The sequence below is a fragment of the Tetrao urogallus genome, assembly GCF_951394365.1.
Source record: "Tetrao urogallus genome assembly, chromosome: 2".
Taxonomy (NCBI): Eukaryota; Metazoa; Chordata; class Aves; order Galliformes; family Phasianidae; genus Tetrao; species Tetrao urogallus.
In genome coordinates this window covers 104,475,538-104,598,510 of record NC_136814.1, presented here as the reverse complement: position 1 = coordinate 104,598,510, position 122,973 = coordinate 104,475,538, and the positions used below count along the sequence as shown (strand labels likewise).

The 122,973-nt window shown below is 46.8% G+C and overlaps 3 protein-coding genes across 3 annotated transcripts; 2 read left to right on the top strand and 1 right to left on the bottom strand.

The window, feature by feature from the left end:
* Positions 1 to 4,605: 4,605 nt before the first annotated feature.
* Positions 4,606 to 90,868, top strand: ELP3 (elongator acetyltransferase complex subunit 3; the record flags this gene model as incomplete). Its single annotated transcript, XM_079550403.1, has 11 exons — positions 4,606 to 4,624; positions 5,365 to 5,461; positions 6,693 to 6,831; positions 13,378 to 13,532; positions 32,796 to 32,957; positions 36,421 to 36,580; positions 52,351 to 52,544; positions 57,703 to 57,793; positions 67,527 to 67,754; positions 72,114 to 72,195; positions 90,792 to 90,868. 11 exons carry the CDS (start codon positions 4,606 to 4,608, stop codon positions 90,866 to 90,868), a joined length of 1,404 nt encoding a protein of 467 aa, XP_079406529.1.
* Positions 90,869 to 103,946: 13,078 nt separating this feature from the next.
* On the bottom strand, positions 103,947 to 107,371 carry LOC306958964 (serine/threonine-protein kinase PDIK1L-like; the record flags this gene model as incomplete). Its single annotated transcript, XM_079550600.1, has 3 exons — positions 103,947 to 104,182; positions 105,551 to 105,767; positions 106,826 to 107,371. The coding sequence occupies 3 exons, from the start codon at positions 107,369 to 107,371 to the stop codon at positions 103,947 to 103,949; spliced, it is 999 nt and encodes a 332-aa protein (XP_079406726.1).
* A 9,173-nt stretch (positions 107,372 to 116,544) lies between these two features.
* PNOC (prepronociceptin) lies at positions 116,545 to 120,928 on the top strand (the record flags this gene model as incomplete). Its single annotated transcript, XM_079550765.1, has 3 exons — positions 116,545 to 116,664; positions 119,426 to 119,843; positions 120,879 to 120,928. The coding sequence occupies 3 exons, from the start codon at positions 116,545 to 116,547 to the stop codon at positions 120,926 to 120,928; spliced, it is 588 nt and encodes a 195-aa protein (XP_079406891.1).
* Positions 120,929 to 122,973: the final 2,045 nt, after the last annotated feature.

Genomic DNA, 122,973 nt, shown 5'->3' with positions numbered 1-122,973 from the left:
TGCCTGCCTGCCCTTGGCTTTCACAGAGCCCGTCCTCTAAGTAACAGCCTCGGTTACATAATATCGGCATCCCAAGGAGTCACCTCAGCACCCAGACAGGACCTCTGCCATCAGCGCGGTGCCCCTATCCTGTGCAGGGCAGTAGGGAAACTCCCAAAGAGGCGATCATAATCCTGGATGAGCCCCCAAACTGTTGGAAATATCCAAGTAATTTTGTCAGGACGGTATCTGTGATAAAAGCAGATTTCATTTGCGATTGCAATGGCGGCCGTCCCGCAAGCAGGAGCGCCTATGGACACATCATGACAGCCCTTATACCCTGTTTGCTCCCCCTTGTCTCCCCCCTCCCCTGTTTCCCCACTGGCTGGGTACTCCAGGTTCACAATCTTACAGAAGGTTGACATTTGCTATTTACTTGTTGATTTATTTGTTATCTGGTGTCAGTCAGCAGCCATCCTGTTGTTTCCAAGATGTCTCAGTGCTCTCCTTGCCCTGTTGATATGGTAATTTTCTTTAAAGTCATCATCTTTAAACAAAGAGCACTGGGAGATGATGTCAGGCCTTCCCAATGTCTCTTCAGGCGCTTCCTCGGGCAGGCCATCACTTGTTCTCTGGTTTGCTCTCCTGCAGGATATTCTTGCAGTGTGTAGGACAAAATATACATCTATACACCTATACACAGAGTGTGTGTTCCTGGGAAGGTTTGTCTAGAGGATAAGTGATGTAAACTCATCAGAGATCTTCCCCAAGTTAAGCAGAAGGACTCCCAAAAAGAGCTACGATAGCGGAGATCATGAAATAAAAATAATATTATCCAATTCTAATGCAGAAACAACATTTGATTCCCACATGCTGATAAGGAATTGCTAAACAAGAACAGAGCTATGCCTGTTCCTTGTAGACACACATTTCCCTGCACTGATTGGTATTTCCAGATCCGGTACCACTCCGATTAGCCACAGTGTTTGATTAAAGAATTGAAAGTACCTTTTAAACCCCACAGGCCAATGAATCAGCGCTGAATTCCACCAGTACAAGCAAGATCAGAATGTGAGCCCTAGGCCCTGCTCAGATGTGGGGAACAAACCCAAACACGCCACCCTCCTCTTACCCAAGGTTTACTATGCATTTCTGCCAAAAACTCCACCTGAATTTACCTCATGCTCTTTGCTGGAAGCAATGGCAGCATTTGGTACTGTAGTTTGGCTTTGTAGCCAAAACAAAGCTTTCCTAATTTTTGCTCTTCCGAGCTAAAGAAACAGCTTTGTTTGGGAGAAGGAATATGTGCAGCTGAAGGTGATAGGAGCTGCAGGTGGGAGCACAGTCAGACCAAAACAGGACTTTTGGAAATATCCAATTAGTGTGCTAGCCCCCAAAGCTGAAGATGAGTGAACCTTACCGAACAGCTGAGCTTCAGCAGCAGCTATAGGGCTCTAACAGGCTAGAGATGGCTACAGAAAGTGTGGAGACCTCAGGGCAAATGGAAAGTAGCTGATGATAGCAGGTAACTGCATGATAAAAAGTTGCTGTAGAGGTGGATGAAGCTGATAACAGATGGAGAATGCAGCTCCCTTCACATATCATAGTCACAGAATGGTAGGGCTGGAAGGGCTTAAAGCCCACCTAGTCCCAACCACTGCCATGGGCTGGTTGCCCCCTACCAGCTCAGACTGCCCAGGACCCCATCCAGCCTGGCCTCGCACACCTCCAGGGACAAATCATCCTCAGCTTTTCTGTGCCACTGCCTTACCACCTTCTGGGTGAAACATTTACCCCTAACAACTAACCTAAATCTCTTCTCTTTTAGTTTAAAATCATTACCCTTGTCCTTCCATGCAACAAGGGGATGGGGAGGTGAGTAGTTGGAGTTGTGTTGGTGGCTCTGTGAGCTAAGGGAAGGGAGAAGACTATGAGAATCAGCTTGAAATCAATACCCTTCTCCCTGCCAGCATGCTTAAGCTGATCACCTTACTGCTTGTATAGCACAGACATCCTACCTGTTGTGTGTTCATGGCTTCTTGAACAAGAGACATCCTATGCTGTCTCAGATAAATGCTGTAGTGTGTGCACCACCAAGTAATTTTTAGGAAGGAATTGCTTTCATGACAACCCTTGATAGCGTTTTCACATCTGAAATATCCTTTGCAGCACAGAAACTGCTGCAGTAGGTTTGGGAAAGATGATGATAGGAGATGCATGACTGGACAGATGCCCTGTAACCAGTGGGGATCCACTGGGACTGGCTGAAGTTGTGGGTGCCCCATCCTTGGCTCGGCCCAAGGGCAGGCTGGATGGGTCTTCATGCAGCCTGGGCTGGTGGGAGATGGTGGGCAGGGGTCGGGGCTGGGTGGGCTTTAAGTTTCCTTTCAACCCAATCCACTTTGGGACTCCTTGATAGACTCTCATGCAAAATAGCTGTGGAACTCTTCGCCTCAATTAGTTGCAGACGTGGAAGCTCATGTGGGTTTGAGGAATTACTGGAGGCTCCTAGAAGGATTTCACATTAAATCACAGCTGTGGGCAGAGGCATAGGGCTGCCCACCTTGCTACCTATACAAAAAGAAAGTGGTGCTTAGAACTCACTTGGCTTCATCTAGCACCAGTCATGGGGAGCACTGACAGCACTGACAATGTAGGGAGGTGTCCTTGAACTCCAGTGGGGGAAACTGGTCCTCAGTGGGACCTCAGATAGACAGAAGCCCATCATGGTCACAAAGCACTACGTTAGAACTACATAGGAACTCTAAGAAAGAAGGGGACAGATTTTTTAGCAGGATCTGCTGTGACAGGATGAGGGGAAATGGTTTTGAACTAAAAGAAAGGAGATTTAGACTGGGTATAAGGAAGAACTTCTTTACACTAAGAGTGGTGAGGCACCGGCACAGGTTGCCCAGATGGTGCCCCATCCTTGGAGACACTGAAGATGAGGCTGGATGGGCTGTGAGCACTGATGGAGCCGTGGGTGTCCCTGCTCATTGCAGGGAGTTGGACCACATGGCCTTTCAAGGTCTTTTCCAATCCAAACCATTTTTGTGAGTATGTGATTTTGAGCACATTTCATAGGAGGATGTAGGAGGATGGGGCTGCAAGAGGCCCCAGCAGAGCTCTGGCCCCCAAATCCATCCCAGGCTGAGCAGAGCCACAGAGCCTTCAGTGTGATCCCTGGACACAGCGCAGAGCTTCTCCCCTCTCTGGGGCAGCTCCTCCTCATGGCTCCTTCCTCTCAGATCTGGAGCCTTCCGTCAGGAGCTTGGAGGTTATTTTGGTTATTATGTAAATGCTCTGCTACCATCTAGTGCTGGAGGGGAGAAGGGCTGGGGGGAGCCAGGGCTCAGCTCCTGGTGTGAGTGGGGTCTGCTGGTCTGGGGCCTCCTGGAGCCATGAAGGTCCTGAATCAAGAATGGCCTGGGTTGAAAAGGACCACAATGCTCATCCAGTTCCAACCCCCTACTGTGTGCAGGTCACCAACCAGCAGCCCAGGCTGCCCAGAGCCACATGCAGCCTGGCCTTGAATGCCTGCAGGGATGGGGCATCCACAGCCTCCTTGGGCAACCTGTTCCAGTGCATCACCACCCTCTGGGCGTGAAAAAAAGAGGTAACAATTCAACAAAACTCAATAAAATATAAAATATAAAAAAAACCCAGTGAAAAAGGCCTACAAAGAATAGAAGCGGCAACAAATGACAAAACTCAATAAATGATCAAGAAATCCTCTAAAATAACAAGAAAAACAGTAAAAATGACAACAAAGCTCAATAAAACAAGAAAATCCAGTGAAATATCAACAGAAATTGTAAAGTATTGTGAAAAACAGTAAAATACCCATGCATACAGTTAAAATCAGTAAACAAGTTAAAACCCTGTATTAGTCAAATCCATGCAAAGGATCAATTAAGAATATTATAAAAATGACACAACTCAATAGAAGAGCAAGAAAACCCAATAAAATATCAATAAAAATAACAGTAAAACGTCAACAAAATCCTGAAAAGTATCAATGCAAACAGAAATAATATTTAAAATATATAAATAATAAATAAAATTTATATTTTATATTTAAAATATAAAAATGGTTATAAATAGTGAAACATGAAAACCCAAACATAAAGCCAGTAAGAATCAACAAGTCCCCACAAAATATCTAGAGAACTATGTGAAATAGCAATAATGCCCAGCGAAAGTCTACAAAACCCTGTAGAAAACCATCAAGAAAAACGCTTTAAGCCAAAAAAACCTCAACAAAATATCAAGACAGCCTTGTAAAATATTAACAAAACACGGTGAAAGTCAATCAAATCCAATCAAATGCCACAAAATCCCAGTGAAGTACAAACAAAACAGCTACAAGCAAGGAACCCCAATTGGAAATCACTGAACGTCCAACGCTCACTTCTGGGTTGTGCCGCACCCCGCTGCCTGTGCGGTCACAGCGCCCCCTGGCGGCTGGCGGAGTTACCGCGTAGATCTCTAGGCACGCGCAGCTCGCTTCTCCCTCTTCCCCGATGGTTTTCCGTCGCTTTCCGGCAGCGCGACGCTTTTACGACAGGCGGCGTAGCTTTACGGTAGCGGTCCGTGTGTGAGCCGTGAGGGAGCGGAGGCGGCGGGATGGGGCAGAAGCGGAAAGGTACCGGGCGGGAGGGGCCGTGCAAGGCCTGGGCCCTGTGTGCGTGTGGTAGGGCAGCGCTCGAGGCCGGGCTGGATGGGGTTGGGAAGCTTTCAGGAGCTGATGGCGGCGCCTGGTGCCGAGCCGAACCCTTTGCGTTGCATGCGTCACCGTGTGGTGCGCACGCCTTGCCATGTCTGCTGTGTTATCACAGCCTTCTGCTGGTGGGCCTTGAGGCACAGAATCATCCTGCTTGGAAAAGGCCTCTGAGATCACACAGAGAGTGGTGAGGCAGTGGAACAGGTTGCCCAAGGAGGCTGTGGATGCCCCATCCCTGCAGGCATTCAAGGCCAGGCTGGATGTGGCTCTGGGCAGCCTGGGCTGCTGGTTGGCGACCTGCACACAGCAGGAGGTTGAAACTGGATGAGCATTGTGCTGCTTTTCAACCCAGGCCATTCTATGATCACCAAGTCCAATGCCAGCCATACCATCATGCCCAGTGACCACATCTTTCACTGCCACATCTGCTCCTCCAGGGACAGCAATACCACCAGCTCTCCGTGCAGCCTCTGCCACTCCAGCACTGCTCTTGCCAAGCACTTTCTTCCTAATATCCAACATGAATCTCCCCTGGTACAACTTGAGGCCATTTCCTCTCATCCTATTGCTGTTATCTGTGAGAAGAGGTGACCCCCGAGGTCGAGTTTGTCCTGGAGAATCAATGGGTATGCACATCGTTGTTTATCTTGTTCTCATTTCAGATCTCAGCCATGCAGAGCTGATGATGATGACAATAGCTGACATCATAAAACAGTTAATTGAGGCTCACGAGCAAGGAAAGGATGTGAATCTGAACAAGTAAGTCACTCTGATGACACTGAAGAGCAGGTTCATAAGTGTTGAACATTTCCTGTGCAGTCATTTATGTTCAGTAGTGTTTTTTACAATGTTTTATTTTGATAGAATCATTTGAGTTAGAAGGGATACTTCAAAGCCGTCTGGTCCCATACCCTGCACTGAACAGGGACAACCACAACTCCATCAGTGCTCAGAGCCCATCCAGCCTGATCTTTAATGTCTCCAAGGACGAGGCACCACTGCCTCTCAGGGTGACCTGTGCCAGTGCCTCATCCCCTTAACTGTAAAAAGCATTTTCCTTATATCCTGTCTAAATCACTCCTCTTCTAATTTGAAATCATTTCCCCTTGTCCTATCACAGCAGATCCTGCTAAAGAGTTTGTCCCGTTCCTTTTCACAACTCCCTTTAGGTAGAGAAAAGCTGCTCTCAGGTCTCCCCTCAGTCTTCTCTTCTCCAGGCTGCACAGCCCCAGCTCTCTCAGCCTGTTGTTGTAACACGGGTGTTCCATCCCTGGGATCCTTTTTGTGACCCTCCTCTGGATGTCCTCTAACAGGTCCACCTCTTTCTTTTCATAGGATAGTCTCGCTTCTTTTGCCAGTATCTGATGATAAGGGTACTGAGATCTGGTGATGATTATCGTGACTTGAAATCATGTACTGCTTATTCATTGGTAGTGCCCAGAGTGCCACACGAGTTGTATTAAAATGGATTAGCTCAGTTGGACATTCTGAGATCATCTGGTCCACCTGCCTGATTGCACCATGGCTAGCCAAAACTTATAGCTTACTAATGAGGGCACTGTCCAGTGCTGCACTGTTGAAAAGCACTAAGAGAGATGTCTTCACCTTTCGGTGTTTCCACCTGTGTTCATCTTACCAATTCCAAAGCCAGTTCTACCAGGGAAGAGAGATTAATTTATAGATGAAGTTTAAATCAAACCTTCTTAGCAGTGAAGTTGCTGTTTAAAGAAATCTTTCTTCTTTATGTATGTAGAATACTGAAATATGTAAAATACTCAGTTGTTGTCCCGATGTTCCTATGTCAACTTGCTTTGGAGTTTATTTTCTGTAACTTAAGTACCCAGCACAGCAGTTGCAAGGAATTACACTCAGCTTTGAAGGCAAACTGGGTGAGCCCACCTGAGTCTCCAACAGACAGAACAGTAATGCTGTGGAATGGAGGTACATAAGTCTGAATGGGGTCATTAATGCGAGGCGTTTTTGCTTTCAGGCTGAAAACCAAGACCTCAGCAAAATATGGACTCTCAGCACAGCCACGGTTGGTTGACATCATTGCTGCTGTCCCACCACAGCACCGCAAGGCTCTGGTGCCAAAGCTGAAGGCCAAGCCCATAAGGACAGCTAGTGGGGTAAGCACAGAGCCGTTCTCCCTGTCTGTCCACCAGCATCCTTCTCTGGTCTCAGTTGTGGTAGATTTAATTGTTTTCACATATATGGGTATTGGATGACCAGAAGCTTTAATGAACGTGTGCTGGCTGCAGTGCCAGCTTCCAGCTTGGCTTTTGGTGTTGTGCCCAAGGAGCTAATGCTTTCAAAGCATTTGGGAGAGGAAAAAGAAGAGTGGAGATTTTTACTTCAGAGCAGTGTATCTGGCTATTTACTTGCTGCAAAAATGTTATGGCTTAGTTGTTAGACCCCCTCAGTGCACAAAGGTGAAATGCTAGGATCAGTGCATTTCTTCAAAAGGTCTTTCAAATTGGAAGCAATAATGGAGGTACAGCTGACATTCAGCTGCATGCTTGTAAGTTTTCTGACTGTACATATAGCATAGCTAAGCTGAAGAGAAAAAGAACAGTGAAACCACCAGAAAGCAAAATCCCAGCAGTGTTCAGTTTTTATATCAAATATCTGAATTTTGTTAAGAATTGCTTCTTTTGGTTTCTTCTTTCTTATTTGTAGTTACAGAATATTTCATTGAGCTCTTAACTCCAACCAGAGTTTCTGAAAACTGGAAATGTGGTATCTGAGATGGGTGCTCCAAATGAGAAGACACCAGAAACCTTAATTGTGTCTCTCTTATTCCCCTTGCTCCTGTAAAAAGGGAAGGTGGCTTCTTCTGTTACGCTTACATTTGATGTGTGAAAAGCTGTGTGAGATCAGCCTGCAAAAAAGGCTCATCTCAGTGAGGTGGAAGGAGGAAGCTGTTTTTATTGTGCTTCTTTTGTCTTTTTCTTTCTTGCCATCTCCCCCCTTTTCATCTTGCAGGTGGTGCTATTGGCACACTCTCACCCTTGCACTGTGTTACTTGTGTGCTGGGTGGTCCTGCTCAATACCTGCATGTACACCAGGTTTCTTTTCAGTAGTGTTAATCACATTTCAAAGGACACCCAGGCCTTCATAACACACTGCCAGCTCGTTCTGAACTGTGAAAGTACTTACTAATAATAGGTTTCCTATTTCTTGATATGTTTGCAATCTTCTTTTTCTGAAGAGTTGATGCACAGATATTTTAGGTGGCAGACTGAGCAGAGAACATCCTTAAATAGCATCTCCAGATGCACGTGTTTACATAGCCATCAGCACGCACTTCATTTTTGTTACTTCAGAAGCAATGACTGTGATTTCTCTCTGCTCATTACAGATTGCTGTCGTGGCTGTGATGTGCAAACCACACAGGTGTCCACACATTAACTTCACAGGCAACATATGTGTGTAAGTATGACTGATTGGGTGACCTAAGAGAGGAGCGTTTCCCAGTGGTTTTGTATAAGTTGGTATGAATTGCAGCAGTAGAGACAGGCTTCCTTTCTGCACCAGTGCAGAGTTGCAGATTGCTGATAGCTGGATGTCACTCATTGCAAGTTAACCTGCTTACCATTTTTCCTTAAGCAGAAAACCTTTCCTTAGCCAAACCCTACTTAGTAAATACACCTTTGTGGAGATAAGAATCAGAAGAATATGTGAATGACCCAATATAAGTTATAATGCTGTGAAGGTCTGTGGTGTGTTGTGCTTGTGAGTAGGGTGGGTGTGTGGCAAGATAGGAGAAAGCTCAACAAAAAAGAAACAGGGCATAATGTAAAAAGTTTGAGAACTGTTGAACTGAAACCCACCTGAGGAGGTGCAGGTGTTGTCTACCAAAAAACTTGCTCAGAGCTGGCATTGCTTTGCTCTGGAACAAAGTGAGAGCACAGATGGAAGACCTGTATCTGCCAAGAGCTTGTGGTATTAAGGGAATAGTTTCAGAGTTTTATTTGAATTGAGGAACCCAAGCTCAATTTACCTTGAAATATGTTGCCTCTGTTTTTTGACCTACAAGTCTGTGCTTCTGAAGTCTCATCTGTTTTTTGTGGGTTTTTTTTTCTTCCTGAGCATATCAATTCATCTGTTTAAAAACACTGCTTTTCTCTTCCACTTGTGACTTCTGAGACGTCAGTGCATCTCACTACCAGCTGCCTAACAGGGCGAGCTGGCTTCGTTCTTTCTTTTTTCACATGAGCAGCCGTGGTGTTTGCGATGTTGCAGGTAATGACGTACATGAAATCTCTTCACTCCGATTGCCCAAATTTCGCCAGCAAATTAATTTGACCCTGGTAATTTGGTCATGAATTTTATAATGGTGACAGATGATTTGGGCTGAGTTTGCAAGGCAGGCAGTAAGGAAACGAATCCATTGTGCTGTGAATTACACATTTCTGGTTTGATGGAGGTGGCGTTCTGACAGCTCCGTTCCCTGTCTGTTGGCTGTGTTCAGTGCATGCACTGTCAGCCTTCCTGCCTCAGGTTGTGTTTGACTGCACGATGACTGTAGATGGGCCATTAATAGCTCTCAAAAGAAAGTTGAAGATACTTCAGAATAAATTTATTTTCTGGTAATTAATTACTGTCTGCCATCTACCAGTCCTCTCACTGCTAGCAGTCGTGCTGTGATTGCTGTGAGTCTTTCTTGCTCTGTCAAAGAGTTTCAGCTAAGACAGCAGTTGTCATTTAATACCAATCATAGAATTGCTGGAGTTGAAGGGACCTTTAAAGCCCACCCCCTGCAGTGAGCAGGAGCACCCACAGCTCCATCAGTGCTCAGAGCCCTGTCCAACCTGATCCTTGGTGTCTGTAGGGTCTGGGTACCACCACCTCTCTGGGCAAGTTGTTTCTGATCATAAAACTGCTCTTTTCAAAACTGAATAATCTGTAACTATTTGTCCAAAACTGTAGAGCAGCTCCCTGACATAAGTCCATGTTCCAGAACTGTGCTCACTGTACATTTTGCTTCTAGGAAGTTTTACCAGCTTGTTTTGTGTGGCTGTAGTCATTTGACAGGTCTGGGTTGGTTTTGACTCCTCATTCTCACTGTGTTCCCCTGCCTTTCTAAGAAGAGTTGGGATTGTCAGAGCAGTGCTTGCTGTGTGTACACCCTTCTGTATTATATATTGTACTTCAGACAGATAACAGTTGTTGTATCTGCATGAGTTTGATGCCTGTTTTTCTGTCTTTTAATATTTGCAGATACTGCCCAGGTGGCCCTGATTCTGATTTTGAATATTCAACACAGTCTTACACTGGATATGAGGTATTACTTCTGTCTGCCATGGTGCTGTGCCTACTCTCTCTATAAGCTTGGGGTAGGCTGCTCATTATTTCTACAAATTCACTCGTGTTTCAAGAACAAGAAACAAAACCAGACTTTGTAAATGCAGAGGCCTAAAGCAGCTGATCTACAAGACTGGAACTTCTTCGTTATTGCAGCAGTTGTTTTCTTTTTTTTTCTCCCTGGCCTCACTTCTGTTGATACTTTCTGTGTGAACTATGCTATAGAACAGCCTGTGATTCTGAGCAGGGCAAGTGCTGCTGCTGTACTGCAGCTGTGTGGGACCTGCTGGTGTGAGAACAGCTGTTGGCTTGAATTGCCAGCTGTGGCAGGTGATGAGTGAATAAGAGCAGTTGAAGGTGACATTACTGACTCCCCCGGGGCACTGCTGCGTGCAGCTTGTAGAATCACAGCTAATATTCATTTCAACAAGAGTTATCAGTCTGTGTCAGATTTTTCCTAACTAAACAGTTCAGCAGAAACACAAATGTTTGCCTGTGGCTCTGGAAGGGTCTGAGGGAAGGGTATAGAGAAGGCAGAGCCATATCCCTTCTTGGAGCTGCCCACTGGAAGGATGAGAGACAACGAGCAGGTCTGGGAACATGGAAAGTTGTGACTTAGCATAAGAATATTTTAACACGAGGGTCATCAAACACTGCAGTAGGGATCCAGGAGGTTTTGGCATCTCAGTCTTTAATGGCAGTCAGACATAAGCTGGACAGTGACCCGAGCATCCTGTGTTACTGGACCTGCCTTCAGCCCTGCTAAACCTACAGGACCCCAAGGTGAAGCTCTGGCAGAGAGCCGCTTGTCGAAGGTAGTGCCTCTGGAATTCCATCTGTGCCCTTAGATTATCCTGATCTGAGAACGTGTCTCTGTGTCTGCAGTGATATCTTACTGGTACATTTAGTGAGCTAAACCCAAATAGCTCTCTCCTTTTGTCTGCTGAAAGTGTAACAGCAGAAGATGTCATTGTGACTAAGTTATTCTGACTACACAAAAGGCTCACAGCCATTACACAGATAGGAAGTTGTAAAATGAGATAAAATGCAGTCTGGGTTAATTTGGTAACTGGTGATGCAGCATCCTTTTAGTATGATTTTTTTTTTTTCCAGTGGTTGTTCATTTCTCAGTGGCTTGAAATTCATTTCTTAAACATTAACACAAAGCAGAACAATCCTGCATATATGTAACTGCTTCACAATTCAAGTTGTTTTGGATATGTTTTAGTCATTTGTTTAGTACCATCAGCATGTGGGAGTTGTGCAGTTTAAATGAGTCCTTATTCTTTAGAGCTGTTGATGTAACTGCTATGAAATAACAAACCAATGCATGATGTGCAGGTTCTTTGGAACCTTATCTTTTAGGATTGCTAATAGGCTTCCATCAGCTGGTCATACAGAAGTGAAGGGGCTTCAAATGAAGGGCTGTATTTAGCTTAAGGAGTGTTTAACTGAGCTGTAGAGGAGTGTCCTTGGATAACTGTTGAGTGAGTGAAGAGAAATTGAAATGAGCTGCAAAGCATCCATTCCTGTACTGAAAATTGTCTGTTCTTTTCTTTAACAGTCTTTAATTCCATTAACTTCTGCTATTCTTTTTTTTTTAATTATCTTTGTGTTTTTGTAGCCTACATCCATGAGGGCCATTCGGGCTCGGTATGACCCCTATCTCCAGACAAGACATAGAGTGGAACAGGTACATTTTTACAGTGAAAGGGAAGCATGTTGTGTTTGGGATGAAAATGATGACAATGCTTTGAATTGCCCCAAATGGTGCATGGGGTGGGTTGTGATGAGCAGCACTTCTTCCAACTGGAAGCCAATTGCTAACAGTATACCCCAGCTGTCACTGGAGGTTGGGGAGGATTCAGATTAGATATCAGGAGGAAATCTGCCACAGAGAGAGCAGCGAGGCCCCAGCACTGCTGCCCAGAGATGTGTGGGTGCCCCATCCTTGCAGGTGCCCAAGATCAAGCTGGCTGCAGCTCTGGGCTGCCCAGGGCAGGCTGTTGGGACTGGATAGGCTTTAAGGTCCCTTCTAACCCAAGCCATTCTGTGGTTCTGTGACTCTGTGATGGTGGGGGCAGTATATTGGATGTGAATGAGCCAGATGGTGGGGCAGAGCACACAGTCACCAAGTACACAGACAACACAGAACTGAGGGCACCCAGCTGGGAATTAGCATGGTAAAAAAGGTCCTGGTGAACACCAGGCTGAAAGTGAGCAGTGCTGTGCCCTTGTGCAAAGAAGGCCAGCAGCCTTCTGGGCTGCATTGGAAGTGCTGCCAGCAGGACAAGGGAGGCATCCAGCCTCTCACCTCAGCGCTGCTGAGATCATGTTTGCAGGGCTGTGTCCAATTCTGGGCTCCCCAGGAGAAGGGCACGAGGCTCCCTCTGAGCAGGAAGTGCTCATGTGCTGTGTGGGTGGTGGAGCACTGGCACAGGGACCCAGAGAGGCTGTGCAATGTCTGTCCTTGGAGATCCTTGATGCCTGTCTGACCACAGTGCTAAACGAATTGCTGCTTTGAGCACAGAGGCTGGGCTGTGTGACCTTCACGGGTCTCTTTCAACTTCAACTTTTCCATTTTCTGTAAGTCTAAGTCAGCCTGGTGGGGCTGTAGGTGTCCCTGTGCATTGCAGGAGGGTTGGACCACATGACCTTTGAAGGTCCCTTCCAACTCAGACAGTTCTGTGGTTGATCCCCATGGAGGAATTACTTTCAGACCTCTTGGTTGTCTAACCGTTGTTGTTTCCACTAGATAACTAACAAGTTTTGAACCTCTCCTAAGGTGTCATCTGTTTTGAACAGCACTTGATTACTGATGGGAGACCGTATTACAACAATATTGGAGAGTTTTTATCCCACTTACTAGGTCTTGATCATTATTTACCTGTAGAATATATTTCTGAAAGTGCCTCCCAAAATGATTTTTTTACTTTTGTCTTCACTGGAGGATTGAAAGACCTGATTTTCAGTCCTGTGATTTTCAGTCCTGCTCCTGATTTGCTCTTTACCTCCAAATCATTGGAAAATTTGCTGTGGATTCGGTGTAGTCTCCTTTTTCTCCCACGAGCTTTCAAGGCCAATTCTACGTGGGGTGAAGCAGAAGTGAGGAAATTTCCTATGGCCATATTTAAGTCAGCTTCAAATTGGAACACTTATAAGTACACTGGCAAGCTGCTGTGCTCAAATTACTCTGCTTTGTCAAGAAAGTCTGTTGCATGGCACAGAGTCTGTATTGTGCAAGAAGAATTAACCCCTGGGTTTCTTGAAGGACTGAAAGAAGCCTTTACAAAAGTATTAATGGTTTATCATTGGTAGGGGATAGGACAGTTATTCAAACTGGTCGTTTTTCACTGGTTCTCTTGTAGCTGAAGCAGTTGGGTCACAGCGTGGATAAAGTGGAGTTCATTGTGATGGGTGGAACTTTCATGGCCTTGCCTGAAGACTACAGGGATTACTTCATCCGAAACCTTCACGACGCGCTGTCGGGTCACACCTCCAATAACGTAGCAGAGGCTGTCAAGTAAGGACTTTGGTTTTTGTGAACGTAATTATTGAAAAGTATTCTTGAGCTGCTGTAAGAGGATACAGAATACAAATATTTAGGTCTCATTTTTTGACAGGCAAGATGTATCCCAGTATATATTTAGGCACGGGATATTTATAGCTCAACTTGCAGCATTGCCGTGCGTCCTGCGCAGCACTGTGGTTTATCTGTTTTCTCAGGTAGCAAGTGCTAAGCTTTTTCTAATTTTCTGGCATTCCATCTGGACTTCAGCCTTTTTATGCCTCATCACCTTGATTTGGAGCTGTGACGAATCACATTGCCATGGGATTTATTGCCTTTCACTGGGAAGGGGAACTGATCCCGGCTTGGAGGGAGGCTGGACGTAAGGGATGACTCAGCCCAGAGAGCGTCACTGCTCCGGAGCTCTGCGCCCCTCACGCTCTCCAACGCAGTTACCCTTGCAGTGATTGAGTGACAGGGAGATGTTCTGCTCATTTTACAGTAGATGAAGTGAAAATCAGAGGCTGTTTCACAGACGCGTGCTTCGGTTCGTCAAATACACAACTTTCACTGCGTTTTGCAGGGCAGAACTGAGAATTGAAATGAGAAGGATGTGATGTTTTGGAGCTGTTAAAGCTAGGCGGTCGTCGCTGCTGACAGTCTGAGTTTGTTCGCTGCCTTGTTGGCATAACTCAGTGCAGTGGTTTTTCCTTGATACCACTGTCAGCTTCTGAAGCAATCGGTTTTAAAACTGGTTAGGACTAGCCTTTGTCTGGCCTCATGTCTGCCTTCATCTTTCAAAGCTGTAATTTCATTTGGTTTTCCTCTGGAGGGCAGCAAACGCTTCTGCTCTTTTATTTTTTTCATCATCATAGAATGGCCCGGGTTGCAAAGGCCCACAGTGCTCATCCAGTTCCAACCCCCTGCTGTGTGCAGGTCACCAACCAGCAGCCCAGGCTGCCCAGAGCCACATCCAGCCTGGCCTTGAATGCCTGCAGGGATGGGGCATCCACAGCCTCCTTGGGCAACCTGTTCCAGTGCCTCACCACCCTCTGGGGGAAAAACTTCCTCTATTTTTTCTTCCATTTTTAGTATCATTATTTTCTCATTCAGTGACCAGATGAAAAATGCTGCGCTGCTCTTTGCAAGAGGAGCAATCAAGGCCATAAAATCACTAACAGGTTGGGAAACAAACTGCATTCTCCCACTCTGATTGTGAGCAGCTCATTACAGGAGAGGGGAGGAGTTTGCAGACTGGCTGTTCAGTTTGGTGCCGTGCCTTTGTGTACATCAGGATGTGGTTATTCAGTGCTTTCTGCTGCAGGTGCCTTGCTAATATTACTGGAGATGAAATTGCTTTTGGGGTAGTCTGTCCTTTGCTTTGCAGATGACTGACGAAACTAATTACGACACAGGCTGTGTCACCAAGTAATTTTAGGTGCATATGAAAACAAAGCGACTCTGAAGTCGTTGTGCTGCCTTGCAAGTACACAGAGTGAGCAACGTGAGAAAGCCTGCCCTAACAATGTGGGTTTTCTTACTTTCCAGCAGATAAATAAAGCTATATGTATTTTTTTTAAACATAAAATTCATGTTAAATGCTCAGTAAATGGAAGTATGTGGGTGTTACTCAAGTTGCATTTCATAAGTATTCCAGAGGCACGAAAATCATGTTTGGGATGAATCAGACCTTTTTAAGCTTCTTACATACAGCTGTTGTACTGTGGCACCGCGGTGCTGTTTTGTGATGGTCAGTGGCACTTGGAATAAATAAATGCAACTTTACATGTTTCTCTTTGTATTTGAGGGTTCAGCCCTTCTCCTTGCAGCTTCCATTAATGGAAGCCATATTGGTGATATTTTTTGTTGGTATATTTGTCTGTAACCTGGGATCTGGTCTCTCACCCCTTCTTTTTAATGGGAGTATGGCAACCTTGACATTTTTCCTCTTCTTCAAAATACTTCTCTTCAGATTTTGTACAGTGATCTCCTGCATTGGAAAAAGACCTTCAGCCAGGTTGGTTCTTCTAGAAGCATTTTTAATCCTGACCTTTGATCAAACCATCATCTACCTATAAAGGCTCCTGTGCCCCTAGCTGCAAACTGTTTTCCCTTCAATCCACTCATTTCTTGACTTTGTCCTAAACTCGTGGTCTGGTTCCACATCAAATGCTGTCTTTCCAGTGACCGTGGTAAGCTGACCTTTACTGAGTTGTGCAGCATCAAAGTGCTCATCCTCTTGACGTAATTTTGAGCTTTTTTTCATAGAATACTTTGTCTTCACCACCCTACTGCAGTGTGCAGTCCCAGGTAATCAGATAAAAGGGATGTGACCCCATGTGGTTTCAGCACTGACTGCAGCCTGCCTGGAGGTATCTTCTGCTCCTCAAAGCCAGCACTGCGTGTCTGACTGAAGAAATAAGTCCTCAGATTGCATTGGCCCTTGGACTTCTGCAAATGATCTCAGCTGGCTCCTGGCTTGCAGATCTGGAGTCTTGCAGTCAGTCAGGCCACGTGGTAAGCCCCACAGCTGGAAAGCCAGCAATGCACACAGGGAGTGAGCTGTCACAGGGCGGTGAGGCTGCAGCCAGCTGCTGTGGGATAAATAAACCTCCAACTCTGAGGGCAGAAATCAGAACCTTCATGGAGTGGCTCAGAACAGTAAGCAAGATTGCTGCTTTAAACTGTTTATGGGTAGACTGGGGCAACTAACTTGGGAGATGTGAAGAACTCCCTTCACCTCTGTGTTTATAAAGCAGTAGAAAGATCTTTTTTGTTCATAAATGGGCCTGAAGTGAGCTTAGGTTTTTCTTTTCTTTTTTCTTTTTGTAATGGATGAGCACAGAAGCAATCTTATTTACGTACAAGAACTGGTCAACCAAAAATGTAATTTCTGAAAGATAAACAGAGAATCTGTGAGGCTTTCGGAGAGAATCTGTTCCAAGAGGAGGAAGGAAACAAATTCCTTGAGAAAGCGTTGCTGATATTTCTGCAGTACCTTCCCATTGAGGCAATGAACACTTTCTAGACTATTCAGACAGAAGTCTTTACTCCAGATGCTGTGGTGTGCTTCAGGAGCAAGCTGGCCACGGGATGAGGAGAGACTATATCTGCCTTTGCTCTTTGGTGAGGACAATGAAAACATGAACCATGAAGGTGTAAAATCCACATGCAAATGGAAATAACTTCTCCCCAGCATTTTGCTCCTCTCACCTGACCTGTGAGTCATTAGAGGTGCTGGGCATATTTAACTGCAACTGTGACTCACCACTTAACCCTGGGGGCTGAGCACCTCTTCTCTGAGCCAGGATCTGACTTTTAATTAGTGATTGGGACTGCAGGAGGACTCAGAAAGGTCCATCTGGGCTGCGCTCCCATGCAGCGCCTTGCACTGCAGCTTTAAGCCTGGCTTCTCTCAGTGTATCTAAAATGCACAGGAAGTATTTGTCAAATGCTGGTTTTAACAAGCATCCTGTTTTTTCCTGATATTTCATCTCCTTGTAAGTCATGTTCCTAGAGGCAAGGTAAGAAGGAATAAAACTGCTGGAGCCTCTCTGCAACATGAGCATCTTGTATACCTGGTATTTATGTAATGGTATTTGGGTATACGACAGGCTTAAGAACTGTTTCCATAGCAGGTCCATTAACCAAGACTCATTTTCCACGTGAATCAGCCACTGACACCCAGAACAGAGCACAGCTGGCTGTGTTGGGTTCCTTGTGGAACAGCTGCAGCTTCTGATGTTGGCCAACACTGTAAGTGCCTCTCTGCTTGGGTTCGTCATGCATTGCTGTTGTCTCTTGGAAAAGACCCAGTGGGTCTTAGTGCTTCTATGATTTGTGTTTGCACCCTCAGCTGGGCTGGGGAGCAAGCAGCAGCGCTTCCCTTTATCACAACTGTTTTCACTGTGTCCCTGGAGATCTCCTGTAGGCATCCTAACATTCACACTGATCTGGCAGGCTGGAAGCAGATGGATTCAGCTACTTGAGGGCCTTCTCTGAAAGAGAGGATGCAAATTTTAAATAACTGCTCTTTGAGGCTGGCTTACATCTCCAGTTTTAAGACCCGTTAGCCTGTCTGAGGAGAAAAAAACTTCAAACACTGGTGGTTGCAGCAGCACTTGTTTGCCCAGGGATGTGGTGGAATCACCATCCCTGGAGGTGTTTGAGAACCACGGAGATGTGGCACTGAGGGATGTGGGCAGTGGGCATGGTGGGGGTGGGCTGGGTGATCTTAGGGTTGTTTTCCAACTTCAGTGACTCGAGGTTCTTTGTTTGGTTTGATATGTGGTGCTCCTGATGCTTTCTAAAACCCATCTGGAAGCTTGAGAACCTATGAAAAATAGGTTTGGTTACGTTATTAGGTAATGTGCTTTCTTGAAAGATCCATATATTAAAGTCAAAGAACAGTAGAATGGTTTGGGTTGGAAGGGATCTTAAAGATCATCCAGTTCATGTATCAGTAATCATAATAGAAGCTGCAATTTCTCTGCAAGAAATGATGATCGTGCAAGCTGACTGCCTCTGAGCAATTCCTAATCTTGCTTTACAATAGCAAAGAATAAACCCATCTTTAAAAGGTCACTGTTGTCGAAGTTGAGGTCTGCTTTAAATTTCCCGTTCTTAAGGCTTGAGGAGTTTTGTGAGATGCAGGTTTCTGCAGAACGTTGCTATAGTTTTAGCAAGGTTGAACTCATCTCCTCTTGGTTGCCTCTTAGGGCACAGTAGGGCTGTGTGGGGTAACATGTGAATATGTTGTGCCTATGCTGCTCACCTTGTGTGCATTTCTCTCTTCCCTCTGTAAGAAACTCTGGTTCACCACAAATCTTAAGGAAGGAGTTTTAAGCACGCATTCCTTCCCTTGGGATTAGCAGTGGCTAAGGAGTACCTACAGCCTAGGTGGCTCAACAGGGCATATGGTGCTTGTTATACTGATGTATCTGAATTGTGCTTTCTGGGTATTAACTGGGACTCCAGCAACGATGACTGAGGGCTTTGATTCACGAGCCCTGGCGACTGATGCTGGAGTGACCCTGGAAGTCAGTGTTCTCCTTTATCTACCTCCACCCTCTGCTTGAGGTGCCTGCTTCCAAAGCACTTCTCCACCCATCAGCTGGCAGAGCTCACCCAGTGCCAGATGGATGGAGCTGCAAATTGTCCTGCTGCAAATTGCCCAAATTGGATAGTCAGCTCTCACCTCTTCATTCACTGTAATGAGTAGGTGCTGTGACAGGTAAGCTCTTGCAGCTCCGGCACAGACTGCTTTAACTGCTGGTTTAAGCCCTGTTGTATCTGGAATTTGGGCAACTGGGATGTGGGGATACTTTGCCTGCTCTGCAGTTCCCCTTGTGCAGGCAGCAGCTCCTGACAGAGCAGGGAGCAGATAGCAGGAGGCAGCAACAAATAGCTGTGGCTGTATCCATCAGGGCTCGTCTGTCACATCCCTCCCTTTGCTGTGCCAGGCAGGAGATAACTGGCTGCTGGTTTGGTGCCAGATCATTTACAGCAGAGATTCTGCCCAAATTTCCTTTCATTCCCGGAGATTTGGAGGCTGGTTCCTAATGTTTTAGAGAGGTAGGCGGATTTTCTTTGTTTCCAGCTTTTGAAGCAACCCTCCCATGGTGCAAAAGCTGTTAAAACCTGCTTTTTATGGAGAGTATCTACCCCTAAATGCCTTCAGGATGGCTTATATTTTACTGGCAGAATTTGAGGTGCGCCCCAAAGTTAATTGACATTAATAGGTTCTCTCTTACTTCGGCATTGCTTATTTCCTACTGCGAGACCCCACTTCTAGCTGCAGAGGTGTGATTTGGAAGATGCAGGAGTGAAAGTCCTTCCATCAGATTGCATCCTGATCTTGCTACGAGTAGCTGTTTATCTTTTTCCTCCCGTCGCTATGGAAAGTGATTGCCTCTCCTGTTATCTGTCCTGTTCACTATTTCCGCAGCATTTTTTTTCCAGTGTTAAATACTCAGGTTTGTGCTTGAACACTGTCTGGGAACTGCAGGTGGAAGGATCCATCCCCACATGTTTATTCCTAATAGACACCAGAGCTACACCAAATTCAGCCCTTTTTTAACCTGTGTTTCTTCTGTGTCAGTGGAAAGGACAGTGGCCGCAGCGGTCATGACATTGTCAAAGCTAAATAATGAATTTCAGTATGCTTTTTTTTTTTTTTTTTTGTCCATTTTCAGCAAATTACTGCTGAACACCTGCCAAAGGGAATACTTCTCTCCTTTTTGCTGCTTCGCTGCTGCGCGTGTGTAATTTGGCAAGCAGAACAAGTTCTCCGTCAACCCACACTAAAATGTTAATGGCAGGATGGGATCTGAGCAGTCAGGTGGGATTGGGAGCTGGGAATGGAGGCGATTCATGGCATGGTCACCTGTATGAATGTAATTTGAACTGTTAATTATACAGTTCTGGTTCATATCTTGCTGCTGGTCCAGAGGTAATGGCACAAAGAGAAGATGCATCGTGTGCTACATCAGCTTTCTACCTTAATCTTCTTGGGTGTCTCTGGCACAGTAAGCATCACACCTTCCTGGGCATCACAGAAGGAATCACCCCTCTGCAGGAGGTTGTGCTGCCTGGATGTGGTGTGGAAGCAGTCCCTGATGGGTGTCCCGGGGACCTCTTGTGTGACCTGTGCTGCCTCTTCTCCTGTTAGCAGAGATTGCTTTCCGATCCAAATTAAAATGTGCTGGTAAAACTGAGCTGCTGTTTATCATTCCCTCTGCAGTGCTGTGCTTGCCTCATTGGTGTTGTGAGCTGAGATCCACTGCCTTTCAACAGCACGAAACTAGTTTCAAAGAAAAGTCATTTTCTAGTAATACGATGATGCAGTATGCATGCAAAAAGTGGCAGGTTTGATCTTCAGTTTCATAGGAAGATGTCATGAAGTGGTTTTCCTTTGACTATTTAGCAGCACAGTGCTATGCAGAGCATGGCTTGTTTGCTTTTGAAAACCTCCTGGAATGTGATGCAGTTAATCATAGAACCATTCAGGTTGGAAAAGACCTCTGAGATTCCCAATCCAACCCCAGCCCACCCCACCGTGCCCACTGCCCACATCCCTCAGTGCCACATCCCCACCAGATGTTCCAGAGGTGTTCCAGAACCTCCAGGTGACCCCACCACCCTGTGCAGCTGTGCCACTGCATCACTGCTCTTTATGAAAAGAAACGTTTCCTCATATTCCACCTTTTCTTCACCTCCTCCTGTCCCAAACAGCTTGTCTAACACAGGTGCTCCATTCACTAGCTTCACTTTGCTTGTTGTCCCTTTCTCCTTGTTTTATGTGCTCTCTGCACTGTGTTTATCTTGGTGTGATCCAGGTGTGCCCTTTGCAGGGAGGAGGAGCAGTGGTAGGAAGCTAGAAACTGAATTACTTTTCCAAAGCAGGGTGGAAAATTGCTCATTAAAGATCTGTAGCTGTTGGTTAGAGCTGTGACAGGTGACAAATGGAGCCCAGGAAATAACTCTTGGAGTCTGCTGCAACAAGTGTTGTCTTGAACACGTTGTTGAGAAAAGAAAAGTATGTTTATTTTTTGTAGCACCTTTTGGAGAGCGATCCTATTGCTGCTTTATAGGTGGGGGAGTTAGTTTGGCAAGAGAAGATTAGCTAAACCGCAGCTTTTTGCTGGCAGTTTTGGCTGATGACTGCTTTTTATTAGCTCTGTTTATAATTTTATTGCTCCGATTCCTGTGTTTCCTCAAAGCAGCAATCAAGCTGTTTTCCTTCCTCGAGCTCAGCTTTTGTCAGAATGTCAGGCGGGGGCGAGCCGAGCCGTGTGTGTCGGGTTGGGTGCAGGAGCTACAAAAGGAGGTCTGCGCTGGACGCTGCCTTTGTGCGGCTCTTAGGGCATTTAGTTGTCAGAACTGCGTGCAGCACAGTGGCAGAAGTGCTGATGTTCCTCAATAAGAGCAAGGAAGTGGTTGTTACTAAGAATATGCAACTTTCCTTAGGCCACGGTGAGTCAATATCAGGGCTGAAATTGGAACGGGATTTTTTTTAATACGCGTGAGTCTCACCCAGTGCAATCTTTCTCATCAACTGTAGCAAGCAAAGCTTCGACTTCAGTTTAGATTTAATAAAAGAGAATGTCACATCACTCCCTTCATAATTTTAGATCTAAGCGTTTTTCTCCCCGGCCCCTTTTTAGCCCGTGTCTATAACTGCATATTGACTATTCTGCGGTAAACTGTCTATATAATTATGACTTGATCGTTGTTCATATTGATTTGGTAACAGGCATTTAAATTGTTGTTCTTTCAAGTTTCCCTGAACTAAATTGCGCAGCAAAGATGTGAGAAATCAAGAGCCAATCGTGGGCACCTTCCGATGCGGGTTTGCTAACAGTCTTTGGCTGTATGGAGGAGGCTGACGAGCTGCCAGTGTCTCGGTGTCACTGCGGTGACATCGGCTGTTGCTCGTGGGATGTGATGTCTGCTTCTGTGTGCTTGGATGAGAGGAGAAAGAGACCTAGAGTAAAACATGTCCTGTGGGAACAGCAGGTATCGATTGCCTGGTAGAGGTGGAATTTAACTAAAGGTCAAATGAAATTGTATTGGAATTCACATAAGGGACAGTTAAAGTGGGGCTAAAAAGCCACTTCTATTTGGATTATATGAAAGATACCGGAAAGACAAAAAAAGACCAAGATGAAGTATTAACCAAATGCAGCCAACAGCTACACCTTCTGCTTTTCTCCCTCTGTGTGGATCAAGGCTGCCGTGCTGCAAAGGGCTGATGCTTAAAACAAAGAGTGAGATTCTGTAACCTGCAGCCTGGCCCTGCAGGTGTTCAAGACCAGGTTGGATGGGGCCCTGGGCGGCCTGGGCTGCTATGAAATGTGGAGGTTGGTGGCCCTGCATGTGGCAGGAGGTTGGAGCTTCATGATCCTTGAGGTCCCTTCCAACCCAACCATTCTGTGATTCTGTATTTAGGGTTTATCCTGTGTTACTGGACAGAATTTCCCAAATTGTTCATAAGAAATGCATTTGGTTCTTTCTAAAACTTGATATCTTGAAGCATATCCAATTTTCTTGCAGTGTACAGAATGTGCTTTTTTTTTTTTCCAAGCTTTGCTTCCGTGTCACAAATTGGCAAGTGGTTTTGAAAATAATGCTGTTTAGAGTTGGTGACTCTCACGTGTGGGCTTTTTTCCCCCACTTCTGAAGACATCTACATGGTTTGGGTACCCTGGGAAGGTATGTGGTCACTGTTTTCTTTTTCAAGTGCTGAAATTCAAAGCTATTTTCATTCTTCAAATAGAAGAGCTCTAGTGTTTGGCACAGGAAGTCTTACCTTGTAGGAAGCTCAGGTCTTCATAATGCCTTCAAGCTTCTGGTCATCTTAATCACTTATAGAACCATTAAGGTTGGAAAAGACCTCTGAGATCACCGAGTCCTACCCCAACCCATCCCCACCAATGACCACGTCCCTCAGTGCCACATCCCCACAGTTCCTGAACACCTCCATGGATGGTGATCCCACCACCTCCCTGGACAGCTGTGCCACTGCAGCACTGCTCTTTCAGAGCAGAAATATTTCCTAATATCCAACCTGAACCTCCCTTGGCACAACTTGAGGCCTTCACCTCTTGTCTTATCGCTGTTACCTGCAAGAAGGGGCAGCAAGAAGGATGCAAAAGAAGGATGCAAGAAGGATGTGGAAAGTTTGTAGAAGCATCCTGGGAACAAGGATAGCAATTTTACAATAGCTGGTTGACTGCACAGGTAGCTCACCTGTATTGTGATCCACATATGGTTCATAGAACTGGCTGTCTTGGCTGCAGGAAACCCAGGCTGGAGCACTCAGTGTGGCGTGTTGTGCTTAGCTGCATCATCCATACATGTGATGGATGTGGTGTGGGATTTGTACTGTTTTTATCTAACATTCATATATTAGTCTGAAATGTAAAGTATTTGGCTTATGATGAAGGTTGGATGGGGTTGGCAACCCTATCCATGGCACAGGGTTGGAACTGCATGGGCTGTTTGAAATGTGCCAGCGTTTCAATGGAACTTCTAGGTTGTAGTGCTTGTCTTTGAAGTGTTTGATAAATATGTGAGAGTTCATGTGGATTTCCCAAATTGAGGTTTTTCACTGAAGCCTCCTGAAGATTTGGGGTGAGATTAAAGGTCTTGCATGCAATTAATGATCATAAGAAGTTGAAAGGGAATAAGTCATCATTTTTTACGACAGAAGAAAGTCATTAGTTGGTGTCCCAGAAGAATCTGTGCATGCACCTGCTGGAGACAGGCTTAAATAATCTGAAAAAGGTTGATGCCAGAATTCACTGTGATGCTGGATTCTCTGCAGCGGCAGACAACAACAAGCTGCCTGCAGGGAGTTGTAGGAGGCCTTCTCCATGCTGACTGGGTGGGTGGTGAGGGGACAGGTGAGAATCTGCAGATGAAGAACAGTGTGCGTAAGGGTTCTTGTTTTCCTGCAGGACAATGAGCTTCACAGAATCACAGAATCACCTGGGTTGGAAGGGACCTCAAGGATCACGTAGTTCCAACCCCCCTGCCTAGCAGGGCCACCAAACATACACATTTAGATCAGGTTGCCCAGGACCCCGTCCAACCTGGCCTTGAACACGTCCAACGATGGGGCATCCACAACCTCCCTGGGCAGCCCGTTCCAGGGCCCAACCACTCTCCTTGTAAAGAACTTCTCCCTAACATCCAACCTAAATCTTCCCTCCTTCAACTTGGATCCATTTCCCCTAGTCCTGCTATTGTCAGCCCTTTTGAAGAGTTGACTCCCCTCCTGGGTGTAGGTTCCCTTCAGGTATTGATAGGCTGCAATGAGGTCGCCCCGCAGCCTTCTCTTCTCCAGGCTGAACAAGCCCAACTCCCTCAGCCTGTCCTCATAGGGGAGGTGCTCCAGCCCCCGATCATCTTAGTCGCCCTCCTCTGGACCCTTTCCAAAATCTGCATGTCTTTCTTGTACTGAGGGCTCCACACCTGGACACAGTACTCCAGATGGGGCCTCACAAGAGCCGAGTAGAGAGGGACAATCACCTCCCTGTCCCTGCTGACCACCCCTCTCCTGATGGAGCCCAGGATCCCATTTGCCTTTCGAGCTGCCAGAGCGCACTGCTGGCTCATGTTAAGTCTCTTGTCCATCAGGACCCCCAGGTCCTTCTCTGCCGAGCTGCTCTCAAGAACCACTCCTCCCAGCCTGTACAGGTGCCTGGGGTTCTTCCGGCCCAAATGCAAAACCTTGCACTTTCTTCTTCAAGTTGGCCAAAGCTACCCAGGAGCCCAGGTAACCATGAGAAGCACAGGCATGTGATTCAGTATTACTTGGAAGACCAGCTCAGTGCAAGGAATTGTAATAAAGAGAATTGGGAGAGCGGAGTGGGAAATATTGTGATGCTTCTGCATTGTTCAGCAATGTCTCCTTGAACTTCAGCAGGTGTCAGTTTGAACTATGCTTGGTTCTGCTTTTTAACGTTTAGGCAGGGGGAAGGAAAATGATACTGTACAACTGGGAGGAAATAGCAGAGAGTAGTGATGTAATAGAGGATCTGTAAAGTCTTGCCTGTCGTGGAGGTCAGGTGGTTATTGATCATCTCCTACAGCTCAAGGACTGGGACCCTCAGATGAAAGGGGGATTCAGGATGAAGGGGCCACTTCTGCATTGGATTGCACAGCTGGGCTGTGGGGAGTGACCGAACACATCTGTGGGAAAAAAACTCTGTGCAGAGCTGCCAAGTGCTAATGATACCTACTACTACAGACATCCCTGCAGAGAAAATCAGAGGTGTTGTAGGAAAGCACCACTACAGCTTTTCCTGCTTGTGCTGCAACCAGCCATCCTTGGATGGAGAGCTGGGCATAGCCAAGCTTTGGACTTGCCCAATGCACGGTGTTAGTGGGGCTCCTTGCTCCCCGTCTAGAGCAGGTCAGTGTGTTAGTGGTGTTTCAGCTGCTGTCTGAAGGAGGCTCTGTGGTTTGTGTCTCCATTGGCTGCAGTGCCAGGAGGCTGGCACTCATCCTACAGCCTGTGTTCTGTGAGAAGCATGAAGAGTTCAGCCTCCAGTGCTGCCACTTGGCTCTGCTCACCCAGACAGGTTTGAGAGGGGCAGAAAGCTAGCAGAAGGGAGGAGGAGATAAGCACTCTCCTTCCCATTTAAGGCTTATTTCTAGGATGTTTTTTTCCATCAAACCTTTAGCTTTGACAGAGAGGGAAAACAGAGGTTGTAACTTGGCTCTGGGTAGAGCCATGCATATGCAATTTTTTTTGTTTGAAATATATCACTCTAGCATATCCTTATTCATCCTGGTGCTTTCAGTTACAGCTTTTTTAATACTGCTAATTTGTAGCTGGCAAGAACGTGATCTGTATTGCTGTCGCCTTGAACTTGATGGATGGGAGCTCACAACATCAGGCACTGATGTCAGAGGTCCTGTCAGGGTTCCTGCTCACAGCCTTTTTTATTTTTACCTCCTGAGCTAAGAAAAGTCTTTCAGGCCCTCTCACATGCCCTTTGGGAACAGGCAGTGATTATGGTGTTGGAAATAATCTTGCATGAGCCCCGTCACGCATTTCTCCTTCACCCACAGTGAAGGGTCTTTGAAAGCTGTGAGTGATGCAGAAATAAACCCTGTAATGACCACCATCTCCTCCATACCAGCATTGGTACCACTTTGTTACAGATAGGTGTTGAAGCAGGAGGGAGCAAAACTGCCTATGAGTTATGTGTTAGTGGCATTTAGGGGAGAGAAAAAGAGACAAATATTATTCTAGCAGATATAAATACTGTTACATAATCAAAATTGGGAAGTTATATTTCAGTCCATAAAATAAATTATTTTAGGTAACTAAGTTTTTCAGGCTGTGAGAACTGAACCTTGTGGAACTGATGCTGTTAAGAAACCACAGCAGAATGTCATACTCCTGGTAGTGGTGATAAAGGAAACTCTGAAATGCTGTAATAAAAAGTGAGCTCTATGAGGCCAAATAACTGGAGTTTGAACGCTCTGAAATGTCTGCTGTGGGCAATCATCAAAAATGCAACTTCTGAAAGATGTCTGGTGAGTAAGCTGCCACCTCTTTTGTTTACTAGCAGGAAATTGTAGACGCTGAATTAATTACTCTAGCTCTGTTTCAGAGATTGGCATAGTAATAGAATCATAGAATCACAGAATGGCCTGGGTTGCAAAGGCCCACAGTGCTCATCCAGTTCCAACCCCCTGCTGTGTGCAGGTCACCAACCAGCAGCCCAGGCTGCCCAGAGCCACATCCAGCCTGGCCTTGAATGCCTGCAGGGATGGGGCATCCACAGCCTCCTTGGGCAACCTGTGCCAGTGCCTCACCACCCTCTGGGGGAAAAACTTCCTCCTCATATCCAACCTAAACCTCCCCTGTCTCAGTTAATACCGTTCCCCCTTGTCCTATCACTATCCATCCTCATAAATCAAGCAGAGCTATTACAGATCAAGAAAAAGGAGGTAATTAGAGAGCAGGTAAGCACGTGGTGTGTTGGGTACTTGTGTGTTTTATCAGCAGTTTGCTCTTCAGAAGCCATCAGTGTCACTTCTTTTGTCTAAACTCCATCTGTATAAATGCCATTGCCTGTCTGGAGCACCTGCTGTGCAGGGTTCCTCTGGGCAGTGCTTCTTATAGTCAAAGGCAGTGTTGGGGCTGGGATATGGAGTATGGAGCACCATCTTTTGTGGAGGCTGCTGCTGCTGAGTGATTCGCTAACAATGCTGCTGATCAAATGGTATGAGCAGCATCATTATCTACTCCATCTTCATCTTCAGTCTGTATTTCTTTGACTTTCGAGGTCACACTGAAGTAATCTGGCAGGAGGTTGTTGGACTGGATGAGTTTTTCTACATCCTTCCCTTACTTCCATGCAGACAGGTACACCTAAAACCTCCTTGCTCTTGGTGATTGGTTCCCTTTGGTGCTGCCCTTTAACTGTTTCTGCAGTTTCTTGTACTTCTGCTTTTGCCTCTCTGCGTACCTCCTTTTATGTACCTTCCTACTTTGAAACTTATAAAGCAAAGAAGTGGTTTAAAGGCGTGTGATTACCACGCTGTGCATGCAGCGTGTTGAGCTGCTTGCTTGATTCTTACAGTTTTTCTTTCCTGGGCTCTCTGGGACGAGGTGAATCTTTCTGTGCTGTATGGCACCCTGCCACTGGTGCCAGCCAGGGAGTTCGGATGCTGCCGTAGTGTGGACTTGTAAGTAATTGATTCTTTGATGTTCGGGTCTCATAGCTGATGAGGCTTTTGTCTCCAGACCAAAGTTTAATTGAGGGAGAGCAGAGGCTTTGTTAAATGAGTTGTTTTATGCCAGAGCTGTGCCGTCTGTTTTTTCTCTAAATGAGAAAGTACCTGCAACCCTATGTCAAACTGCTGCGTCTGGTGGAGAGGTGGGTACTTTCTGATCTAAAATCCCTGCTTATTTAAGAGGCAGATTCTGATTTGAAGCTCTATTTTATGTGCCAGCTTTGTCTGAAAATACACTCAATTATTCTCTAATGATTAAAATGAATAATCTCTCCTGCACTTCATCTTGATTCAGACAGTTCTCTAATCACACTGAAAACTCACTTAACTCCAGCTATGTCTGTGCTAATCTGAAAGTTTATCTGGATCTCATTCCCTTCATTTGTATGGCATCTATTTTATTTGCACAATTCAGCACTATGGTTGGTCTGTTATTAAAATTGCCCCCCTGTAATCTTGTGCTGTCTTGATTTCTGATTGTTCTTGCAGTGTGACAGATTTTCAGTTCTTACTTGGGATTGTTCAGCATTGCACAGGTAGCAAATAAGACTGTTCCATGGAAGAAGTACTGTGAGGTGTTTGCTGGTTGTGAGGTTAAAACTCCATTGCACCCTCAGATTCTGGAAGAAATCCACATCACTAATCATAGAATCACAGAATCACAGAATGGCCTGGGTTGCAAAGGAGCACAATGCTCATCCAGCTCCAACCCCCTGCTGTGTGCAGGTCACCAACCAGCAGCCCAGGCTGCCCAGAGCCACATCCAGCCTGGCCTTGAATGCCTGCAGGGATGGGGCATCCACAGCCTCCTTGGGCAACCTGTGCCAGTGCCTCACCACCCTCGGGGGGAAAAACTTCCTCCTAATCTCCAACCTAAACCTCCCCTGTCTCAGTTTAAAACCATTCCCCTTGTCCTATCACCATCCACCCTCACAAACAGCCGTTCCCCCTCCTGTTTCTGTGCTCCCTTCAAGTACTGGAAGGCCACACTGAGGTCTTGGAGCCTTCTCTTCTCCAAGCTAAACAGTCCCAGTTCCCTCAACCTTTTCTCCCTTTCCTGCCACCAGAGTGAACCTGCAAACCTTGTGGACTTGTGTGTATGAGACCATCCTGAGGGGTTGGAGTTCAATTTGCTGAGTTCATCTAAGTTTTTAGGTCTTTCCTTGTATCTCTTCTTTTGGTCTTTGTTGATGATGGCTTTGCTCTCCTTGGCCATTATCAAGGTCATCTTGAGCTCTCGTGACTGAGTATCCTGAAGTCACTCTTTTTGGAGCTGTAGATATCAGCTTTTCAGCCTCTCTGCCTAGTTGGATAGCATCTGTTCCCTATTAATATGCTCTTTGGCTATCATGCCATTCCTGCAGGATATGTGGCTAGATGTCTGTTGTTTTTAAAGATTAGGCAAAAGCAAATCCATCATCTCTATTATCATGATAAGTTACTGTATGCTGTTAGTGAGCTTACGTGGCTTTTTGGAACGTTAAAGTGTAATATCCCTAAACTTCTCCAAGAGATTTGGCTTGGTGCAGTGAGATATCTTCACATTAAGGAAGAGAAGACAACAACATGTCACTGATTGCATTGGTTTTCAAAACAGGCATAGCAGAAAATTATTCTCATTGACCTGAATGATTTCTAATAGGATTCTGTTGTTTTTGCCTCTGGGCCTTGTGTTTAATACTTGTGTTAAAATAGTAATTTCTGAGGGTTGGCAGATGCTATCAATATTGGAGATGGGCAAATAAGGGATAAATCTGTATCCTATAGTAAGTTGTATATGAGCAAACCAGCTACTTTATTATGGGAAAATGTAAAGCTGTTTTTCTAGGAATGGTGCAGGGTTCTATTCTGAGAAGCAGCGAAATATCTAGAAAAGACTTTGGAGTTAAGTCACATTATCATGAGCTTTCTGTATGATTCAGCAGCCAAATTACCCTTGACTGTATAAATAGTGGAAAATTGGATAGGAATAGGCAAATTATATTCCATCTGGATTTAGTACTGGTGTGTCTGCAAAGTTCTCCGGCTGTTTTTGATATCAGAGGCAACAGAAATGCTTAAAAACTGGAGAGAGTGCTGAGAGAAGGCATGAAAATGATGCAGAGATCAGAATAGATGCTCTTAATTGAATGATATACAGAGCTCCTTGAATCCAACCTGACGCCCTGGTACCTGCTACAAGAGCAATACAGTTGAGCACAATTAATTTAGTAGATTTCTGGAATGCATTACGGTGATATGTTGAAATAGACCTTGCACGAGCCAACTGGGAGAGCTGCTCTCCTGGATCTGCTGCTCTGGGAGAGCTGAGGGACAACTTTCAGGTTCAGGTTGGATAGTAGGAAACATTTCTCAGAAAGAGTGGTGTTGCTCTGGCACAGGTTGGTTTTAAATAGTATTTCCTGCCCCTTTCAGGTCTCTGAGCTCCCTTTTATGGCTCACCTTTGGCCCTTTCTATAAAAGCCTGGTATTCAATGTACTTAGTATTAAATTTCCAACAGAAAACAGTTGCTCATTTTGCAAAGGGAAAAACATGCTGAATATCCAAATGAGCGTTTAAAGTTCAAAAGTCACAAAGAGGGAGAACAAAAGTCAAATTTATTTTTCCCTGTTTGAGAAATGATAAAAATGTGTTGCCAGAACTGCCTTCGGGTGCTTGACTGTCACATGTTTCTCTCTGTTTACTATTTAGCTGAAGGGAATCTGTGGTCTTCATTACATATTGTCCACTCGAGTCAGGCTTTTATGCTAGTAAAATAAAGTATTAGACTGCACTCTTTCTGCTTACCAGCGTTGTTCTGTAAAGCCTTAGAGGCATTAAACCTAAAGCCAGTGCTTGGCTGGGATCAGCTCTGTCTTTGCAGGCATGTCCTGGTTAATGTTTTGATCCCATGCAAGGAAGCTGCTGGGTCCCCAGGAGGTGCAGGGAGAACTGGAGCACATGTGGCTCAAGCTGGGAATGTTTGCTACCGAGAGAGGATATGCTATGCAGATGTTCATTACTTTCCTCAATCACAGAATCATTCAGATTGGAAAAGACCTCTAAGATCACCAAGTCCAACCCCAACCCACCCCCCTGTGTCCATCAGTGCCACATCCCCCCAGGTCATGTGTTGCTTTTCTAATCCCAGGTAAGACCCACTTGTTGCAGCATAGACAAGACAGCTTTTGCAGCCGTGGCACCAGGCTTTCATCCTGCTGGTGCTCTTAGTAGATGCTATAGTTTGGGGTCTGTTGGTGTACGTTAGATTCAGCGTTTTATGACTGTCATAAATTTGCTCCAGGGGGGGAAATATAATTACTTTTGCCTCCCCTCTGCATTTCTAGCTATGATCACAGGTGCTTAGTACGACACATTTCATCTGGTGTAATGGGTGAGTTATCTGGTGACCTTTTCTTTCCCAAGTTTTAGATAAACTTGTCTTTTTTTTTTTTTTTTTTTAATTATTTGGAAACAAAATGTCTTTCAAAGTATTTTTTGGTCTGCTGTTAATGAATCACACTTTGGCAATGTTTTCCCTGACATGATAAACAGTGTTCTGGTAGTCTGTCAGATTAGTGAGCCACAAACTCTGAAATGTTTTCTGCCTTTTTTGAGCTGCCAATGTTGACAGCCATTATAGTCTACCCCCCAAATATCTTAGACTTTATCAGTCTGAATGGAATTAATATTTTTGCTTTGGGATCTGAATCTACCTGTTTTTTATTGTGGTTTTTTTTTGTTTTGTTTTGTTTTGTTTTTCTTCTTGTGATTTTTCTGTTATCATATTGAACCTCCGTCATGCTGAAAGCTAAACTCTGGAGCTTTCCAGCCATCCAGAGCCAGCAATCAGTTGATGAATCCTTGTGAAATACCTCATAACGGCCTGAAGCCAGTCATCCTTGTGATTTTGGTGCACAGCATTCTTTTGGGTATCAGCATAACATCTCTCTTACTCAAGAAGTCCTCAGTGACATTTAATGTGAATACTGAGATCATCATTTGGGACCGTTAAGGAGGCCAGTATGCTTCTCAGAGAGTCACTGTTAATCCTGCCCACATCAGGTTTGGGACTTATCCAGGTTATGCCTGCAGTTCCAGATGGCTTCAAAAGAATCACAGAATCACAGAAAGGTTGGGTTGGGAGGGACCTCAAGGATCACGAAGCTCCAACCCCCTGCCACACGCAGGACCACCAACCTCCACGTTTCATAGCAGCCCAGGCTGCCCAGGGCCCCATCCAACCTGGCCTTGAACACCTCCAGGGATGGACGGGGCATCACAGCCTCTCTGGGCAGCTGTTCAGCACCTCACCGCTCTCTCTGTAAAGAACTTCCCCCTGACATCCTACCTGAATCTTCCCTCCCTCAACCTAAAATCATTTCTCCTTGTCCTGCTGTTATCTACCCTCGTAAAGAGTTGACTCCCCTCCTGTTTGTCAGCTCCCTTTAGGTACTGAAAGGCTGCTTTGAGGTCACCCCGCAGCCTTCTCTTCCCTTCAGCCTGTCTTTGCAGGGGAGGTTTTCCAGCCCTCTGATCATCTTTGTGGCCCTCCAAAAGAGGAAATTTTCTTCTTACTGTATATCTTCCCTATGCTGCAGTCCTCTGTCACACAATCACTGCATTCTGCTGGAAAGGCGGCTACGATGCTGGGGACATTGAAATGAATATGACCCCTGCTGATGATGTAGGAGATTGTGTTGATTTATGGTTTCCTGGTGTGAACTTTGTTTCAAGTCTGCTTCGGATTCCTATTTTCTTTTGTTTTATTCTCTCATAGGTCAGTAACTTACCATTTGTCATCAGCAGAGGATTGTTACACCAGCTGGAACAATTAGTCTCAGTTAGACATCCAGTGATAAATAGGGTGGATGGGGAAAAAGGCTACCAATGAGTTTTGTTCCACCGTTAGGCTTCAGTGAAGCTGGGAGCATGCACCTCACTCAGAAATAGGGATGATGTGTATAGTTTTCATGGACCACCCGGTACGTTTTCAGAACGTGACTTCCCAGTTTTAATAGAGGATGGTTTTGTTGCAGGTATTCTGAACGGAGCTTGACCAAATGCGTTGGGATAACCATTGAGACCAGGCCAGACTACTGCCTGAAGCGCCATTTGAGCGACATGCTGTCCTATGGCTGCACGAGGCTGGAGATCGGAGTGCAGAGTGTGTATGAGGACGTGGCCAGGGACACCAACAGGTGGGAAGGAGCTTTTTCAGCTCATTGCATGCTTTCTGGAAGCAAGTCTTTAACCTGCTTATTTGCACACCCGTTTAAGATTGATATCGAAACACTCGTGCTGTTTCCATTTATCTGTGAAGAAAAAGTCAACTGCAGTAGATTCATGGAATTCGTTGTGGTGTTGTGTAGACCACGGCTTGAGAAAAAAATAGAGGTTTGTGGTATTTTATTTTAAACTTATGATCTCTTCCTGTAGTGTATATTTCTCTCTTTTTTTTTTTTTTCTTTTTTATTGCTTCATAAATAAATGCAGTATTGTGAAGTAGAAAATATGCCCAGAGCTTGTCGTTCTTGTCCTACCTAATTCACAACTTTTAGTCTTGAGTAGATACAGTATGGTATAATCTGCTGTAGGTCCTTCACTAGCCAGCAGCCTCCTCTCTGTACCAGATACCTTACTGGAGAGATGACATTGGCAAGTACAGCAGATGGGGCACATCCAAAACCAGCACCTATTGACGAATGAACCACAGTCATTCTAGGTATATGGGATTTTTAGGGATAGCAAAATATGTTCACAGGAAGCTTGTGATTTATTCCTCGTAATCTCTGACCTGTAGCCAAAAGCACAGTTGTCCTACGTAGGAGTGAGCACAATACATTCTTCATCCCATCCCTTACAGGCAAGAAAGCTAATCTTCTTTTTTTTTTTTTCTCCTCACTGCAAGTCTGATAATTCTGTAGGTATTTTGAAAGAAGTGATTGTTCTCTTGATTGTTTTTTTTTCACTTGAGACGCTCGTACAACTTGCCTTCCTTCTTATTGTGTATTCCAGTCACCTAGCAAAGACCTTTGATAACTGTAATCATGCATAATGACAGATGAAGCGTGGTTCAATAAGCAGAACACATTTTTGATAATACTCACCTTAAAGGCAGTAGTGCAAAACTGAAAATGTTGGACATTTTCTTTTAGAGCCTTAAGGTAAGAATCCAAAATGAGTTCCTTCCTGCGGGCTTAGCTGTAGTTTTGCTTGTTTGTGGAAGCGTAGGAAATCACTGCTATGAAACAGGCTACAGGACTCAGTAGAGAGGAATGGCCATTTATTGAGCAGCCCAAGAGTTAGCAACTAACACTTATAGGTAGTGCTTTTCTCCTGTAGATGTCAGAGCTTTCCAAAGGAAAAGATCCGCGCTAGGGAATTTGGCTAGATCTCACTCTTAGGCTGCATGTATCTGCTAATGGTTACTACTGACACATCATAAATTTAAGAAATCATTTCTTTTAAGCTTCTTTTTTTCACAAGCTCCTTTTAAAGATGTCCTGTCCTGAAGCGGAACTGTGAAGCTCCACTTAGCTCTCACTGCAGTCATCTTCAGCTTTCCTACAGCGTGCTGGATCAGAGCTGAGGCCATAAATCTTTCAAAGCTTCATGTCACTTCTGGCTTGTGAATTGCCTAATGAACCCGTGCTTTCCTGCTGATGAACCAGAGGAACAATGAAGTTGTATATTACTATTTCACTCTGAAATAATCTTGTATAGAATTACATTTCTAAAGATTTTTGGTGTTTTTCAATCCTGCTTGCAGATTTCCTAAAAGACTTTGCAGGCTCTCCCAGGGCAGACAAAATACAGGCTGTCATTCATGCATCTTGCTCCAATGTTTTGGAACAATGTATTGGAATACACTTCTAGAGAAGGGTGATGCAAGTTTCTCTTTCTTTTGAAATGACCTCATTTTGCTTCTGTTCTTCTACTTTGTGGGGGATGTGTTTTGCTTTAAACTTTTAATATTTTGCTTGTAGCAAAATGTCAGATTACAACCAATTAGGCTAACTGTTTGGAAATTACTTTCTATTATGTTCCGTAAGTCATTAGTGAGGTTTTTGAGTGCCTTGGGTGGCTGTGAGGCAGAAAAAATATTCAAGAACAGATCTAGGCATCAAATAATCAAGTTATTGATGCAGCTCAGATTCCACTTCTAATAAGAAAATAATTTTTATTTATGAAGCAGCTCTCCCATTTACTCCCCTCAGGCTACTCAAGGTCTTGAGTAATTCTGTCCTTGAACAGTCTCAGAAAATACTGTAATACTTCTGAAAAAAAAAATCATTAATAAAACTACAGTCATAAAACTACAGGTAGAGATTTAACAGAGGCAAAATATATAGGTAGAGAGAAAGAGAGGAAGAGATACTTAAAACCAGGGAAGTAGCTGTTTGATTTTGTAGAATCATGGAATCATTAAGGTCGGAAAAGACCAGGAAGTTCATCATGTCCAAATGTCAACCCATTCCCACCATGCCATTGACCATATCCTTAATGATCGATTAACATTAGGTCTCAGCAGAAAGTTGCTGGATTTTTCACCCAAAAGACCTTTGAGTAGAGGAAGAGCCACCTGCTGAGCGGTGCTGTTGACAAGGGGTGTGATGTTAAGGAAATGGCAACTGGAAGAGAAAGAAAGTAGCAGATGCTGACAGATAGAAGTCTCCAGAGATGTCAGCCAGTGCTGGAAGAGCCTGTGACTGGGCAAGATCAGGAACAAGGACTTGTTTCCATGGTGGAAAGGCTGGTCACCTGGGGTAGGAACCTCCCTGGAGATGTTCAGTGATTCTCACTGCTCCACAGAGGCTTTCAAGAAAGTGGCACTTAGGAACATGGTTAGTGGGCATGGTGGGGATGAGTTGGTGCTTGGACTTCATGATCTTACTGGTCCTTTCCAACTTTAATGATTCTGTGATTCTGTGGGGAGATGGAAGAAGTCTCCTGAACCGTGAAAGATGGAAGGAGAGGAGTTTGCTCGAGGCTGATGAGCTAGGTGTGATTCAACCTTTGTTCCTGCAGCCAGTCCCACTCTTGTCGAGCTCCTGCAGAGCAAATCTGAGCTCCTGTGATGCAACGTCAGTGACAGGGAACTCAAAATAACTTCCAGACTCCTATGATTTGAAAGTTTAACATCCTTCAGAAGCCACAAAGAGTTTGTTTTTCTTTAAAGGGAGTACTTGAGAGTTTGGCAAGCCTGTTGTAGAACAATTTTCTAACTAGCTGGCTTTACCTGGCTCCCGTCCTCCTCCTTTTCCTGCTTTGATACTTTTGTTTCTGGTTACCCTTGTTTTGATTACATGTTGTCCTCAGCACAGTATGCTCATGCTGTGGCATCTTCTTGTGTCATTGCTGTACAAAGAGCATTTCAGCAGTTCACAGAAGCTCCTCAGGCTGTAGTTTGTAAAGTTGTAGCCTTAGGGTGGTTCACTTGCTAAAGAAGCAGCAAACTTGACTATTTGTCCTTAGTTTAGTTTATTGTAATAGAAGCCGTGTTCCAAGACTTGAATGGTGGTACACCGACAATAAAACTCATCCGTGCTCACTTTCTAGGGAATAACCTGAATTCAATATGTCAAAATATGTCTTCCTCTTTGTGGTTTTGTGCTGCCTTGGCTGTTGGGGCTCTAGATCTCTCTTTTTCTCTCTTCCCAGAGGTCACACCGTGAAGGCTGTGTGCGAGTCGTTCCACTTGGCCAAGGATGCTGGCTTCAAAGTGGTGGCACACATGATGCCTGATTTACCAAACATGGGGCTTGAAAGGGACACCGACCAATTTGTTGTGAGTATGGCTCAGGATATCCAGGAGTTTCTGGTTTGTTCCACCTAATGCTTTCTCTCTTTCTTAGCTCAGCTGCTAGTTACGATCGAGGCCAGAATTGTTTCTTAAGGACAAACAATTTAAAATTCATTTTTGAAGGTGGAAGGTAAGAAAGATTTGTTGAACTACTTCATCCAGAAAATTATATCCCTGCCTCATGAAAGACTGAGTCACTCAGGTCTCTGTGGAACAGAGCTCTTCCAATATTAAGCAAGGCTCTTACTTTTCTCCTACTTGGTTTTCTTGCCTTGGCTTTAGAACAGTACCTGTTTCAAAGTTAAAAACGTATTATCTCCAAGGTAATTAATTGCAAAATAGAGTGTATAGGTGTATTATATAGCAACTCTGTTCCTGGCTCGGCGCTGTTGAATGTCTGTTTCAATGATGTGGAAGAAAATTTAAAATTATCTATAGAGAGATTGAAATGAGAAATGAAAGAGCAAATGGTAAACATTGTAGGGAATTAACCACTTTATCTGATAATGTAGATTTTTTTTTTTATGATCTCATTATTGCAAAGTCCAAATTCATCGTCCTGAAATAGTGCAGAAATTGCAGTCACGATGCAGGAATCACAGGTATATTTCTGTGCAAAGTCAGAGTAGGTGCTTTCTGGCACAGAAAAGCTGTCAGTGCAATGGAATATATTGTTTAGAAATACAGGCAGGAAACAGTGGGTTTTCATGGAGTGCTGCAGAGAGGTAGGTTTAGAAAGAAGCAATGCAACGTGCAGCAGTTCAGTGCAGGAAGGAAATTCTGAAACCAGTGGCGTGCACTTCTTGTAAGTGATTTTGTGCAGTATTCCTTGAGCATGTCAGTATCACAGTGCACTTAGGAAATACTGCGTTCATGTGGTGGTGTGAGAGGCCGGGGCAAAGCGCTAAAGTGATGCTCACAAAACTAGGGATGTAACCAGTGACAGAGCTGAAAGTTAACTCAAAATTCCTGCCCCAGGTTCTGGTGCTTCTGGGTTATTTTCTTACAGTGCAGAGGGAGATGGAGGGGTAACAGTGGGCACCAAATTAGCCATGATGTCATGTAATTGTTTGTGCTGAAGGGTATGGCAAAGTCTGACTCAATATCTAGTGAGGTTGCAACCGTAGTTCTGGGTTCTTTAATGGATCTGTCTTTACTGAGGTTGTATTAGGCTGGGGAGGATTTATGATGGAAGAACAGCAGTACTGACTAAAAGATTTAAAGAGCTAACCTTGGATAAGACTCAGCAAAGAGAGCGCAGTAATCCCAAGTATTTGCAAAATGTAAGACTGGAGAGGGAGCAATTATTTAAAGCAGAATTACAAGCTTCCATGGAAAGTATTTTTTTTATTTAATGCTGATTATTCTTTGCTGCTTATCCACGATAAGTGGCTGAGGCTTTTTCACTGCAGAATCTGGAGTCACTCCTGCTTTAGTGTAGGAGCTTTGGGGAAGTATTTTTCCAGGAGTTTCCTTCAAAGGTGTGGCTTCGTGTGATGCTGAGCTGCTCAGTGGAGCTGAAGGGCTCCCTGCTTGTCAGGGTGGTGCCATGCTGTGTTCCATCCATTTATTAAGGGCAGTTGTTGCAGAAATAGAAGATGCAGAAGGCAAAGTCCTCAGGAAGAGAAGACAAGAACATGGTGAAAAGGCAGGAATTTCGTGAGAAGGGCTTAAAAGAAAGCTGGGAAGATCCTAGAGTCATAGAATCATTAAGGTTGGAAAAGACCTCGAAGATCACCAATCCCAACCTACCCCCACCATGCCCACTGACCATGTTGAAGCTCATACGATTGGCCTCAGCCCATTGACCAGCCTGTCCATATCCCTCTATAGGGCCTTCTTACCCTCAAGCAGATAGAGCTTAGCATAGAAAAACAAGAGAAAAAAGCAAAGTGAAGAAGGTCAACTCATTTAGAATTCTTTTGCAAGAGAGATTGCAGCTTTAGGAGCTGGAAATACATCTGTGCTGATGGTGTGCCAGCTCTGGAACATGGAAGGAAAGAATTCTGATGTTGTGACCAGGAGGGACAGCGAGGCCAAGCAAGGAATGAGACATGAAGAGAATTAAGAAATCTTTGTTCTTAGAAGAGGAGGTGTCAGAGAATCATAGAATTCTCCAAGTTGGAAGGGACTTGTAAGGATCATTGAGTTTAACTCCACACAGGACCATCCAAAAATCAGACCACAGGAAAGGGGTAAGATCAGATCAGAAGTGTGGGATGAAGGGTTGGAGGACCAGGAAAGAAAAACGTGAAGCAATGGAAAAAGAAGGCCTGTTGAAGCTTAAGAGGGGGATTCAGGAATGCAGAGGGTGACGGGGTGATCAGCCACGTTAATGAGTTCAGAAATTTGAAGCGGGACTCGCAGATCAAATTAAGATTGGATGCCAGTGAGTGTAGAGGTGAGAAGCTGGAGGATGAGTAATCAGTGTGGAGGATAAAGCCCTCAAGTAGTAATGTGAATGCTGCAGAGTGAAGAGGAGAAATAGGACTTTGAAGAGGCGGGCTGCTGGAGAAGGGCTGAGAGATCACAGCAACACGAAGAATTACAGCCGTGTTGTTTTAAAGAGAGGAAAATCTGAGGAAGGAGAGAAGAAACCCACATGTGGATGTGGGGAGACCTGCATGAAAGAGGCAGATGTGAGGTGGGTGCCCAGCAAGGTGATCACTGTGTGCTTCACAAAATGAAGCTGCAGGAGACGAGAGAGGAGAGGTTGTGGATCACTGTGACATGTTTCAAGATGGAGTGGTAAAGCAGGCATGTTTTCTGTTTCAAATTCTCGGTGCTTCTCAACCTGTCTTAAGTGTTTTATAACTTCTTTTTGAAAGATCTTTTGTCTTAACAGAAAAGAACCATTTGTTTTCTTTTGTTTTTCCCTGCACTGGCAAACGTAAGAGAAGTGCCCAGCAGACTGTAGTTCCTTCTATCTGGCTAAATCCCCAGGGAAGAATACATTCTCTATTTCCTACCCCAACATTCTATGTCATTGTTTCGAGTTGTTAAAAACAGCTTATTTTTATGTTGTGCTGTATAAATGTTAGCTCCTGCTGGTAAATATTTGGACACTTCTATTGCATAAAAAATGCTGTGATCACAAAGAGGGGAACCAAATGGAGAGCATCTGTTGCGTTCCTGCAAGAGTTGTGAGCTGCTCATCAGTGGAGTGGTGCTGTGTGACAGTTTGGGATTGCTTAATCCTCCGCTTCACAAAAATCTTTATCTTGCTATGAGATACTGTAATTTTGGAGGGACAAAGGCAGCTGTACCTTGTCAAGGATCCCTACAGATTTTTGCTTGTGTGGTATTTCTAACTAGGTCTAGAAATTTATTTGCTGTGATGCTAACTTCTTTTCTAGGCGTGTGCTTTTCAGAGCAGGAAAAAGTAGGGCAAAAGGGAACCGAGATGACTTTAGAAGGTCTAAACACTGCCTTCATAACCAGTTGATATATTAGGGATAGAGGTTTCTCTTGGGAAGATAATAACTTGCTGATTGTGCTGACTGCGTACTAAAAATACTGGGTGCTTCTTCAAGTTGAACAGGCAATTATGGTGTCAGGAGTAACATTGCTTCTGTCCCTCACGACCTATTGATCTGGAAGTGTAACCTGCTGCTTGCACCCAGCAGCGAGGTCAGTTACTCTTTTGCTGGCATATCAAAGTTTTGTTTGTGTACAGCAAAATAGCAACTGTATTCCTGGAAAGCATATTCATAATTATTTAGAGCTGTAATTTATGGATAGGAGTCAATATATTAGATCTGCCTTTTGGTGCATGCACATATTCTCTCTTTGACAGTGAGTAGCAGGTGGGTGGCTTTCTGTCTGCCTTCATTATGAAAATTACTACGTTCTTTTTTCTTTTTAACCAGAGTGGATGCTCCCGCTCGCTGTCTCAGCTATGTTGTGCTTCTCCACCCCTCCTTCCCCCTTATTCCTTTTTTCCCCCCATTACCATTGATTCTTTTTATAGCCTCAGAGGATTTCCTTTCCACTTCACGTCTTCTCACTGCGTTCCAAGCACAGGAAGATGCTGCAGGAGGCAGCATGCTCTGCTTCCTCCCACCACCCGTGTCCTTGTGCCAGGAAGGGAGGTAGTGTGCCCACATGCGTGCACACGCAGCCACACGCACACCGTGCTGCTCACTGTTGGCAAATGCAAGCAGAACAGATAAGACTGCTTTGCAGTGCCTCACGTAGCAGGTGGTCGGAGAAAATAATTAGAATAATAGCTAGAATAAATCAAGGGCTCAGCGGGAATAATGGAATTGTTACCAGAGCAGACACCTCATTCTGTGGAACACGATAAACACTCAGCTCTGCTCTTGTAGCACGAGAGAGATGAGGTGACTCTAGGGGTAAATGGTTGGGAGGATTCATGAATCACGCTTGCCAACGGGGCTACCAAGCAGAACTTCAGGATTGAAGCAGAAACTTTGGGAGGCTGAAGAATTCCCAGTATACTGTTGCTAATTCCTTGTTCTGTATCTGCAGAGTCACTGAGAGACAATAGTATAACCAACAAACTGTATCTGTTGTATAATAAATACTGCTAAGGTAGTAACATTTGTTAGTGTAGGATGTGTTGCAGTGTTTGCCTTCATTTTGTCAATGACCTTTGCCAAGGCACGGTTTGCTGTTGTGGTTCCTCTTGATGCTTTGTGAGAGATGGCTGTAAGCCCATCTCAAATGACTTTAAGGGCCTGTGTAAAGGAGAAGAACAGGGAGGAGGACTAGAAGATTGTAGAATCATAGAATCGTTAAGGTTAGAAAAGACCTCTCAGATCCCCAAGTCCAACCCCAACCCACCCCACCAATGATCACATCCCTCAGTGCCACATCCCCACGGTTCTGGAACACCTCCAGGTTTGGTGACCCCACCACCTCCTGGGCAGCTGTGCCACTGCAGCACTGCTCTTTTGGGGAAGAAATTGTTCTTAATATCCAACCTGAGACGAGAAATTTCAAGAGTGAGAGATGTCACAGCAAGTCACTGGCAAAATGTTCCAGCTCTGAAGACATGCATTGCATAAGGTTATGAGATGCTGGCCAGAAACGTAATGTTGGTCCCTCCTTGCTGAGAAACTGTTTTTTTCATTGAGGAAATCCTTGAGGAAGCCTTTTGACTTCATTCTTTCCATCCAGCGTCTCATCTAAATAAAAATATGAGGGTCAAAGCACAGGGAGGGCCCATTACTGCTCAGTGCTGGGGATGAACATCAGACTGAAGGGATTTGGTTCCATTCGCTAGAGCCATTCTTGCAGTCTTTAAATAAAACGTAATCATTGAATTATAAAAAATCATCCTTTTCTTACAGTCATGTGTCAGGCTGCATTTTTTTTTCCTAGAGGATTTGCTAAATAAGCACTTCTTAGAAATGGACTAATTTTACTGAAGTGCCCGATGCATCTGAGCTTCAGTAAGCAGGAGGCTGCAGCCTCATTTTGCTGTGTTGAATGTCAGGGAGAAAAATAATGGCCAAGTAAGGCAATGGTTGTTCCTTCTCATTCTGATCTATTTGGTGCTGTAAAACTTTAAATACTGTTGTATCACCTTTAGTTGTAAATAAGGAGATGTTTTTCCTGAGGGTTTTCATTTTTATTAAGGAGCCGAAATTCATAATGAAGGTAATATATTACAGCTCTATCAGGAGCTTTTAATAACTGTAATAAAAAAAATAGTTAGGCTGCTGATATCAATTGATTTTTTTTTTCTTTCTTTTTACTCATTTGGAAAGACAATTATCTGTGTTTTTAAATATAGCTCTGAAATGTTTAGTGGGGTAAATGATTTTCCTTTCAATTCCTACTAAGCATCTCATTGAAGCACCACTCCTGGCAGGTAGCCAGCGTTATCTCCGAAACTTCTTCTGTTTGGTGTTTTTTTTCATGGGCACATTTGCAGAAACAGATTAGGAGCTGTTTAACGATCAGCCCTTCTGAAAACAGCTCCTGGAGCTTCTTCTGGAGGTTTGCTAAGTGCTTCGGAACCAGTTTTAGCTCCATGAGCAATGGCCAACACTGTGGTCATTTTTATGTTAATGGGAATCGTGGTAGTAAGGAACAGGCTATGTTTAGAAGCTGTTGTCACAGATAATTGCACTGATATTTCTGTGGATAAAATACCCAGAGAAAGGCCCAGTGTGTGCCTGCTTCTGCAGATGGTCAAATTGTGTGCACAAAGCTGCTCTCCTTCTCAGTGTCTGTGTGGAAGCATCTTTCGTTTGCTTGCTGGGTGTGTTTGCAGCAGCTCTGGGTACGCTGCCTCTGAAACACACCAGGTTTTGCTCTTTGGTTATGTGCAAAACAAGGGAAAAATGAGAGGTAAAGCTGCAGCATTCTGTGTGAGGACATGTAGGAGCAGAACCAGCTGAGTAGTACGACTGGGCTCATCTCTTCTGCATCAGCTGGGGACACACATGTTACATGTATGTCCCAAAGTGCCAAATGCAGAGGCTGAGGATTGCAACCACATTGCATTGTACTGCACACAGTGTGTGCTGTTATACCTTTGTATGAATACGATCAACTGCAAGTGTGTGGGGAAAAGCCACACTTATTATGGGTCTCAGATTGCTTCCTTTGTCTTTCTGAATTAGTATTTTGTCCACACACGCAATTTCCTGCAGCGTGCTGGCCGTTAAAGTTATGATAATAACCACTGCTATCTTTATAATAGCTTCCCATTCAGAAAAAGCTTCCGCTAAATATGAAGGTGCAGATGAGACCTTTTTTCTACTCAAACTAAAAGATCATTTTGGCAATTAACAATCCCCCAACAACTGCAGATTGCGTAGGCTCACGCAGTTGCTCTATCTGTGCAAGTGGTGGTTTTCAAGCCAGCATGCTGCAGTTGTTTTCTGGGGCTCTTTCGCTAAGGCCCCTTGCTGCTGAAGTCGATAACGAGCATATGTCTGGGAACATAAAGCCAAATGGAAAGGAATGCATAACACGATGTGTCTTGAGTAGGGAGTGCAGATTTTCCAGTCATTTAGGCAAACAGAGCATCGTTCAGTAAAATATGTATTTCAGCACAACTCGGCAGCAGCAAACATACCACCAGGGTGGGTAAAGCATGAGGTCCGAGTTAAATCCTGAAGGATTCATTTTTTTCTTTTCTCTAAAGCATACTGGAAAAACAGAATGGTTTTGCTGTGAATGTACTAACAGGGAGAACGGTTTGTAGGGCTGCGTGCGGTGGGAGAGAGCACATGGTTGTATTGATGCTTTTTATGGGAAGGAGAGTTCTAATGAAGGAGAATTAGATTGTCAAAAACACTGTAGAGTTACTGGTCTCAATGGTTTTTCGGGTAGGAGACATTCTTTAAAGTGATCTGTGTTGCAAAACTTGTGTACTAATTTAAGACAATGAAAAATGCTTTATTTCCTGTACTTAGCCCTAGGGGAAAGCTGACCCTCCCAGAAACGTGAAGACCAGAGTCCTGTGCTTGGTAAAAGTGAAGGTGAAACTTCACAGCAGATTGATTGAGGTATTCTCATGGGTTTCTCCAAAACTGCGTAATAAATGGAGAGTCACTTGGAGCACCTGCAAGATGGAGCAGATGGGGCTGCTTGGTGTGCTGAGCACAATCTGGAGAGACCTGTCTGGTGTTCACGTAGGTACTGTGTTCAGGAGTCAAAACCATGCTCCAAGGTCGTGCTGTTGACGCCCAAGGCATCTTCCAAATGTTAAATGTCTCTTTTATTATTGAGTTGTATTGCAGTGCATGGGAGTGTCATAGATGAGGATCATGCAGAGAGCGACTATCCAGCAGAGCGTTGGACAGGAGGCAACCTGTAGATCCAAACCAGGGATAAAAGTGACTGTGGGAGGTACAGGATGACAAGTCAGGTTCCTTGTTCACTTGGCAGCAGCAGTTCCCTGTGCTGTGTGTAGAATTAGGGTATTTATGATACTGAGGTTCACAGTGTTGGTAAATAACTTACTGAAGACAACATCTCGTCTGTGGACTAAATGCTTCTGTAAACTAGTTTGTCTCCACTATCACTGCGATGTTGCACTCCAAGCAAGAGTCATTTGTTTCCATGTTTAATGTGATAATGCTTTCTTACTGATACTGAATGTGTGTCTGACTTGTGTTAGGCACTGCTGGAAAAGCTCCCTTTGAAATATCCAACCAATATGAGATAGGATATTGGGAAACGTTTCTTCTCAGAAAGAGCAGTGCTGCAGTGGCACAGCTGCCCAGGGAGGTGGTGGGGTCACCCGGAGGTGTTGCAGAGCCATGGGGATGTGGCACTGAGGGACGTTGGCAGTGGGCACGGTGGGCTGGGCTGGGGTTGGACTTGGGGATCTGAGAGGTCTTTTCCAACCTGAATGACTCTGTGTAGATTGTGTTATTGAAGCTATCAGGGGAGGTGAAGGAATAAGAGCTTTCTGCACTCTGAAGGGTGAATTACAACATCTTTTACGGTGTTTTCTCTGGACGTTGGCTGGCACACCCACTTTTCTGATTTGGAACTCAAAGTCTATGTATGATGTTGCAGAACAGCCTCAGATGGGCATGCAGGTTATTCTTTTCAGTGGCAACTAAAATGTACATTCAACCTGAGCTATTGTGATAGTTCAGAGTGAGATATCAGGGTCCTTTGTGATGTGCTGCTGATAAAATTCTTTAATATTGTGAGCCTGTACCTGTAGGAATTCAAAGACTAGCAAAATGAATGTGCAAGAAATTTGCTACTGTACTGCAATGTGCTTTTTTCTTCGGGTGCTAATATGTACCATTCTTGAAGAAATTGGCAGACAGGAGAGCTAAGGAAGGTGTTAGTCATAGTCACAGAACTGACCTTTTGTAGCAGATACGTTGGGCGTTACAACACTGTTTTCTTGGCTTAGTAGTTCCCAAAAATCATATTTTACATACGATATGGTGAAGTTTGACAGCTTGAATATGTCAGGAACAGAAAAAGATTTTATTACATAGCTGTCAATAGGCAGGAAAATTATAACAATCAACTGGAAAGTGGTTTTTGTTCTTTTCATTACAGAATGCTTTACAGCTGCCCTCCGGAGAGCTGAAAGTCAGGATCATCAGCTTTAGAACCTTTAGATGTGGCCCCATGGCCACATCTGTAGGTTTTGTCATGGCGCAGACATCAAGGGCAAGTGACGTGGTTTCATTCAGCTTTTGGCCTGTCTCCCTTTGAATCAGTTTTATAGGGATTTATTATCGTATTTATCTGCATTTATGTGTATGTCAATGTACATGGTTGAGGGGAGATTAATTAAAAATGTTGCCACGTGGTGCTGTGTTTGCATCAGGCATCACTGACGCAACAAGAGGGTTTGCTAGTTGCAGCATGGAGTCAAGCCCCTGAGGAACTGTTCGATGGGCACAACGTCCATTCTCTCTGAGGATGTACCTGTACCTCACAGGTCTCACATTTCCTTCTGGAGATATTCAAAACCTGCCTGGATGCTTTCCTGTGCAACCTGTAGGGAATCTGTTTTCGCAGAAGGTTGGACTGGGGGCATCTCCAGACATCCCTTCCAACCTCTGCTGTTCCGTGGTTCTGTGATTCGGCACGTGTAATTTCTGCATGCCATCTTTATATAAACCCAAGGCAAGTTTGGAAATTCCCAAGGTTATATTAGAAAAATATTTCAATTGTATTTTAATTATATGTATTTAAGATAAGTGTCTGTTAAAGATACCGTGAAGTGTGGGTGTGCACAGTCAGCAGAACAAGCTCCGACTTGCCATAGGTGAAATACTAGAGCGTTTGCTTTTCTCTTTTGTAGCAGACTGATCTGCCTTATTGGCACCGTATGTTTTGCATTGTCTTTGTGTCCACATAGGCTTGGCTGGTTTAGCACAGAAGGTATGTGCAGAGTTATGGCATGATTGGGGCTGGAGGCACCTTTCTGTCCCTCCAGACCCCCCTAGCCTCAGCAGCGCCACCCAGAGCAGGGTGCCCAGCAGCACGGCCAGGGGCTGTGGGAGATTCCCCCAGGAGGAGCCCCCACAGCTCTCTGATCCCTGTGCCAGGGCTCTGGCATCCACCCAGCACAGCAGTGCTGCTGATGGCTCCAGGTTGTGCCCTGAGCCCAGCTCTGTCCCTTTGTACCTCCTGTAGGGAATTATGGCCATGGTGGGATTCCTGCTTCAGGCTGAGCAGACTCAGCTCTCTCAGCTCTCCTCTCAGCAGAGCTGCTCCAGAATACCTATAACTTTCTTAGCTGCAATGGCAGATGTTGGTGGTATGGCAGTAGGGACTGAACTTTCCCATCAAAACCCCTTTAAATCTTGTTGCTGTGTGACAGGTGACAGCAGAGAGGCAATCTGACAGTATGGCATCTGACATGGAAGTGTGTATGGAGCAAAGGCGTGGAATTGAATTCTTCCATAGCAAAAAAATTGCACCCATTGGCATATATCGACACTTGTGAACATTTATGGAGACCAAACAGTTGATGTGAGCACAGTCACATGAAATACACCATGTGTATTTCAACAGTTATGACAGTGATGTGAAGTGATGAAGCCATGCTCTGGACAGTCATGTGCAGATAGTGTCGTTTTGACAAACATGGTGAAAATCTGTTAATCACTGGCAAAAAGCAGAGCTATTGGTGGTGACTATGTTGAAAAATAGCATATTGTAGATGAGAATTTGCTCTATCAAATGATGTTATTGTGCTCTTTGTGTCCGTTGTAGTTTTCACAGAAATAAATAGGAGGCATTACTTTCAGAGCAACCAACTTATATAATAGCAGCCTATTCCAGCCTGCAGTAAAAAGGCACTGCTTGGTCTCTACTTCTCGGTCAGTAGGCCATTATAAGTGTCAGTGAATGCAGATCCTATCATTACGTTTTAATTAGACCAGCATTTACAAGAGAGAGGGGAAAATGCAAATCTCAAGTTAAAACGAAGCCACATTTTTGAGCCACGAGCTTCTATTAATGCATATAATTAAACTACTAAGTGATTGTTCGCTCCCTGTAGAGTTGGAAGTGTCACTCAACGCAGTAGCTTTCAAGTGTTACCACTATTCATAGTTATAAATAATACAGCTGGTGGAGATAAGGAGTGCTGTAATATGGAGAGTGAAGATAATGTTCATCTTAATGCAGACGGGCGTGAATTTAATCATCTGCTTAATACAGGGACTATGCTAAAGGAACAATCTCAAATGTGTTTATGGAATTAGTCTGAGAGGCACGTGATTTCTAGTGGGCAGTCATTAAAAAATAGGTTTTGGTGACCTTTATTTTTAACAAATCCTGACATTTTTTCTGAATCGCTTAACAAAAATTGCTTCGCTTATCCTGTATCCTATCTCCTACTACAGTTGAACATCTTGAGAGCAGGAAGATTAAAGGTGGCAACTGAATGTTTTGTAAGAAGGTGAAATGCAATCCCGTAAAGAAAAGGAACATTATGTTTTTGGACCAAGGGGAAGAACTGCGGCTTTTGGGTCTTTTCAGAAGAATGTTTCTAATTTCCCTGTGCTCGGCGCGGTACAATCGGATTAAAACACCCAGATGCTATCTTTTAATATTGGCTGCTGTGTGCTATGACCAAACTTGAAAATGAGACCGAACCACTGCGTGGTCTGATTATGGCTCCAAATTGTTTGACCTTTCTGTTGCCGCTGTGAACAGATACATGATGGAATGACAGGTCTGTAATTTTAAAAGCTTGCTGCAAATGCGTTTGGAAGTGAAATATTTGAGCACAGGTCTTCATCTCCTTATCCCATCTCATATTCTGAGCTATTTTGGGGCTCAGGTTAGCATTACATTGACTTTACTTTTTAATGTCAGCGGTGCTGGACAACAATTACAGCGTGTGCAATTTTTGATGCTCAAAGCAATTGATGGGAGTTGAACAAAAGAATTCCATCGTGCTTTGATTTGTGTGCCTTGATGGAAAAATCAGTGGCTTCTTGGCATCTAAATGACTAACTTTACACTCATTGGGCCCTGATTACTCATAGTGGCAGGGAGTTTATGAGGTGCTGGATGAATGGATCCTACAGATGCCGTTAGCTTTAATAACAGGGAACTTTTTTCAACAAAGGTGTGTGCTAGTAAAATCAATTACCGTTCTCATAAAACATGTTAGCAGCTCACTTGTATAACCTTGTAGGCTGAATGTGTGCTGATGAGTTCTTATTAAGATTCATTGTTTGTAATTCGTAGAGCAGCTGTTCCTACCAGGAAAGTACGTTTAATGGAGCTCAGGTGAAGCACAAAAAGGTCTGAATTCTGCTTACATTATTTGTTGTGAAAGAGTGCTTAACTTTCCTCTAACACTGCATAAATAGGGCAATGTTACGAGGGATGTTATTTTAGGGTATGAAAACATCTACGTTTGTGCACCTCCAGGTTTAAAAGTTTTGGCTGATCTTAATTTCTATATGCATACATTTCTGAAAACACAGTGATGATCCCTCCCATCCTGTCTTTGCACACACATTTTAAATTCGACTCTAGCATCCGTCTTCGTTGTAGGAGAAGTGTTAAGTGCTCCTTGGCTTAGTCTTTAGCTAGAGGGGAGAAAACGTGAAGTTTAGAGAAAATGAGTTCAGTGGCTTTGAAGCTGTTTGTGTTTCCATTTGGAATATTCAAGTGAGAGCGCTCTGCCACGTCCTCAAGTGGTTGGAAAAGACTGGAAATAGACAGGGCTCCTTTCTCCCCAGGTCTTCTTTAACCTCTTGCATCACAGTGCGTTAGCAGATGTGGATCAAGTCATGATTGCGTGCTTGCTGGGTCTGATGGAAGCCCTCCTCTGGACTCTAGAGGTCTTTGGATGGCAATCTCTGGAACAAATTTTGTCTGAGGGTTTTAAGTTATTATAGCTGGAAGCTGTTCTGAGCACTTCTATGTGTTCAGTTGAAGACACTTTTTAGGGTGTGTAATTAAAATAAAGGAAAGGCTACAGTTACTAGTAAAGCTTTGAATGTGTTGGCATTTTATAGTTCCTTTGTTTCATGGGAGACTTAATCAGAACTGTTTACAAATGGGAAAAGGCGAAGTCTTTAAATGTTGGGATTTACAGAAACCTATTAAAGTTTACCACTGAAAAAAAGGGTTTTAGGAAGGAAGGAGACGCTGCTTTGCTGTGTTTTCGAGATTATTTCAAAAGTTCAACTTGATGAATACATTGAGAAATAGTTTAAGAAATAAATATGGAATACAGTCACTATTTTAATGTCAATGTTACTGAAATACAAAGTAGCATTATCAGCTCACATAATGCATTGACATAAAATAAGCAGTATGTAGGAAGTGGCAAAATTCATGCTGTGATTGGAAACCTTAACTTTGACCTTGCTGGGTGATTTTAACTTCAGCTCTGTGTTGGTGCGTTTGCCTTTAATCTGCAATGTAAATCAGCGACTGTTTTAAATATTCTGACTGGTGAATCACAGATGCTTTTGCATTCAGTTCAGTGTTGTTGCAAATAATAATGCACAGCCTCACTGGAAGCTTTTTTCCTTGCTGGAGTGGCGTATTTACCTTCCCATGGCTCATTGTGGAAGCATCATTGCCTTCTTACTGTAATGTCTTGCTCTTCTTCAGCGCTGCTTGGCCGCATTACTCCTCTCATTAGAGCAGTCACTCTGTACAAGATTGTCTCATTCGTTCTGTCACAGTTGCTTTCTTTTATGCTAGAGCACCTCTAACCACCCACAGAAATCCATCCTTTTGGATTCACAGAATTGTACAATGGCTTGGGTTGCAAGGGACTTGAAGATCATCCAATTCCAAGCCTCCTCCATGGGCAGGGTTGCGACCCACTAAATCAGGCCCCAGCTCAGGCTGCTCGGATGGGAATGGATGGCCGCCTTCTCAACCAGCAGTATCCACCTGTAACCTTGAGCTGACCCCTCAGGGCCAAGGGGCCACTTTGGAGGAGTGCATTAAGCAGACATGCTGTTGTCATCATGAGCACAGATTTTATTTCTGACATCGCACCCGTTGCTCAATAGGCTGCTCTGTCAGCCCTGGCCATTGCTAAAACAAAAGTAAAGCTCTGCCCAAAACACATGCTGGCTCTCTCAGGTTGGGCAGGTGAGTCATCCTGGCTGGGAGCTGCAGATGGCAGGGCGGGGGGAAGCCCAGTGCCCCCAGTGCATCATCTGTGTCAGAGATGATGACAGATTCACAGGGCTGGCCAGATGACTTGCCTGCTCACCACCAGGAAATGGTGTAAGAACATGCTTACAAGAAAGAGGAGCGTTATACAGAGTGCACAAAGAGTTGTGGCAAAAGGTGCACTGCAGCCTTTTAACCTCTGTGATACCCACACGTGCTCCAGAGTGAGCACTGTAGCGCTGGGGTCTGCACTCATCTGCTTCTGTCAGCCGTTGGCTCCCACCTTGGATACTTTTGCAGGAGAAAGGCAGGATTTGACAGCTCTGTAATTTTGTGACAGCAGTGTGGGCTCATCCCATGTTCCCCGGGTTGTTTATTTCTGGAGCTGATGCCTTGGTGGTGCCCATGTGTCTGTCTGGGTGTGTACCAATGGCTGAGGCTGCTGATGGCATTTGCTTCCAGCATCAGGGCCTTACACCCATCAGCAGCAGGAAACCTTCCAAAGTCTCCAGGTTGGGCTGGGGCACTGCCCCACTGTGATGGGGCTCTGGAGCTGAGTGGCAGTCAACACCAAGACTAGCGCAGGGCAGCATAGCCAGCTGTCAGCTCAGCTTGAAGAACTTGGATTTCCTTTTGTTACAGTAACAACACTGTGCTATAGAGGGATCGAGCTGTAGATTTCACATGTGCAGTAGTCTAATCTAGTGCTTGTAGCTGCTGTTAGAAAGAGGGCCATGCCATCCCTTAAGGCTGCTTAATGCTTGGTTCAGAATTCCTTGCCTGTTGTTGGAGGGTGGATGGTGATAGGACAAGGGGGAATGGTTTTAAACTGAGACAGGGGAGGTTTAGGTTGGATATGAGGAGGAAGTTTTTCCCCCAGAGGGTGGTGAGGCACTGGCACAGGTTGCCCAAGGAGGCTGTGGATGCCCCATCCCTGCAGGCATTCAAGGCCAGGCTGGATGTGGCTCTGGGCAGCCTGGGCTGCTGGTTGGTGACCTGCACACAGCAGGGGGTTGGAACTGGATGAGCACTGTGGTCCTTTTCAACCTAGGCGATTCTATGATTGTCTTTTCTTTTTATTATTGTTATTATTGCCATTTTTAAGTGATTTTAATTGCTGTTACTGAGGTTTAATTTGAAAAAAAACCCACAGCACTTGCTTTGGAGTGTAAGCTAGCCTTGTTCAGTTTGCATCTTTATGCTGGAATTTGGTCATAGGCGTTAGCAGGAGATACAGTTTGTCCTCCTATTCTCTGGGATTGTTCAGAACATCATTGTAGAATAAATCTGTTTTTCTTCATCGCTATTCAAATGATGTGTCCCAGACACATTGATTAATCTCTAAATGTGGCCTGCTGAGATTGAAGATAAGTACGCTCATTGCTATTGTTCTAATTCTGAGCAGAGTCTGTTACAATAAATGGAGCAGTATCTATTGAATTCATGCTGAAAGGTAGCAGTGAAGCAAAGACTTGATTCATTGCATTATCATGTGGATTTTTTCCTTTAGCAACTTTTGTTTTAAATCTATGGTATACTTTTATTTCTAAAAAACGCTGGAAACTGTTAAATGCTGGGAATTCAGTGCAAGCCTGTCATCCCTCAGTCACACACTTACAACCTTGTTCTGCAGAACCTGTCGTGAAATTTGCTGGGGCACCGAAGCCCCAGGAAATGTCGTTTGTTTCTCTCTGACTCACACTTTCCTTCCACGTTTGCAGGAGTTCTTTGAGAACCCAGCTTTTCGCCCTGATGGCATGAAGCTCTACCCAACGCTGGTGATCCGAGGCACAGGGCTGTACGAGCTCTGGAAGACGGGCAGATACAAGAGCTACCCCCCTAGCACCCTTGTTGATCTCGTGGCCAGAATCCTGGCTCTGGTCCCACCATGGACACGTGTGTACCGTGTTCAGAGGTAATTTTCTGTGGTGGGCTTTGTGTATTGATTTATTGCACTTGGAGGGATTCTTACTTTAATTACAGCAAGATCTGACTCAGCCTGTTAGTATTTTTCAGTCGTAATCGTTAATGCACTAAAGATTTTTAAACTGCTTCCTATCTATTCAGAATGGGAAAGGCCATATAGAATGAGAAGCTGTTTAAACTGAACTGCCTCTCTAATGCACCCATAAACTTCAAGATTTCTGGAGGCCCCATTTTCACTGCCAGTCAGATGAGCATAGGATGTGGCACACGTAGTACTCTAATGATAGTGATGGATAATTGCCTCTTGGCTGTGGGCGAAGTTTCCTATATTTATTACAGGAGCTACAAGACGTTTCATTTTTTTTTGGCTCTAAAGTCTTCCTGTCTCTCCCCATGGGTGTTGCAGGGTTTTCATAAGTATATTACAATGGTGCTGTTATTTCCATTCAGAAGCCTCGCTTCCCGAGGCGATAGGTGCTACTTGTCCTAGCGCTGTGTTTTCAGTGTGGGGTCCTTTTGGATTATTTTTCTTCTGTTACATCATACGTGTCTAATATTAGGAAGGGAGGCTATAGAGTACTTAACCTGGTTCTGCATGTGCAAACAGTGCTCCATTGGCTTACAGCTATATGAGCTGCAGGCAGTGCCAGTGCCTGGCTCTTTGAGTATCAAAACCATAACAGTTTGAATTGGAAGGGTCCCTTAAAGGCCACCTGGTCTCACTCTCTTGCAGTGAACAGGAGCACCCACAGATCCACCAGTTGCTCAGAGCCCCGTCCTGCCTGACCTTGGGTGTCTCCAGGGATGGGGCATCCACTGCTATCTGGGCAGCCAGAGGAGGAAGTGTCTAGTGTCTTGGTCTGGGATATAAATAAGCCACTGTTGAGCGCAGCTTGGAAAAGCATTCTTTTAGGATGCCTTTTTATATTAATGCAGACAGACTTTCATAGGACCTTATCTGAAATAATCCCCATCTTCGAGAAAACGAACTGCAGGGGCACGTCAGTTCTTTGTCTGAAGGACAGATGCAAACAGAAAATCTCTGCAAACCTATAAGAGAAGGAAAATATCACTATAAGAAATGGGAAAATTGATTTGAGCACAGAACAAAATAGGAAATAGCCCTGCATAAGGCAAGGCAGGGAGCTGGGAATTTCCTGTCAACCAAAGGAATGAGATTCTGGAGCAGCTTTGCAAAGTTACCAAAGAGGAATAGGAGAAAGTATGAATGTAGCAAAGCTTGATTGGGTTGATAAGCATGGTGGTGAATCCAGCAGTCTATTAACAGAAACGTGGATGAAACTAGTGGCTGCAGCCAATCTCTAAAGGATGTGGTACTAATGAAGAAGGCAAAACATGTCTTATAGGAAACATCTACTTGTTGTTGCCTCAGGCTTTTCATGTCAGTCACAGAGGCATTATTAAAGACAAACTTCTGTCTTTTTTCTCTCTGCATGTCTGTCTTCCTCTCCCTGGTGGATTCCGGCATAGACAGAGTGTCCCATTTGTTCATGATGCTGTTACCATAGTGCGTGTCTGAAACAAATGGCTTTGTTCTTAGAGGGCTGCAGGAGTTTGCTGCCTAGCAGATCTTCCTCTGAAGAACACAGGCCTGGAAGAGTGTCTGCTTGGCACACTGGTTTCCTTGGGCTTGACAGTGGGTCTCTCCAGTCACTAGCAGCAGCCTCCATCCAGCTGTCATCCAGCTGTCAGTTGTTACGCTCCAGCAGAATAACTGTTTCCTTGCTGACTGGCTCATGTTATCTGAAACTTGTTCTTGAGGATTACAGATCTGTACACCTCCAGTGCAAAGTCCAAAATCTATTACTTTGATCTAAATTGCTTTCAGGGTCGTTGTGTGGCTCTGCAGCACAATAACGAACAAAGCCAGATTTCTGAAATGTTTGTGACCTCTTCCCAGCACTGCTTTGCTGAGGGCTGTGATAGGACAAAGGGGAATGGTTTTAAACTGAAAGAGAGGAGATTTAGATTAGTTGTTAAGGGGAAATGTTTCACTCCGAGGGCAGTAAGGTCCTGCCATTGCTGCCCGGAGAGTCTGGGGATGCTTCATCCCTGCAGGTGCTCAAGGCCAGGTTGGATGGGGACCTGGGAAGCCTGAGCTAGTGATTGGTAACCCTGCTCACAGCAGGGGGTTGGATCTAGGTCATCTTTGAGGTCCCTTCCAACCCAAAGCTTCCTATGATTCTATGAAAACACTGTGGAATTCCTTCTGTTTCATTAAACCAAATTAAAGGGGTAGCATACTCAGTGCTAATGGCTGGTTGGAGGGGAATGTTTCTTCATGGCTGCTTCATAACTGTTGGAGATGCTTAATACTGTATTTGTCCTGAATGTTTGTGAAGCTAATGTTTGTTCTGTGCTCAAATCAATTGGCACCTAAGTCCTTTGTGTGGAGAGGTGTGAAATGACAGCAGCAGTTGCCACATCTTGAGATATTTCCTTTAGTGAATCTGGGTGTTTTATGTGGATGTTATTTTCACCGGACCAGTGGGGGCATGTAGGTATGAAAAAATAAAATACTTAACTGAGATCCTACAACAAGTCATGGCTTAGAATAGTAAAAATATCCCTGTTCATTGCAGGGGAGTTGGACAAGATGACTTTTAAAGATCTCTTCCAACTCAAATGGCTCTATGATTAAAAAGGGACTTGGACTCCCACCGTCTGTTCTAATCAGCTGGTTAACAAGTGTCCTACGTGATGCAGAATATTAGAAAAACAGAAGGTGAGATAGGCCTCATTGAGGCTTCTGGCAAATGGAACACTAACGTTAATAAGGTCAGGGTGCAATCCCCCATATCCCTCAGTTTGTTTAGCATTTGAACAAGTCCTGAAACTGCTAGGACAACAGTTTGGTGTCTGTTCAAAACAGGCTGTTATGTGTGTGCTAATGATGCACCCAGGGTATTTATTTAAATGTCCTACCCTGATTTGAATTGGTGATAGAAAACCTCTTTCTTGCTTATGTTTCCTTAAAAAGCTTATTTTTCACATTCATATTTTAATTTGGCTTGCTCCCTAGCAGGCAGATGAGAGATGCTCAAGTTACCTTATCTTGTAATCTTTCATTTACGGTAGATTATTTACTCTTTCATATGCCACTCCGGATTTAGCTAAAGACTTGGTTCTAGAAGATGTCATGGCATTTTATCTGTGTCCCTCCAGGGGAGATGCATACAGTCTGACTTCTTGGAGTCGTTCCATAATTAGAAGAAAGGCGTTTTAGTTAGATTATCATTGGAGATCTAACATGCCCTGATGAAAATGCTGTTCTCCTCTTGTGTGTCCTTTAGTCACAATGTGAAGTGCTCATTTCCTCTAATTGAAGCTCTTTGAAGTATGTTGTGTTGGCTCTATGGTTACGTATTTACTCAAAGAAACTCACTGAATAAATGAACTGGTTAGCTAATTGTATTTTGCCTCAGCTTTTGGCACATGAGTGTAAGAGGTGAGAAATGTGTTGTGTATCTCTTGCTTCATAAGAAGAATGTAGCAAGGAAAATAGGATGGGGAAGTAGAACCCAAGACCCCTGGGCTCAGCCTCATGCTGGACAAAATTGTACTGAAATCAAAGTGTGATGCTGCCCAAGGGAGGTGGTGGGGTCACCATCCCCAGAACTGTGGGGATGTGGCACTGAAGGACGTGGTGGGCAGTGGGCATGGTGGGGGGGGTGGGTTGTTGTTGGACTTGGGGATCTCAGAGGTCTTTTCCAACTGTCATGGGTGCACGATCCTGTGCTGAAATGAGAGGAGATCCCTGGAGTCTGAAGCACTTTGTTTGCATTCTTGATGGTATTGGAAAATTTTCCTCTTCTTGCCCCCTTGCCAAGTGTCTCACACCTCTGCAAACTAAAGCAGCACAACGATGAAGCCTTTAGGACCCTTGAAGACCTTTTCATTTTATACAGCTGATGCCAAAACCAGTAATTGTTAATTATTTGAATGCAAGTCCTCAAGGAACTGAATAGATCAATTAATACGTTTTACAGAGGTCATCAGACAGCTGCTAGATGGTGATGAGTTTCAATCACTACTGAACCAAGATGGATTAAGCTAATTACATTACCAATTCCCTGAACCATCCCATTCTCTGCGTGTTTTTGTGATACTCTGTTCTTTTCTTTGTCTGTGAAAATATTCAAAAGAACAAGAGGAGGAATACTGACCAAGAAATGTATATAAGCCACATTTGAAGACCAACCTGCTGTATAACTTACTGAAAGACTTTCACATGTGTACAGTCCTTGTTTCTCTGTAGAGGATCAGAAGTATTTAGTCGTGCAGTTGGGTGGTGTTTCATCAGAAGTGCCACAGTGGAGCTTCAGCAGGAAGGGGAAGAAGAAGGGTTTGCAGTTGCTGTGGAATACTGCATTAGATAGAAGGGGAGCATGGTCGGGATGTCCTATTAATTGTCATGCTTCTTTTTCAGCTTTATTTGGTTGCATAAATCCTCTGTTTCCCAGAAGTACAATCTGACAGTGAAGGCAGTGGAGAAGCCAAATCTGCTGTTCCTTTCCAATTCCATTTTAGAACCTCCCTTGGAGAGCTCGAAGAGAGGGTCTTGCCATTTGCTGACCCTCTGATTTACGTTCCCACAGGCAGACTGTGGGCTTTCTGGCTGGACTTTGCTGCCAATCATCGATTCAACAGAACTCTCTCTTTTAAGCTTCCCAATATAAACATGTTGTAATTCTGATGAACTTTCCCTTACAGTCATAGAGCTCAGAAAGACGCAGTCTGGTTCCCAGTTGCTGATCTTCAGCAGAAGGCGCCATGAAGAGTGACTGATCTTGAGGCTATGCTAGGCATGGGCTGGAAGATCTTTTTTTTTTTTCCCTTAGTGAAGAGCTAAAGGCAAAATAATAACCTATTTCTCAGGGTTGTAAAAGCCTACTTTTGTCCTCAGTCTTTTTTACTAAGCTTTCTCCCTCCATTTTCTTCCTGCTTTCAGTTAATTTTTCCCTGTGTTATTTCTTGTTCAACCAAAGACTTGAAACAAATGTAATTCAGATAAGTTCTGTGCTCTGCTATTTGGGATCTTGGCCTAGGTGACCATAATGGTGCTTTATGGTGAAAGTCTGCTAATGCAGTTGCTTGAGGTTGTTTTGTTTTCCTTTAATACACAGAGACATCCCAATGCCACTGGTGAGCTCTGGAGTGGAGCATGGGAACCTGAGGGAGCTTGCCTTGGCCAGGATGAAAGATCTTGGGACACAGGTAAGGTGTTTGTCAATCAGTATTTGGGCAGAGCTGCTTGGTGACATCACACAAAGTAATATCACTTTTGAGAAGAAGTGATCAGAAGACACAATAGGAGCCAGTTTCATTGCTGAATTAGAACAATCTGCCAGCAGTTTTAAAAAAAAAAAAACAAAACACCTTGATATTTCAGTAAAGCTGGACTAAAACTTGCCTATCTCTGAAGGCTCTTGGTAATAGTTTGTAATATTCTATTTTTTTTTTTGACAGGAGGAAACCTTTTAAGCTAGAGAGAAGGATTTATTTTTAATTTATGCTATTAGAATTTCTCCTTCATTTCTTTTTCCCACGCATGCACTTACTTGACTGAACAATTGGAAGAAAAGCTCTTAGTCTGAGGCCAGACAAATCTTCCAAGAGACATTTCAGCGCAAACAAATGAGACTTGATATTCCTGATATTTCTAAGGTCAAATAAAAATACGAGCAGGGATGGGGAGAAGGAGGGGAAGAAGGAAGTGCATTTATCTTTGAAGTCAGAGGCTGATAGGTGTACTCAGCCTTGATTTTTCTCAGGAGGTTGCTGAGGCAGTCCGCATTCACAGTACCCCACATTGCCTGCTCTGACACCGCTTGCTGGTTGAACCTCTCTCCAAAACCCAGTCATCAGCCACAGTTTGCAGGTCCTGTTACCTCCAGTAAGGTTATGTCCAGTCTCTGCCTTTTCTTGGGACAGCCAGCTTGACAGACAGAACATCATACAAACCCTGTGCTCCCTCTGACTGTTCCAAAAGGCTTTCATTGCTTTGGTGTCCTGGTGCGGAGGCAGATCCTCATTGCAACAGTTCCATGCATCTGTGATGTGACGGAGTGCTCCCTCCTTCTGTCTCACCTTTCCTTAGAGAGGTTTTTAAGGCATTCCTACATCCAACGGAATGGGAAAGAGGCAAGAATGGGGTGACCTATTCTACAGTGAGAACCTGGCTTTGCTAGGAGGAAACTGAAAGCCAAATCCAGATGGGTGGCCGTGTGTGCTTCTGAGGCTACTGAGCGAGTTAGATTTTGTGTAATTCCAATTGGGGCATGGGGGATAGAATGGTTTGGGGGAGAAAAAACAACAACAAAACAAGTGAAGGAGCGGTGTGGGACAGTGCAGTAATGACAGTTTTTGCAGATGTAGCCTGTAATCCTTTTTGCTTAAATACAAAGGATACTGAAGAAGCGACAATAAAAGCTTCATCTCTTAATAGCTCCACATAAACTTGTGCTGCTGAACCATATGATTGGTGTTTAATGTGGATAGTCCTTACTGCCTTTTCCATCTCACTTGGATCTTGCAGCTGTAGTGCAAAAGATCAGCAAATAAACTGCAGTGTCTTCCTTCCTGCTGGGCTTTCTTTATCTACTTAATCTCTCCTAACCTGCTGCTCTGGACTTCCCCCTTAAATCATTTCTCACAATCTCTCTCCAGTAGCAGGCCAAGATTTGGCGGAGAGCTTTGCTGGCCACAAAAGCTCCCATCCCTCCTGCTGGCTTTTCACTTCTAAACCAGGCAGGGGAGACAACCTCCCTGCTGCAGCAAAGCCTTTTCAATTGCACTCTTTAGGGCTACTAGTGAACCCTTCCTGGGTTTGGTGCTAAAACCACATTGTTTCATCTGAACTTGATCAAGACCAGCTGGAGAAGCAGGAATATCTGATCTATGGCACTCAGCTGAGTCCAGTAACGGAGCTGACCCATTAAGGGCTTGTCAAGCTGGCAGTCTTTGCTGTTAGAAGAACCAAATCTGTAAAAAATTGCTGCTGTGCAGATGATTATAGATTTTAATTTAGTGAGGCAGAAACACTGCAGCTGGTGGAGTGAGAGAGCAGTCTGCTGCAATACAGCTTGAAATACAAGGTACTGTTGTGATTTTCTTGTATTGGAGGAGAAAGCGATAAATATGCTTTGTCCTTTCATCCCTGAGCTTGGAAAAATAGAGAAGGCCAAGGCAAGGACCTTCGGGAATTCAATATTCGTAGGCTCCCTAGCGGAGCTGAGCTGGCTGTGGCAGTTCTGGCTTATCCCATCTTTGGGATATGGCTTAATGAGTTTGTTTAAGGGGTGGGGATCAGTTATGCCAACACCACAACTGGTGTCTGTGAATGTTGGAAAGGAGTTACTCATGAGTTTCCCCTATATTCAGCACTGGTGAGGCTGCACCTCGACTACTGTGTCCAGTTTTGGGCCCCTCACTGCAAGAAAGATATTGAGGCCCTGGAACGTGTTCAAAGGAGGGCAACAAAGCTGGTGAGGGGTCTGGAACACAGGCCATATGAGGAGAGGCTGAAGGAGCTGGGAATGTTCAGCCTGGAGAAGAGGAGGCTCAGGGGAGACCTCATTGCTCTCTATAACTTCCTGAAGGGAGGTTGTAGTGAGCTGGGGGTCGGCCTCTTCTCTCGTGTCATCAGTGATAGGAGCAGAGGGAATGGCTTCAAGCTACGGCAGGGGAGATTCAGGCTGGACATGAGGAAGTATTACTTTTCAGAAAGGGTGGTCAGGCACTGGAATGGATGCCCAGGGAGGTGGTGGAGTCACCGAGCCTGGGGGTGTTCAAGGCAAGGCTGGATGTTGTGTTGAGGGACATGGTTTAGTGGGAGCTATTGGTGATAGGTGAACGGTTGGACTGGATGATCTCTTAGGTCTTTTCCAACCTTGGTGATTCTATGATTCTATGATTCTATGATTCTATGAGCAGCTTTGCTGGAGGTGCAGGGTGCTCGGCCCCTGGGTGCAACTGGAGATGCATGAACGTTGGATTGAGACACTGAGTTTTAGAACATCTTCCCAGAATATGTTGTCCTGAGGTTCCTCATGAAGTGTTCAGCCTTACCGTGCTGTTTGTGTAGTCAAAAGTCATAAAGCAGAGAAGAGTTTGTCCGCTCTAGCATCCTGGTAGTCCAGTGAATCCCAGTTTCACCGTAGCCCGCAATAACAACCGTGCTTCTTTTCCTGCTATTTGGGAGATTGTTGTCTTCTGTTGATAATGGAATTCAAAAGCATTCAGAGAAGAACGAGGCATGAGATAGGGCTGTGCTTGTGCTGGGTATCCTGAATTTCTGTGGGAACTGGATTTTCACACACTGTTCCTGTCTCAAAGTCTGGCTTTTGGAAGTACGCAGCCGGGGAGGCCTCATTGCTGATAGAATGATTACAGCCCGTTGGCCAAGGTTGTCTTCAAGTGCTGCAGCACCTGTGGAGTGAGCAAGCTTTTGAAGCAGCTGCTTTGAGTAAAAGTACTGCTTGGCTGACAAGAGTTGGATTAACCTTGGCTTTGGATGTTAGGATAAACCTGCTAAGACGTGCACGCGTTTTGGTCTTTGCGGTAGGACTGCTTATGCTGTCACAACTGTTCACTGATGTGAGTGGCTGCCAAATTACTCAGCTTCCACTGGTTCTGCTGAGATGTACAAAAGCTTATGCAAGATATAATCCATCTCAGAAGCACTGAGCTTGGAGGCTTTTCTCCTCTTCTGTCTGACTTCCAAAGGAAGAAAGATTTTAATTGTCTTTATTGTCTCTTTTGTTAGTCCCAAGCATTTGTGATGCACTGTGGAAGCCAGATTAGCATTAGACTTGGGTAGGACCTCTACAGCAGTTCTCCTGTGATCATTTAGGAGCAATAATAGGCTTGTTGAAAATAGCAAAAGCATTATTTAAAGACTTTAACACCTTAGCATAAATTTGCCGATGTTACACCTTTCAAATGTAGGGTAAAAATGAATTATGCCAAAACCTTTCTCTGTTCTTTTGTTCATATTGACTTCCCCTCCATACCCTAGTAGTTGTGAATCAGAGGGTGCATTTCCTCATGATCCATAATGGTTGCTTAGTGAAGTTATTTTTTACCAGCATGTCTTTCCTTTTAGCATTAAGACCTCTTTCCAAGGTGTATTAGGGCCGGATTGGTGAGCATTTTCATTTCAAATTCATCTTTGTAACTACATACTATTTCAGCTTAATTTTGAGCCCAATGGGTGGCTGGAAACCTGTGCATTTCAGAGCCTAATGTATTTGTTCTTTGTGTTTCTTTCCTTTTCTTTTCCAAGTGTCGTGATGTAAGGACAAGAGAGGTTGGAATTCAAGAAATTCACCATAAAGTGAGACCATATCAGGTAGGTTTTGTCTCCTTTCTAGGAGCTTGCTTCAGACACAATTTTTTATGTGCGTTTGAGGTGTTGGGACCCATTTGTTGCTCATCCATTCCTGTGGTTTGCCTTTGTAGTTGGATCCAATTTTCCATTTATTTTCTCAGCATGTTTGGATGTCTTTTCTTTAAGTGCTGTCACGTGCTGAAATTTATGGACCACCATGTTCAACAAACTGACTGTAGTCACCAGTTATTTGAGTATTTGCACTACAACTCTTTCTTTTGCTTTTCAACCTTCCCTTTTCTCCCCCCTCGTTTAAAAACAACAACAACAACAAAAGATTTAGAATGTACCAAAACCACTGTACATGCATACTGAGCAGGAATGAATATTTAGCAAGATGAATTCACAGCCTCTTGTGGGAAGGCTGTGTTTATGTAGGCAAACAGTGCGTGTATAAATCCACTTCTGCACGTGTACGTATATATTTCTGAGTAGATCCATTTAGCATATGACACATATGCTGTGTTTTTCCTTCCTAAAATAGTCCACATAAAGATTACTGTGCTTGTTTTATAGAAGGGAAAATATGTGCTGCTGAATTTCAAATATCCAATTCGGGAAACCAATTCTGTGTCTCTAATTACAAGAAGGGATCTATCCTTCTGGAAGGTGGTTAGGATGTCCACGGCCATGTATTGGACTCAAGGGGATGAGCTTTCTAAGATCACATTGGCTTGGGATCCGCAGAGTAGAATCATTCAGGTTGGAAAAGACCTCTCAGATCCCCAAGTCCAACCCCAACCCACCCCACCATGCCCACTGCCCACGTCCCTCAGTGCCACATCCCCATGGTTCTGGAGCACCTCCAGGTGTGGTGACCCCATTACCTCCCCTGGGCAGCTGTGCCACTGCAGCACTGCTCTTTTGGAGAAGAAATATTTCCTAATATCCAACCTGTACCTCTTATGGCACAACTTAAGGCCATTACCTAGATATGCATATGTATATAGGTATGTATGCTGTGGCGAAACAATGCAGCATGGAAGTGTATAATGATCCCTGAATTATCTAAATTATCTTGTTCTTACCAACTTTTGTAAGAGCTGAGGCTGTGCAGACTCATTTGCACATAGGCCATTCAGCCTTTCTGCTCTCTTCCACTTATCTGTGGCCACTTCACAGAATATCTTCCAAAGATGCCTGTTTTCATCAGTGATCTGAACTGTACATTTCTTGAGTAGTTAGCAAATAGCTTATCATAGGGTTTTCAAAGCAGTGTTAAGTTGAATATTCCTTTTGTTAAGCTCACCTATCCGAGTGGCAGGAGGATGTCATTATGTAGTCATAGCAAAATTTGTCATGACAGCAAGCAAGAGAAATATTCTGGAAATGGTGTAATTTTTCATGAACTATAGACTAATGACAAGGTATGATGTATTTCTTGGCTTTGTAAGTAAACAACACATCTTCTTGATAAGAGAGGCTATCATGTCAGAACAAAAATGAATTAATTGTTTCCTATAATTAGTTGCACTTTATGCAGCTTCTTTCTGCTAAGGATCAGTAGGCTGTATGTATTTTTGTAATGGTGATGGTGTGTCTGCTTTTGAAAGTCTTTGAAAGAAAAAAATAAATCAATTTGGAGTAGATTACTTGCCCATAGCTGCTTATTTACAGAGCTGTCTCTGAGCTCCCTTTTCAATTAGTGGCGTTTCTCCATAGCAGTGGAAGGTACTTGCTTGCTCTCAGACTGGTCAAAGCTGTGCAGCTCTGTGTAATAGCTGTAAAAGTGCTCTGGTGAATTGTCACTGTAAAGAGATGTTGGACTGGCAGTTTTTGAAGGGCAAGAGACAGTAACACTTCCTGCTTTAACACTTATGTAGGTTTGTATCTGTAACAGGTAGAAGCTACTGTTTCTGCAAAGCATGTTTTTTTTTTCTTTATTAAGATAATGATCTTCATGTAGAGTGAGAGCAAGGCAGATTTTAGAGCTCTTTTAGGTTGAGTGTGATCTGCAGTTGGGTTTTCCCTTTATTTCTCAAGGTAAGTTTGGCAGTCTACCAATGGATATCCCGTCCCTGGAGGTGTTCAAGGCCAGGTTGGATGGGGCCCTGGGCACCCTGGACTGCTATGAAATGTGGAGGTTGGTGGCCCTGCGTGTGGCAGGGAGGTTGGAGCTTCATGATCCTTGAGGTCTCTTCCAACCCAGCCATTCTGTGATTCTGTGAAAAGTCTGTGTATTGAATATGGTGGATGTCCATATCTACCAGCCAACCTGGAGGTGACCCAGCCCTGGAGGCTGACTTTTGCCACGTTTCAACCAGTATCTATCTCAGAAGAAAAAGGTTTTGACCATCTCATGATCACTCCAACCTCTTTGAGGGGAATTGTGTTGGGAATACAAAAGATTTGATTGAATAGGGACTTCTCTGATTCTCAGTTCATGTTGTGTGCTATATGATGCACGTAACGCAAAGCCTGCTGGTGGAGGTTCCTATAGGCTTGGTTCACTTTTGCCTACCAGAGCCTTTTGGATGGGCCAGGGCATCCGGGCACTACTGAAGAGCTAGCAACCACGCCACGTTTTCTGTATTTTTTTTTGAGCTTGCTCTCAGGAGAAATCAAAAGTTTTCCAGTCTTGCCATTTTGAACTCTCAATATGACATTTTCTGCTTTGTTTTTGGAAACAAGCATTGAGTTGCGGTGCTTTTCCTCAGCAAGTTCCCCATATGACTTGAACAGCAGAACGTGGTTCTTAAAAACCCTCGTGCTCTCCCATTTCCCTGTATGTTTCCATTTTCTTCGTGGCATTAGGTGCACACCAGCAGACCTGGATCAGCCTGTGCCAGCTGTCCTCAGTAAGCTGGAGCGTAGTTGTGCTTGCAGAGAATTTGGCATGTTGGCTGACATCTGTTTGGGCTCTTACCCCATGAGCTGTACATCAGTGTCGAAATGAGCCCTGCTTCCATAGTCAGTACGGGATTTAATTGCCAGTTGCCTTCACCCGGGCTTTGTCATGGAGCAGAGCAGGCAGGAGACAGGATCCCTTATGGCTTTTCTGTAAACAAATCTTTAATTCATGGGTTTCTGTGTATTAAGGGATTTGTAGAAGAAACACAGAGATCCTTTGCTTGAGTTTTTATAGTAGTACTGGGAAGAGCAATGGCGAGGTGTACACAGGGATCTCGCACTTCATGAGGTTCAACAAATCCAAATGCAAGATCTTGCACCCGGGTCGAGGCAACCTCTATTGCCAACACAAGCTGGGGGATGAAAGGATTGAGTGCAGCCCTGCTAAAAGAGACCTAGGGGTACTGGTGGATGGGAAGCTGGATGTGAGGCAGTATTGTGTCCTCACAGCCCAGAAGGCCAACTGTATCTTGGGCTGCATGCAAAGCAGCGTGGCCAGCAGGGTGAGGGAGGTGATCCTGCCCCTCTGTTCTGTGCTGTGAGGCCTCACCTGGAGTACTGCATCCAGATGTGCAGTCCTCAGTGCAGGAGAGACGTAGAGCTGTTGGAGTGCATCCAGAGGAGTGGCACAAAAATGATCCCAGGGATGGAACAGCTCTCCTATGAAGACAGGTTGAGAGAGCTGGGGCTGTGCAGCATGGAGAAGAGAAGGCTGCAAGGTGACCTGAGAGCAACCTGTCAGTGTCTAAAGCAGAACTACAGAAATGGAGGGGGCAGACTCTTGATCAGGGTCTGTGGTGACAGAACAAGAAATAAGGAAAAAGTATTTTACAGTGAGGGTGGTGAGGCACTGGAACAGGGTGCCCAGTGATGTGGTTGATGTCCCGTTCCTGGAGACTTTCAGAGTAAAGCTGAATCAGACCCTGGGCAACCTGATCAAGCTGTGGTATCCCTGTTCATTGCAGGGGAATTGGACTGGATGGCCTTCAGAGGTCCCTTCCAACTCTAAGGATTCTGTGATCAATTCTGTGTGCATCATCAGGGAGAAACTGTTGGATACACCAGTGTCACCCTTATGCACGGGACATCCACTGGTATTGGCCATTCACATTTGAATTCCTAAAGTTGAAGGAGTGTCTCAAAGTGATGGTGCCATAGTGATGTGATGGTTTTAGTTTTGCTCATGGGTTGGTTTTTGAAGCAAACGCTCTGATCATTCCCTGCTTAGAAAGCAATGGGAAGCGCGGGGCCCTGATGCCTTTCACATAAGTTTAGAAAGCACCTTCCATGAGCACACCTACTGTACACCATACATTAATGGGTGCTTAGTTCTAGGGGTGAGAGTAGAACTGGAAAACCCCAAACATGTACTGTGGGGTCATCAGGTCCTCAATCCTGCAGGCTAGATGGGGGCTGCTACTGCTCATCTGATGGGCAATGTGGGAAGGAATGTTGGTCTGCTTAGCAGCTGGATGTTGCAGGTGGGCAAGGGAGCCCCTGCAGCAAGGATGGGTATGTATTCCAGCTATAGCAGCTCAATTCAGAGCACGAATAGAGTGACTCATCATGTCACCACAGATGTGCCTTTATTATCATCAGCGACAGGATACATCAAATTAACTGAGTGAGAACTCTACTACAAAGAAATGCAACTACCATTGTGTGAGATTGGATCAGGTCTCATGTTGCTCTAAGTCTGAACTTCTATAGTTTCTTGGGTCCTGGGGCTGCTCCTTAGTGTCTGAAAAGAAGTTTTTTCCCTTCTTTCTGCTCCCTTCTCCATCAGTTATTCTTTATAGCTTCTAGGTGCTCTGCAGAACTAATTTCTTCTACCCAAGCATGATCTATATTGTATTCTCCACAGTCAGTCAGCCCTCACCTTGCTTTTCCCTTCCACTTGTTGTGATCTTCAGTACTGCCTTTATCTAGATAACTATCAGAACTGGTCAGCTTTCAGGGTACCTGTTGGGGTGGATTTGGTGTCTCCATCTGAAGGAGTGAAAAAAAAGACTTCCTGCAGATTCTATAGAAAGTACTTGTGTAATTTATGATGTGTTGCAAGGAATTCTGGAACTCAGTAGGTGCTCAACACCCTTTCAGATCCACTCCTGTTGCAGTTTGCACTTGCAGTTATATCCAGTGTGTTTGCTGGAAGGAACCAATTGATACTTAGTAAAGTTGGCTGCTTCACAGACACTTCAAGTCTTTTCTTTTGCAAAGCAGCAAAGACATGGCCCTAAAAACAGGTCTGATGAAGGCAAATGCAACACTACTCACTCTATGTTAGTTAATTTGTCTTTACAATGGAAATTCAATTATAGCAATCCCTTGGTTACTGGAAAGAGTTGCAGAAGCTCCAGTATCTTAAAAAACCTGCTTTTAGATTGCTGACTTACCAACAGATATCCATGTGGGTTACCAGCCTTTCTGGAAAGCATGCAAATAGGCATTGAAGACTAGTTCAGTCCCACTGATAAATGCATTTCTATTAAAGTAGTCCATGTCTTTAATATGACTACAGGAATACCAGTTCTTACCCAGTATTGCTAAAATCCATCTAGAATTAAATTGGCCTCTAAGAAAGCACTTCATGTTTTCTCTGAATCATAATAGTACACAAAATTGGTTTTTGCCTTTTCAATGTGTTGCTTAAGTATTTTAACAGGTTTTTCTTCTTCATATTCTTCATTACTTCTTCTCTTTGACCAGATTGAATTAATTAGAAGAGATTATGTGGCTAATGGTGGCTGGGAGACCTTCCTGTCCTATGAAGACCCAGAGCAGGACATTCTCATTGGCCTCCTACGACTGCGAAAGTGCTCAGAAGAATCCTTCAGACCTGAGCTGAAGGGGGGTGTTTCCATTGTGAGGGAGCTGCACGTGTATGGGAGCGTGGTCCCAGTGAGCAGTCGGGATCCTTCCAAATTTCAGCACCAGGTACTTCAAACCATCTTTATTTTTCATCTGTACATCCTGCTCCTCCCCACTACTTCCAGTATAATTGGAGAAGGACCTTCATTCACTGTTTGGATTATAGTCTGCTTCTCCATCTCCAAGCAGTTGGAAGAGAAGGTTATCAAGAGTAGTTAACATGAATTCACCGTGGGGAAGTTGTGCTTGATCAGCCTAGTAGCTCTCTGTGATGTCCTCACTGACTGGATAGAAGGGAGGAGAGCAATGGATGTTGTGCACCTTCACTTCAGCAAGGTGTTTGATGCTCTCATAACATCCTTGTTATGAAACCTAGAAAATGTGGGATACAAGAGTGGATGATGAGGTGGATTGAGAACTGGCAGGCTGGCAGAGCTCAGAGGGTTGTCATCAGCAGTGTGGAGTCTGGTTGGAGGCTGTTCCCCAGGGGTCAGCACTAGTCCTGGTCTTGTTCAGCATCTTCACTGATGACCTGGGTGAATGGATAGAGTCCACCTTCAGCAAGTTTGCTGATGATACAAAGCTGGGAGGATTGACTGACACACCTGAAGGCTGTGCTGCCATTCAACAAGGCCTGGACAGACTGGAGAGTTGGGCAGGGAGGAGCCTGATGAGGTTTAACAAGAGCAAATGTAGAGTCTTGCACCAGCGGAGGAATAACCACATGCACCAGTACAGGCTGGGGGATGACCTGCTGGGGAGGAGCTCTAGAGAGAAGGACCTGGGATCCTGGTGGACTACATGTTTGCCACGAGCCAGCAGTGTGCCCTCGTGTCCAAGAAGACCAATGGGATCCTGGGGTGCATTAAAAAAAGAGCATGGCCAGCAGAGCAAGGAAGGTGATCCTCCTCCTCTATTCTGCCCTGAGGATGCCACATCTGGACTGCATCCAGTGCTGGGCTCCCCAGTTGAAAAAAGACAGGGATCTCCTAGAAGAAGTCCAGTTCAGGGCCACAAAGATGATGAAGGGCCTGGAGCATCTCTGTATGAGGAAAGGCTGAGTAACCTGGGACTGTTCAGCTTGGGGAAAAGAAGACTGAGAGGGGGATCTGATCAATGCTTGTAAATATCTAAAGGGAGGTGGGAGGCAAATGGATGAGGCCAGGCTCTTCCTGGTGGTGTGTAGCAACAGAACAAGGAGCAATGGCCTGAGACTTGTACATAGGAAGTTCTGTACAAACGTGGAAGAACTTCTTTACAATAAGGGTGATGCAGCACTGGCACAGGCTGCCCAGAGAGGCAGTGGAGTCTCCTGTGGTGTTCTTAAAGACTTGTCTGGACGCTGATCTGTGTGACCTATTGTAGGGAACTGCTTTAGCAGGGATAGGACTCGATCTCTTGAGGTCCCTTCCAACCCCTGCAGTGCTGTGATTCTGTAATAAACATGCAGTTGAATTTGAGCCCCTTCTTGCATTTCACGTGCTGAAATCCTGCTGCTTCTGAGGTTTTGCTGCTGTGATAATGTTCAGGCAGTTGCTACTGCTCTGACAAAAAAAAAGCATGGCTGAAAACTGTCTGCCTTACTCATGTCTGTACAGTGCAAGAGCCCATCTATGCTGGTGCTCATTTGGCTTTCGAGCGCTAAGCGTCCCTGGTTCTGAAGTGTGTTTCCTTTGATATCCTGTACTGTACATCAGACTTCACTGCAAAAGTAAAGCAGAGGGGACGTGTCCACTGTGTGGGTGTATTTCCTTCTAAAACGGGTCTTGTTCAGTAGAGAAATTTCACTTCTGAAGCCTGAAGCAGTTGCAGATGGGAAGGTGAGCAGTTTTGAGGCCTGCCCAGTTTTCTTTCAAGGAACCATTTATTGAACAAAAGAAATCTATAATCCCTACTACCGAAACAGAAGAAATTCAGCTTTGGTTCTGAGATGTTTCCTGGTGCAGGTGGTTTGGAGAGGCTTTTGAGTAAAGCCTCTTAGTGATGCCCGATGGTTTATTTTTGCTTCAGAGCCACTTGCGAGGCCATTTCGTCTGTATCTTAAAAGCATGTGAAGAATGGACTGGAAAGCTGTGTTTCTAATTCCTCACAGCGAGTCGTATGAAAATTGCACATTATGTCTTTGCGGAGTATAACATGCTGTGGCTTGCAGGGAGCAAAAATGGGAATTACATTTTGCCCTGGTAGATGTTGAACCTTTCGAGTGAGCTTTTAAAAAAGCAATCGGTTTGTCCTCTGTGCCAGAACTGCTCAAGGCTGATGTTTTAAATTAACTTCCTTGTATTTATTAATCACTCCCTGAGTATATGTGCATTAAGATGCAGTTTGGCTAGACGCTGATGACGTTTAGCCGTGAGGCAGAGACTGTTTAAAAACAGTAATTAATAAGGGAATAGCGAAGGCATCTACTGTAAAATGGCTAACAGTTCAAAATTTTGGAAGGGAAAACTGGCCATCCAAAGTATTAGAGAATAATTTAAAAAGAAGTTGCCAACTATGAACATTAAACTAGGCTGGAAGTTGGAATGTCACGGTACATGACGCACTGTTCGTTTGCAATAGTCGGTTGTCGGGACATTAAGCAGAAAGAGTTCTTTGCAGTTGTGGGGACAATTTCTGATTAGAACAGCACTTCAGAAGATTTCAGTGTATTACTTAAAAATGCCTGTAAGTGTTAAGTGCTTTTTGAATTAAATCGCATCCGCTTCAGTTTCAGCGCAGCCCGAGTCTGTACATTTTGTCAGGAAAACAGATGAACAAAGAGCCAAGTGTAATTCCTGCATCCTAATGTTACAAGTGAATTAATCCAATCAATTATCCCCAGATATATAGGACAACTAAGTTAAGTTAAATAGAGTGGAAAGGCTATTCCCTTGTTTCAAAGTGTTGTTTTGATGGCTGTAGTGCTCATGCTGTGCAAGATTTCCAAATGTAAATAGAGGCATGGATCTGATCCAGAATATTAATGTGGTCTTCTGCAATTCCTTTTGCTTTGGCACCTTCCATTCTATGAGCTGAGCCTCATGGCTGTGCCCTGAGCTCCGGAGAGTGGTGTGGTCTGCAGAAGGCACGTGGTGCAGGTTTTGAAGATGGCCCCAGGTGGGTCCTGTAGATGGTAACAGCTCCTGGAGGGCGGTGAAAATAACAGCTATGAGGCAGCAGGACAGTGATGGTACCAAAAAGCCAATGGTTGTATCAGAAATGCCCATGGTTGTATCAAAAGGCCAGTGGTAGTATCAGAAATCATAGAATCATAGAATCATAGAATCACCAAGGTTGGAAAAGACCTAAAAGCTCATCCAGTCCAACCGTTCACCTATCACCAATAGCTCCCACTAAACCATGTCCCTCAACACAACATCCAGCCTTTCCTTGAACACCCCCAGGCTCGGTGACTCCACCACCTCTCTGGGCATCCGTTCCAGTGCCTGACCACCCTTTCTGAAAAGTAATACTTCCTCATGTCCAGCCTGAATCTCCCCTGCCGTAGCTTGAAGCCATTCCCTCTGCTCCTATCACTGATGACACGAGAGAAGAGGCCGACCCCCAACTCACTACAACCTCCCTTCAGGAAGTTATAGAGAGCAGTGAGGTCTCCCCTGAGCCTCCTCTTCTCCAGGCTGAACATTCCCAGCTCCTTCAGCCTCTCCTCATATGGCCTGTGTTCCAGACCCCTCACCAGCTTTGTTGCCCTCCTTTGAACACGTTCCAGGGCCTCAATATCTTTCTTGCAGTGAGAGGCCATTAGTGGTTGTATCAGAAAGTCAATGGTTGTATTGGAAAGACCAATGGTTATGTCAGAAGGGTCAATGATTATATCAGAAAAACCAACGATTATATTGGAAAGGCCAGTGGTTATCATGAAAGGCCACTGGTTATATCAGAAAAACCAACAGCAGCTCTCTGGCTCTGCCACAAGGTGCCATGGTGTGGCCACATCCATTGCAACTGATGTCAGACTTGCAGTTCATGAGCGTATGCAACTGCATTCGATGTCCATGCTCTGGATTTGTTTAATTCCCAAATAGAAACCCAGGTATAGCAAGACAACTGTCAGGATGGGTGATGGCGCGATTGTTGTTTGGTAATTTGGACAGGACAGACCTGCTCAGTGCTAACTTGGCTGTCACGGGGTTTAACTTCGTTCTGCCTCTGCCCCTGAGAAGCTGTCAGGCACTGGAACTGCCTGTGAATAATTTCACAGTTAATAAAGAAACACGAAACCCAACCCAGTGGTGAGAAAGCTGCACTGTGAACTTCAGCATTAGCATGTCTCTGTACAGTGCTCTTCCACTAAGATTTTGGTCATTCCTGAGCCTGTACATAAGAAGTCTCCTGGAATTGTTCTGATGCTTGCAGTCTGACCTTGCTCATGCTTTCTGTTTTTACAGAACTTATATTCTTGTTTTTTTTCTTCTACTGCAGGGATTTGGCATGCTACTCATGGAGGAGGCAGAAAGAATAGCCAAGGAGGAGCACGGGTCATGGAAAATTGCTGTAATTTCAGGTATCTTTGCTCTATCCCCCCCCCTTTTTTTTTTCTCTTAATCTGAAAACAAATCCACTACAACTAATGCCAACTGCTGTGACCATTGAAATGAGCATCAGCTTAGTAACTGAGTTGAATTCCAGCCTGGCTCCATCCAATACAATGCTGCCATGGTGAGCAGCGTGCCAAAGGATGCTGCAGGGAGCCATCCTGCTTTGGCTGCCAAGGAGCCTTGGCCATGGATGCCTTCCTGCTCCCAAGGCTGCAATTTCTGAGCTTACTGCTTCGGCCTCGTTGCAGGTTGTTACTGCTGAGGGCTCACTTTCCAGTGCTTGTGAGGATAGAAAATTGCCAGCCTCCATTTTAGAGCCTTTCTGCAAGTGCCATCATTAGGGTGGACAGATGTGCTTTTAGGATACATTAAGCATTATCGTGGAGAAGCAAGCTGTATAAGAAAGCTGCAGCCCTTTCTCCTGTTTCATTTGCAAGGCACTGTGACTGAGGAGGGCAACAGCAGCTCATGGTGTGCATGTGTGTGAAGTCAAGGTCAGGACTGCCTTTGTGCATTGATTTATTCTGATATTAGTGGCTACTGTGGGTATAGAAAGTTGTTACAGGCATATAGGTAACAGAGGAGGCTAGCCAAGTGGTGCTAAGGAACTTGGCCAAAAGAGCTTCAATACAGACCTTACATAAAAATAATAATCCTCTCTCACCCCACCAAAATAAACCACTGAGAAGCAGAAAACCATCAGTTTGATCCAAGCTGCTGAGTGCTGAATGAAGAGCCTGTGTGTGTGCTTGCTGCTGGGTCCTGTCACGGGCTGTCTGCAAAGTGGAGAAGGCCATCTCAACAAGTGCCTGCAGTGAGGGCCAGCATCTGAGTGAGGGTGAGGTGCAGGTCATAACCTGATGCTTAGCATGGAGATGTGGCCCTGAGGGACATGGGTAGTGGGTAGTATTAATGGGGCAGCAGGTGGACTTGATGATCTCAGAGCTCTCTTCCAACCTTGATTCCATGATTCTGTGAGCGTGTGTGGTGATGATGGGTTGGCAGTTGGACTTGATGGTGTTAGAGCTCTCTTCCAACCTCACTGACTCTGCATTCTCTGGATTCCTTGCTCTTACGACATAAGGCAGTGTTTCTCTATTTGCTGCAGCAGATGAGTCAGTTTGAATCTTGTGTGGTTGAGAAATGCCCATACCTGGTATTTCCTCAAGAAAACAGAGAAAGTGGAAACGTTTTCTTTTGTACTAACAGCATCCTGACTTGGGATGCGTGGGGGAATGTGTGATGGTAATCCTGCTGCGAAAAGAACATTTCGACAAGAGCAGAAAATGTGCAGCAATTACTAAAGAGAAAAAGAGATCTGTTAAAGCATTCGTGGTACTAATTTTACCTGTAGTTTAGCAAACTGATACACAGAATGTTTTCTTTGCGTTGAAATGCAGTGCCAGAAGTCTGCCTTGGTTGCATGCAGTTTGTGTCGTCGCAGGAAGATCTCAGCTGTGATTTTTATCTTCATTTTCCCCCAGACTGTAAAGTACAATATGGTACAGTTTGTCTTTATAACAGAATACTGCAGCATCTGCAAAGAGCAGTTTTCCAGCTGTTTCCTTGGAGATGTTGTCGCTTGAATTTCAACTCTCCTCTAAGTTTTATCTGAAATACAAATGCAGCCAGAAGTTCTTTCTCCATTGGAGGATGAGCTTGCTTTTGCTACTTCTGCTTTCTAAATTCATTTTTAATCTGGGAACCCATTGCAACGTCTCCAACATATTGCAAAATTTTCACTGCCATTTGGAGAGAAACACAGAGGAAAAATCTACTTCAAAAATATCTCTCATAGGGCTCTTTCTCTCATTTTTGTACTGCATATTTTATTAATGCTTTGTTGCAGTGGTTTATTTAATGGTGTCCTTTCTTCAGCAGTGTTTTCCAGCGTGGCATTTCATGGCTACATTAATACTAGTTAATTAAATAGTGTCAGAACACCCAGTGTGTGGAATGTGGGAAATGGGTATATCAGAGGGCTCCAGGAGTCATAGAACTACAGAGTGGTTTGATTTGGAAGGAGCCCTTATAGGCCATCTGGTCCCACTCCCTGCACTGAGCAGGGACACCCACAGCTCCATCAGTGCTCACAGCCCCATCCAGCCTGACCTTGGCTGTCTGCAGGGATGGGGCACCACCTCATCTCTGTGCAACCTGTGCCAGTGCCTCACCGCCCTTAGTGTAAACAACTTCTTCCTTATATCCAACCTAAATCTCCCCTTTTTGAGTTTGAAAACCATTTCACCTTGGAAATGCACTTAATTCCGACAGATTAAGATAACTTCAAAAGGAAACGTTTTTGTACAACATTAAAAAGAAGTCAAAAACAGCAAGAAAAAAAAAAGAGAAAAGGAAAGAAGAAAGCCATATGCCTAATGTGCATTCAGTGAGGTTGCAGCAGAAGCGTTGCTGTCCTGCCCAGGCGGCTTGCAGCCCTTCTGACAGCCACCATTCCTGCCCCCTGCACCGTGTCCATCAGATCCTCACTGCTTCCAGACCTCTCTCCTCCACAGCAGCACATCTGAACTGCCAGAGCTCATTTTCTTTTGTCCAGCTGCCCTGGGGGGCCCCAGGCTGCTTTCTTCCCACGTGTAACCCGGTCAGTGTTCTTAATGACACATTATGTCACGTCCCCACAAGTGTGGATGTCCTTTGCTCAGTCAGGTGCTGTGTCTTGCACTTTGCCACGTCTTGCTCTGAGGAGGGCTGAGATTCCTCCCCCCTCAGCACATTTTCATCTTCACTATCAGGCACTGCTATCAAATCACTGATACAAACCTGCAGCTGAGAGACAAGCGAGTAATTTACGATTGCCTCCTGATTAAGATCAGTGGGACCGTGATAATCCGTTTGGGGTGGCTGATCCCAGCGTCTTTCTCCTGAGCCAGGCACCCGCAATCATGAGGCTGTGAATGGAAATGAAACCAATCCCACCCGTTTTCTGCAGTCCCCACAAGAGATGAGGTGGTTTGTGGTTGTCGGTGACTCATCCCCCAGTCTGTTGGTGCTGCTCGAGCGTACTGTCTCATGCATTTAAGGAAACTGCTACTCCTGCCTTTGCCTTTCGCAGTTACAGATAATAACAGAGGTTAGGAACTTTCTAAAAGTAAATCTGATGCATCATACTGGTGTTGAATTCACCTGAAAGGTAAAACATGAACTTGCGTATAAATCAGAGGGAAAGTTCTAGGGCACGTTTGATGGTACTCTAAAGTATCTTAATTTGCTCGTGTAAATAGCCCTCTGGTCTCCCTGGATGTAATAAATCACTCAAGTAATCAGCATCCCATACTTGATGTTGGATGTTGATTCGTGGGCTGCCGTGGAGCTTGCTGACTGGCAGGGTGTGCTCTGGGGGCCATAGGATGGAGCTCTGAAGCACTGCAGGAGGATGGATGGGGTTCAGCAGGGCTCCCAGCAGCTCTGCTGCCACTGGGAGGCGGTTACTGTTAGAAATGCCAATCTCACTAGATGTTAATAAGAGAAGAAGTGGCCTGAGATAAGTGGGAACGTGGGAATGGTAATGAATTGGCTCTGTGATGATTGCGTGCTTTAGATGGATAGCCTTTGGAAAGAAGGTAATTAGATGAGTTTGGGAGAAGCCAAGGAGAAACCCATGCTGGTGGATTGGTGCTATGAAATAGCTGCCGTGTAGTTCTTAATGAACTTCAGTTTAGAAGGTTTAGTAATATAACAACTTTGAAAATAAACCTGATAGTGTCTTAACTGGGATTTCAGTGTAAGGCACGAACAGGAATATTGTTCACAGAATCTTATCATAGAATGGCCTGGGTTGCAAAGGCCCACAGCACTCATCCAGTTCCAACCCCCTGCTGTGTGCAGGTCACCAACCAGCAGCCCAGGCTGCCCGGAGCCACATCCAGCCTGGCCTTGAATGCCTGCAGGGATGGGGCATCCACAGCCTCCTTGGGCAACCTGTTCCAGTGTACCTTGTTGTTCTTAAGCAAGGGCACGGCTGCAAACCCCAGCATTCTTGGTTTGGTAGGAAGCTTTTCTGTTTTTATATACACATACAAACACGTGAAATATCAAAAACCTTTGTTTGTAGCCTGTATTAAAGTCACATGGCCTATAGTATAGTATAGTATGGAGCAGGGACTTTCACCTTTCTTTCATCAGCTGTCCCAGCTGAACATATTTTGGAAAATGGGAGCCAGTCTTTGTTTATTAAGGCTTTGTGCATATGAATGGTCCACAATCTCTAGGCAGTAGTGCAAGGAGATAAGTTTTTTTAAGTTTTGGAAATCTGATCAGTTCAGGGGTATGGAGCGTTCTGCCTGTTCCTAGCGTGCCTTTCTAGAATCACAGGATCATTCAGACTGGAAAAGATCTCTAAGTTCACCAGGTCCATCCCCAACCCATCCCACCACTGCTCACATCCCCACACTTCTGTAACACCTCCAGGGATGGTGACCCCACCACTTCCCTGTTCCAGCCCCATCCAGTTGTATGGATGAGGATACCTTCTTTATGTTCTCCCTTTCCTGAACACCCCTTTCCCCATTCTCAACCCAAACGATTCCCTACAGCCTACAAAACCTCAATAATAACAATCACAATGATAATAATATCAATAGAACACAGGCAGTGAGTTTGGGTTAGTCAGGATGTATTTAGAAATCAGACTCATGAAGAAATGGAGGTGACTTCCACATGAGTGACGTGTAACGCACCGCGGTATAAATAGACCTGAATCAGAACTGTGAGCAAGAGCAGTTTTTAAGGGTTTAAAAAGGAACAGTTTTCTTTCATGGGAATCTTCCTCTCTGACCAGCAGTGTTCCTGCACCGCCCACCGGTGCTAATCCTCCTTTTCAAGGCTGCAAGAGGTGAAGGGATTAAAGCTTGTTTTCCGTGAAAGCTTTGAGTGTAGATTTCCTCAAGTTGTGGGTTTTATGGTCACAACCCGAATTTGATGTGGGCTCACTGTCCAGCTCTCCAACTGCTGCTTTAGGCGAGCATTACATGTGCCTTAAGGCAGGCTTACCTGCAGCATGCAGTGCTCACTGCTGGAGGCTGATGGGGATGGGGCCGTCCTGCCTGGCGTACCAGCAGAGCAGGGTGAGGACTTCTCCCTTTGTCAAGAGCTGAGTGCTCATGAGAGTTAGCAGATTTTCTTTCTCAATTACATACAAACAAATGCCATCGGTGCCTGCACTCCTTCGGAGTACATTTGCTTGCGCTCCTAGGAGTAAATTTCAGTGCTTCCCAGCGGACTCCTACCAGAGTATGTTGTTCTCCCTGCTGTTCTTGGAATAAGCAGGTTCAGCTGAACCTGTCTTCTCGTAATGCATCTCTTTGCTCTTAGAGGTGTTTAATCTACAGGCAGAAGGGGAGAAAGACGCAGCAGGGTTTAAGCGGGTTGCCGTCGCTTATTACAGCAGTGCCTAAAAAGCATGCAAGGTTACTTCCAAACAAAGGAAAATCTGAGGTCTCTGGCGTTGGGAACCCAGGAGCCATGGCAGGCAGTGAACCGGGGAATGATGTACAGAGCAAGCTGGGCTCTACAGCAGCTGCCTCACAGAGCGTCTCGTTAAATATCACTTCATTTGAAGAGGGCCGGTGGGAGCAGCGCATTTAATTGACTATGGAATCAATGAGTGCTTTTGTAAGGGAAGATGAGCGTTTGCAAGGCAGGAAGGGCACTTTGGGTTCTGGTACCACGGAGGGAAATGATGGTACCGATGTGATGGGGAGTGAGAGAAGTCATTGCTTTGGGTGCTGGTGGTGCAGCGTGGTGTCTGAGCGTTTGACCAAGCAAACCAGAATCCCATCTTTGCAATAACGGGGCAGCCGCTGCTCTCCTTGCTCCTTCGTGCCCCCCACCACCTAAATCAAAGAGCAAAGTGAAAAAAAAAAGCCAGTGGCTTGTTTATCATGAAGTCGTTGCTCATTTAAGGTAATTTTCTGCATGAGTGGTGCCTTTCTACTCTTCTGATGTGAGTAGTGTATTAGTATGCAGGCTTGGGTAGCTGAATGGTAGACCCTGGAGGCATCACTCCATTATTCAGAGCTCTGGGGAGGTCTGATCTGAAATGTCTGTTTTTCCATTTTCCAGTATTTGTAATTGCATGTGTGTTTTCTTTGCCTTTCGTTGTTGTGTTTTTTTGTTGTTGTTGGTTTGTTTTTTTTTTGTCAGTGTTAGTTTTTTATTTTCTTTTTGCTTCTCGTTGTACCTGCTTTGAATTTACATCTTTTTCCCCTCTAAAAATTTCCCCCCCCCAAACTATACTAAAACACGTGTAAACACATTGCTTCTCTGATGTCCACAAGTCCTTTAGGCACTGGAAACATCCAAACGTGGTACTTGAGCCCAGTGTCTGGGCCAGGGAGCTCACTGTGCTTGTCATCACTTCTCCCTTTCTGGCAGCAGTCAGTGCTTGAGCTCTGAGTTTGGTGCTTGAGTTCTGCAGTCAGCATTTCCTCTCCTGTTGGAAGGATGCTGCTCTTCCAATCCCTTCTGCTCCTGTTCCACCATCCAAGTGGCAGGTGGGATCTGGGTAGGTTCAGTGTGGAGGCTCTATCTCCCTTTCTGCACTCTGCAGGTCTCAGCACTTTCCTTTGGGAGTCAGTGAAGAGCAGTTGCATGCAGTGACTCAACCATTGCGGGTTTTTTTTCGGTCAGAAACAACAGCATTCAGGGGATGATTTAGAACAAACAAGCAAGCTGAGCCCTTGTTACCCGTGTTCCTCCCAGCCCGCAGGGTAAGCACAGCACAGTTCTTGTACCTGTTGTTCCTCTGTCTCATTTGCAGCACGTGTGCTCCAGACTGTGGCTTTGCCACATCAGTGTCACTTCTGACACTGCAGTACTGGGTGTCTGGGAAAGGGAAGAAATAGCAGGTAGGGATATGACATCTTCCTGCCCTCCAGCCGTTTGCTGCCCAAGGACTTCTGGAGTTGCAGAGAGTGCCTTTGTATTTGATAGGCCCCAGGGACTTGCTGCCTTGCCAGTCTGTCTGCCTGCAGCAGCTGATAAACTTCTCTCCCCATCCCTTTCCATTCTCCATCCTTTTCTGTGAGCTTTCTGGTGCTGGTTGGAACGCCTCGTGTTGTATCTTGATCTTGGGAGAGGTCATCCTTCAGAATAAATCAAGGTGGACGAAGGACAGCCCTCTTTGTAGGTTTTCCTAGTGTCTCCTTGAGCATTTCCATTAGCTTAATTTCGACTTTGCTGCTTGCATCCCATAAGTAGCCCCATGGATCCTTAGTCCTGTAAGCAGTTGTATGGGACGCGCACAGCAGTGACCAAGGTAAGACGTGAGTTAGAGGGCATGCTGGGGATGGGTTGGGCTTGGACATAGTGATCTCAGAGGTCTTTAACAACTTTAATCATTCTGTGGTTCTACGACAGCTAGCCTGGAGTTTCTACACTGCAGTGCTTTGGTTTCAGGAGAATTTCATGTTTAAAGAATTGCACCATTTCTTTAACACAGCACCAGCCATGAGCTCGTGGAAAGCAGTATGTAACAAATTTTGAAATACCAGAAGTTCCAAGGGGCAAACATGGAGGGGATCAAGGCCAGGTTGGATGGGGCCCTGGGCAGCATGCTGTAAGTGCCTACGGCTGGGGTTGGAACTGGGTGATCTTTGAGGTTTCTTCTGACCCAATCCATGCTATGAGTCCTCCCCCTCCTACACAGTAGAAGTGTACAGCTCTTGTCTCAATGTGCTTGAACATACTCATCCTTTACAGGGCCTTTGTTTCCCTTTAAGCACCAACATGATGACTCTGTTGTCACCCTCTCATTTTGGAGGCTGCCTTTTACAGTAATGATGACCAAAGAGATTGAAGCTGGTGCTTTACAACTACTTGAAACATCTGAACAATAAAATTTCAAGAGTGGTACTCTTCTCTTTACAATACAGCAGCTACGCATCGTGCTGCAAAACAGGCAGCAGAAATGTTTCCCCACTTCCTTTTAGAAGGATAAGAGACAGCCATTTGTTACAGGCTGCATGGGCAGCCTGGCTTTGTGCCACGCTTCTCCAGGCACCTCCAGGCTCTGGGCTGTTGAGCTTTGCCATCTTGCCAGGCCCTTTATCTTACACTCCTCTTTGTGAGAAGGATCGGGGCAGTGCCAAACCCACATCCTGCCCTGGCACCGTAGCACCTTGCTTTGACTCTGGGTGTAACGTTGCTGCATGCTGTGGGCTTTTTGTTTTGTTCTAAAGGATGTGTCCCCTCCAGCCTCAGGGATAACTGCTGATACATGTGTGGTTTTCCAGTGGGATCATCTCAAAACTAATTGTACTATTTGTACCATCTAGCATTGCCTCTCTGTGCCCTTCACATATTCACACCGTCTGCTCTGTGTGACAGCCACTGAACTTCACAGCAGTGGCACGTGCAGAGTGCTGCAGGCACCAGCTGTGTGTCAGCACAAGCAACTGCCCCCATCCAGCCCTGGACACAGCAGGGGCTGGGTGCCATTCACTTGTGACAGCACTCGGCTTCTTGGTTTTACCTCTGCAATCCAAGTTTCACCTGCCAAGATGAGGCTGTCACTGAGGATCCCTTTCATTCCCAGCAGAGGAACCAAAGGTATCCAGCTTCCTAGTAGGTGTCTCCGTCCCCATCCACCTATCCTAAAGCAGCTGCTAAAAGGAGACAGACAACATTATGCTCCCATTTCATCCTTATGGGACTGGTGTCTTGCTGGCTGACCCTGGGGGCATGCAGTTTGCAGCAGGTGCCTGGTGTGGTGAACCTGGAATCCATGATGCCATAGGTGAGGTCAAGGGCAAGGGCCAGGAATGCACAGACAAAGCAGTTATGTGTTGTGAGGACTGTAAATGACTTTTTCCTACACTAAAAGCCAGCTCTATAAATACAATGCTCCTGCACGGAAGAGCTTTTTCAACTGCAGCAGTTGCTGTGACGTCTGTCAGCGTTATCTGTTTATGCTGGCATCAGGAAAGCAGGCTGGCTTGGCTTGTACCAACAGGATTGTCTCCTTATCTCTGCGCAGAAGATGCTTGTTTGGGAGGGGTGAGGGATGAGATTGAATTCCCCCACCGCAGGTGCTTGCCCTGTTAAAAGCGAACACGCCGAGCTCCATTAACAACCACCCTTTCCCTTCTCCATTCAGTGCAGGCATTTTGTCACCTGTGCCTACGCCGTCTCCGGTCGCCTTTAAGCAAAACTCATCGATAATTTGTTCCCAGGCTGGGAGAGGCATCTGAAACCACAGCCAAACCCGCAGCGTCACACCCCGGCTTCCGAAGCAGCTCTTTAATGTCTCCCTGCAGGGAGATTGCTCCGTAGCCCCGCTCGGTCCCAGTGACGTAGCAGCCTTATCGCGGCGTGGAAGTCTGGCACCGCCGCCGCTCCCCGCCGTAAGCTAATTACTATGCGGCAAGATGATCAGTTTTCCCCCAGACCAGGTTTCTATTTGTGTGCTGTCAAGTAGAAAATTAACATGGACACAGGCCAGGAATGTTTCACGCCTGAGTGCGCCGGGGCCGGAGGTGGCGAGGGGAAGTCAGGCTGGATTTCTGAATGGCGGCGGTGTGAGATCAGGTGGTGCTGGGTGTCCTTTATGGGAGCAGCAGAGGAGCTGAGGAGATGGGGAAGAACCAGAGCAAAACGCACACAGCCCTTGTGAGCTGCCCGGCTCTGTCTGCTTTGTTCAGAACAAAGCTGGTCGGTGTTTCGTAGAACCATATCATCTTTTGAGTCGGAAGGGACCCTTAAAGGCTGTCTGGTCCCACTCCTTGCACAAACAGGGTCACCCACAGCTCCATCCGTGCTCAGAGCCCCATCCATGACCTTGGCTGTCTGCAGGGACATCCACCACCAATCTGGGCAACCTGTGCCAGTGCCTCACCACCCTTAGCGTAAAAATCTCTCCTTATGTTTCTGCAGAGCAGGTGAGGGCTGAGGGCTGCACAGTTCTGAAGCGGTGTTCATTCATCAGCTGTCACACGGACACTCCTCGCACTGCAGAGCTGGAAGCATGGCTGGAGTCCTGCCGTGCTGCTCCTGGGGTCTGTGCGAACACCCCAACTTTAAGGAATGGTATCGGGGAATTTGCAAGTAGTGCCCAAGAAAAGAAGTTCAGTCATAGTGGAGTTTTCCTTTCCCAGTGTTTCTCGCTGGGAAAGCGGCGTGTTTTGGAGGGTCTTGGTGCTTCTTAATGTCAGGTGGTCACCGCCAGGCAGAGCCGTCACAGCTGCTCCCTGTGCCTGCTGCTTACGGGAGCCCATTGCAGGGATCCCTGCTGGCTGTGGGGCTGCCTGCTCTTTTCTCCCACTGCTTTTAGTCACCAGAGGTCATTAGTGTCTGATTGAGCTATTCAGCTGCAGCTCTGTGGCACCTTTTAGTCATTCCTCAGACATTTATGTACAACGTCCTCCTCCCGGCTCTGATGAGCAAGAGAGGGAGCTGAGGAGCGAAGGCTGATTTCAACCACTGCCTTCCTGAGCTGGGGCGGCTGCTGGAGCCGAGTTTCACAGCTGTGCAGAGAGCTCCTCAGAGATTCCATGGGGGAGGTGGGGGCACAGGTGGGCTGCAGTGCTAATAACTGGGCACCTCGCTCTCGAGATTGCCAAGCATTCTTCCTTGGCTCTGAAAGCCTCCCAGGCCTTCGGAGAGAAAATTGATGGTGAATTCCTCCGGTGCTCGGTGAGTCATCCCAAATCCCCGGTCTCTCAGTAATACTTTGCCAGATGGGTTGAATGTTTCAGTCAACCATCTCTGGAAGGAGCCTCAAGACATTACGCAGCCGGTGCATCTAACGTCTCACAGGCCTTGAACTTGACAAATTTGGGGTTGAGCAACAGGAACATTTTGCTGTCTGCATCTCTCTCAAGGCCTGGTGGCAGAGCTTTGCTCAAGTGTAAGAGAAGGATTTGCATGTAAATATTGAATTGCGTGTGATTTGAAGTCAGGAGATCCACGAGCTCTGGGCTTCATCTGTCACCATAAAGGCAATGCTGGCATGGTGGCTGCGGACAGGGGATGCTGCCAGTGCAGCTGGGTCTGGCCAGGCCTGTGTAGTCATTAATGAAATGTTGCTTCTGCAATAAAGAGATCAATGAGATGGAAGCTCACCATCTGGAAGCTCCGTGATGGTTCTTAACTGATTTTTAAATGGCGAGTCTGCAGCTCTAACCATAACCAGGGCATCTCCCATGTGCTGAGAGGCAAACCACAGGTTGGATGCTGCAAAACCAGTGTTTTAGTTCTACCTCTTAGTATTGGTGACAGTCTGGGGTTTGAGATTTGCCTTAAGAACAAATAAGAGAGATCCATTTGGTGATATCAGAAGGCTTTTGCTGTAGTTTTGCTTGTAGAGACCTCTAAGACCAAGTCCAACCCCAGCCCATTCCACCATGCCCACATCCCTCAGTGCCACATCCCCATGGTTCTGGAATGCCTCTACAGATGGTGACCCCACCATTTCCCTGGGCAGCTGTGCCACTGCAGCACTGCTCTTTTGAAGAAGAAATGTTTCCTGATACCCAATCTGATGTCCCCATGCCATCCTCATGGTCTTCCTGCAGAGATGTGGAATGGAGAGCAGAGAAGGATCCTGCCTTAGCAGAAGTCCAGCGTGTGGCCCCTCGATCTCAGCTTTCAGAAGAAAAGGCTAAGACCTACAGTTTGAGTAGGTGGCTGATAGCAGGGAAGCCTTTAACACTAGTTAAATGGTGAGACCAAAAATACTTCAGAAGAACTGTTCTGTGGTTTAAAAGCAAACATTAAAAAGTTTCTTTGAACCCATCAGAAATGAGGATGTTGATGCAAAGTTTGCTTTGCTAAAACTTAATAAGCAGTTCACTGAGTTATTCGATCAAGATACCAAAATGCCCTTCTAGAGCAGCACTGCTGCATTTGCACCTTGCAAGCACATGGGCATGCAGGGCTGTCAGGCTCCTTGCTGCAGCCCCTGTTGTCCCTCCAGGAGTTAAATACAGGGATTTGGAGGATGCAAAAGATGAGAAGCTTTTCAAATTAGCCAGATTCTAGACCAGGTGAAGGTATTGTAAAGTTAAATTGGCTTCCATAGAATTAAAGGTGTGGTACGTGAGGAGTGGGCTGCAAAGGGGAGATCAGAGGTCTGCCTGTTTGTTACCTGGAGGTGTTTCTCCCATCAGTTCTGTTTATCGAGCAGGAGGGCTGACCACAAGCTGGAGCTTTGTCAGAAGGGGGCTGATCTCTTTGCATTTGCGTCAGATCGGCAGCGCTCCTTCTGACGTGGGCTCTCCTGGCAGAGGCTGGATGTGGCTGCAGGGAAACCAGGGGGTGCTCAGGGCTTTGGGTTGTGCCTTCAGGAATAATCCAGTCTCTGATCTGAATGCGTTCTGTAGCAGAGAAGCGAGTTGGGGAGCTGAAGGGAGACCCTGGGCTTCAAAATGCTTCTTATCGCAGCCGTGATTTGAGATCTCAGACAAATTACCTGTCTGCCTGGGATCTCGGCTCTTCTTGTGGGACGTGGCAATGACAGTACCTCCCTGCCAGGCAGAGGTGTTGTGAAAACAGCAATTTAACAGTGCTGGGAAGCAATCTGTGCGAGAAGGAAGCGAGACTCATTTGACAGAAGAAATAAAGGCTTTTCTCATCCAGGCCCCAAAACAGCATCACATGCACTAAACGCAGGTTGGGGACAATTGCTGCTAGCTGGTTTGGTGCTGTTAATCACTTAGCCCTGACCAGAGAAAGGATTACGAAGTGCTTTGCATAATCATGTAAGTACATAAAGATGTATCTAAATCACAAGTCTAACTGCGACGCTAATTAGCTCTTTGTGGCTGCTGCTGCAGGAGGAGGTCACGAAGTGCTCAACTCTCCCATCCTGTGCTGGGTCCCTCCAGAGACTGCTGAAACATATGGGAAGGATGGCCCTGCAGGAGAGTGCTTCAGAGCTCTTCCTATTTTCTCTTTGCATTTCTCTGAGCGTGTTTTCCAGTGGCTGCCAGAGCATTAGGAGTTCTCTGTAGTTCTCAGTAGAATCTGCTGTTCTAAAAGAATTCAGCATGACTGTGCTTCTTCTCTCTGTTAATCTGAAAATGGAGAGTATCACATTTGGGAGATGCCGGGTAACGTTTCCAAACCCCCCTACTTGTAATTTCCAGAGGCTTTTATCTCCTAGCTAGTTAGGAGCTTTTGAGAAATAAGTTGCCAGTTGTCTAATGTAAAAGATCGTATCTTTGCTGCGGGGATTGATGTAAGGAGTGTTCATTGGCTTCTTAAATTAATAACGTTTCAGATTGCTTTGAAGCGCTCAGGTTTCCTCAGCAATGCTCATGGTGTTGGTTTTTATCCATTTCCTTGGTGCTGATGAGGCACTGTGGTTATCTCACATCCTTTGCTTTTTCCCCATTGTTACCATTGGCTGCAGTTGGTTGGTAGCCATTCACATGAGGCGGCCTCGTGTTTTCCCTGAAGATAAAAAATCCAGCATTGTGAAAACTGTAAATGCCAAAGCAAACTGATCAGAGGTCATGGATGGATGTTCTGTGCATTCTTAACTCGTGTATCATTTTGGAAACGCGATGTGGTTTTCTTGGTTAGCATCCAGTACTCAAGAGAGAAGAAAAAGTTCTCTCATCTCTCCCTTCTGCGAGGTATTTGAAACCATGGGTTTGGCCCTTCCTCATTTAAGTAGGTCGTACCAGTATGAGGAAGTCCCTTTGCTGGGCTCTGGATGGTCACTGGGTGGCTGCCAAGTGCCATTAAATGCTGGCTGTCAAGCTTTGAAGTCAAGAGTGAACAGCAGATTTCACAACGAGGCATTTTCTTACAGCCAGCCAAGTTTCTTCTTGAGTTTGGTGGAGGTCGAGGCAAGAAGTATAAAGGAAAACCTAAAACTTCTCTCTTAGAAGCAGTCTTGAGTCTCCACCAATAGCCACAGGGAAGAAGGGAGTTGTGTTGGCTTGCACACTGCTCTCCAAGTCACCCAACCACGTGTCTTAAGAGTTCCAAAATGTGAGCTTTGTGATCCCTGAATGATGGCCTTTGAATGCCCCTCATGCTCTGGCAGCATCAGTCTGATCACAGGAGATGTGCACGGGAGGTTCTCAGAGCCTTGGCTGCCCCAAATTCCAGAGGCTGGCTTGGGATTCGCTGCTAGTCTGGATAAAGTCCTTGACACTTCAGCAAGTACCATTTCCTGTCCCACTGCCTGCAGGAACCAGGAATCTTTTGCTCAGCACCCTTGAAGGACAACTCTACCCAGCAGAGACCCTACAACCAATTCAGGTGCCACGAAGTCCTTACCCAACTGAGATCCTACAGTGATTCGGGTGCCACGATGTCCCTATCCAACTGAGATCCTACAGTGATTTGGGTGCCCATGCAGTGAGCCCGGTGCTCAAAGCAAAGCATGGAGCAAGGCAGTCAGTTCCGTAACACTTGGCAGAGCTCTGACTGCCAGCAGAACTGCAGTTGGCACATGGGTGGTTGGAGGCAATTTGGAAGGTTCAGCTGATGTGGGTTCATGATGCCTGGCACGCAAGGCTCTGGTAACTGCTTCTAAGATATGGATTGAGGGGGAAGGAAGCTGTGAGATGCTACATGCCCCGACTGCACTGCTTCGGGATGGATTTCAGTGGTTGCCAAAAGATGTGGAGGCCTGTGTAGAGATAATTCTCTCGTGTGCCTCGGTAAGTCTCTGCTATGGAAATTTTATGAACTATTAGTTGCTCTTTAATGAGCCTGAAAACAATCTCATTTTCACTTAGTTCTGTGCCCAGCGAGCCATGCTGAAGGAATCTTTGAGGATACTCGGGCTCTGCTGCTGCACTGCAATATTTCTGTGTGGCAGAGCTGAGTCAGAAGGGTGTATTTATGGGCTTTGCATAGCAAGGTCACGGGCAGGGGGCTGCATGTGGGCAGTGAAAGCTGATCTCCTCCATCCTCCTTCAGGGCCAGAAATGTTTAACCCTGATACCGTGGTCACCTTCCACCATCCTCTGTGTGCTTGTTTGTTTGTTTTTAATTTCTTTTTGCAGTTTAAATGTTACAGTAAAAAGATTTGGGGGTTTTATCAGTAGGCTTCGCCGTTATTCAGCCACCACCAAAAGGAGAGAGCAAAAGGCTATGAAATGAACGGGCAGGCGGTGCCAGAAGATGTGTCATCAAAGATTGCAGCAAGGGATGCTTCCAAAAAGCCTCAGCTGGCCGTGGGTTCTGCCCAGCAGGTGTGATCCAAGCCCCTGTGCTCCCAGATTGTTCAAACGGAACTCACTGCTAAGTTTGGTGTGGAATGTTTAACATTCAGAAGCCCATTTGAAAAGCAACCGATGATGGCTTTGGAAATCGAAAAGCTTCTTGTGACAGCTTCTGGCTGTACCCTTCCATTCCCGTGTGTTATTTCTTTTGTGGTACTTGTGGAACGATGTTGCTTTTCGCTGGGGTTTGACTTTGAGCTGTAGGTACACGTGCTGTAAATCAGAGCAGCAAGGCACCCCTGGGGGTGTTCAGGGATGCGGCCCTGCACTGCTGCCTGATTAAGTGGTTGGCAACCCTGCCTGCAGCAGGAGGGTTGGAACTGGATGATCTTTGAGGTCCCTTCCAACCCAAGTTATTATATGACGATGCTGTGATTGGGAAGAGAACTGGTGCCTTCCTTTCAGTACTGTTAGACATTACGGATGGCTTCTCCAGCCCTTATTCTGGCGTGACTTGTGAACAGACAAAGTGGCTTGTTAGTTTAATAGCTCTCATTCTCTTACTTCTTGCACGTTGATGCTGTCCTGACAGAAGCCAGCAGCTTCGCCCTGCTCTGTTGTCTATTGTTTGGGCTTTGCGTTCATACAAAATGGTGATAATCTCACAATGGAAATGACTTCTTCGTGATTTATAGGCAGTCATTCGTGCCCCACGGAGCTTTTATTCCGTTCAGCAGTGCCTTCTGACTTCTGCTTCTCTCATGGGTGAAGGCAGCCTGGCTGCTGGCTGTCAGCCTGCTTTTAATTCCACATTTCAACACCCCGTTTCTTTCCCAGTTGTGTCACACTGATTGTAAAACATCCTTCCTTCACCCTGCCTGTGATTTCCTGATACTCTCTGACTACAGAGAAGCGCCTTTGTATTCATAGCATCCCAGTGAATTCTGTAGGCTGGGTCTGTTGCTGTTTGGGTTCTGAGCAGCTGAAGTGAATCCTGAGCTCAGCCCCAATTGCTGCGCATCATTTTGCTTCACTGGGCTCTTGCTGCATTTCAGCACAGTTCCTTTCAGAGAAAACTAAGCTACAGGCTGTGTTCCAGAGGCAGATCCAGCCCAGACACCAAGGTCTGAATGCACAGCGCTTTGCCCAGCATCAGACCAAGCATGCAGTGGAGAGGAGGGAAATTTTGGCCCAGGGAACCAAAATTCAGCACAATGCAGGTGCATGGGCTGAGCACCAAGGGATCCCATCTGCTGCTCTGCTCCTGCCTCACCAGGTCGGTCCCTAAGAAGTCTGTGCAGCAGCTCGTACCTCCCACCTGCCTGCCTTCCCCTTTCCAAATGCAGATCCCTATTCTGCAGCACGATGGAGCCTCGTGGATGGGCTCTGCCCTCTGCTCTGTAAGCAGCACATTGCTGCCTTTCTCTCCCTGCTTTTTTCTGCATCCATGTGTTGAATTTCCAGCTCTGCTAGGATCTGATGGTCCAATGGTCATAATCCTAAATGCTTGGCTTCCGTACCTGAACCCAATGGCTGCTTCTTGGGATATCTTCATGAGAGCTTTTCCCTTCGAAAAAAGCTTCTTGCTTTGAAGATGTTCCTGCAGTGCTGGAGCTAGCGGGATGCCTCCAAAATCTCATTGAGGCATTTCACCTCCTGCCTGCTCCTTTCCATCTTTCTGAAACTGTGGATGCCCCTGGAGGTGCCCAAGGCCAGGTTGGATGGGGTCCTGGGCAGCCTGATCTGGTGGGTGGCAGCCCTACCCATGACAGGAGTGGGTGGAATGTGAGGTCCCTTCCAACCCAACCATTCCGTAGTTCATTTGAAGGACAGTGATTCTGTGCAAGAAGTTTTGCTATGAGCATGGCTTGATGACGACAGAGGTGCTTCAAGAGGCAGCACTGCGTGGGACCCCAGGAGCACGGGGCTGCCAACTGCATCATCAGTCTTGTTAATGGCTCGAACCCATCGGCCTCAAACGAGGAGGAGCTGGCACTTCACTAGGGCCACTTAATAGCTCTGAGATTAATGGGGGCAGCACACAATGCTCCGCTGCAACCTCAGCTGCCTTCTTTTAAAATCCACGCATTTCCCAAGAGTTTGAGGGAGAAAAAAAAAAGGAGGGGCTGTTTAACCAGTTCTAATCGAGGTGGTTTTAAAACCATAATCTGAATTACTGTGTTGTCGTTGGCTCTGAGGATTCTTCTTCAGCTTTGATTTCACTTTTGCTTGAGTTCTGTGCTGCAGGTGGAGTGGCTCTGCTGTTTTATTGCCACTGTCTGTATTTCACATCCCAGTGTCTCTGCTAATGAGCCCTGGGGATTTGGGGGCAAGGTGTTGATGCAAGTGATGGTTTGCTGCAGGTCAGAGATCCGGCTCCCCTGGACAGGAATCACAGAACTGTTTGAGTTGGAAGGGACCCTTAAAGGCCGTCTGATCCCACTCCCTGCACTGAACAGGAACACCCACAGCTCCATCAGTGCTCAGAGCCCCATCCAGCCTGACCTTGGCATGCTCATCCAGCACCTCTTTGGGCAACCTGTGCCAGTGCCTCAGTACTCTTAGCATAAAAATCCTTCTCCTTATATCCAGTGTAAGGATCAGGAGGAGGGATTGGCTGGAGCTCTGGTGCTGAAGCATCTTGTAAGTACTGCAGCGTGCATTGGGGAACGCATCGCAGCTCCTCAACATGCTCCTGGTGGTGAGGTGGCCTCAGGTGCACGAGCAGGAAGGGGTTGTGCCAGGCACTGCACGGTGGGGACACGGCCGTTCCTGGAGAGCCATTTCCAAGTGCCACGGTTTCCAGGAACTGGCTGGAGGCTCTGAGATTAATCGTAGAAGCATAGAGTGGCGTAGGGTGGAAGGGACCTCAGAGATCAGCCGGTCCCACCCCCTGCTGTGGGAAAGGGGAGGAGAGGGCTGCGGAATCTGTCCTGCTGTCCGTGCCCACCGGCTGCAGGGACAGCAGTGCCGTGATGCTGAGTCCTTCCTCTGCTGATGACTAATGTCTGCATATGTGAGTAATTAGATAAGGTGAGGGGGGAGGCTGCTGGCACAGACCTGTCTTGCTGCAGGATGCAGTGGGGTTCATTAGAAGAGGAAGACGAGGACCAGAGGCACACAGAGCCTCCATTCAATGAGGAAATTGGATTGCGGCTGCAGAGCCCACTTGTCGAGCTGGAGTGGAGCTGAGCTCATTTCTAGGAGCACCGGGACGCAGCTGCTGGGCTCTAGAGCCCTTCAGTTCCTGGTAGAGGTGCCTGCAGCTGGGCTGCCTGCTCCAGAGAGCTCACCTTTGGTTTTCTTCTGAGCTCCCAGATGTGTTCACTGCCGTTCCCTTCGTCTCTGCCTTGCAGCTTTTCTCAGCACAGAGGACAGGGCAGATGAAACACTGCATTAAAGCTCTATTGTTCTCCTCACAGGCGTTGGCACGAGGAACTACTACAGGAAGATCGGCTACGAGCTGGAGGGGCCATACATGGTGAAAAGGCTGCAGTGAACCCAGCAGGTCCTCACCCCACCTGCTGCAAGGAGAGGACGTGGCTGATCCAGGAGTAAAGCTCACGGTGCTGGTTGGAGGCTGAAAACCAAAGCCTGCCAGCTGCAAAGGACTTGTTTGTGCCCATGGCAGCAAATGAGGAGCACGGTTCTCCTGAGGTGTGCTTTGCTCCAGGAGGGGTGGTGGACATCACACACACATCCAGGGCTGCCTTTGCTGCATTGCTATGTGGGACTGAATCACAGGTGAACTGAAGGGCACCCTATAAGGCAGCCCAGTGTGGAAAAGTGTCCATTATTTCTAGGATGCTGCCATTGGACCTTTAATATGCATTGAAATTGTGTGGATTATTGTGCAACATAAATGAATTCCTGCTCTGTGCCTACTTACTTATTTACAGTGCCACGGCTGCTTTTTGTCCATCCCAAGCAGTGCACTTTGATCCTTCTAGGAGGCTATCAGGGGTTGGAAGCCACTGTCCACCTTGCTGGTGGTAGGGTTGGAGATTGAAACTTATCTTAAGCCTCTGTGGGGTCACAGTCACATTCGTGTCTCCGAGGCTCCAGTCCAATCTCCTTTAAAGCAGGTTCAAGCAGGTGAGGTTGCTCAGCATCCTGTTCAGCCAATGCTTAAATACCTCTGTGGCATAAAGCCTACAACACGTAGGTCCCTGTTTCAGCATTTGACGCCTTGTATGGTGAAAAGATTGGGAAAATAGCTTTGGCACTTTGCAACTTGTGCCATTGCCCTGTGACCTGTCACTGTGCACCTCTGGTCCCCTTCTTCTCTTTGCACATTCTCCTCACCCATACCCTACACCATAACTGGCCTCCATTGGCCTCCCTCCAGTTCTTTTCATCTCCACTCTCAATGTTCTGTTCCTCCATCCTGTAACTCAGTGCCCTGGGCACAAGAATGCTGTGCAGCAGCAGGGGCAGAAGCCTTGTTCAGGGCAAGGTGTCCAGCAGCCCTTGTTCTCCCTTATCCATATGCTGCTTCGGGACAGGATTAATTCATCAGGAGATGATGAAAGGTGCCACTGGTAACTGGGACACGTTAAGCTTCTGCTGCCACAAAGCACAGGAGATGAAAATGGATGCACTGCAATTTCTGTGCTGAATCCCTAGTGTTCTCCCCAGAACGGGGCTGTTCTGGTGCTGCCGTGCGTTGTGAATCACACTGACATGCTCAGCTCCACCAGCCTTCATTTCCAGGTAAGCAAAGCTCAGCACTTGGTATCGGGAAGCTCAGCCCTCTGGCAAAGCCAGGAGATGCCTGGGGGAGTGCAGTGGGGCTGTGGGCACCGAGTGGGGCTCAGCAGTGCTGAGCTGCTGGCACCAACCTCACTGCAAAGAGCCGTCCGTGCTCATGTTTTCAGCCAGGCCATTCCCTCCGAGGCATTAGTGCTGTCTGGTGACAAATTTCACACTTTGAGGTGAAGTGCAGCTGTTTGGGACCTGTAATTTGCACTTTGCTGCCTGCCTGTCATGTGGGCTGCACCGCCGGAGGGCTCAGAGGAGATTGAAGGCTGCTTCGACACACATTGCACCATTTGAAGCCTTTATGTTGGTATTAAAAGAAGCAAGCCTCACAGAAGCCTTTTTCTGCAAAACAATGTCGTAAGATTTTGATTATAAATTGTAAATTTAATAAGCATGCACTGAATATAACAACACATCAGGTCTTTGCTAGCAGACAGCAGCACTGTGCAATAAAACCGGTGCTTAACGATGGCTGTGCTGAGGAGTGCTCAGTGCACAGGGACGAGGCATAGAGCAGGGAGCAGCACCCGAGGGTGGCAGTGTCCCCACGTCCCCCCTGTGAGGATTCTTTGAGTTGGCCAAAACATTCTCTTTCACGTTACCCTGAAAGGTTGGGTCATTACATCATTTTGTTGACTCTTCATTTGAGCAGCATCTGCGGCAGAACAGGTAGCTCCTTCCAGTGGGGGAAGAAATCAGCTAATTGCATCCTGCAATTAATTGCAAAAGGGAGCGCTGCTTTCAAAGCCAGGAGCAGTCACACTTTGCTGCAGGTGGTTGTCGTGGGCAGCCCTGCCTCGTCCTGTGGTGTCCCAGCACAGCACCTTCTGCATGGGACTCAGTGAGAGTGCAGGGATGCCTGGAGGAAACAAAACACATCGGGGTGAGTGGGGTGGACAGGCTGCTGCAGCTCCCTCTCCCTCCAAAGTTAGAGGCAAAAGCATTAGGTGAAGCAAACCGAAGCTTAAGCAAACCAGTCGTAAGTTGAGCAAAGTCAAGATAATGGGATTTGCCCTTTGTAAAACCAAAGGACAGAGGCTGCTCCCACAGCTGTGGCAAGGCAGCCCAGGGTAGGAAGGCTCCGAGTTGGATTTCTGCACGTTGAAGGGCAAAATCTCATCAACCCATTGCAGCCTGGGTCAGGGTTTGCAGGCTGATGCTGTCCAAGAGGAAAGCACCAGGAAGGGCTGTGCCTCCCTACCTGCACCCATCGCAGGCAATAGGAAAAGCAAACAAGAAGCCATAAGGAAAGCAAGTTGTTAATGGTGCTGCTGCAGCACTCATGGCCTGGGGTGCACGCACTGCTTCCCTGACTGCAGCTCTGTGCTTTCTCATCTGCAAAGCGGCCCTGCCAGCTTCAATATTTCTCTTGCTTCTATTTATATGCCTTTCTTCGTTGCTTGAAAATTACCTCCTGCCCTGCCTTGGTAGCGCTGGAGCGCTTCACAAGTGGCTGCTAAGTGCACCTCTTGGCACAAGGGCTGCACAGTGGGTTCCTTTCCTGCTGCCCCCAGCTTTTGCCCCCTGCTGTGAGCGAGCTCTGAATGAGCAGCACAGGGAGAGGCAGGGATGTGCCTGCGTTTCTGCAGCAGCTCCAGGCCCCTCTGCTTTCTCCCTGTGTCACCATCGCACCGAGACACCCTGCTGCTGCTGCTCCTCCCTGCTCCAGTGCCCAGCCCCAGCCTGAAGAATCCCACAGGCACCACTGCAGCAAAGAAGTGCGTGCACCTGCACAACCCCTCATGCTGCATCCCCAGAGCAGCGCTGTGAGCAGCAGGTTGTCTTGATGGCTGTCATGTTGCAATACCCCTGCTCTGGAACAGGTTGCCCAAGGAGGCTGTGGATGCCCCATCCCTGCAGGCATTCAAGGCCAGGCTGGATGTGGCTCTGGGCAGCCTGGGCTGCTGGTTGGTGACCTGCACACAGCAGGGGGTTGGAACTGGATGAGCACTGTGGGCCTTTGCAACCCAGGCCATTCTGTGATTCTATGATTTAATGATTCTGTGATTCTCTCCGCCTGCAGCTTTGTTGGCTGAAGTGGTTTCTGCCCCCAGCTGCTCCCTCCAGCTATCTGCCATGTGAGGCACGGGGAATGAGGTGAACACAGTGATCCAGCAACCCTTTCATGCAAAAGAGAGAGAACAGCTCCAGGAGGAGGGTGTCCGATTGCACCCTGAGTAACACCAAATGTAAGAGCAGCTGGGAGATGCCACCCCCCCAAAAAAAACCCAAAACAATGAGAAGTTCAAGCCTCAGGTGGCCAAGATGAAGAACCTCTTACAGAACATCCACAACTTGAATAGCACAGCAGCACCAGAGAGCTGTGGGTACCCCATCCCTGGAGGTGCCCAAGGCCATGGAGAGGTCCCTGGGCGGCCTGAGCTGGTGGGGGGCACACAGCCCTCAGCAGGGGTTATAGGGCTGGAGGGGCTTTAAGGCCCCTTCCAACCCAACCATTCAGTGGCTCTATGAAACGAAGCACCATGTCTAAGGAGATGACTATCGGAAGGCAGCTGAGCTGCTTTGCTGTCATTCACATTAAAGACAATCTATACATGCAGCAGGCCCATCTATATTTGAAAGGGTTGAATTCAGCAGAACAAATGTCGTTCAGCTTGGGGGGAAATGAAGAATATCCATTTTTGGCTTCAAGTTGGCACCTCCTGTGTCCAGCTGGTCACCCAGAGCCACACTTAGCTGCGCCGCTTCCTGGAACCCCAGCAGCTCTATCCATTAAGAAAAAAAGTGAACTGGAAACAAACAAATAGAAAAAAGAAAACAACAAAAAAAAAGACAACCCAGAAATACCTAAAGCCACCAGGCAGTGGAAAGTCTTCTGCCCTAAAAGCAGCAGGCACTGAGTGCAGTAGGAGCAGTGATGCAGGGCAGCACCCTGTGCCCAAGGAGCGATGCCCTCCTGCCAGCGTGGGATTTGTTCTTTGCTGGCATCCTCGGTGTGGCAGCAGGAGGGGCTGCCTCCTGCCTTTGGTGCAATAAGCCGTCGTGTCAGGGGCTCAGGGAATGTGCCACGACTCTGTAAGGAAAGAAAATTAAATGAAGAGGAGCAGGAGACAGAAAGGAGCTTGATTTAAAAAAAATACGGTCGTCACAATCAGCTCTGTTTAATGAGAATAGGAAGCAAGCGGTTTGAAAAAGAAAGCAACAAAAAACAAAGCCAGACCTGAGGTAAGCAGCAGCACAAAGTCCTTGGGCTCCTTGAGTCCTTTCCCAGGCGGAGGAAGTGGTTTGCCATCGATTTATTGACACTGCTGCCTGTCTCCCCTGCCCTGTCTCAGGGGTGTGCGTTTGCTCCAGGCGAGTTCTGGCAAGTGCTGCAGCACCCACTGATGTTTCCTGGGTGCCAAAGTCAGATCCCAGCCCCTTCTGCAGCCCTGTGAGGGCTCAGTGCCTCCCACAGCCCTTTCAGATCTCCTCCTGGCTGAGGAAATTCAAGCTCCCACATCCTCCTGCAGGAGCACCTGTGGGAGATTCTTCCTCCTCCCCTCACACTGGGACCCTTCAACCCCCCATCACTGCGTGTAGCGAAGCAGTTGGAGAATTTCTTTCCCATGGGTTTATTTTCTTGAAGTAAATCCTGATGCTGTCTGGGTTGGCAGCTTCTCTAGGTTGGCTGGGATGAGGGGAGGTTGTAAAGAGGAGGTGGTAAGGGCACGAAACCAGGTCCTGATCCCAGCATGGCGTGTGTGTCACCTGTTATACAGGGCTGGAATCCACATCACAGCTCAGCTTACACGAGGCATCCACAAAGCTAGTAGGAAAACTGCTGTCTCACTGATTAAAAAGATGCAAGAGGGAAAACATTGACAAGTTGTGTGTATTAAACCCATGTCTTATTGCTACCACACCAGTCCATGCTCAAATGGAGGCTCTCACCTCCCTCTGGCCTGGCCTGCCAGTCAGTTGGACTGCTCGGAGGTGTGAATAATGCCACAGACTACACATTGTTTCCATTTAAAACCAATTTAATCTAAATTCTCTGATCCTGCAGCTCTGTGAGAATAAAGGAGAGCTTAAAGGGAGAAAACCACTGCTTCTGACTTCAAAAAGCCTCAGCAAAATCAATTAAGAGTGTATGAAGAATCCTGAAAGAACAACAGGGACTGACAGATCGAACTATGCAGGCTCATTACCTTTTCACATCCAACTCTTGATGATGTTCCAGCACAACATCAGCCAGGGCACGTGGGTGTCTTTACGTTTTGGCTGCAAGTACCTGTATCATGCTTTGCAAATAGAATGCAAATACACTGGTTGTGCTCTGTGTGCTACAGAAGCAGACTCCTTTGAGGGGAAGGCAGCAGCTATTTAGTGGAACAAAGGAGAAATGTATGCAAAGTTTGGGAGGAGAGAGGAGTAACACAGTAGTTCATCTAAGAATGTGAACTGAGTGCCAAAGGCACGACTGCCTGCTGAGGCTGCCACAAACACTGGCTTTCTGAGTAGGAAATTGTCTTTACCCTCCAGTGGATGAAGCAGCAAGGGTGGGCTTCGTTCCTGAGGTAGGTTAGGCCATGCCCATAGCTAGCTGCCTCTGCAAAACTGTCCTTCCAGGTTGGGTCTGTGTACCACGCACCTGGGTCACTGCACACACACTTGAATGCTTCGCTCTTCCCTCTCCATCCCAAAGAAATCCAGTTGCTCACCTCAGCCCTCTGCTCAGGCAGTGTTTCTGGCCGAGGAATCAGGATCACGCAGGGATGGGCACTTGGTGAAACAGATCCCAACAGCACATGCTGCAGAATTGGCTCCGGCTCGTCGCTCCCTCCTGCCCTGACTGCACGCATGGGTTGGTAGGTTGCTCTCCTTATCTCATCTGCAGCCCCTGCTGAGATGAGGCACTCAATCCAACCCACTCCCATGCCCTCTTCAGACGATGCATCTCTCAAGCTGCCCCACCTGCATGTTGGTTGCCTTAGATAACTGCTTGGTGACAGGCATCCAGAGTGCCTTCATTATTCTCTGTGATAAACAGACCTGGGCATTTATTTCCCCAGAATCTTCCCAGAAACTGTAATAGTAGCAGCTACTATGCTGTATTTAACAAGCACGGAAAAAAGACCTTCTGCTTCTGCTGGCTGCTGAGATGAGCTGGAATTTGTGATTAATGGAGGGTGCTGCTGATGAATAATTTGGATGCGGCACTTAATCTGAGAGAGAAACAGAACAGCATCAAACCAACTTCATCCTGACTGGGACAGCAGCAAGTATTTAATTCTTGCCTTGACAAATTCAGCCCCTAGATACCTTCTGTCTCTGTAAGTGGTGATTTTCGTCCTGTTGAAAGTTAACTAGTCTGAAGCATCCTTAACCCAAAGCAATCACTTGAAGCGCCTGCCTGTGATGGACAAATGGCATTCAGAGGCTGTTCTAACCAACTGCTCTGATGCACACCAGGCTCGTCACAGGAGAGAAAAATGAGGAACAACTCACCCATTTCTCCCAGTCACAGCAGAACAAAGCTTCACCCTCACTGCCTGTTCTCCTGAAACAAAGCTGAATCATAGGTCCACATTCCTCTCCGTTCTTTTTTTTCTTCAAGAGAGATTGGCTGCAGATGATAAATGGTGCATCCTTTAGTCACCAGCATCTGTGCTCTGACCTAGGGAAGAAACAACAGCACCAGAGCACACGAGCAGGGTGCTGAGCACCCGCTGCAGCCCCCTTACCCTGGGCAGCACTGCTCTCCTGAGTGCACTTAGAGTCAATCCAGCAGCTATTGCCACCACCGAAGCAGTAGTGGCTTTCACACAGCTGCAGCTACTTGGCCACAACAGGAGGGATACACAAAAATATTGGGGGTTTGATGTTTTCCTGGGCCCCCCCGAAGGGCTTTGAGCAGGAAGACAAGCTGCTCAGAGCTAGCAGCAGTGTAGGAACCCCCTGAATGCGAGGGATTCACACAGTCCCATTTTATTCCGTTCCCTCCTGGTTACAGACACTGCACTTACCCTTCAGCTCACTACTGAACAGCAAGCTTGTTTCCAAAGAGCTACACCCAGCAGCTCTAAGTTCCCCCCCACTTTCCCCAGGCAGTCATTTAAATTAGAGGTTGTCATTGCAGATGTTCATTTAGCAATTCACTAGGTGTGAGACCCACTCAGTTATCATTGCATATGACACTTTCTTTTTTAAGAAGAGGCACTAAGTATTACTGTGCACTAATGCATTAGGAAGAAAACCACAACGAAAACAAGCACAAAACACACAGCATTTTATTAATTTATAAGGTACAGAGACTCAAGTGGTGTACATGTTGCTAAAAAAACATCAGCAGCCGTGAGCATGATATCCTAGCATGGCAAAACAAGGAGGAAAAGGAGTAAACAACTATTCTCACACCCCACATTTCCTCCATGTGGAGAAAGGGCACACAAACCTACCCACATTGCAGACAAAGGGCCTGGAATCAAGTTATCCTGCAGGGCCAGAAGCACTCGCCTGCTCTGACAGCAGGGAGCAGAGAAGAGGCAATGGGTGCAGCAGTTATGGGACGGGCAAGAGAAAGATGAAGAACTCATACTTCAGCAGCTCTGCAGAGCAGGACAAGGAAAGGCTGCACCTCGGAAAACCCCACGTACAGTTATGACTTCACAGAGAGCAAAGATGAGTTGCAGATGAAGGCAGCAGCTAGAATTAAGGCAGCCTGAGTTGCGTGGGTGCAGAGCAAGGCTCTCCAAGCTGCTCCAAAGCAGCTGTCTGGTAGCAGTGCTGGGACAGCAGCTCTCTCCTGAAGAGGGTCAACCAGCTCTCAGACAAGAGATGCAGACCGCTACCAACAGGTCACTGCCAACCTCCAGCAGATGCCTCAAGAGCCAAACAAGCTTCAGAGCACCCGGTCTTTCCTTGCTGCACACTCCTCACCCAGCAGCACCTCTGCATTCGGGATTCTCTAAATCCAAAAGTCAAGCAGAGTTTAATGATTTAACTTAATTCTTGTGTTCTCACAGCAGCTGTACTCAGGGAACACCACAGAGCCACCCATCAGTGATCTGTCACAGGGGTAGAGGTCAACAGCTGCTTGTCTGAGCAGGACAACTAAAGGCTATATTTTGCAGCCTGGGGGAGCAAGCGAGAAAACATTGCAAGTCAGTCCTTACAGAAGGGCAGCACAGCCTCTGGATAAAGACACTGCAGGAGGAAAGATCCTCTCCATGAATTAGGCTTCTGACACTGCTTACAAGCAGCCTTCTCTACTGCACTCCCAATCTTACAGCAGGGAGAAGCACACAGCTAGCCAAGGTCTGCTACATTGCAAAGAGGCTCCCCAAGTCACCTCTCTTTAGGCAGTTTGGTCCTTTCCTAGGAGGGGAAGCTGTCCCTGAAGGACACTATTTCAGCTTTGGACAACAGAGGAGTGCAGAAGGAAGCATTCAGGGGCTCCCAGTTTCTTAAGGAAAGAAAAGATCAGCAGTGGTTTACAGACTCATAAAAATAGTTTTCAAACAGGGTACAAATTAGAGTCCCCATTTACCTGCCAAGATTCCAGTTCAGTCCTTTTCATTTCTCTTGTAAGAACAGCTGGCACAAGCAGCTAACACAGCAGGAAGCATGATTCCTTAAACTACTTTAAGTGTTAGTGACGCATACGTTCTAATCAAGAGTTGGCATCTTTAACATTCTTTGTATTTATTTTAAGAAAGCGTTTTAGTTAATCTAAGCAAGAATATTCAAAAGTGAGGAAAATACATTTTTGTTTCTGTTCAAACTTCTCAGAGCAGACACCGAGCGCTGTGCCAGCTCATCCCACAGCCATCACTCAGTTACGTGGCCCAGCAGCATGAGGAATCACACACAAAGCTCCAATTAAACCTCGCAAAGACAACTCCTGCCTTCTGTGCCAAGGACAAGCAACGTCGCATTACCAGCACGAAGCCAGGGCTGAGAGCTAGTCAGCATGCAGCAGGGCAGAGGTGACAGGCTTGAGACCATTTGGGCCCATTTCTTTGGGGTTCTCCAACAGGGCAGGCACAGAGTGGCAGCAGGAGGATGGATGAGGGTTCTCTGAAAGAAATCACTTCAGAAACCCCTGTGCCACGTGTAGCCAAACAGGTCAGATCATCCCAGCCAGGGTTTCACCTATGCCACTTGCTGCATTAAAGAACACGTGTTAAAAAAGGAAAGCTTGCATAGAAATAAAAATTTTGTAGTTCTCTTAAAATTACTGTACAAATAAATAAAGTTACTGTCCATTTAAATAAAACCGTCTGAGGGAAACTGGAAGGCAGCAAGGTTTCTGTATCCATCTCCCACCATCATTCCAAATCAGCTGTTCACCATCTGTGAGGCCTCCAGAGCAAGGTGGGACACAACACCTACGAATGAAACGTGACAAAGTTGCCAACACTCCCCTTGGCAGAAAAAGCAGCCCAGCCCAAAGGTCCCCATGCCCACCGTCCTGCCTCAGTAGCGATAGCACACGTTCAGGAGCAGCACAGAGCAGGTGCACAACCCCAGCTCTCAGCATTATTGAACATAAAGACTCCTCAGGTGATAGGTTATACCCATCTCCTTGTCTTTCAGTTCACAGAACAAAACTCATTTAGAGTTTTAGGTTATTCACATCACTCTGCCCTATACCTTCCCATGGCCCTATGGAAAAGTCAGGCCTAATCTGATCCACGCTTCCCACGTGAGAGTCTATTCTGAAGCACCTAGATTTTGCAGCATGAAAACCCTCACTGCAGCTCTTGTGCCAATCCTGATTTTAGGTGAGGGAAGGAGGATATGAAACATGAAATAGATCTGTTTTCTGGACTGATGCACCCACGAGCTGGTGCCTAAGAACATTTAGGACAGCAAATTGGTTTCAACCTCCAGTCCATACTAACACAGCAACCAACAGCATCTCAATGGCTCGAGAATGGTGTTGTGTGGCAGAACACTACACCCTGCTGCATTAACTCAGGATCCATGCCCAAAGCTATGGTAAGTACCCAGGTAATTTCCTGCCTAGTCAGAAAATTCCATCAGCAGAGGGGAGGCCAGCAGGGACAGGGAGGTGATTGTCCCCCTCTACTCTGCCCTCATGAAGCCCTATCTGCTGTGCTCTGTTCAGGTCTGCAGCCCCCAGTACAAGAAAGACAGGGAGCTGTTGGAGAGGGTCCAGAGGAGCGACAAAGATGATCAGGGGGATGGAGCACCTCCCCTACAAAGACAGGCTGAGGGAGCTGGACTTGTTCAGCCTGGAGAAAAGAAGGCTGCGGGGTGACCTCATGGCAGCCTTCAGTACCTAAAGGGAGCCTACAAACAGGAGGGGAATCAACTCTTTGAAAGGGGAGATAACAGCAGGACAAGGGGAAATGGTTTCAAGTTGAAAGAGAGGAGATCTAGGTTGGATGTCAGGGGAAGTTCTTTACCATGTGAGTGGTGAGGTGCTGGAACAGCTGCCCAGAGAGGCTGTGGATGCCCCGTCCATCCCTGGAGGTGTTCAAGGCCAGGTTGGATGGGGCCCTGGGCAGCCTGGGCTGCTATGAAATGGGGAGGTTGGTGGCCCTGCATGTGGCAGGGGGTTGGAGCTTCATGATCCTTGAGGTCCCTTCCAACCCTGCTCATTCTTTGATTCTATGAAAATAAACTAAGAGCTCTGAGCAAACTGATATGGCTTTTCAGTTGCACCTCCTGGCTGTGCAGCCCATTTTCTTCTGAACCATGACCACAAGCCTACCTATGAAACTGGAAAGATCAGAGGAGAATGAGCAGCAGGAAACCAGACACTGTGCTGCTAGAACCACTTTGATTTGTTCTTGCATATTCCTCTTTAGCAGCCTAACCACTTCAGGGCTGCCCTGCCAACTAGTGGCTCCACTGCTGTGGCAATGCCAAGCCTCCTGGTGCAGGTGGGACTCCCCAGAATTGCAGATTAATTAAGTGAATTTCAGCAACAAAACCTATTTCCTTAGGTACCAAGTAGTGCTGGTCTTGTCCTCAGAGATTTCTGTGAAGCGTTTGCTGTAGCACCACGAGGCAGCATTAGATAAACAGGAGAGGACTGCAATTAGTAAAGAGGAAAACGTAAGGCAGTTAACCAGGCCCAAGGGAAAACTGAAATGGATAATTCAGAAATGAAGAGGCTAGAGCAGAGCTTTATCAAGATTGGCACTGGCAACAGACTTGTTAATGAAGTGTTTTCACTAACGTCCTCGGCACAATAGGAAGTGAGCCAGTGACACAAAGCTGGAGGTGTTCTGACTGTAAGAAAGGACAGAAATATTTGGGGTCATTCACTGTTTCTTCTAACTGAGAGGGGCTGAAAGTGGGTAATTGAAAATATAAGTCATGCAGCCGCGAACAAAAATCAGTGCTGTAACCCAAACCATTATTGATTTGAAACAAGTCAAGTCAGAAAGGGCTTCAGGATACAAAGTAATTATAAGATGAATACAGATATGAAAGAAGTGATTCTGGAACACATCAGGAGGAAGACTTCCAAATTAGATAGTAAAAGCTGATGTGCTTCACAAGGACCTGAGAGATTCATCTGCAGGTAGTGCAGAAGATAACTGCATGTAGCAGGGAGGGAAGAGCCAGCCTTGGTGGAACCAACAAACTTTGGATGGGAAGTCTGCCTGCCAAAGAAAACGCTGCTGAGGTTACAGCTGTTCCCTCTAAAGTCGTTCAGAATGGGTAAACACCTGGGAAGGAAAAAACACTTTGTGCCAGAGGACAAGTCTGGCATGTGGTCAAGAGCATGAAAGTGATCAGAAACATATTTCACTGGAACAGGTTGCCCAAGGAGGCTGTGGATGCCCCATCCCTGCAGGCATTCAAGGCCAGGCTGGATGTGGCTCTGGGCAGCCTGGGCTGCTGGTTGGTGACCTGCACACAGCAGGGGGTTGGAACTGGATGAGCATTGTGGGCCTTTGCAACCCATTCTGTGATTCTACAATCTCAGTATTGCAAAGGGCCATATCAATTGCAAAATGTCTTTAATCTGACAGTTGCTATTATACCTGAACATATTTAAGGTGCACAGCTACAAATATGCTGCAAAACTCCCTTTGCTCACTTTGGGTTTTATTTAGTTACCAAACGTACTGCAAAATGGATCAGCACAGGTAAATGCTGGACTGATAACAAATCATTTATGGAAACTGTTGGGATTTAGGGTATAAGACAGGTTGGCTCAGACACAACTCAGTGCAGCCAATTCCCTGAACAAACACCACTAAAGAGGCAAAAGTTTGTTAGAAGTAATTCATAGGCCGTATGAGGAGAGGCTGAAGGAGCTGGGAATGTTCAGCCTGGAGAAGAGGAGCTCAGGGGAGACCTCATTGCTCTCTATAACTTCCTGAAGGGAGGTTGTAGTGAGCTGGGGGTCGGCCTCTTCTCTCGTGTCATCAGTGATAGGAGCAGAGGGAATGGCTTCAAGCTACGGCAGGGGAGATTCAGGCTGGACATGAGGAAGTATTACTTTTCAGAAAGGGTGGTCAGGCACTGCAATGGATGCCCAGGGAGGTGGTGGAGTCACCGAGCCTGGGGGTGTTCAAGGAAAGGCTGGATGTTGTGCTGAGGGACATGGTTTAGTGGGAGCTGTTGGTAATAGGTGAATGGTTGGACTGGATGAGCTTTTAGGTCTTTTCCAACCTTGGTGATTCTATGATTCTATGATTCTAATTCAACCAAACATTTTTTTTTCTCCTAGTTGGACCACATCTGTCTAGTGCCAGATTTTCCCAGCTGCTACAGGTCATGTTTGATTTAGAAGGGCTTTGACCAGAAGGTCAACAAGTCCCCTGTCTGCTCACACCAGACAGAGAGGAGCTTGGCAGAGACACTAACCTGAGTGCCCTTTGTCTCTACGAGAGGGAGCGCTGGCACTTCTTGCCGTAGGAGATTTGCCTGATTCGGACTTCCAGCTGGAAGGAGTCCAATCTTTTCTTTGGGTTAAAAGCCAGCATATCGTGCAGGAGCTTGCAGAGATCATCTGGCATGGACTTCTTGTTCTTCAGAGGAATCTGTAGCTTCAGGTTGGGATTCTCCAGCAACGCTTCCCCAAGAGGAATAAGCTCCTTGCCTTGGCAGATGTAAGTTCCTGAATACAGGTAAGGAGGAGTCAGCTTATACAAGAAAAGCCTACACAAAGCACTGCCTTGTACAGCACAGACAGCCTGGGAAACAAAACATCTGAAAGATTACCAAAAAGATCACTTATTAGTGACTGCCAAGGCAAACACAGCGAGAGGCTGTTATTGGAACAAGCTTTAACTGTCCAAAAGTAATCAAGATGTTACTGTGTGCTGCATGCACAACCACGGGTGGAAACAAACCTCAGCATGGCGTGCTTGCCAAGCATTTACCAAAGTGAACCTCCTCTATTTTCTGCTTTTCCCCCCCATAGCAGACCTGGAAGGTGTAGGAGAGGGAAGGAAGCAGGCTGTGCTTGGCTCGGGTGACTTGAAAGAGTTAAACATGAAACTTATTTGCTCAGTAAGTCAAATAATTTTCAATTAAAATGACAGCACATGCCATTTACCGTTAGCCAACTTCTCCTCAGCAAGATTAAGGAAGGGAAATGTAAATTTACTCCCGGTAATCTAAATAATTTCACCGGTTGTTGAAAATGATTAACCGGCTTCCAAAACAGACAGCAAAAACAGCTTTGCTCACTCAAGCTGTTCTGCCCCTGCACCAAGCAAAGAATAAATGTTTCAAAGGCAGTGACCTGTCTGTGTATAGAAAAGGTTGGCCACACAGACTCCTTATCTCAGGTTGGCGGGTTGCTATTTTAATGAAATCTGTTCGTGCTTCGGTCTCAGCTGCAACCATTTGCTTGTTTTTGTAGGCAGGAACTGAAACATTTATCAGTGTTTGGCATTTCGAAAAGAAATAAATAGTACAATTAGAATTGAGCCCATTAAAACAAAGAAAAATGTAAAGGAGCAGCGCAAAAATCTTCTCAAAGTTTCTGCACAGAAATTCCTTTCACGTTAAGAATGTAAGCATTGAAAAGACAGAGGTATTCTATGATCTCAGGGACTGGGTCGATGTCTTGAATTATTATGCTAATGTGCCTGACTGGCATCCTCTCCTCTCAGGATGGATTTTCCACTGCAATATATTTCTCTGAAATCATTGGGTACAAAGCATTTCAAGCGTGCATGTATGTGGGGGATCGGACGGGTCATCCCTGTGAGATTTTGCATCTCTAAGCACAAGAAACTCAGGCAGAGAGCAGCAAAGCTCATCTAAACATCCGTTCTGAGTTTACAGCTTGAAGCACTGGAAGGCTGTTCCAAGGAGCCAAGTGATCCTGTCGCCTTGAGGAAAGGGAGACCGCTCTGCACTTGTGGGAAATGAACACAAGATTTGTGCAAATCCCTGACAAGGGCCACGTGACTGGTAGAAACCTACCACAAGATCCCTACAGAACATCTACAAACACGACAGCAGCGATCCTTACCAAGCAATTCCTTCTCAGTATCTCCATCTCGGAAGGTGATCCTCTCCACCATAGCCCAGAAGATGATCCCGAGGGCAAACACATCAGCCTTGGCTGTGTAGTGACCCTCCCACACTTCTGGAGCCATGTAGAAGTTTGATCCGCACGCAGAGGAGAAGCGGTGCTGGTTCACGTTCCCTTTCCCCCGACACACCTTGCTGAGGCCAAAATCTGCCACCTGCAACACAAGATGAGAAGAAATTGCAGCTACTCGCAAACACCAACTTCACAAAAGCACTTACAGACAGCAGCTCAATAAATTCCACTCCGAAATCCACCACGTCACTAACAGCCATCAGATGGCAACCTTAGGGCTACAGAGAGCTGGGACTCCCTGTGAGGTGCCCTCTCCCCACTCCTTCCCTGTTGTTTGCTCTTCTCCCTAGGATGAAGACACCCGATGTCTGCTTGTTATCTTTCTGAGAAGCTCATTCTGATGAAATCTAATTGGGCATAAACATATCTCCAACCTGCAGCTATGGGAAAAGTAGCCCTTACTGCTCCCATGTGAGCACACCGAGTCTCTTCCTTTATTGTTATTATCCAGTGATTAAGATGACATTGATTTAAACATCCCCTGATGGCTCTACAGGTCGAGGTATAAATACTACTATTGATCTAAGTGGTTGAGACATAAATTATCTGCAATGCACTGAGCTATTATTTTATGTCCAGCTTCAGGAGCTCTTGGGACTGAAAGCTGAGCAGCAAGCTGGCTCCCACGTTTACAGCTGCTTTTTAGAGAAATGTAAGGTTTAGTTTGGTGCTACCAGAACTGCAGCTGGCTATCTTTACCTCAGTCAGGGCACCAACCCACACGAACTCCCCACCTCCCTGAACATCAACGTGTGCTCGAGGCAGCAATATTGGAAGCATTAGCTGTTGTAACAGGACGGTATGTTCTTAAAGTTTAAGGGAAGAGAAAATATTGCTTCATCTTTGGCTGATCGTGATCTCTCTGATCATCTAGCGTGCAGAAGCGAGACAACCCTGAACTGCAACCCTCAGCAGCACAAGTAGCATAAGAAGTGTGTTACAGACACATGCCATCGTGATCTAGATGTCCTTCCAAGTCTCCTGAAAGCCAGCCCACATATGATGTCAGACGTTCTGAATACATTTGTTACAAGCTACAAAGTAGAGCCTGTAATAACATTCACCAAAGACCATTCCCCAGCATGCAATGCGTAAGCACGCAGATCACAAACTCGTTACGGCCAAGTTTTATTCCCTTACCTTTACTATGGGATTCCCACGTTTATGAGAGATCAAAATATTGTCCGCTTTCAGGTCTCTGTGCACAATCTGGTTCCTGTGCAGGAAAGCCACAGCGCTGCTGAGCTGCTGCATGAAGCTGTTATTCAGCTGGGCATCCGGGCTGCGGGACAGCAGGTACTCATTCATGTTGCCACCATCACAGAACTCCATCACAAACCACAGAAAGCAGGCCGATTTGGGGTCCATGCACCTGCGTCCTTTCAGACAGGTCTCGATCAGCAGCAAGTGGCTGTCTGACTTCCTGTAATGGTGACTAATGGGCTGAAAGACTCGGCCGTTCTGCAGGATGCACTCCTCCAACTGGATCACGTTCTCATGCTGCCTCTGGATGCTTTGCAGGGCCCAGAACTCTTGCAAAGCCAGCTCTGCGTTTTCAGGCACGTTGCACTGCATCCTTTTCACAGCTACTTTGCTTCTGGTTTTGTTAACAATTGCCTCATAAACCACCCCATAGTTCCCTCGGCCCACTTCCCGAATAATGCTGTACTTGGCTTCTGCAGCCATCTCTCCCTTTGGCCCAGTGAACAAGCAAATCAGAGGGAAACGTCTGAAGTCATGACAATCAGTTGCCACCTGCAGCAAAATCCTAGAGAAGAAGAGGATAAAAAGCTTAGAACTCCCAAACCTAGCAGCTCACCCACTATCATGAGCAAATACTTCCAACTGGAGTCAATTTTAGAGGTATGTACATCATTATACGCTGCAGCTGCACAAGGTCTGACAGCCAGAGCAGGGTTTTAAGGGAAGCCAATATCCATGGTAACTACGAGGCATTATCAAGTACAATCCTGACTGCACAGTAGGACACAACAACATGGGAAGTGACATTGATCCACCCACAGTGGAGCAAGTTTTGTCAGAAAGAAAAAGGGCGATGTGGACACGTTCAGTAAGCAGGGCAGGAAAGGGAGGAGGAGACCTCCTTGGTAACAGCTGAAGTGAAACTTGAACAGAATTGATTTTAAAGAAATAAAAAAAGCAAGCCCAAACTCTCCTGTTTGATAGATCTATCAACCTTACTTCTCCCCATGTAGCCATACTGATCCATCAATGGATGCAGTGCCCCCCTGCACATTTACTACCAGTCCAGACCCAGATGCCAGCCTCAAGTCCTTCATTTCCAACTCCTTAACTCTTCCCACATCCCAGAGTTCCCTCCCCACCAGCTCAGCTCCCCCACACACCTAAAGACCAGTCTTATCCTGGCTATCACCCACTCACCCACCACTAGCCCACCCCATCACCCTCCTGCTTACATCCTCTGTGCTCACCCAAACCTCCCCTTCCAACCTCCTCAGCCACTGTCCCACATCTTCCCATCCCCAAGGCCTCATCTCTAGCAAATCCTGCTCTGTGTAAAAGCACCCTTCACTCCTTTGCTCCAGCTCTCACTCTTCCAGCCCCATCCATGACCATTGTGCTGTGCTTCCCCTTCACTTCAAGCACCCTGTCCTACCTCAACTCCTCTCTCCAGGTCCACATACCCCACGTTACTCTTTATTTGGGCCTCTGGGATTCTCTTGGCCCCTTCTCCAAGCTTTCCTCCAGCCCTACCCCCTCAACCCCACTCCCTTTCCCACCTATCTCGTCTCTGTCCCACCTCAACACCACCTCAAGTTCTGCTCCTTCTCTCTCGACCAAATCTTCCTCTGCTTTCCACCCACACCCCAAACATCCCTCTCCCAATCCCCACAACCTTCCCCCTTTACACCTACTATCCCAAACCTGCCTAGACCCCAACAAAACCCCTCTCCCCTCTCAGCCCCCACTTCTCCCCCTCCCCCCTTCCCCCCTTCAGACCCCTTTCTCAAACCTCACCCAACCTTCTCCCATCCCATTCCTGCGCCCTCAGCAGTGCCACCACAATACAAACCTCGGCCTTTCCCCGAGCCCATCCCTACCACAGCGCCCCGAGGGCAGCAGCTCTGCTCCTTCTCCAGCCGAGGCCCTCCTCAGCCCCCACAGCCCAGGCCCTCCTCAGTCCCGAATGCCCCCGCCGCCCCTAACCCCCCTCCCGGCCCTCTCCATCCCCTCAGACCCCCAGCCCCGTTTCGGGCTGCTTTTCCCCCCTTAGACCGCCATCCCATCCCATCCCATCCCATTCCACCCCCACGTCTCTCCTCACCGCACCGCCGCCGTCGCAATTCCCGCCGCCGCCTCGCCGCCCCGCCTATTAGCCACCGCTGGCCAATCAGAAGGGAAGAGACGCTGCTTGACCAATCACAAGACAGAAAAGGGATGTCCTGCCTCTTTCCCGGACCAATCGGAGAGCAGCTCGCCTACCCGCAGCCCAGGCAGGGATGTTCTGCGCCTGTGTAATGATGGGGCTTTGCGGAAGAAACTACTAATCCCAGCGGCCTCTGCGGCGCTACGAGTGCCCGTTAGAGACAAACCTCCACAAAACGCGCGGCTCGCCCCCCGCGGGGTGAGGCAGTCTTAGAAGGAGGCCCCCAGCCCCCCAGTGCCCCGGAGGGACCCAGAGTCCCCCCTCCAGAACCTCTCTTTGGGGAATTTCTGGGGAGAACCGGCCCTTCTGGCTCTGCAGCATGGTCTTGGTGCAGCCCCCAAGAGACGCTAGCCTCAGACAGGAGGGGAGAGGGCTGCATCCAAATTTTGGATGATTTAATTGCCTGCATCCCCCAGCAGCCCCAGTCTGAGCCATGCAGGGAAGGCTTGTGCTGATTCCCAGCCCATCTGCAGTGCCTTCAGGTGGTGACAATGTAAGGTGGTGTATGTGATGCTGTAACTGTATCAACAGACAAGGGAAGAGCCACTGATGTCATCTACCTGGACTTCAGTAAGGATTCTGACGCTGCCCCCACATCCTCCTCCTCTGCAGACTGGAAAGATGTGGATTTGATGGATACAGTGGATGAGGAACTTGTGAGATCGTCCCCAAAGAGCGATGGTCAATGTCCCCATGGCTAGATGGAGACCAATGACCAGATGTGCCCCTCAGGGACCAGTGCTGTTGGTGCCCCTGTTCACTGCAGGGGAGTTGGGCCAGATGGCCTTTAAAGATCCCTCCCAACTCAAACCATTCTCTGACTCTCTATTTTAATGGAGCGAGCTAAATAAATAAAGATAACTGAAGTCAAATCCCATCAGAGGGATTGTTAAGCACTGAACCCACCAGGGCAGTTTGGACTCTATTAAAACACTCTGCACATCCCTCTGGTGACTCAGAGGTTTTATGTGCAACGACGACAGTGATGTAGCAGTTTTTCTTTTAGAAAGCACAACGTGCCAGCATTGGGGTTTGGGGTTTCGTGGCCCTTGGGATAGCAATGGGTGGGATGGGGAGAGCAGCATTGCGTGGGATGAGCAATCCTGTGGATGCTGAGCAGAGAAATTCCTTATGACTATTTATTGATTGGGGAAGGCATTGTCTGTGCCTCAACAGTCTGATCCTGACCCCAAATCCTGACACTGCCCCAAGGACAGGTCATGGTCCTCAGCAGTGCAGGATCAGTTCTTCATTTATGACTGCAAAAATACCATGGGGATTTTCAAGCTGATGATTTGTTTCATGGGAAGGAGCTCGATGTTGGGGAACAAATGGGGAGATGGCTCTGACACCCCCTATCCCGGTCTTCTGGGTGCTGGTACCAGCAGTTGAGAATAAATAGAGCAATTTTGAGCTGTATTTGTGGGGTTTCTGGAACCTGAGCCTGAGTTTGAGCATAAACAGAGCAGCTCTGGGATGAATTTGAGCATTTTTTGGACTCTGAACCCATACATGTGTGTGTGCACATGTGGACCCATGCTCACCACAGCACCTCCTGAAGTCCTCCCCTACAAAATTGCTTCCCTGCCCTGAAACACTGGTAGAGATTTGCATAAATTCGAGCATAAAACTTCAGCATATGGTGCTTACTAGCCAGTTTCCTCTGCTCGTCTCAGGCTCAGTCATGGTGACCCACTGTTGGCATGGAGGGGACATACAAGGGACGATGTGCCATGTGTTGAAGCACAATTAGTGTCAGATCTACATTTTTTTTTTTGCTCTGAAAATGAAATTGCTTTTGCATCCTCCATCCTCCCCTTGTCTCTTTGTTGTCTCAAACGCCAGAGCCAAAAACCAGCTGCAGCCCTCCCAATGGAGATGAATGGAGAGCAGCAACCCACGCCCATCCATCCATCCATCCCCAAACCCAAATCTCAGCACTGGCATCCCTGTGGGCAGGAGGTGATGGGCTGCAGCTAATAAGAAGCTGCTGCGCCCTTTGAGCAACAGCTAAATGAGTGTAATTGTGCTTTCCATAAAATGCAATTTGGAGTAAGATGACACAAATCCTTGTTGGCCCCACTGAGTGTGCGCCGGTGGTGGCTGCGGGGTTTGGGGATGGTGGGATCGAGTATGGAATAACCAGGAGGAAGGGCTGTGATGATGGTGTGCAGAAGTTTTGGGGGAAAAGTAACCCTGAAGAGTAAATGGAATGATCTGTGAAGACGTCACTTGTCTTTGTTGCATGTATAGGTTTGATGTTTTGAGACCCTAAAACCAATGCTAAAGGAGGCATGAAGACTCTAGATCAACCCCCAAAGCAGAGTGGACATCGATGGAGGGCTTCTGGTGGGGTGTCACAAATCTCTTCAGCCTCCACACCATCCAAGAGCCACTCCATCCGTGGAGATGACCACATCCTGTATCTCCTGGGGCTGAAACAAACCCTGATTTGTTTGCTTATGTATGTTATATATGGTCAGATACGTTTGTATGTTTAAGAAATGTCCTCCTAGCCCATTTCAGGTCCCTGCTGCTCTCTCCCCTGCTTTGCTCAGGGAGTCAATGAGAGGTGGGATGAGATCTCCTGGGGAGCTCTGGTCCAAGCCTGCTAAAAACAGGACCAATCCCAATGCATCTAATTGGATGGTGATGTTCTTCTGTTTCTCCCATCCTCATCACAGCTCCTCAGAGTCCTTCCTGAGCTCACTCAACTCACTGAAGCAATGGAAACCCAATGGTTGGATCTTCTTGTGGTTGGATGAGAGGACAAATGGTGACTGTGGGAGTGCGAGGATCCTTCATCAGGTTCATCCTCACCATACCAGGTGTCAGACTCCCAAAAGAATGGAAACCATGAGCCTGAATTCTGCCCTCATTCTACAAAAGCGACGAATCCTCTCCAACCTAAACCTACTTTCTCTCATGGGATTTATATGCTAGACCTGGAATTGCCACAAAATGGGCATCACACTTAGTGTGATGGCAACCCCTCCCAGCAATCATCTCCCCCCGCCCCCAAGTTAATTAGAAAGACCCTGAGCATCATCACCCGATGTCCTTTGCTACCAACTCAGCCCCATCCAAATCACCAGCTTAAAATCCAGCCTTGGAGGTAATTCCCTCTCACCAGGCTACGGTGATTCCTCTGGGGGGGGGGATCCACTGTGAAATTGTCCCCAGAGGGGACAAGGTGCCTGTCCCCTTGCCATTCCCTTCCCTCCACCTTGGTTTGGTGAAAAAGCCCTTCATGAAAAACCACAACAACCTGGATGGTTAAGGGAAGTCTGAGCAATAGGGTTATTTTAAAAAATCAGCTCTCAACCACGAGTGCAGTGGGGAGTGCTTCTCCCCTGGCTCCCCCAAGGCAGCTCTGCCACTTTTTAGCTGTTCCATAGGTTTCTGGCTTCTGATGCCTGCCCGGGCACGCACAGAGCAGAGGTCTCAGGCAGGACATTGAGCGCGCTGTTTCAGAGCCAAAGCGAAAACAAAAGGAGCCGTTTCGCTCTGCTATGCAGCCCTTCCCAGGGAGTTGTTAGGGGGAATTACCGAGATATGATCTCAGTGGTGCTGCGGATTTGATTATCGAATTGCCAGTGTGGGGTGGTGAAGGATGCTCGGGGCAGTGAAGGATGCTTGGGGTCACGCAGGATGCTCAGAATCGTATAGGATGCTCGAGGTGATGAAGGATTCTTGTGGTCGTGCAGGATGCTTGGGGCTATGATGGATTCTTAGGGCAGCGCAGGATGCTTGGGTGGTATGGGATGCTTGGGGCAGTGAAGGATGCTAGGGGTGGTACAGGATGATTGAAGCAGTGAAGGATGCTCAGGGTGGTACAGGATGATTGGGGCAGTGAAGGATGCTCAGGGTGGTACAGGATGCTCGAGGTGATGAAGTATGCTCTGGGCAGTATAGGATGCTTGGGATGATGAAAGCTTCTTGGGGTCATGCAGGATGCTCGGGGTGCTGCAAAATGCTCAGTGGCTTCCAGCAGGGTTATCCATGGGGGCAGCTGGATGGGAAAAAGGAGGCGATGCTGCTTGGGAAAGGCTGGATGTGGCTGTGCCCCTGAGGTGGGAGCACTGGGACACACCTTCTTTGGGACGGACCCAATGGAGCACATATCCACTCCATTTTGGGGTAAGGGGAGAGATCCCCTTCATTTCCAAATGAAAAGTTTTAATTTTACCCCTCTGTCCATTGAGCTGGGAATTGATTCTCCCCATCCTCCTGCCTGTGATCAGTGCTGGTTGTGCTCATTAAGCCACACTGGAGCAACAAATCTGACAAGCCCCTGTGCCCCCCCCCCCCCCCCAGAGCTGTTCTGGGGTAGGGGGAAGCCCATTTCCATCCTCGGGCTGCATCAGTGACAAAAAGGCAATATTTTAAACCCATTATTCCCTAAAAAGAAATTATGGGGTGAATGGTGGTGGGTGCCCCCCAATGCTCAGTGAATGCTCCAGCTTCGCACCCCACAGTTAAGCCTCCTTACCCCATAACCCCCCCCCCTCCCCAAATTCAGCTCCCCGGGATGCTTGAGGGGACTGCACTGGGTCTGACAGAAAGGCATCTGGGGGTGACACAGCCACCCCATATTCACACACCGTCCCCAAAACACGATGCCGGAGGACACCCCGCTAAGGGGAACCGGTTCACGACACAGAGGGGCACGGAGGGGGGGGGACACACATCCCCTGTCCCCAGCTGTCAGTGCAGCTTCAGCCCCCGGGGGTGGGCTCAGCCCACGTGCTGGGGGCCGGGCGGGAGGTGTGGGGATGGGTATGCACACCGTCTATATATACCACCAAGGCACCGGCGCCGGAGGAGGCACAGAGCAGAGGAGCCGGCAGCTGACAGCACACTGCAGGTAGGAGATGGGCTTCGGTTTGCAACGGATTGGGGGGAAAATTGGCTTTCTTTCTTCTTTTCTTTTCTTTCTTTCTTTCCTTTTTTTTTTTTTTTTTTTTTTTTTTGCTGGGTTTTTTAGCCCGAGCATCATCGGCGAGGCTTCGATTCATCCCGTATTCCCATTCCTCAGTAGGGGTTAAAGGGAAATATCTCCCCACAAAGCAAAATGCACGATGCTTATCTGGGCGAGCACCTGCCAAAAAGTTTCACCTTCCCCCAGATATCCCTTTTTGGACCCAAACTGATCGAGGAACGCAACAGGAGCCCGACGCACGGTGGGGCAGCGGGGTGGCAAGTGAGATGCAAAGGGTTTAGGGTTTGATCTGACACAAAGCACCCGGCTCTGTTCCTCCACCCCTGTGCCGATGGCCTGAAGGAAGAAACCACAGGGTTGGCAAACCCCAAATTATCCCTTTTTGGCATTTTTCTCTTTTTTCTGGGGGGGTGATATCCAGGACAAAAGGGGTAGGGAACTTCGCAACTTCAACACCGTGGGATGCACCGGGAGGTGCCTGGAGCAGGAGGCATCGGTCCCCCCTCTGACAAAGCACAAAAGGGAGAAAAATGGTTGGGTTTTTGTTTTTGCTTTTTTATTCTTGCCTTCCCCGACAGAAAGCAGGAATGAATGGGGATGGACTCGAGAAGCAGCCGTCTGCCCAAAGCTTTTACCTCTAAATCGCTCCATCGCTGCCCCATCTGTGTTGATCATCTCACCGCAGTCTGTAATTTTGGCCAATTATGGCCAATTACCTGATGGAGGGACTCAACAAAAGGAAGCGCTTGTTTTTCTGCTGAGCACCAGGGAAGCAGGGGGGGCTGCTTCCAATTCCCCCCAAGCCACCGGCACAAAGATTTGGGGCACATTGGCAGCAATGCCTTCCCCTTTGGCTTTTCCTTTTGCTGGTGGCAACTTTGCATCATTTTAATGCTGGAGGAGAGCGGGAGGGGAAGTGTTTTACCAGTGCCAGTGGGGGACACCATTGGATAATAGTGGGGTTTGGGGCTGGAAGCAGGTCTGTGCCCTCTGAATAGGGCCTTGCATTCACCTGGAAGAGTGGGGTTTGGGAGGAAACAGAGCAATCATTGGGGCTGACTGAGCTCTGGGCACAGTGCTTGTTCCCCACGTGGTGAGACAGACCCTAACCCTAATGAGAGCATTCCTGGGGAACACAGGGTTCAGCATCCCTGAGCAGCCCCATTTCATCTGATTTCAGCCCAAAGCTCACGCACCGCAGAAAAACCCAATCAACCCAAAGCGAATGAATGAAAGCGCATCGCAGCAGCACCTGCTGCCCGTCCTCCTCCTCCTCTCCTCCCTGGTTATTGATGTCAGAGCCAGACCCGGCCGCTATCTGAACCACAGGCTGTATTTTCACCCAAATCCCTCCTTTTCACCCCAACACTGTCGTTAATGAGGATAATTCGACTTGATACTGGTGTACCCCAGAGCTGTGGGGCTCACAGCAACGTTTTGGAGGATGCTGTATGCCTCCATCCCCCCAGTACCAGGCAGGTGCTCTGCTTCAGATGGGCTGATTGCATTTTCAGGGGCATCGATATGCAGCGCCACCCCTCATCCTGGCGCTCGCATCCTGCCTGCCCCATAGCATCTTCCAGTTGGCCGTCCAGTAATTCTCCCAGGCTCTGCACTCCAGCTCTCCCGGGGACACTGGGACACTTCCTTCAGGGGCATTGTGGGGATATTGGGGTTTTGCAGTGGTTTTTGGGGGGGTTTGTCCTCTCCTGGGAACATCCTGCCAATCCTCTGACTCATGCCGCCAGCCAGTTTTAATGAGACTCGGCGAAGATTAAGCCTTAATTCTGGCTCCTTATCAGCTTTCCCTCCAGCAAATGACAAGCAGCTCCGCGGGGCTCTGTGTCACTGAGCTCGAAGGTGACCGTGACACCGTGCAGAGTCCCCAGTGCTTCTATCGCAGGATGCCCCCACCTTGGTGGAAAACATGAGCCCTCAGCCCTGCCCACAAAAGCAAACCCACCCTCAAATCCCCCCCAGAATGCCCCAACATGCTGGTGAAGCACAGGTCACAAAGCCACCACCGAGGTCTTCTTTGCCTGTGATGGGCTAAGCTGGGCATGTGGTTCCTGGATACCCATCAGAATGGTGGCAGAAGATTGGAAATCATGGTTTTAGAAGGAAATGAGGATTTCTGGTCTGCTGGTGGAGCTTGAAGAAGGTTTTAGACATGTTGCCCGTTTCCTTGCCCAGGACATGGCTTGCACAAAGGCACCAAGGTGCCACCAAGGGCAACTCTATCTTTGCTGTCCCTGTGTCCTCAGGCTCACTGCTGGCACACAGACGTCCTGCTTGGGGACAGCCTGAGACGTGCCACCTCACCACGTCCACCTGCTAAATTAAGCCCTGCTGGTACTCGTGTCATGAGATAGCCTGGGAAAATGGAGCTGGGGGTGGGAGGGAGGCTCATTCCCATTATGGTGAAGGCTGAGCGTTGCTCCAACCCATTTAGGAGTAGTGCTGGGGCTCACAGGTTTTTACTCTGGCTGCAGCCCTGCTGTTGTCACCATGAGGGCCGTGCTCTGGGACCTGCTGCTGCTCTGCCTCTTTGCCCGTGCAAGGAGTGACTGTCGAGGGGATTGCCTGCGCTGCGACCGCCACTTCTACCGGGATGGCTTCGACCTCCTTGTGAGTGCCCCTGCACCCAGTGTGGGGTTTGGGGTAATTTGGTGGTAGGGCATGGGGAGCTGTGGGGTGGTGAGGAGCCTCGAGGGTGCTGCTGTCCTTGTCTCTTCTCCTTGGGTGCATGGAGGGGATGGATACATGTGGCCATGGTTGTCATTGTACACCATCAAAGTCTACCAAATTGTCCCCAGACCGGCTTGGGGAGCTGCTGGGAGAGATGGCGACAAGGCTCTGATGGCTATGGGATGGAGCTGACATCACTGGGGAGGGTCCAGGACCTGCAACATGCCCTCCTGGCATCCCCATTGCATGCCCCTGCCAGAGGCACAAGCAGCCAAAAGGCCACCCAAAACCTGCGAGCCCCATCAGGACCAATGTCGTGTCCCGCTGGGGCTGCAGATGGATGGAGAGATGAAATATTTGGGGCGGGCAGTGATCTGCAGGGCTGCTGAGCCCATGGGAGACGTGGTGACTGAGAAAATTTCACACTGCAAAGGGATGAATCAGCCCGTTCCTGTCTGTAATGCTTTCCTTTCCCCTCCGCTGAGCTGTGGCCAGACTCTGGCCAGGAGCATTTCTTTCCTTCCCATTCCCCTCCACCCACAGGGAAGCACTGACCGCCTATTTGTTAGCGACGCTGCAGTGATAAATTTGGCTTACTGTGACAGGGGAAGCCCCTGGGACTGGGAAATGTCCTAGAACTAGTGGGGATCAGACATTCGGTGGGGATGTCACAGCTGACCCAGTATCAGTCCGCTGCTGTCCCAGTGGGGGACATTTGGGGTGCATCACCCTGCGTTTGGCCCTAAAATTTGAAAGCATCAAATGGAAATGTCCAAGTAGTTTCCCAAGGGCTGCAGAGCTGTGACTTCAGGGTAGGAAGAGAAGAATCCCCAAAGTGACTGGCGTGCCTGCACCATCCAGGAACCAGCTCTTCAAAATGTGGATGATCAGCTTATGTCCTGGTCCTCAGAGCCATTGGGGGGGCAGTGCCAGCCCAGGGTGACACCACTAATGCCAAGTGAAGCTTGGAAAGAGCCTCACTAGCTTCTTTTGTCATTGAACGTGGAGGAACATTGGGCAGCATTTGCCAAGGATGCCCCAAACAACATGAGTTGGCCACATCAGAAGATGTTTCCTTATGAATTAAGGCAACGGGGTGATGGCTGAGGACACTGGGATGCTAGTGGGGCTGTGTTGTGAATGGATGATAGGACTGCTGATGGCTTTCAAGAACCTGAGTCACCTGGGGACAGTTCTTTTTTCTTTTTGTCTGAAGAGCCTGGCTGACATGGACATTGTGAATTGCTGCACTGTTAGATGCTTGAGCTGTAGCTCTCAGATCCCGTGTTGGGATTTGCAGGATCTCTCACCCATGGAAGTCAATGAACCCATGGTGAAGAGTGGTTCTGCCAATGATCTGCCTTGCAGATGGCCTGTTCTGGAGGCTGTGAGATGTAAACCAGCATGTTTCAGCCATAGGATTCCCCACGTTGGCATCAAGAGATTCAAAGAACCCACCATGAGGAAAACTCTGAGTTGGAACCACTGCAGGAGAAGGGAAGAGAAGCCTTCCCTCCTTGGATCTCCAGCTTCTTGGGATATCTATTGAGTTTGGCTCTCCAAAGACCTTCTCCTGGATGGTTTCCCCTGGGTGGTTTGCCCAGTTGGCTCTTGGAAAGGGATGGGATGTGGGTACTGAGGAAATGACATGGTCAGGTCACTTTTGGTGGCCTTTGAAAGGATGTGGTGACCCTAGGGACCGAGGGAAGGGCAAACTCATTCTTAACATCTGAGAAGCCAGGGCTGGTTGGCCTCAACATGGTGTTGTCAACTCAATCTCAACTATGGTGTTGTCCCCAACACCATAAAACACACAAGAAGGTCAGTGGGAGCAGCCAGCATGGATTTATGAAGGGGAAATCATGCTTCACCAACCTGATCACTCTCTGCAGTGAGATGACTGGCTTCTCCTGACTTCTATCCTATGACAGCTTGGCACTGGTGAGACCTCTTTTCATCAGTAAAGGGGCTGGAATGGACTGGAGTGAGAGTACAGGAAACCAGAACAGGAGAGAACCTGGTTTTGCTGTGAAGATGGCCACATGCTGAGTGATTGTGGTCTCCATCCTTGGAGATAACCCAACTCCAACCTGTCTGGGATGCCCATGCTAGAAAAGGTCTCCCGAGGTCCCTTCCCACATCCACCATCCCATGGCACACTTGGGGAATTTGGGGCTCATGATGGCTGAAGAACCCCGCAGCACCCAGCAGAGAAAGGAGGGACAGGGGTGTAGATGGCAGTGGGGAAGGAGTGTGAGAGGCGATGCAGGTTCAGGTGCAATTCCCCAGCATCTCCATCACTTCTGGTTGGAACCCTGAATTTGGGACAAAATGGTGACTGGTAAGAATTGATGTGCTCCCAGTGCCTTTCCATGGTGTCTTCCAGCATTTCGGTTGGGCTAGAGATGGAGAGAAGCCCAGTGATCCAATGGGTGATAGATTAAATTGAAAGAGTAAAGGTTTAGATGAGGTACAAGGAATAAATTCTTCACGATGAAGGTGGTGAGGCACTGGAACAGGCCGTGGGTGCTCCATCCCTGGCAATGACTGAGGCCAGGCCGGATGGGGTTTTGGGCACCTGATCTTTGGCAGGAGTTCCTACGGCAGAGGTTGGGACTGGGTGGAACCTCAAAGTCCCTTCCCACTTGAACCACTCTGGGATTCTATGATCTGAAAACAGTCCCCCCGTCTCCCCACACAGGTCTGCATCCTGGAGTGCGAAGGCGAAGCCGTCCCACGGGCCACCTGGGAGATGTGTGCCACCAGCATCCGATCTGCGCCGCGTCCAGGTGCCGTCGGTGCCGGTGTCCTCGGTGCCATGGAGCCGGCCGAGGCGGTGGCGAGCCCGCTGCAGGTAAGCGAGCTGCTGCGGCGCCGGGACGCCGAAGACGGAGGTGCCGGGATGGCGCCGGGCGCTTTCCCATCGCAGGACGAGGACATTTCCCGGCGGCTCGGAGGTGGCTTCCCACGGGGGACACGCGGCTCGTGGCCGGCGGCCCGTGGGGTGCAGAAGAGATACGGGGGCTTCATCGGGGTGCGCAAATCGGCGCGGAAGTGGAACAACCAGAAGAGGTTTAGCGAGTTCCTGAAGCAGTACCTGGGCATGTCGCCCCGCTCCAGTGAGTACGACATGGCCGGCGACCTCAGCGAGCACAACGAGATCTAGCCGGCCCCGCGGCACCGCGCCATGGACACGCGCGCCATGGCCAAAAAGTCAATCCATTGCCCCAACCCCAAAACCTCCGTTAGGAAGGGTTTCTCCAGGAAGCGATGGCTGCTTGTTGGTTTTTTGTTATTATTATTATTTTGTTTTGTTTCGTTTTTCATTGTACCCTCAAAATATCATAATTTTACCCCCTCAGCTCCTACCCATCCTTTGCCCCTTTTGCTTTTTTTGGTTGGCACGTTTTGCCCAAGAAACACCAATTTTGCTCCGCTGAATGGCGATGCTGGATCTTGGGATGCTCCAGTGCTGTGTTCCCCATTCCTAATGGGTGCACATCAAAAGCAGAAGGGAAAAAAATAATGGCTTGGAAACACCAAGCCCCAAGGCTGGGCTGAGAGTTCCTACCTCAGTGACACCCCAGAAATATCCCTTTGCCATAGGTCACATTGGGATGTAAGGCAAAAGGGTTTTGTCCCCAACACCATAAAAGTGTGCAGAATGTTTCAGCCTCCTCCTCCCATTAGAAAAAAAACAAAAAAGACCATAAACCAGACCTGTTGCTTCTGTAAATGAGATGACTCTCCCCAAAGCATCGCATTGGCAAAACCCAGTGGTGAGCAGGGAGCATCCCACTGGGCCCAGGAAACGGTGCTGGGATGCTCCGAGCCCCCACCCCACACCCAACCACACCCTGTAACATTGAAATTAAGTAGAATTTTTTATTTCCCTCCTCCTTTATTATTATTTTTGCCTTTTTTTGTTTGGTTTTTTTTTCTTTTTTGCTGCAAAGCATCTCCTTAAAACCAGGGGATTCCTTTCCAGCCCCGCAGCCTGCAGGGCAGAGCATCTTGGGGCAAAGCATCCCGGGACAAAGCATCCCGGCCCCTCTCTTGCACTGCTCTCAGCTGCAATTATTATTATTATTTTTTTTTATTATTATTATTTTTATTTTTTCTGTTTTGTTTTGTTTTTGTTTTTGTTTTTGTAGCGTTCCGGCACCGCGTCCCGGCACCTTCCGCCAGGCACAGGCAAAATTAAACCCTGCTCCTGTCCACCCAAGCAGCCTCCAACCTCTCTCTGACGGACCCCAAAGCGCTTCAGACTCGCACGCGTCCCGAAATCATTTTTCTCCCTTCTCGAGAGCAGCCAACCGGGTGCAATTTAAGCCAGGACGGGAAAGGATGAGGCCACCGCCGGAGCCAGGAGTCGTGGGGTGGGGAGTGGGGCAGAGGACTGCGGGGATTGGGGGGGGGGTCCACCCCTCAAAAAGCAAAAAAAAAAACCCAACAAAAAAAGGGATTTTGGCAAAATTTGCGCCCTGCTCAGCCATTGGGAACACCCAACGTGGGAAAACAGTGATTTAACAAGTTTTGTTTTACTCCCCCTCCCAAGTGGCTTTCGGGCATCCCCTCCCAGCATCGCGTGCCCCCCCTGGGGCTCCCCACAGGATTTACCCCCAGCATTTGGGGTTTGCATCCCACCACGGCTCGGTTCCCCAAAAAAAAAGGGACCAAAGCATGACCCAGCACCCAGGGCTGGGCAGAAAGTACCTGGAAATGGTGTTGGTTGGTTGTTTTTTGTTTTGTTTTGATTTCTTTTCATTTAAAATGATTTTTACTTTGTAATTACTATTTTTTGAGTGCTTTCCTTGAGGTTTTCTATGGACTCCGGGGTTGACTTCTTTGCTCAGCATCGCAGCGTGTGTTTTCGTCGCGTTCCCCCCGGCATGTATTGTGTCCCCGCTGCTGTCCCACCACCGGAGCCCTGGTCTCACCCTTTGTACAAAATAATAATGGTAATAATAATAATAATAATAAATACCCCACAAAAAGGAAACAAAACAAACAAACAGAAGCCCACACAACAACAACAACAACAACAACAAAAAACACAGGAAAAAAAAACAACAACAAAAAACCAACTCAACCTTCTCCCTGTTCTTTTTAATTGTTTCATACAAAGGTTTCTCCATTAAACTTGTACATAGCAAAAGGATTAATAAATTAGTTTACTGTTTCTACGATATCAGTGCGACTGGCGACCGTCACTTGGGACAACGCTTACCCTGCTGCCATCCCTGAGGCTCAGCTGGCAAAAAAACAGAGGTTTTTAGGGCAAAAAATGAGATATTTTTTTGGCAAATGTGCATGAATCTCAGCTGGGCTCTCTCCTTGCATGGGCTGCAGCAGCGTGGCATGAAAGTCACCCCATTGCATACGTATCTGGCAGCCCTTCACTCAAAAAGGAATGGACTGGAGGTGTTAGTTGGGGGAATAAAAGAGCGTTTCAGAACTTCAGACAGAGAGGGGATGCGCCCAAAGGAGTTGGAAATCATCAGTGGGGACACACCAAAGCCTGGGCTGAGACGGCGACAGCTCACTGCAGTGACGTCCCCACCCTGCAATACAGGAAGGGTTCTTGGGGCTTTCTTGAATGCCCCCAGGAGCAGATGCCAGGCTGCATTTGTCCTCTGCAGGTGCCACACGGTGCCAGCTTCCATTTTGGTCACTGCAAGGCTTCAGCTTCACCCCACAGCTTCCCAATGGAAATGTGGGGTTGGGACCAGGGGTGCCCAGGCCCCTTGATGGGCCTGGTTCTTGTCAGCTCTCCTCCCATCCTTTCCTCCTTTTCCATCACCTTGTGCAAAAATATGGAATTATTCATAGAATCATAGAATGGCCTGGGTTGCAAAGGCCCACAATGCTCATCAATTCCAACCCCCTGCTGTGTGCAGGTCACCAACCAGCAGCCCAGGCTGCCCAGAGCCACATCCAGCCTGGCCTTGAATGCCTGCAGGGATGGGGCATCCACAGCCTCCTTGGGCAACCTGTTCCAGTGCCTCACCACCCTCTGGGGGAAAAAATTCCTCCTCACATCCAACCTAAACCTCCCCTGTCTCAGTTTAAAACCATTCCCCTTGTCCTATCACCATCCACCCTCACAAATAGGATTCAGGCTTTGTGCGCTGTACATGTTCAGGCGTTCTGCACCAGCAGGCAGCTTCTGAGCTGGGTAGTCCCATGGTGAGGGCTCTGCACAGGACATGGGTCAGAAACCCACCGGGTTCTGCATGCACCCACCTC